The sequence below is a fragment of the Schistocerca americana genome, chromosome 6, assembly GCF_021461395.2.
Source record: "Schistocerca americana isolate TAMUIC-IGC-003095 chromosome 6, iqSchAmer2.1, whole genome shotgun sequence".
Lineage (NCBI taxonomy): Eukaryota > Metazoa > Arthropoda > Insecta > Orthoptera > Acrididae > Schistocerca > Schistocerca americana.
The window spans coordinates 159,397,984-159,542,162 of NC_060124.1; positions in this window are offsets into that span (position 1 = coordinate 159,397,984).

Here is a 144,179-nt window from a genome sequence, read left to right on the forward strand (position 1 = left end):
GTCGTTTGTGAAGTGAGGTGACAGGTAGTTGACCGTTCTAACAATATCTAATACCGAATTCAGATCACATGAAACCAAACATGTCACAATAAAGAGTTTTATTTTTATTTTTTTTTGTTTTTTATTTACGCGTCTAGTTCCGAGAGACCAAATTGAGGGGCAAATGTCCAAGGCCATGAAACGTGTCAGTACATGACATTACAGAATAATGTAATAACAGATAAAATAAAATGTTTATGAACTCAAAAAGACAAGCCTTAACTTTAAGCAAAAGCAATCAATAATATAACATAGGAATCAGTTTCTACATCTATATCTACATCCATACTCTACAAGCCACCTGACGGTGTGTGGCGGAGGGTACCTCGAGTACCTCTATCGGTTCTCCTTTCTATTCCAGTCTCGTATTGTTCGTGGAAAGAAAGATTGTCAGTATGCCTCTGTGTGGGCTCTAATCTCTCTGATTTTATCCTCATGGTCTCTTCGCGAAATATACGTAGGAGGGAGCAATATACTGCTTGACTCCTCGGTGAAAGTATGTTCTGGAACCTTCAACAAAAGCTCGTACCGAGCTACTCAGCGTCTCTCTTGCAGAGTGTTCCTCTGGAGTTTATCTATCATCTCCGTAACGCTTTCGCGATTCCTGTGACGAAGCGCGCTATTCTCCGACTTACAAGGAACTTAGCGACGGAATAGAAGGAGTGCCCCGTGAGGAAACTCCTCAGTTTCCATTTGAAATCGCGTGGGTTACGAACTTTGAATTCTTGTGGTTGTTGTTGTTGTGGTCTTCAGTCCTGAGACTGGTCTGATGCAGCTCTCCTTGCTACTCTGTCCTGTGCAAGCTTCTTAATCTCCCAGTACCTACTACAACCTACATCCTTCTGAATCTGCTTAGTGTATTCATCTCTTGGTGTCCCTCTACGATTTTTCCCCTCCACGCTGCCCTCCAATACTAAATTGGTGATCCTTTGATGCCTCAAAACATGTCCTACCAACCGATCCCTTCTTCTAGTCAAGTTGTGCCACAAACTTCTCTTCTCCCCAATCCTATTCAATACTTCCTCATCAGTTACGTGATCTACCCACCTTATCTTCAGCATTCTTCTGCAGCACCACATTTCGAAAGCTTCTATTCTCTTCTTGTCCAAACTAGTTATCGTCCATGTTTCACTTCCATACATGGCTACACTCCATACAAATACTTTCAGAAACGACTTCCTGACACTTAAATCTATACTCGATGTTAACAAATTTCTCTTCTTCAGGAACGCTTTCCATGCCATTGCCAGTCTACATTTTATATCCTCTCTACTTCGACCATCATCAGTTATTTTACTCCCTAAATAGCAAAACTCCTTTACTACTTTAAGAGTCTCATTTCCTAATCTAATTCCCTCAGCATCACCCGATTTAATTTGACTACATTCCATAATCCTCGTTTTGCTTTTGTTGATGTTCATCTTATGTCCTCCTTTCAAGACACTGTCCATTCCGTTCAACTGTTCTTCCAAGTCCTTTGCTGTCTCTGACAGAATTACAATGTCATCGGCGAACCTCAAAGTTTTTATTTCTTCTCCATGGATTTTAATACCTACTCCGAATTTTTCTTTTGCTTCCTTTACTGCTTGCTCAATATACAGATTGAATAACATCGGGGAGAGGCTACAACCCTGTCTCACTCCTTTCCCAACCACTGCTTCCCTTGCATGCCCCTCGACTCTTATAACTGCCATCTGGTTTCTGTACAAATTGTAAATAGCCTTTCGCTCCCTGTATTTTACTCCTACCACCTGTAGAATTTGAAAAAGAGTATTCCAGTTAACATTGTCAAAAGCTTTCTCTAAGTCTACAAATGCTAGAAACGTAGGTTTGCCTTTTCTTAATCTTTCTTCTAAGATAAGTCGTAAGGTTAATATTCCCTCACGTGTTCCAACATTTCTACGGAATCCAAACTGATCTTCCCCGAGGTCCGCTTCTACCAGTTTTTCCATTCGTCTGTAAAGAATTCGCGTTAGTATTTTGCAGCTGTGACTTATTAAACTGATAGTTCGGTAATTTTCACATCTGTCAACACCTGCTTTCTTTGGGATTGGAATTACTATATTCTTCTTGAAGTCTGAGGGTATTTCGCCTGTCTCATACATCTTGCTCACCAGATGGTAAAGTTTTGTCATGACTGGCTCTCCCAAGGCCACCAGTAGTTCTAATGGAATGTTGTCTACTCCCGAGGCCTTGTTTCGACTTAGGTCTTTCAGTGCTCCGTCAAACTCTTCACGCAGTATCATATCTCCCATTTCATCTTCATCTACATCCTCTTCCATTTCCATAATATTGTCCTCAAGTACATAGCCCTTGTATAAACCCTCTATCTACTCCTTCCACCTTTCTGCCTTCCCTTCTTTGCTTAGAACTGGGTTGCCATCTGAGCTCTTGATATTCATACAAGTGGTTCTCTTATCTCCAAAGGTCTCTTTAATTTTCCTGTAGGCAGTATCTATCTTACCCCTAGTGAGACAAGCCTCTACATCCTTTCATTTGTCTACTAGCCATCCCTGCTTAGCCATTTTGCACTTCCTGTCGATCTCATTTTTGAGACGTTTGTACTCCTTTTTGCCTGCTTCATTCACTGCATTTTTATATTTTCTCCTTTCATCAATTAAATTCAATATTTCTTCTGTTACCCAAGGATTTCTATTAGCCCTCGTCTTTTTACCTACTTGATCGGCTGCTGGCTTCACTGCTTCAGCCCTCAGAGCTACCTATTCTTCTTCTACTGTATTTCTTTCCCCCATTCCTGTCAATTGTTCCCTTACGCTCTCCCTGAAACTCTCTACAACCTCTGGTTCTTTCAGTTTATCCAGGTCCCATCTCATTAAATTCCCACCTTTCTTCAGTTTCTTCAGTTTCAATCTGCAGTTCATAACCAATAGATAGTGGTTAGAATCCACATCTGCCCCTGGAAATGTCTTACAATTTAAAACCTGGTTCCTAAATCTCTGTCTTACCATTATATAATCTATCCGATACTTTTAGTATCTCCAGGATTCTTCCAGGTATACAACCTTCTTTTATGATTCTTGAACTAAGTGTTAGCTATGATTAAGTTATGCTCTGTGCAAAATTCTACCAAGCGGCTTCCTCTTTCATTCCTTCCCCCCAATCCATATTCACTGAAACACGTATGTAACGCAGCAGCGATGGCGAGGCATTGTAGCATCTGTGACCAGAGAGTATGCGCTTGACCGCGCGAGTGTTGCGAGCGGTTCTCAGTCAGTAGTAGTCTTTGCGAGTTAGTTGTCGGTATGCAGAGTAGCAGTCAGTCAGTCGTTGCGAGTCTGTAGCTCTGTCTAGTTGAGAGCAGTACTCTGTCTGTAGTCGTCATGCAGAGCGGTCGGTCAGTAGTAGCAGCCCAGTGCGGTTGTGTGATGTAGGCGGTCGGCAACAATGGTCAAGATGAGGAATAAGGTATACTGTTAATTAATATAATCATTAGATAATGAAAAATTTTATTTATTGTAATTATTCTCCAACAAGTCTCCCAATAATAATTTTTTATTTCAAAAGTATTTTCTCAAAAATTTAATTTTTTATTGAACTCAAGATTTCGTTGCACTTCCCATTTCATTCCACTTCTTTTGAAGAAAAATTCCACTAAAATCACAAAAAAAAAGAGAATATTATTATTTGCAATGCAGTTCCTCCAAGCGGTGCGCAACAACAAGAGCAGATATGTGACATCCATTTATTCTGAGGTAAGACTTTAATTCTGATTGTTTTTCACAGGGCCAAAGACCGATGTTTCGGTTTAATTGAATTTTCTTGTCACTGAATGGACTTTAATTTTGAAGGATTTATATTTGAGTCAGATTGCGTATTTTCACATTTGTGTTGCCATTGTCAGTACATTTGATTGTGGGCAAGTTACGCATAGAGTAATGTCCATCAGCATTTCTAATTAGTATCGTCCTTTTTCTTTTAAAATTTTTGTGGGGAGGTTACACTTGGCTCCCATTTCTATTAAGTATTGCTATATATTTACTTTTAAAAAAAATTGCGGTGGGGAGGTTACACTTGGCGACACCCAGTCCAGGATCGTATTTCGTTGAGAGTCTTTTGAGCGACAGTCAGATATCTGCTCTTATTTGCTTAGATAATTAGGATTTGGCGCAACGCTTTTAATAATATTGTGACTTTCTTTCTACAGGTCAACGGCAATTTGCTGCTTTGTTGTATTTGTGTGTTGCTTTTGCATTGTGCTTATTTGCTTTGTGAAAAATTTTGACTATTGTAAAAATGCCGCGAAAGACTGTGAATAGTGTATCGCGAAGTATTGTGAATGAAATTACCGACTTAAACAACGTGACCGATAGTAATTGTGATACGCAACGTAATGATGACAATCCTGCGTTCACTAACAATCAGTGCATTCCAACCACTAATGATGACTTTCACCTTAATGATGAACAAACGAACTCAATTGTCTCGTCTGTTAACTTGACGACAATTGATGACGCAGAATGCTCTATGGTAATGAGCGCTGTAGAGCTTAACACACCCGATTTGGAAAATTCAAGTAATGTACAGTCAAATCTGTCTAATGAAAATGAACAGATCACACAAAGTAGGACAGATGTATTTAATTCCGAAATAATGTCTGACAGTGTATGTCTAACTGGCAAACCTTTTTCTAAAATACAGAATAACCAAATGGTTACAGTAAGCGAGAGAGTTCCAGATCCACCACTAAACAGCACAGAGAGTATAAACGCTAACTTTGGCTTTGAACAAATTATGGCAAGATTGCTCAAACAACAATTTTGTGAACAGGATAAAAAATTTAATAAAATTAATGAAAAACTTGACAATAATGACGAAAATTTTAAACAACTTAGGGAACAGAACAAACAAGATAACGAAAATCTCAAACAACAACTCAATGAACAGGTCAAACAACTTAGGGAAGATAACAAACACTTAAATGAAAAACTTGACAATAATGACGAAAGTTTCAAACAACTTAGTGAACAAATTACAGCCGTTGCCGCGCAGTGCCATGACACTAAGGAACAGTTGCGCGTGGAAATTGAGGCTTGTTCTCAAAAAAATAGCGAAGAAATTAAGTCTGTTGCGCAAGAATTAAGAGAAATGCAAACAGCCGCAACAGAAACACTCAGAGACGAAATTAGCGTAGTCGCTAAACAATACTCTGAAAAAGCTGCACAATTACGGGACGAGTTTAAAGCAATGACGGTAGAACTTTCGCGCACTATGGACGCAAAGATAGACGCGAAATTCGAACAGCAGAACACTCAGATTAACGAGCGCTTTAGTCAGCACATACAGAACAGTGATACGCGTTTCCGCAGATTTATTCAAGATCAAAACAAAGTAAAACGACAAGTCATGAAAACAATCACTGCACAGAGACAAGAGGACAAACGTAAAATATTCGCGAAAGCGAAGACGTATGTAGACAATAATATTACTACAGTGTCCGACAAAATTAATACCATAGAACAATTGAACGCGGAATTACGGGATGAAATTTCTGATCTTAAAGCAAAAACGGATACACACACAGTAAATATTCAAACAGTGACAGATAGATTCGAACAACTAGATCTAACACAGGATTGCGATGTCATCAAAGCTGATGTTAAAAAACTGAGCGAAACTACGCGCAAGTTGCAAAAACAGATTAATGCGTCTGATTCTAAAACCGATGATCAGGTTAAAATACTGACTGAAAAATGTGATGAATTGGCCAGTCGTATTGATGTTATCGAAAATACTAATGACAATAAATCAGACGATACTGCACCGGTTTCATTTATCCAAACGCCTGAATTTCAAAATTTACAGCAGACAGTTAATGAGATCGATTCATCTAACAACACGTTACGTAGGAAGTTATCAAATTTACAACAAGAAGTAACAGAAATGAAAAACACTTCTGTTAATAATACACAACAGACGCCACTTTATGAACATGTGTCAGAGTCACGCAGCGTGTATAATGTGAGCAATTTACAGCAACTACGCGACTTAAAATCCGAAAAGCCACGCGACTTAAAATCTGAAAAGCTACGCAACTTGAAATCCGAAATGACACAGACGAACAGATCCACACACAAACCTGAACGTGTTATCAAACTGAGTGACGAGAACGTAGATTTCGAGCAATTTGCATTTGTAAGAAAATGTAAAGAATTTAACAATGACAGCGTACAGGTACACGTTTTGAGCTGTATACGACAATTTGTTTTTATGCTTTCACCGCTATTACCTGTAATGCAGAAACTAGCTTTGAACCAGAGGCGACAATTTGCTATTATATTTTCATCAGCGTTACGTATTATGCAGAAACCAGTATTAACATGGTTACAACAATTTGGTTTTGGAATTTTACCGCCATTGCCTGCAACGCAAAAGCTAAAATTTATTTGCAGTGCGTAAAAGACCTCAGGGGATTCATTACGCTTTAATGAATATGTGCCGTAGCGAGCATAGGGCCCCGAGCTGTAGTAGTGCTGTTTCATCTTTAGTTTTCTGCACTGCTGCCTTCTCTTCTACTATCCTTTATATCTATCAAAACTGCTCTTTAACTATTGCTCTATATAGAATTAAGAAATATTGTACTGAAAACCCGATATGACAAATCTTTTACCGAATGTGACAATTTTCAGCAGGCACTCCCGTAATGACAACTACCGCCGTAATTTTAATTACAGATAAAAATCGTAATCATCAGTATGTGTAAAATTAACAGCAAACGCATTTTTTGGTAACAATAGACGTTTTCCACCACAATAGCATGAAAGTCAACCGCTTAGCATACCTAACCAACAATGCAGTCTACAAGGTCAACCAAACTTTAATGTTTCGTCGCGTGCACGTATAGTCCTAGCTCCAACAAATAGTAACGCATGGCAGCAAAGAAATAACTACGTACAGATAACACACTATTTCAACTAGTATCGCAATGCGCCGTATAGAAATTACTATCATGACAGACGTAAAAAAAAATGATGAGCACAATTTTCAGCGTACATTTAATAACAGTCGATCTTTTCAGCAGCAAGAACATCAGCAACAACACATTATCATGAATGATCCAAACAATAGGTGTCATCCATAGCGTAACACGTCAGTAAGAAATAACAGAACAGTTCATATAGTGGATATGCCACAACATTCTCCCGTAAATAATAACACGTACGATAGATTTTAACCAGATACAGCACAGATTGCATATTACAGTAACGCAAACATTACTTTTGACACGCAGAATTTTGCTCACGAGAATGTTATTTGAAAAATGCTTTGTTGAATGCACCACTTTTATCGCACCCAGATCTTACTAGAAATTTTTCCATTGCTACCGACAGTTCCAACACCGCTTTAGGCGTACACATTTTCCAGGAAATAGAAGAAGATGGTTCTACAGTAATTAAAAACATCGCATTTGCAAGTCGCATTTTGTCACCTGCTGAACGAAATTATTCCGTCACAGAACTTGAAACATTATGTGTTGTATGGGCTTTCACGAGATTTAGGCACTTTCTTTACGGCAGACATACCACCGTCTACACAGACCATAGAGCGATACAATTTTTACTTTCAGCTAAATTCACTCACGACAGGTTAAGCAGATGGAAACTATATTTACAGGAATTTAATTTTACAATAGTTCACATTCCCGGTACGCAAAATGTTATAGCAGACGCACTATCGCGTTCTCTCAGTAACAATCAGCAAGACGTAGCAACCAACTTCTGCAAAGCAAATTTCAGTGTCATGTACATTCAGCAGGTTGCATTTGAAAATTTTATTTCATCGTCATTACAGGACATAGCACAAGAACAAAATAAGGACAATGTGTGGAAAGAAATTAAACACCTTTGGCAAGATAGGAAAAATGTTACGATTAGGAACCACTACACTGTACGCAATGACATTCTGTTTCGCCGCTCTCATCCTGACAGCAACATTTGGTTGTTATGCATTCCTGACGAACTGGTTAACAAACTAATTTGGTACACTCATTTAAGTTACGCACATTACGGAGCACGAAAATGTTTTCTTATACTGAGACAGAACTGTTATTTTACCAACATGGAAAAACGTATACGACGAGTTTTAGCGTCTTGTAAAATTTGCCAGAAAGCTAAATCAGACACCACTTCACATATTCCTCCTTTATATCCCATTATACCTGTGAAATTAAGACACATGGCCGCAGTAGACATTTTTGGTCCGATTCCGAGAACTAACAGAGGTTTTTGCTACATATTTGTCGCTGTTGAGCTCACTTCAAAATTTGTTACTTTCACTCCATTACGCAAAGCTACTGCTAAAACTGTTTCAAATGCATTTATAAAACATTTTCTATCTCATGTAGGGCATGTAATGAAAGTAATTTCCGACAATGGATCACAATTTCGTAGTAGTGTATGGACACGCATGTTACGAGCTAGAAACATTTCTCCGATTTATATATCCAAGTACCACGCTTCTTCGAACCCCTGTGAAAGATTAATGAAGGAAATTGGTAAGCTGTGCAGAATATACTGCCACAAAAGACATATTGATTGGGATACACACATACTCTCATTCCAAGATGTAATTAATTCCATTCCAAATGAATCCACTATGCTATCTCCGACTGTTATACTGGAAAACGTTGAACCACCGAACAAAATTAAAGAATTAATAGAATTCCCCAAAAATCGTCGCCTACGACACCACGAAATAATTGACATTGCGCTGAACAACATCAAACGTGCCGCAGAGCGCCGGAGAAGACAGCAAAAACAGGTTTGTACACGCCGCGACTTTCACGTTGGACAGAAGATATTAGTACGTACACACTATTTATCCAGCAAATTAAAAGGTAAGTGCAGTAAATTTGAACTTCTATACGCAGGTCCGTATCGGATTCGCAGCATCCCTCACCCCAATGTTGTACACGTCGAAACTTTGAGAACCAGAAAATCGAAAGGCAATCACCATATCTCAAACATTAAACCGTTTATTGAGTAAAACCACTGTATGATTCAACACACTATGATGCCATTTACTAATGCAATTAATTCACCTGACTAATTATTGATGATTATCGTATTTTTTTTCTTGGCAAGTGCCCGGCAAGGTAAGGTTAGCAGGTCGCTCTTCTTGTCGTTACACATCAGACCGTGCATATTTTTCCAGATGAATTTACACATTTACGACTATTTCTGCAATTATATTTATGTGACTACTTATTGATGATTATCGTATTTTTTTTTTCTTGGCAAGTGCCCGGCAAGGTAAGGTTAGCAGGTCGCTTTTCTTGTCGTTACACATCAGACCGTGCATATTTTTCCAGATGAATTTACACATTTACGACTATTTCTGCAATTATATTTATGTGACTACTTATTGATGATTATCGTATTTTTTTTTTCTTGGCAAGTGCCCGGCAAGGTAAGGTTAGCAGGTCGCTTTTCTTGTCGTTACACATCAGACCGTGCACATTTTCCATTTTTGTGTATATGACTGTACTCCAGTTTTGTTTGTATGCACTATGAAATAGTTAAGATATAACACACACCAGTCGACTTTGACATTTTTTTTTGCCTTATGACATCTCAACATCGTGACTGTTTCACATTTTTTTTGCTACTGCATTGTATTATTCTGTGTACATTTTTTCGCATCCGAACACTGTCAATGTCTTGGACATATTACGTTTTCTGTCATGTTATGCTGTATGGTTAATTGTGTCACCATAAACCAGTCATTATTTAGTGGGTATAGGATTTAAATGCAAGACATTAATCTTTGTTCATCAATTTCAGAAAGGAATGATGATTCTAAGAAATAAATTTAACATAAATGGGAATTTCACCTACGGAATAAACGAAAGGAGATGCAATAACTTTGTGAGGAAGAGTAAAGGGATCAGGATTAACAAGCATTAACAAGACTATACTATACTCATCACAGAATAGCAGTCTTAACTAATTTTTTCTTTCAGAATACAAGGTGATTGATGCAGGCTGTCAGAGAGAACTACACATCTTAGTTTTAGTGATGAAATATGCTAGAGATAAGGAATAATTGTATAATGAGTAATGAAGTGATTTTTTGCAGATGATAATGAATACTGATGAATAATGATGAAGGATATGATGTTATGAATAATGAAGTTTTTCTTTACAGGTGACAGATGAGGATAATGTTGAAGTTATGTATTTATGCTACGTAGTTATTTAAGTATTTGTTGCAGTTTGCTTTGACAGCAGGTGTTACATTGCATAGTAGGATGACTGAAAGTTTTGGAAAGGACAGCTATGGAACACATTTTTATACACACTTCACTGCCTGTTAATTCGAAGTTCACTACTTTTCAGCATAGTGTGCGTTTCTTCTTTCAGGTCAATAATCCGTTTTTGTATTTTTTCCAGGAGAAGTTTTTCATGACACTTACTAAACCTGTTACTTATTATACCTGTTCTAGTACTTGCATTTTTATATTTTTTTACCCATTTGTGTTTATCATTTATAAATGTGATCACATGTACTGCCTTGTTACATAATCTTGCTACAGCTGACTCATGACGAATGACGTTACCTATCCTCATTTGCAGCAATAGGTCAAAAGCAAAAAGTATTATGCCTCAGCAATTAATTATCGATCCCAACGCAATGCATTGCTACCAAAAAAATGTATTACCAGTCCCACATAATGTCACTAGTTTATGATAATTCTGAATAATACTGATCAACTCTGAATAGCATGTCACTCGAGTAATGACCTCTTAATGAGACTATATTCAAAATAATGCTTTGTCACTAGCTAATAACTGCCACTGTTTATTGTAATGCCTGTGATTACTAATGATTTGACTGTAATTAACTGATTTTTAATAATGACTTTGTAATGATCTGAATAATACTGAATGATGAACTATGTTTTATTCTATTCAATACTTGATGGCCACTGAGTGCCAATAATTAATGTCAATCAACAAAATTGTTATTAATTATGCCATTAATTAACTCTTGTTTTCAATGTTCATACTTTGTTGTTGGAAATGAATGTGACTGTTTCATAATGCTTTGTAATTAGGAAAAGACTAATGATTCTTAATAGATTGGAATGACACATAATTAATTAACTATGGTACTGTTTAATAATGCTTTGTAATTAATTAAGGCTAATAATTCTTAGTATATTGAAATGACAAATGATTAATTAATTAACTGTAATTAGACAAATGATTAATTAACGACAAATGATTAATTAACTGTAATTAGACAAATGATTAATTAACGACAAATGATTAATTAACTGTAATTATACAAATGATTAATTAACTGTAATTAGACAAATGATTAATTAATGACAAATGATTAATTAACTGTAATTAGGAAAAGGTTAATGATTCTTAATTATACTCTGTAACTGAAAAGAATGCGATTATTTCATAATGCTTTGTAACCAGGAAAAGAAGGCTACTGATTCTATGTACAACAATTAATGAACATTTTTCTGTAATACTACATACTTGGTACAGAAATGTTCAATAACTGGGCTATGAATGCCGCACACTACTACTGTAATTGTCAATATTATGTGACTTGATGTCCTTCACCTCATAAGCTGACTACCCTGAATTACTGCAATGTCCATTTGTCCTGTTTATCCCAGTGATCATGGAGCACTATATTTGGTTTTGCACTAATTCTACGTTGGTGTGCCTTGTAAGAGTGTGGTGTTGACACGACATGCTGTCCACCACCATGAGCGATGAAGACATTATTATGGTCCCACTGTTTGGTGTACCTAATGTACTGCCAAAATGAAAACATGGAACATTACTACGACAGTTCAGTGTCTTGGCTACACTGATAAATTCTGATGGGAAAAGAACTTCAAGTTGTGTCACTTGGTGTTGTACTACTGTGGAAAGATATGGACTTTCAGAGCAGCTGTGTGCAATCTAAAGTGCTACAACCATGATGCAATCCTTCCCTTTCCTATCCTGATTCTTGTCACATAAAAAAAAAAAAAAAAAATTTTTTTGGTAACATCATTTATGTTCATAGGTTATACATTTTTCGATTCGCTAAACTCCAGTGTGAGTACACTTATGTCACTGGTCGACATGATGTTTGCCATTATGTTTATTTGTTGTGAAAATACTAAAGAATTTTTTTCAGTGCCTGTGCACTTTATCTGTCAAAAAGTTTGTATATACTTTTCTGATTTGCTACTATGTTTTGTACTCACATTTTGTCTTTGTCTGATATATTTTGTACTTAGTGCGTGTGCACAACATTTACTTTATGTACTACATCTAATTATTCTTGCCAGTCTGTTTATTTGTTCTGCATATGCTAAAGAATTTTTTCAGTGCCTGTGCACTTTATCTGTCAAAAGTTTGTATATACTTTTTTCTGATTTGCTACTATGTTTAGTATTCACATTTTGTCCTTGTCTGATATATTTTGTACTTAGTGCGTGTGCACAACATTTAAATATTCTGTAAGTTGTAGGATTTTGTTAATTAAAGAAAAATTTTGCCGCGCTTGGCAAGTCCAAATGACTCACCATCGCTGCCAAATTTTTGCCCCCCGAGTGGAGGGTTATGAAACACGTATGTAACGCAGCAGCGATGGCGAGGCATTGTAGCATCTGTGACCAGAGAGTATGCGCTTGACCGCGCGAGTGTTGCGAGCGGTTCTCAGTCAGTAGTAGTCTTTGCGAGTTAGTTGTCGGTATGCAGAGTAGCAGTCAGTCAGTCGTTGCGAGTCTGTAGCTCTGTCTAGTTGAGAGCAGTACTCTGTCTGTAGTCGTCATGCAGAGCGGTCGGTCAGTAGTAGCAGCCCAGTGCGGTTGTGTGATGTAGGCGGTCGGCAACAATGGTCAAGATGAGGAATAAGGTATACTGTTAATTAATATAATCATTAGATAATGAAAAATTTTATTTATTGTAATTATTCTCCAACAAGTCTCCCAATAATAATTTTTTATTTCAAAAGTATTTTCTCAAAAATTTAATTTTTTATTGAACTCAAGATTTCGTTGCACTTCCCATTTCATTCCACTTCTTTTGAAGAAAAATTCCACTAAAATCACAAAAAAAAAAGAGAATATTATTATTTGCAATGCAGTTCCTCCAAGCGGTGCGCAACAACAAGAGCAGATATGTGACATCCATTTATTCTGAGGTAAGACTTTAATTCTGATTGTTTTTCACAGGGCCAAAGACCGATGTTTCGGTTTAATTGAATTTTCTTGTCACTGAATGGACTTTAATTTTGAAGGATTTATATTTGAGTCAGATTGCGTATTTTCACATTTGTGTTGCCATTGTCAGTACATTTGATTGTGGGCAAGTTACGCATAGAGTAATGTCCATCAGCATTTCTAATTAGTATCGTCCTTTTTCTTTTAAAATTTTTGTGGGGAGGTTACACTTGGCCCCCATTTGTATTAAGTATTGTCTTTTCTTTTTCTTTTAAATTACACTGGGGAGGTTACATCACCTACTATGTTTCCTTCTCTCCCTTTTCCTACACTCGAATTCCAGTCACCCATGACTATTAAATTTTAGTCTCCCTTCACTATCTGAATAATTTCTTTTATTTCATCATACATTTCTTCAATTTCTTCGTCATCTGCAGAGCTAGTTGGCATATAAACTTGTACTACTGTAGTAGGCATGGGCTTTGTGTCTATCTTGGCCACAATAATGCGTTCACTATGCTGTTAGTAGTAGCTAACCCACACTCCTATTTTTTTTTATTCATTATTAAACCTACACCTGCATTACCTCTATTTGATTTTGTATTTATAACCCTGTAATCACCTGACCAAAAGTCTTGTTCCTCCTGCCATCGAACTTCACTAATTCCAACTATGTCTAACTTTAACCTATCCATTTCCCTTTTTAAATTTTCTAACCTACCTGCCCGATTAAGGGATCTCACATTCCACGCTCCGATCCGTAGAACGCCAGTTTTCTTTCTCCTGCTAACGACGTCCTCTTGAGTAGTCCCCGCCCGGAGATCCGAATGGGGGACTATTTTACCTCCGGAACATTTTACCCGAGAGGACGCCATCATCATTTAATCATACAGTAAAGCTGTATGTCCTCGGGAAAAATTACGGCTGTAGTTTCCCCTTGCTTTCAGCCGTTCGCAGTACCAGCACAGCAAGGCCGTTTTGGTTAATGTTACAAGGCCAGATCCCCTGCAACTACTGAAAAGGCTGCTGCCCCTCTTCAGGAACCATATGTTTGTCTGGCCTCTCAACAGATACCCCTCCGTTGTGGTTGCACCTACGGTACGGCCATCTGCATCGCTGAGGCACGCAAGCCTCCCCACCAACGGCAAGGTCCATGGTTCATGAGGGGGATTCTTGTGGTAGCTTATTGAAAATTGATGCTGCAGTATACTGCACACTTTTCTGCGCGAAACGTAAGGAAGTCCGGTCCAAATGCAGATTGGATTTCCGCCTAGTATTAACCGAGTGAAAGCTACTAATTCTTGGGGATAAGCTAATATTATTAACAAGAAATAACAGTAAAAAATATACATTTTGAGACGCCAGTGTCAGAATAGCCAGACTAGTGAACAAGGGTCGACAAGCGGTTCGTGAACTTAACACCACTTATTGCCCGAGCTGCCTGTTTCTGAGCCAAAAATATCCTTTGAGAATGGGAAGAATTACCCCAAAATATAAAACCATACGACATAAGTGAATGAAAATAAGCAAAGTAGACTAATTTTCGTGTCGAACGACCATTTAGTTCAGACACCGTTCGAATAGTAAAAAAGGAAGCGTTAGGTCTTTGAAAAAGATCCCGAACGTGGCTTTCCACAACAGTTTACTATCTGTATGAACACCTAGATATTTGAACTGTTCAGTTTTACTAATCATGTTCTCATTCTGTGAAGTTAAAACGTCAGGTTTTGTTGAATTGTGTGATAGATACTGTAAAAACTGAGTCTTACTGTGATTCAGCGTTAGTTTATTTTCTACATCCCAACAACTTAAGTCACGAATTGCACAATTTGAAACAGAGCTAATGTTGCACACAACTTCCTTTACTATCAAGTTAGCGTCAAACAGAAATACTTTAGAATTACCTGTAATACTAGACAGCATATTATTTGTAAAATAAGGAACAGTAGTGACCCCAGCACTGATCCCTCGGGCACCCCCCATTTGACCATGCCCCACTCAGACCCCATATAAAAGCCATACTCACTACTGTGAAGAATGACCTTTTGCTGTCTGTTGTTAAAGTAACAGATGAGCCAATTGTGAGCTACTTCCTGTATTCCATAATGGTCCAACTTCTAGAGCAATATTTTGCACTCAACACAATCAAACACTTTAGTTAAATTATGCATAGGGTTCGAAACCCTTTGTTTTATCCATTCAGTAAGTCACATAGAAAAGATAATATAGCATTTTCAATTGTTAATCCACTTATAAAGGCGAACTGTACATTTGATAGCAAATTATGTAATATAAAATAATCAATATCCTTACATACACAGGCTTTTCAATAACTTTAGTAAACACTGACGGAATAGAAATAGGTCTAAAGTTGTCTACACTGCTCCCTTTTCCCTTTTTAAAAAGCAACTTCAGTACCGAGTATCGTTCAGAAAACTGACCATTCTTAAAGGCAAAATTACAAATATGGCTAAGTACGAGGCTAACATGTGCAGCACAGTACTTTAATATTCTGCGAGGCACTCCATCATAACCATGAGAGTCCTTAGTCTTCAACTATTTAATGATTGACTCAACTTCCCCCTGTTGTATCACATAAGAGTATTTCAGATATCAGTCTCGGAAACGCATTTTCCAAGAGAGTTATATGATTCCCTGTACAAAATAAGTTTTTATTTAGTTCACCAGCAATGCTCAGAAAACGATTGTTAAATATTGTACATATATCCGACTAATTAGTAAAAAATGTAATATTACTACGAATTGACTTTATATCTTCGACCTTCTGCTACTGACCAGACATTTCCTTTACAACTGACCATAAGGTTTTGATTTTATCCTGTGAAGTAGCTACTATATTTGCCTGCCACCTACTCCTTGCGTTCCTAGTGACATTTTTAGCGGTTGATAGTACTGTTTGTAATGGGATACTGTAGCTTGTGTGTGACTACTTCTAACATTTTGATATATTTCCCTCTTTGTTCTGCATGATATTCTTATCCAACCAGTCAGCCACCCAGGCTGCCTTTTACTGCTAGCACCCTGTTTAGAATGTTCTAACGGAAAGCAACTCTGAAAGAGCGTGAGAAATGTGTTAAGGAAAGCATTATATTTGGCATCTATGTTATTGGCGCTATAAACATTCTGCCACTCTTGTTCCTTAACGAGATTTAAAAAACTCTCTATTAACGTTTAATTAACTTTTCTACATAGTTTGTAATTATATGTAACATTTGTTTGAGCACAAGAGCATTTTAGGGTCAAAATTTGTGCATGAAAGGACATGCACCCTTTTAATAACAGAATGCCCATCTAGTAATGAAGAATGAATAAAAATATTGTCTATGGCTGTGCTACTAGTATTCCCTTGCACCCTGGTTGGAAAAAACACAGTCGGCATCACATCATATGAGTTTAGAAGATCTACCAGTCATATAGAAAAATAATATTGAATTCACCATATATAACTAATTGTTGGTACTTTCTATAAAGTGAACGTTCTCTAGCTTCAGAAATGCTCTGAAGTCAGAGTTGGGGGACCTATAAACAACAACAATTAGAATTTTACTTTCACTAAACTCAACTTCCCCTGCGCAACATTCAAATACCTGTTTAGTGCAATGTCATGATATGTCTACGGAATCAAGTGGAATACTGTTTTTTACGTACGTGGCCACTCCCCCACTCCGCCGAGAACTCCTTGAAAAGTAGCCAGCTATACTGTATCCTGGTAAAGGAAGCCTCTGAACTATCAAATTATTTAAATGGTGCTCCGGTATACTAATAACGTCAGAGTCAACATCCATAAGCAGTTCACTAACTTTATCTCTAATACCTCTTATACTTTGATTCCTCCTCTAGTTGGATACCTGACCTCTTCTGAAGGTGATTCCATTGCTAGAGGGACTTCAGTCTAAGAAAGGTGCAGCTCTAACACGAGCTAATACAGCAATCTTTCCATGAGTGATCCCACCACCACCCACTACACCGTCACCTATAAGTTTTGCCAACCTCCACTTTCGATACCTATTGAGGTTCAGGCCATGCCTAGTGAAACCCGATCTACTGATTGACCAACTGGTACCACTGCAATGTGACACATGCCATCCACCATCAGTGCCTCCTCCAGCTCCATATTAACGGGCCTCACAGCAACATTAAGATGAGGCCGATCACACGCTGAAACAGTTGCACGAAGTGCACATTAGTGCCACCAGTTTGAGTAGCTATCTTTACCGTAGCACCACCTACATCATATTCCCCGTCCCCATCAACACTATTACCTGCTCCATCTACAATCACTACCTGATCCTCTTTCGCAAAATTCCTACATAACCCCCCTACGCCGCCAGTCACCTGAGCCAATACCACACTAGGCTTTACAATATTGGTGACATGGTACTCACTCCCCAACACTTCCTGCAGCTGCTGGCCCACACCTCCACTGTGTGAACTACCTAGCAGCAGAATCTTCTTCTTTCTGTTAGAATTTGCAACTGGCTTAGGCTTCCTAACTGCTGATGACTGCTGCATGTTTCGTACACCCACAGCTACAAGAGGCTCCTCTCCACTCAACTCTGACAGTTGGTCAATTCTATTGCATATACGCTAAGCGTAACTATCTGAATATCTCCTCCTCCTAGCTGCCTTCTTACCGACTGCCAGTTGCCATTCCCCAGCACCCTTCACCATCCTCAACCTATCTAGTTCCTCCTTTGAGTCTTTCAGCTGCACCTGAAGGGCACAGATCTTACGCTCCTGCTGCTCTATACATTTATTTCTGCTAGAGATTCTGCATTCCCAGGAGAGGATCTCGCTAGAATGCCCACTATCTTCCCCGCTGCATTCCCCCCCCCCCCCCCCCCCCCCAATGAAAATACTTCGAACAGATCCCACTCACTAACCTACGACAAAGCCCATACTTCTCACTCGTGCTAAAATGTGTCCAAACCGTCACATCAACAAGCAGTGTAACGCCGTCTGGCGACAACGCAGGTGTGTATTCTCGGAAGCAAACGACAGTAAAAGTGCCGAAGGACAACCTGCGATAGATGGTCCCGAGCGTCTTGCTCATCTTCTTTGCAGTTCGGCAATGGTTCTTGCAGGCTCTGGAGAACGAGTACACTGCCACTTCACTGTGTGTCATACGTGTTCAATTGGCAAGAGATCTGTGGACCTTGCTGACCAGGACACCACAAAGAGCAAGTTCCATCTTACCAGCCACATATGAATGTGCATTGTCCTGCTGAAAAAGCACATTCACCTTATCCCTTACGTGTTCAACTGGCAAAAGATCTAGTAACAGGACAGTTGTTGTACACCACAAACACCAAGTTGCATCGTACCAGTCGTATATGAATGTGCATTGTCCTGCTGAAAAAGCATATCAGCTTCCTGTCAAAGGAATGGCAGCAGCACTTGGATAACAGCCTCAGGAATGTAGCGGGCACTGGTTACTTTACTCTGCAGAAACATCCAATGTGGCTGCCAGTTCTAAATGACAGCCATCCACACTATGACGCCTGGGATAGGAACTATGTGTCGTGAGTAAACGCATTCCGGAACAGACAGTACACCAGATCTACGCCATACACGTTAAGATCATCACCCGCATACGAACAGAACCTACTCTCACCACTGAAGACAACAAAACGCCATTGCTCTCTCCAGTCAACCCTTTCACGACACTGGAGTGGCAATCTTTGGCAGTGTCATGGTGTCAGCACTAGCTTGGCCAGAGGCACACATGACGTTAATCGTATTGCAAGCAGACGGTTACCAGCGGCCCCTCATGACACAGCAGGTCCGATATGTGCCCGGATTTCGTCGCTGGATGGTGGCCGCACGCTGCTCGCACATTCCATCGACCTTGGCATGTGCATGAAATATGTAGACGTCCAGAACCTGCTCTACAGGAGTTGGATTTTCAACAGACCACTCTTGAAAGCAAGAACACACCACTTATATACTGTGCGCAATACATGCAGTAAGCAGTCGATACGTCCATCCAACTTCCCTCAGGCCCACAATGCGACCACTTCAAGTGGCTGAAGTTTTTCATCAGGAGTACGTACTCGCTGGCGGGGCGTGGTTGTACCCTAGTATGAATGTTGCAAACACTGTTCGCCTCTGGACTCGGCGCCCAGTCACTGCCTGTAGAGTCAAAACAGGGGGTGCACGGACACGTCTCCCGGTCGTCATCTGATCGCCAATGACCATGACAAATGAATCACTAACGTTGCACGCCTCTATATGTACGTATTTCATCCTGATGCCACTGGATACATTCTTTGAGGGTGCTGCGTACTTCGCCTAACCGCTACGGTCTCAGGTTCGAATCCTGCCTCGGGCATGGATGTGTGTGATGTCCTTAGGTTAGTTAGGTTTAAGTAGTTCTCAGTTCTAGGGAACTGATGACCACAGATGTTAAGTCCCATAGTGCTCAGAGCCATTTGAACCATTTTTTTTTTTTTGTGCTGCGTATTTTTTCCCGCCGTGTATAATAAACTGCTGCCTGTTAAAACTGGGACACCTAATGGGATAGCGGACAACGAAATTTTTATTACTGTTCGTTTACAATGCAGAACGAAGAATAACTGATTAAATTTATGGTTGGGTGCATGGTATACAGTGTGCGAAATTTAGTACACATAGCTACGTCGACATCTACACCTACGTCACTACTCGACGATTCACACTTACGTGAGGGTTCATCAAACCTTGTCGAACAACGGGAGACAAACAGGCATTTCCTGTCAACATTGGGCGCCGAGTGAAAGACGTGCTGACTACACACACACACACACACACACACACACACACAAGCTTATATGTATCAGAGCCTGTGGTCTGAATATGGTCTTTAAGATCGAAACTTGTTACCAGCATTAAAAATTAACAGTTTATTCCGATTAGGATTGTTTTTTCATAAAAAAATTAAGTACTGTCGCTGTGGTTACACAATATCATTTTTTATTTTCTTTTTCGTCATATACAGGAAACAATAAGCTACATCTATATCTACATCCTACTCCGCAAGCCACCTGACGGTGTGTGGCGGAGTGTACTTTTGATACGGCTGACTGGTCCCCCCCTCCCCCCCTTTCCTGTTCCATTCGCGAATGGTGTACGGGTAGAATAATTGTCGGTAAGCCTCACCATTAGTCCCAACAACTCGTAATTTCTCGTCGTGGTTATTTGGTGAAACGTCTGTGGGAGGAACTAACATGTTGTCAGACTCGCCTCGGAAAGTTCTCTCTCGACATTTGAATAGTAATCCTCACCGTGATGCACAACGCCTCTCTTGTTACGTCTGCCACAGGAATTTGTTGAGCATACCTGTTAACTCTGAACACCCTAACCCGTGACAACACGTGCCGTTCTTCATTGGATCTTCTGTATCTTTTCAGTCAGTCCTGCTCCAAAACTGATGAAGAATATTAAAGAATCGATCGAACATGCGCTTTGCAAGCCACTTTCTTCGTGACTGAGTCACATTTTCTTAAGTTTCTTCCTATGAATCTAAGCTGGCATCCTCTTTTTCTATTATTTTTAAGTGGTCATTTCACTTACAGTCGCTCTGAATATTTACTCCCAGATATTCTACCGCAGATATTGTTTCCAGGAATTTGTCATCAGTAGGGTAGTTGTGCAATAATGGATTTCTTTTCCTATGCATGCACAATATGTTACATTTATTTGCGTTTAGGGTCAACTGCCAGAGCCTGCACCATTCATCAATTCTCTGTAGGCTAGGTCATTCTCTAAATCTATACTGTCTTCTACCGTTGCTACTTTTCTACAGACAGACGCAAAATTTTTGAACAGTCCTAAATAGCTTCCGACGTATTCTGCTGCCTGCATATATATATATATATATATATATATATATATATATATATATATATATATATATGCACACACACACACACACATACATATATATATATATATATGTGTGTGTGTGTGTGTGTGTGTGTGTATGCATATATATACACAGGGTATATATATATATATATATATACATATGGGTGTTACAAAAAGGTACGGCCAAACTTTCAGGAGACATTCCTCACACGCAAATAAAGAAAAGATGTTATGTGGACATGTGTCCGGAAACGCTTAATTTCCATGTTAGAGCTCATTTTAGTTTCTTCCACCTACGCTCAATGGAGCATGTTATCATGATTTCATACGGGATACTCTACCTGTGCTGCTAGAACATGTGCCTTTACAAGACACAACATGTGGTTCATGCACGATGGAGCTCCTGCACATTTCAGTCGAAGTGTTCGTACGCTTCCCAACAACAGATTCGGTGACCAATGGATTGGTAGAGGCGGGTAAATTCCATGGCCTCCACGCTCTCCTGACCTCAACCCTCTTGACTTTCATTTATGGGGGCATTTGAAAGCTCTTGTCTACGCAACCCCGGTACCAAATGGAGAGACTCTTCGTGCTCGTATTGTGGACAGCTCTGATACAATACGCCATTCTCCAGGGCTGCATCAGCGCATCAGGGATTCCATGCGACAGAGGGTGGCTGCATGTATCCTTGCTACCGGAGGACATTTTGAACATTTCCTGTAACAAAGTGGTTGAAGTCACGCTGGTACGTTGTGTTGCTGTGTGTGTCCATTCCATGATTAGCGTGATTTGAAGATAAGTAATAAAATGAGCTCTAACATGGAAAGTAAGCGTTTCCGGACACATGTCCACATAACATATTTTCTTTCTTTGTGTGTGAGGAATGTTTCCTGAAAGTTTGGCCGTACCTTTTTGTAACACCCTGTATATATATATATATATATATATATATATATATATATATATATATATAATCCAGTGGACTCATGTACAGAACTGGTCTAATGATCTCCGCTTTCTGATTACATTGCGTCCCCTGAAGCTGAACTCAAATCATGAAACTGAATATGAGCTATTCGGGAAAATAGCGTGGAGTCCCTGTTTATTCGCTTACTACTTCTTTCTCCCAAAAATAACAGATTCGGCCAAGTTTTATCATCGTCTGCTGAGAACTTGTTTCTATGTTGTGCAAGGCTTTGGAGCTTATTTTAATGTCATAAACTGTAACTATTTCGTAGTGCACTCACGTCGGATTTCAGAGGCGTGGTAACATCTCTTTTTGTTGAAAAGGAAGCTTATTTAAAGCAACAGCTGCACGAAGAGAACTAAAAGACATTTGCAGAGTTCGTAAATAGGTTTTTATCTGTGCGAAGTGACGAGAGGCATTTCACTGAGTGGTGACTGCGCTTGAATGGGAAATTTTGTTTGATGGACTTCGAGTACTTTTCGGAACAAACGTGACGATAAAGAGGACGAACGACCCACAAACATTCATCATCTGCTTTAAAGTACCACGACTCAACATCCCATAAAATTCTACAAAAAAAACGGCAGAACACAGAAGCAGATAGTGAATCACTGGCGTCTGTTTTGTTACTCGTTATTCACTGGTATATCGCAAACGACGACAGAACATGGCAAAGGAAACACTAACGTTGCATGAGACGTAAATGAGAAATGCTTCCGTTGTTTACGTTTCATGTTTGAGCAGAAGTATGTGCCATTAAAATAACGACTATTTGCTTTAAAAAGAGAATGTACTTCGTAAAAATTTACAGTGCTCCCGTGCGTACTTACGTTCCATTAAGTGGTCTTAAGCACCGCAAAAGAACCTCCGATTTACAGCAATTTACTATACATTCAGCAAAACACTGCAGGGGTGATAACTTGATAGCATAGGAAAAAAAAAGTGTTTTCTCAGTCTTGTACTGAGGCATGCTAGAACAAAATATCTGTTCAAATGGTTCAAATGGCTCTGAGCACTATGTGACTTAACATCTGAGGTCATCAGTCCCCTAAACTTAGAACTACTTAAACCGAACTAACCTAAGGACAGCACACACATCCATGACCGGAGCAGAATTCGAACCGGCGACCGTAGCAGTCGCGCGGTTCCCGACTTAAGCGCCTAGAACCACTCGGCCACACCGGGCGGTAATATCTGTCCACAAACCACTTTATGTCGGATATTAAAAACATGTTTGCAAATAAAGAAACGGCCATATTAAAGAACATTGTCAGATTAAAAAATAATCGGCCTTCGTTTAATTCTTTTGTTAGCATGCTAATACCCTATAAAAACGCTTGGAAAATTTCAGATAAAAATCTTCTAGATTCATCTTTTTGATTTCGTTTAGCGTTCGTTAACACACTTTCCATCGTATTTAATGTCTGATTTTACAAACGTTATTTACTTGCCTTATGAAAATTTCGGACAATCGTCTGACGAAATAAATTACTTCAGCAAGATATTCTTCAGCTTGTTCCAGGATGAATAAATCGGTTCCTTGATTCTGTTCGTTCCACTTACATTAACAAATGGAATCTTAAACCCCACTCCCCGTGCTTCACCGTACCACGAAATGTTGCCGCTATCAGTCTGCTGTGTGTCCTTGAAGTCACGCTTCCTTTAGATGTGGATACTCTGAATCGTAAAGCGACTACTGTCAATCCTTGGGATAGAAATTACAAAATCAGGTATCATCACATTTGATAACGTCACGAAATCAATGTAGACTACCACCACAGAAACTTTACAGAAGACCATCATCCGTGTTCTTCCTGATTATTGAAATCTCCGTTGCCGGTAATGCAAATTTTGCAATATCCTATTCATTCTATCACTTAAATTTACACGATAAATCACAAATTTAAAGGTTGTCGATTCAACCAAACACCTTCACTGTCACACTTAACGAAAATTGGAAGCATCGCACAGAAAATATGGATTGGTTGTTAACTCTCTGACTTCATACCGCCTTTATATGTCGAAGAGTGAGGGTGAACTGATGAGATACGTGTGTCATTAAAGTGATATAAAATAGTAAAAGCAAAATCACAATTGACGTTTGCAGTCGAGAAAAGTTGCTCACCCCTAGGAACTGTGTGGTTCAATTGTTCCCAGAGACTCAGTGTAGCGATCGAATAGTAACATAATGCAGTCAGACGAGCACTTTTCTTAGGCCCCCGATAGCGTATTCTCTGCTAGTAAAAAGAGCATTTGCAGTGAATTTCAAATCTGGCTGCTTGAAAGTGGTGGTTCGCCCAAGCTGGAGATTAAGACAGAAGTAAACTTGTTTTGCAACTTTAGTGCCTGGATAAAGCACAATAATTATTCTACAGAGTTAGCCATAGGGAACGGCTAAAGACTGAAACATAAATTTAATAAAAATAAGTGCTGGCAACTTGCTGCAAACTGAACAATTTTTCATTATACGAGAATATAAAATACGAATGTGAATAGCATTCCCTTTTCTTTCTATTGGTGGTCGAGGAGCCGCTGCTAGCCGATCATTAGGTAGCCGTCACCGCCAAGACGAAAAAAATTAATTTCAATTTACTCTGGTACTTTTTATTGTGTTACAATCAAAAAATATACAGAACACTGTGTTTACCTAAGTCAGTACACCTAGTGTGTGACAATTGCCTACTTCAGAAAACTCGTCGCATTTTTCGCTATCACTGAGGAATAAACATACGGCGATTTATTTACCCGCTGTCGATACACACTTACGAGCCGTAACATTATGACCACTGCCCACTGAGAGATTCAGTGTCATGTCACGCGGAGAACTATTCTACATTAGAGGGTGTCCCCAAAGAAAAACAATGACAAACTTTAGGGACGGGATTCTTACACATAAATAAGTAAAAAATGTCGCGTAAACATGGGATCTAGAATCCATACCTTAAGAGGTACTAATAATTATTCCTCTTCGATACTACAAAACGTATCTATACTACTGCAAGGTCTTTGCTTTCCCTAAGTTGGGAGGAGGAAGTATTGACCAAAGCAAGAGAAAAGTCTGGTAAACATGGAATCTAAAATGCATTCTTTAAGAGCTATGAACACTTTTTCACCTTCGCTAGTGTGAAACATATGCCTTGTACCGAGCAAGTGCTCATACTTCGAGAGGTATGCGCTTTGCAGCCGTTGTTAACTTGTCCTGGTGTAAGTTAAGGAAACTGTCACTAAAGTTTGTTGATGTTTTTTTGGGACACCATGTATAAAGACAAGTCGTTGTTTAACTTTGTTACCAAGGATTTCGAAAAGTAGTTTTGACCGATTTATTTCTAATTTTTACACGACACTCTCATGAGCGTACGTACGGACATAGACTGTATACATTTTTAATATGTAGAGTACGTCACTATACGTAATATATAAAGTAGATCCTTGCAAGACATGTTACAAATTGTACATAAACAAAAATATAGGGTTTTCTGGTAAATCTGACTGCGAGAAAGAAAATGCTGTGTTGCGCCATTAAAATGAACGTTCTCGATTTATTTCTCGCAACACGCTTCAAATACAATAGGAAGACATGTAAACCATTACACAAATTGTTTCCCCCATATATATTCTCCCTCCTCATATTCGTATATACTCTCAAACGAAAATTGTATAGACACCAATGTACTGTTTTGTTTTCTTCCTCGCCGTCGGTTTTACAGAAAACGAGAAAGCTGTATTTATGGCTTATCAGTTATTGATTGTACTACTAAGGATTCTCCGAAACTTTGTAATCCTTTCCATTCACAGACTAAAACTATATGAAATACATTCACTTAAGTTACTATCCTCCCAGACCAAGCACCTGAAGAGGTATCTCTCAAACTCCCTACACTAATGATCCCAACCGATTTACCAATTCACATTAAGCAAAATAAATTCCCAATGAAGCTCAATAACAATAAACAAGGCTCAATATCAGAGAGACACGTAAGAGGTCAGAGAGGAGGAGGGGCACAGGAAACTGACATAAAGAAGAGGAGATGTGGATTAACATGTATATCCAATTCCATACATATTTAACAATTATGGAGCATTGCTGTGTTTGCTGGTGAAAGTATACAAAGGGAGGCGAGACGATACTGGTTGCAAATTGGGTTTTTGTAGCCCTGACACTTGGAAACTAGCACCTCGGAAACGGTGAAGCTGATCTGGCGTTCTCATACTTCTGTCGTGAGCCTGTATGTAAAGCGTTTGAAGGACGGTGAAACCACGAATACGCGTCAAGATTTGGCACGTCCAGAGGCTTGCTCGCTTTTTCAAGCGCAGATCCGACAGAATACAGTGCTGGATCAGACACGCCTGGAGTTGTAAAACTACGGCAGACTACCATAAGTTAGCTGAGACTAGAGCAGTTTTCCCAACAGCCTCAGTCAGTTAAGCCAGTAACTGCATTACCTGTATGTTATGTGTGCTGCATATGTATCGGGCGTTACTTCATTTTGATCCCTATGTTTGCGTGCGCGATCAGTGTCTTACTAATTTAGCCTAGAAATCGGAAGCGGTAAACTGTTTAGAAACCGAGTGAGAATTTATAAAGGGCCGCATATGTTCTACATGGTTATCCTCCTGTGCATTACTCAAAAACAAACAGTATTTGTACCAAAATTGGAAACGTCGGAGTATTCATATCGGGTCTCCAGCCGGAACATCTCATCAACTGGAGACAGTATTTCGACGGTCCACCCGGCCGCCATCTTCCGGTTAGTAGGCCGTCGCGCTATCTCGCCAGAACTGAAATCAAACATGTTTTTTTTTCTTCTTTATTGATTTTCTATTCCCCCCCGAAGGGGGCGGGCTGGCAGCAGCTTACTACGCTGCTCTACAGCCTACAGACTTTTATTAAATAAAGGAAGAAGAAAGAAACAAGGAAAAACAGGCGATAAAATAGTGATTTAAAGTGTAAAATGGCGTAAAATTGCGGAAAGTTAAAACATAAAGCAAAAGGGGTTGGCAATGTAGATAAAATACACAGGAATCAGACAGGTAACATGGCGACAGTCTGATTTCTGTTCGCAAGAGATAAAAGGCACACCCAGCGACAGTATGATGGTCGTTCGCAACAAGTCCCAAAAAACACAACACTGAACACTCACTGTAAAACATGCACTGTAGAACACTCACTGTAGAACACTGCACGAAAGTGGCAGCACAAAGACGACACTCCCGAGCCAAAGGCAGATGGGGGGGGGGGGACCTGCAGGAGGGGGAAAAACAACGAGGGAGGAGAGGAAAAAACGAAAAGAGGGGGAACCAAGGAGGGAGAGGACTAATAAAGGGGGAGGAGGGCAGACGCGAGAGGGAATGAGAGGAGGCAGAGGGGGGAAATGGAAAAGGACGCAGGGGAGAGAAGGGGGCAAAAAGAGGGGAGGTGGGGAAGAAAGAAGATGGAAGGGGGGAGAGGGAGCCCGGGAAAAGGACAGAGGAAAGGAGGGGGAGTGAGGATCAGAGTTGATAGGAGGGGTAAATGGAGGGAGAGAGGGCATCATCCGGGAGGTGGAGTTGATGGAAGCCACCTTGGGAAAGGAGATGAAGGGTGTAGAGATGGAGGGCGGCGGGGACACAACGGTGAAGACGTGGCAGGGGGTGGGGATCGGAGAGGAGAGGAGCAACCAGGGGGTGAGGGGGTTCAAGATGGCGGGAGGTGTAGAGGATGCGGATATGTTCGAGGAATAGGAGCAGATGGGGGATCAAACATGCCGCGGCGGCTTCTTATATACACCGACCATGGGTTCACCTCCCATGCACGAACATAACTGCCCTCTAGCGACAGGCACAACAGCACACCGGTGGTGAATGCTCGCGGAAACGATAAATCGATTTCAAACACTATTGACAGCTTTTGAAGACCGAGACAAGGACTGTTGTTCCTTAATGTCAAACAGAACAGGGTTCCAACTCTTACTTAAAGGATACACCTTATCTCTGTTTATAATATTGTTAGGTAGCCGGATTACAGTGGCTTCTTTCACTACACAGTCCCAATACCGCGACGCAATTGCAACCACTTGTGTCTCATCGTACAACATTTTGTGTCCGTAAGACAATTTTCTGCCACTGCGGATTTTTCTGTCTAAAATAAACACTTGTGGTGATTATGCTCCACACAACGATCCTGGACGGTAAGAATTGCTTGTCTGACATAGACTTTCCGGCAATGGCAGGGAATCTTGGAAACGCCAGGCTTTCTCAAACCTAAATCAGCTTTCACTGAGTCCAACAAGGATCTGCAAAATTTAGAAAAAGACAAGCAATTTACTTTTGATTATTGAAAGATTGAACTTAATTTACTTTAAGAAATGAGCATTGGTTTTACCTTTAAAATAACAACAATAAAATACGTACCAAGCCAGCAAAAGTCACTCGTTAGGCTAAATACAGAATAAATGAAATTGCACACTCTTAATGTGTGCTGTATCTTGAGTTATTAGTTTTGCCACTGAAATTTTACTTTGCTTTAAGTAGCCTCTGTCATGCAATACGACAATGAACAGTTACTAAGGCAGAAAATTTAGACTGAAACTGGTCATTAGCAAACACACAGAACTGGCAGTAAATAGTTAATCAGTTTTCATATTCTTACGACACTCGGTGATTGCACGGAAAGGAAAGGGGACCCTGTTTAGTAATAATGACAACACAGGAAAATGTCAACGCAGGACAATGACAACACAGGTGCCCTACAAGTTTTAACTATTGCAGGTTATTATTCAGTTTAGCCACAAAAAATGGTTCAAATGGCTCTGAGCACTATGGGACTTAACATCTAAAGGCTTCAGTCCCCTAGAACTTAGAACTACTTAAAGCTAACTAACCTAAACACGTCACACACATCATGGCCGAGGCAGGATTCGAACCTGCGACCGTAGCGGTCGCGCGGTTCCAGACTAAAGGGCCTAGAACCGCTCGGCCACAGCGGCCGCTGGTTAGTCATAGTTTGTGAAAGAAACGTTGCTAGGTAATGACTACGTAAATTTATAATTTCTCACGTAACAGTCTTACAATGTTGTAGCTGTGCGGACGACGAAGAGTGTAGCTGACGACGATGCTGAGGTGCCATTGTTGCTGCTGCTGCTATTCGAGAACCCCGAGTCGTCTCCAGAGCCATGGATAATTATGGGACAGGAAATAGTCGGAGTTGCAGATTCCTCGCCCTGTCCAGTCCTACCGTGCGCTCAAATCAGGTGCGTCTACACTGGCGTGAGCACAGCTGCACCGTCGCGTCTGCGAGAGCGCCCAACAAACACTTCAGCACTCTTTCATAACTCAAGCTACTCTGCCACCTCTCTGTTCGCAACGCGACAGAGACTCTCCATACGCAAAGATAAACAACGTCACAGCTACTGCCATTTCGTCGTTAATATCGATACACTTAAATAAAATTCCCTTGGCTATTACCGAGCTATCTACAATATTTTCATTATAATTACAATCAGTTATATACAGTCAGAAATAGATACACTATTGCATCGATTACATATTAAATACAGTGTCTGTGCAGCTTACAGTTGTACAGTACAAGTTATCAACAGGTAGTAAACGGCGAAAATTTTGGGTGATACACAAAGTATTTTATCTGCATTTTCGGTGTTACAGGGTCCGCTAAGATCGGTATTAGACTATCAAATTTTTTTGTCAGAGATTTGATCAAAGATGTGATCAAATATTCGTCAAATATATTTGACAAAGATCTTTGACGTGGTGCTAGAAAGGGGTATTACACTGTAATCATATTTTTCGTTTAAGTTCAAGATGGGTGACAACAACAACTTGTTATTAACCGCAGCAGTTGCATGTACCACAATTGCACTGTGTGCACATACGGAAGAGAAGCGGGGGAAAAAAAGGAAACGTACCTGGGTAAAGCCGTAGCTTTTACGACGACACGATAAAAGCATTCAACAGAACTTGTTACGGGAGCTTATAGTGTAGGACGTCAAATTGTACATCAATTACTTAAGAATGGATGAGTGTACATTTCTGTATGTGCTCAGTGAAGCATATCCTCATATCACAAAGTGCAATACTCACATAAGAACTGCTATATCTGCAGAAGACAGGCTCACTGTAACACTCCGATTCCTTGCTACAGGAGAGAGTTAGGTTAGGTTAGGTTAGGTCAGGTCAGGTCTCCAATCTTCTTAATCTATTTTTGTATTCAGGGTGCCTCACATTGTAAAGCGTCTCATCAGCTTCATACATCTCTATTAATTTTGTAGTTGTCAGTACACACCAATTGTATTTACCGGCAATGTTTATAAAAACACTACAGATGACAGAACGCTGCAGCGATGCTAGCGGTCCACGTGGTAACATGTCACATTGCAGTGACCAGAAGACAAGCGACTTCTCTGATCAAATCTACAGCGAGGCCCTAGATTTGATCAAATATTTGACGACATTTGACAAAGTTCCCTATTACGCCATCAAATTTCTTTGACAAAGATATTTGACAAAGATATTGGACAAAGAAATTTGATAGTGTTATACCGGCCTAAAGATAGGCGGATCCAGTCGGACAGGTCAACCTGTGTAGCGAGGGAGCTAAAACACACACAGTAGAAGGCATAAAACGATAGGCCAAAACTAAAAACTCGAAAAACAAAGGGACATACGAGCGGTTTTTGCACAGGGGAGTCGTCATGAATCACAGACCTTAAAATATGCAGAAAGACCCAACATCTATCATCCTGCCCCTGAACCTTATAAGGGAAAGTAAAAACCATCTTCATCTACATCTGCATCTATGTGATTACTCTGCTATTCACAATAAAGTGCCTGGCAGAGGGTTCAATGAACCACCTTCATGCTGTCTCTCTACCATTCCAATATCGAACGGCACGCGGGAAAAACGAGCACTTAAATTTTTCCGTGCGACCCGTGATTTCTCTTATTTTATCTTGATGATCATTTCTCCCTATGTAGGTGGGTGCCAACAGAGTGTTTTTGCAATCGGAGGAGAAAACTCGTGATTGAAATTTCATGAGGAGATCCGTTCGCAATGAAAAACGCCTTGTTTTAATGATTGCCACTCCAATTCACATAGCATGTCTGTGACACTATCTCCCCTATTTAGCGATAATACAAAACGAGCTAACCTTCTATGTACTTTTTCGATGTCATCCGTCAGTCCCACCTAATGCGGATCCCACACCGCACAGCAGTACTCCAGAATAGGGCGGACAAGTGTAGTGTAAGCAGTCTCTTTGGTAGACCTGTTGCACCTTCTAAGTGTTTTGCCAATGAATCGCAGTCTTTGGTTTGCTCTACCGACAATATTATCTGTGTGATCGTTCCAATTTAGGTTATTTGTAATTGTAATCTCTAAGAATGCGGATCCCACACCGCACAGCAGTACTCCAGAATAGGGCGAACAAGTGTAGTGTAAGCAGTCTCTTTGGTAGACCTGTTGCACCTTCTAAGTGTTTTGCCAATGAATCGAAGTCTTTGGTTTGCTCTACCGACAATATTATCTGTGTGATCGTTCCAATTTAGGTTATTTGTAATTGTAATCTCTAAGAATTTAGTTGAATTTACAGCCCTCAGATTTGTGTGACTTACCGCATAATCGAAATTTAGCTGATTTCTTTTAGTACTCATGTGAATAACTTGGCACTTTTCTTTATTCAGGGTCAATTGCCACTTTTCGCACTATACAGGTATCTTATCTAAATCATTTTGCAAATCGTTTTGATCATCTGATGACTTTACAAGACGGTAAATGACAGCATCATCTGCAAAGAATCTAGCACGGCTACTCAGATTGTCTCCTATGTCGTTAATATAGATCAGGAACAATAGAGGACCTATAACACTTCCTTGGGGGACGCCGGACATTACTTCTGTTTTACTCGATGACTTTCCGTCTATTACTACGAACTGTGACCTTTCTGACAGGAAATCACGAATCCAGTCGCACAAGTGAGGCGATACTCCGTAGGCACGCAGTTTGGTTAGAAGCCGCTTGTGAGGAACGGCGTCGAAAGCCTTCTGGAAATCTAAAAATATGGAATCAATTTGACAACCCCTGTCGATAGCACTTATTACTTCATGAGTTGAAACGTCCCCTTAGAAAAATTATACATGACTGTGCTTAAACTGACACACAATATTTTTAGCGCAACGCAATCTGACTTTCAATAATCCCTACAAAAGAGTGGCCCTGACTAACATTAACCTATACCTCTCACAAATCACGTACCTCACAAAAATCTTCTTTACTCGAACTCCTGCAATACAGCGAACTCCACTACTGCCAGCTAAATAAAAGATTCAAACTACTGAAGGCACTAACTACTGATAGGCATAGTTAGCAAATGAAAGATTTTGATAGAGAACAAACAACGTATTTACCTTAATAGTGTTCAAAAGTCATAATATACATAGCAGTTCATGGCATCCAGTCTTATAAATTTACTGTCTCTGATGGACACACGTCCAGATCATCCGCTCTAAAAACTCCGCCATTTCTCTCCCCACATCCACCACTGCTGGCGGCTCACCTCCAACTGCGCAACGCTACGCGCTGTTAACAACCAACTGCCCAACGCTACAATAGCAGTAATGTAACAATGCAGACCAGCCACAGACTTCACACAGCACAGCCAGTGATTTTCATACAGAGCGCTGCGTGGCGTTACCAAGATAAAAACCTAAACAGCCTACTTACAGAGTATAAAGAGCTAGTTGTGTTTCACAAGAACGATATTTCCTGAATCCGTGCTGACTATATGTCAATAAATCGTTTTCTTGGAGGTACTTCATAATGTTCCAGGGAAACCGAGGACCAGTTACGTGCTGACTGTGAGGTGAGAACTGGAAAGAGCGACGTGGGGCGATAGACAGTCGTACTAGAGACAGTGCCCGACGGATGTGTAGAAAGCGTCATCGAATTTTCCCCGTCGTTTTGATTTCGCGACCTGTCGGACGTTAACTTTCGAATAGTCGTCCTATGTTGCAGTTTGGTCCTACACCTTGTAATGGTACTTGAATTACGTAACCATTATGACACCTCACCTGAATCTCTCGATACCAGTAATATTCTACTGTGTTTCTGCAAAGTAGTTGACATATTTCTGAGACGACATTCAGATTTGATTTCATTTGTGATACATCGATATGTTTATATTGCAATGATATTATTCTTGTGTGTATTCTTTCTTTTGTCACTATGATCTTTGACGTACTTGTAACTGATTTTTGGGCGCGTAAGCGATTATTAGTTAGTTAGTTGTTAACTTGTTAGAGAGTCAGACCTTGAGAAAGTCAAGCCGTGGACGTCATGTTGGAAAGACGAATATTGTCGTCAGCTTATAAAATGTGAACTTTAACAGTGACTGTGAGGAAGATGTTTTCAAGTATGTTTTGTATCGTGAAGTGATGTTTTGTGTGTTACGTGATATTGCAATAAAAGCAATTAAAAGGAAGTGTAACTTAAATTCGGAGTGCTGATTACTTTCTTTACATCACTATTGTGCTAACTTTGAAAGGTTTAATCTCCAAGAATGGTTTGAGAAACGCATCTACAAAACTTTTGAATATAGCAGAATAAAACCTAGGCCTCTTTGCATCCGAGCTTGGAATCATAATCACCTAGATTTTCAACGATTGAGCCATGATAATACGAGACCAGCGTGGGAAACACAAAAAGATGAGTGCCTAGTTTTTTCATTATTACATGAAATGACTGTTAACTGTGCTCTAATGACACCTGCCACATAATATGACTGATGTTGCCCGGAAGTGCAGTATTTAGTAGCGTGAGCAACACCACAATCGTTATCAAAATTTTGACCTTTGTTGTGGTAGGGTTGTTAGAACCTGTATGTATGTGTGTGTGTGTGTATGAGGAGGAGGGGGCTGGTTGCCGAGTGTGCATGGAGGGCGCGCATCCATGTATGTGTGTGTGTGTGTGTGTGTGTGTGTGTGAAAATAGTTCAGCGCCAAATGAGTTGCTGGCAGCTCCGGACTGTTGGTAGGAGCATTTGCTGCGCCTCTGTGGGTAAGGCAGCCACAGGGCGCCAGGCAGCGGCCAGCGGGCGGACGCGGGTAATTGCCCGGTCCCGGCCCGGCCCGGCCCGCGTGCGTGCGTTCCGGTCACGCACCCGGCGCACCGCACGCCAGCGCGCGGGCGGCACCGCCTTTCGCGAGCCGCGCAGCTGGCGTGAGGGCCGACGTGGGCGTTGCGTGACGGCGCGGGAGCGGCGGCGAGTGCCGACACAGCCGCAGCGCTGCCGCAGTACCGGCTGGGGGGGGGGGGGGGGGGGCGGGGGCACGCACGCCACCTGCTATCCGCCCGATAAGAACACCGCGGCCCGATCAGCGCGACTGGCGCCAAACGAGCTCGCCAGTTACCGCTAATACGACTGCTGCCCTTATCGCGTCATGCCAGCGTATTTCGTTCTCTGGTTCCGAACAGAATTCTGTGGCTGGATTGAGGACTTCTCGGTAAGCGGGACGTAGTAAGTTATCTTACACTACTGGCCATTAAAACTGATACACCAAGAAGAAATGCAGATGATAAACGGGTATTCATTGGACAAATATATTATACTAGAACTGACACGTTTTCACATTTTCGCGTAATTTGGGTGCATAGATCCTCAGAAATCAGTACACAGAACAACCACCTCTGGCCGTAATAACGGCCTTGATACGCCTGGGAATTGAGTCAAACAGAGCTTGGATGGCGTGTACAGGTACAGCTGCCCACGCAGCTACAGCGCGATACCACAGTTCATCAAGAGTAGTAACTGGCGTATTGTGACGAGCCTGTTGCTCCGCCACCAATGACCAGACGTTTTCAATTGGTTAGAGATCTGGAGAATGTCCTGGCCAGTGCAACAGTCGAACATTTTCTGTATCCAGAAAGGCCGGTACAATACGTGCAACATGCGGGTGTGCATTATCCTACTGAAAAGTAGGGTTTCGCCGGGATCGAATGAAGGGTAGAGCCACGGGTCGTAACACATCTCAAATGTAACGCCACTGTTCAAAGTGCCGTCGATCCGAACAAGAGGTGACCGAGACGTGTAACCAATGGCACCCCGTACCATCACGCCAGATGATACACCAGTATGGCGATGACGAATACTCGCTTCCAATGTGCGTTCACCGCGATGTCACCACACATGGATGCCACCATCATCATGCTGTAAACATAACCTGGATTCATCCGAAAAAATGACGTTTTGCCATTCGTGCACAACACGTTCGTCGTTGAGTACACCATCGCAGGCGCTCCTGTCTGTGATGCAGCGTCAAGGGTAACCGCAGCCATGGTCTCCGAGCTGATAGTCCATGCTTCTGCAAACGTCGTCGAACTGTTCCTGCAGATGGTTGTTGTCTTGCAAACGTCCCCATGTGTTGACTCAGGGATAGAGACGTCGTTGCACGATCCGTTACAACCATGCGGATAAGATGCCTGTCATCTCGACTGCTAGTGATACGAGGCCGTTGGGATCCAGCACGGCGTTCCGTATTACCCTCCTGAACCCACCGATTCCATATTCTGCTAACAGTCATTGGATCTCGATCAATGCGATCAGCAATGTCGCGGTACGGTAAACTGCAATCGCGATAGGCTACAATCCGACCTTTATCAATGTCGGAAACGTGATGGTACGTATTTCTACTCCTTACACGAGGCATCACAACAACGTTTCACCAGGCAACGCCGGTCTGCTGCTGTTTGTGTATGAGAAGTCGGTTGGAAACTTTCCTCATGTCAGCACGTTGTAGGAGTCGCCACCGGCGCCAACCTTGTGTGAATGCTCTGAGAAGCTAATCATTTGCATATCACAGCATATTTTTCCTGTCGGTTAAATTTCGCGTTTGTATTAAGTCATTTTCGCGGTGTAGCAATTTTAATGGCCAGTTGTGTATATGCAGATTGATCCACACAAGTAGACGCAAATTATATTCAGCCGCAACTCAGGGGTGTGTCTTGGCATCCGTTTCTGTATGTTAATGGTCAATGAAACAGTTGTCAAACCAGAAACGCTACATGCAGCACACCGTGAGCTGCCTAAAAAGGAGGGGCTGAAAAAATAAAAGAAACTGAAAGAAGAGTCCCGAGAAATATAATACAACCTAAATCAGCAGTGAATCGAAAAAGAGTTTAAGATGTAAAACTGAACGATTTTTGAAAATTGAAAGGTTAACAAGTGTGATGAGTAAAAGGAGATTAAAGTTCTGTTGACACATACGCAGCATGAATAATGAAAGAGTTAACTACGTAAATCTTTGACTTAGGTGCTGAGCGATTACAGATCCAAAACGCATAGCTCAGACAAATGGGAAGAGGTATCGAAAATGTGACAGTCAAAGGCGATGCAATAAGAAACAGAACACCTTTTAAAGAATCAATAGAGAAGGTGGGCTTTCATGACAGGGAAAAAAATCAAGAACTGGAAGAAATTGTACACTGTAAGAGAAAAAGCAACATTCTCGAAGAGTGGAAGAAAAGTGGACTCAAAGGATAATGCAGTTCAGAACTAGGAAGCAGAAGGAAAGTTGGTTTATGGTATGCACTTAAAAGGCTATTAAGTGTCTCTCCTAAGAGTCGTCAGGCACATTTTCTCTGGTCTTTCTGCAGGCATTTGCAGTTTCGCTTTTGCGATGCGTGACTGGGCTCAGCCCAGACAAATACTACTCATTGCGTCTTTCACACGTCGCCGAGTGTCGATGAATAACGTCGCTTTGTTTCCCATTACAAACAAAATGATTATTAAAGGGGAATTTTACGTGGCCATCTGAAAGATGGCCACAAATTGAGCGAGTCAATAACACAAATTGAGCGAGTCAACAACGCGTTGGCCCACCTCTAGTCTTTACGCAAGCAGTTATTCGTCTTGGAACTGGCTGATAGACTTTTTGATGTTCTCATGGCGGATACCATGCCAAATTCGGTCCAGGTGGCGCGTTAGATCGTCAAAATGCTGAACTGTTTGCAGCGCCTGCCCATAACTGGATGTGGGCAAATCACAGTACGGCGAATTTGGAAGACAGTCGATTGCATAAGACGATCGGCGATGCACCGTCAATGGTGGAGCGTCAGACAAGCCGAAAGATGGCTTCTTACAGCTCTTACAAAATCTGTAATAAATCACAGTTACATAAAAAAGCAAATCCGAATACATCTGCGATCTCAGAAAAATGAGATGCATCCAGTAACGCAACAATATTTTCGGTACCTTTAAAACTACAGAATTCAATGATTTGCAGTGACTAAACAGTTTTACAATGCACTTCTCAACTGACAACTTTTAAATGCTTCATGCAGTTTCAACAATAGGTATTACAGATGATAACATTGTGTCTTAGCTGTCATGCTTGAAAGCTACATATCTGTTTCTACTCTATTTATTGATTAATCATTCTTTCATATCTTTTGCATTATGCATGTCAGAAGACCATATTCTCCACAATAATACAGCAAGCGAATGCAGCTTTAATACCTCATATTGTGTGATACTTATCTAGTTATGTAAGGTATAAGTTACTATTTTGCCAGTAATTTAATTTAAATGTTGATTATAAGAGCTATTAAAAATTGTAGTTATTTAAAAACGCTCAATCACATTTTGTAAATCCGTCTCATACATAAAATGTTTTAGATTTACAGGTAGTTCTTTTGACAACAACCATGGTTCATCTGTTTGTATCAGTGCTTGTAGTTATATGGCGAGAGGAATACATTCAGTTTAAGAATTTGAATTCTGGTACTTATCTGATTGGTGTGCTGATGTGCTTCTGTTTTCTTCAGCTGTTTTCAATAGTTGGGCAGTGAGTCGTTTAATTTTAAACTGGACACAAGATGTTTTCTGTTTGCTTATTTCCAAAATCCATATAATCTCTTCATTATTGGCGTATGTCAGCCACAATTTGTAAAAAACACAATTTGTTGTGCAACATTGCCAAGTGTCAGAGAAGAACAAGCTACTAGCGTCCACCACCGACGTCTCCCTCTGACTGACTGACAAAGGATTTTCCCTTTCTTTGTACACAATAACTGACGCTTTCCGATATGATGGTAAAGATACATTTAGTAGTCAATTCAACAATTTTGTTTTAATAACTTTGATTCTTAGAATTATGCCATTGATTGGTTAGTTGTATTTAATTTTTATAATAAAGGAGATAACCTGAAGACATAAGAAGAATTTGCATTCTCATCTCTTTAATTATGCTAGTAAAATTAGGTGCTCAATCGATCTTTGAATCGATGTGTAATAGATGTGATTTAGGAACGTTAAAGCAGTTGTGTAAAAATGCTTTTAGTTTGTGTGTACCAATAAGCATTTAAATAAATTTATAGCCCATTATCCTTTTCCTGTGAACATAAATACGAAAAAAGTAGAGAAACTATTTTGCAGAGACATGATTTTTTCCATTATGTGATAAAACTGATTTCATTATACTGCAAATTATGTCTCCTTGCACTGGGAAAGCCGTTAGTGTTTGTAAACCTGATCTGGACTACATTTGGAAATGTAGTCGTAATGTGAAGAAACCGATGTTGTATCGATCTATTCACTAATGGTAAAATAAGGTGTTCTGAAGGCTTGTTTCATTATACATGCCCCTCACACAATGTCGGACACAGACACTGTTCCAGATCGTGTGACATAACATGCCCTCTCTGAGAAATAACTTTTCTAAATAAAATTTTGTCATATCAAGGAGAGTGTTAGAAATAATAAGTTACAGTCACAAAGAAAACTCTTGTGCTTAAAGTACATGTACATCGAAACAATTTGTACTAGAAACTGTATGTAACATGCCTCTGATTGTTCACTGATAGAAAGGATAAAAGAATTGAAGATAATCTTTAATTATATGATAAGCCTGACTGCCACGTAGTTGTATACAGAAGTTACTAATATCTTTCAACACAAGACCATCCCTTGGTTAATATCATTTACTTTACATTTCAGAGTAAGCTCAACTTTTAAAGAAAGAATAATGTGTATATATAATAATGTAGTGAGAGATATATTTATACAAATGTTTATAAAGTAATGTTTCTCATATTGAACCTCTACTGCACTTGTACCTGGTTGCTATGCAGCAATGATATTTTTCGTGACTGTTTTTTCACAGCTAACAAAGGTGTTTCAAAAGCTTGACACTTAAGACACAAATAGTTAAGTACAGCTTTGACGATATTTTTTTTTCTTTTTGTAGCTGAGGAAATTTATATTTTCCTCACTTGTCTGCTGAGAAATGGAGAGAGTGGAATTTCATATTAATGAGGCCATAAACGTTTTCATCTGAGCTATTTAAATATTCTAACAAGGAATTTAATCAAGTTTATTCAATTATTAAGAGCTAATATTTACTGCTATTTTTTTAGGGACATGACAGTTCTAAATACTTGTACATTTAAGGCATAATGTTAGTAATTACTTTGACGGTACTAAAAACAGTTAAAATGTACAGAATTGGAAATAGCTGTTTGTTCCAGCCATTAGTGCGAATATATACATGTGCTTGAATACAGTACCATCTCGTTTTCAATGAGACAATGGTATTATACATATAGTATTCAAGTAAGTATTTTTGTGATGTCTCTACACTTAAAAATTTGCTTATGCACTTATAAATAAAGTATTTTCCAATTGTGTCTGTCATGTTCACACTCCTCTCACATTCATTGAGCGTTGTCCTTGAGTAGAGGGTGTGATTCATATGTTTTTTATTTTCTTCAAAGCTCTGGCCGAAATCTTTCATGAGCTGTCATTGTTTTCAAATGATTAATCAAACAAAGCAGTCTCTTAAGCAAGAAAAATATTTTTGATACTACAAGTATCAGCTGTGCAGGATACATATTGGTACACATGGGTAACAGACTACCAAGATTTATATATACCCTTGATCGGTTTTGTGTTATGTTATTAGTAAACAAATAGTGAGAACATGTTGTAAGTACATGTACAATTAGTTGGTGAAAGACTTTGTTAAGTAGAAATAGCCACTTGTTTAAATTCATAGGCACAGACATAGTTTTTTGTGCTCTGTAGGACAGAGAATATGATTAATGTTCTGTATAATTTGGTAATCCTCCCATCCATCTCTGTTTTTCTTATTATTTCTTATTTACTTGGTGAGACAGTTTTCATAAGAAGGCAAAAACTTCACTGTTATCAGTAGTCAAGTGTTTTACTATAGAGCTCCTTAAGCTATTCAAGTTATGTTATTAGTCTACATTTCAACTCCAGCTTTCAATATTTCACTTGTTTTAGTATCAAAACATGTTTACTTTTACCTTTATCTGGTGCCTTTTCACACCAAAACATTACTCTCCTCAACTCTAACTTAAATGCATCTCTCTGTTGACAAGTACCTAATCTCCTCTACTCTTTAACATAATGAAATAAATGCTTTGTCTATGAAGAAACATGTATACAGATTTTTGCTAAAATTTTATTACCTACCTTCAGGTTTGATACATAAACCAAACAAAATTTTCATGCATCGTTATAGCTTGCATAATACTTTAAAATTCCAATGTGGTCACAGCTAAAAGTGTCTGCCTTACATTACCCCATATTCATAAGTAGATATTTATGCAAGTAATAGATATTAGATGAGTTTCATAACAAATACACATCTATAAACTAATATTAAATAGTTGAATGAATGATTGCATAAGCCATATAATACACACAGGTAAGAAGATTATTTTGTTGTCATAGTTTATAGAACTATGTTCTTGTACCGTTTCATGGTTAATTTGACAGGGCTTTGGCATTAGATATCATCCTTGTACAACTTTAAAACTTTAGTACGGTGACATTGCATAATCCAAATCTCCTCCTGGTTTCTGGATACACCAATATATATACATATACATATAGGTCCCTTTGAGATAACAGAAAAACCCACACTCCTGAAAAATTTATTTATTTTAACAGGTACTATTTTTTACTTTTCCCGAGATTTCAATGATATCAAGTGCCCCAATTTCAATTTTGAAACTTGCCTTTTTCATCATGCCTTCTTTTTCTTACTTCTCCTTGTTTTTTCATGGTATTTCTGACAATGACCTTCCCTGTGGAGATATAATTCTACAAACTGAACATTCTATCTTTTCTGTAAAGGCTTTTACTTGTCTTCTGTCATACATGATTTCAAAGAGTGTGAATCCAGCTGCAGACTGTTAATGATATCTTCAAACTGCTTGACATATTTTATGCATTCTATGTGATTTTTTATAGTAAGTTCTACAAAGCCTTACAATTTCCTTCATCTATCTTTTAGATGGATTGCTGTATGCATGAGAGACTGAGATTAAGATGTTTCTAAGTTTGTTATGGTCAATGAAATCATTCCAAATTTCAGATTTGAACTGTGACTCATTATCTGAGAGGATAGCATTAGGATTCCCGTCTTCACTGAAATAGCCACTGGTAAATTTTTTAGTCAGTTGTTTTCATGCTGCTTTTTAAAGTGCATAAAGTTCGATTAGTTTTGAGAGTATGTCTACAATTTTAAAAATTGTTTTTACATTTTGAAAATTTTTAAATTAATTTTTGTTTGTTTGACAGAGACAAATCAGCTCTTGATACAATTGAGCTTTGATGTAACTGTTTTTTACTTCATCAAATGCAATGTGGCAGTCTTCATTTCAATCTCAAATGGTGCTCTTGTTGATTAAATTACATAAACAAGTCGCATTGAAAGCTTGATGACAAGCGAATTTTCTGTAAAATTCAGTTAATTAAAAAAAGATATATATTTTTTATTCTTGGGTTCAGGAAACTTAGTAACAGCTTCAGTTTTACTTCCATCTGGCCCCGTTCCTTTGTCTGAAATAATGTGTCCTAGAAACTTCAACTTACTCAATCTAAATTTTCTCTTTTCTAACGTCATCCCCTCTTTACGTAGCTTTAGACACATTTCCTTCAATAATCCAAGATGTTCTTACTAAGTTATACCAGTTATTAAAATGTTATCTACATGGATTATTACGTTCAAGTTTACCTCGTCCCACAATACAAAACCTAAGGTAAGAAAATGAAACGCCTATAGCCGTCCTTATGATCTTATTTATTGTGTAGCTACCAGTTTCGGCTCTTCAGTTCTCCGTCTTCAGACCTTATTTGATGCTGAAGGGGTCATAATGATCCATATATACGCTGCATCAGTGGCTAACATAGCTGGTTTACACAGACTGTCTGTAATTGTGATGTCACCACTCCAACCATCAACCCCAGCACAGGTATTAAGTAAGATAAAAAAGGAAGTGATATGCAGCAGCAGAGATGCTTTTAGATGAGAGAGATGTGACTGTCATTTTTTTTGTCGGCAGAAAGAGAGAAGTCCGTTGTGTGTCATGAGGAAGAGAGGCTGTGAAAATTTTGATCACTTTTTCTATTGTACCTGTTTTGTTAACAAGGTTGTATTTTGGGTCAATATAAAGAAAGTTAAATGAATTACAGTGGCCGTCCTTTTGTTTGGCGAACAGATCATCTCACCGCATCGAAATATAAGTTTCTTTCATTAGGCGACAAAGTAAACAATTAGCAACTTCTACGGCGGCAGTATTCGAGACGACCATTGAAGCAGAAAGAAGAGGTAAATTTTTCCACTGTAAAGAGAATACAACCAAGAAAATTTACTATTAAATATATTAGAAAGTTTATTTAGATATATTTGATTGTGTCTGTTCAATGGCTGGCAGTAGAAGCATTCCTTTAACTCGCATTTACGACTTCGCAGTTAAAATTCTTAAAACAGATGCAATTCAAAAACTCTAATTCAGTATCTAGCCAGTAGTAAAAAACAGAATAGGGTACACAAGGTCCACAGATATCTCCCCAGCTGAGAACTGCTATTTCACTTCTCCATTAGATATAAAGAAATGTGTGTTAGGGGATGAAATTTTCTTTGGAGACCCCATTACGAGAACACAAACGGCCTTATTAACAAAAACCGTGGACTGAAGTTAGCAGAATCGTTTTTAAATCAGAAGTACATTCGGGAAAGACTATGCTTCAGTGGCCTTAATTAGCGAGAAAAGTTTAAAGGTGTTGAAATTTGTGAACAACTTAAAAATTCGATTAAAGAAAAAGAAAAAAAATCTGTGCAGATCTACACGAGCGAAAGAGGAGGTGCTAGGCTAGTGTGTTAAGTTCAGTCGGATCATGTTAAAACTGGTGCAAAGATTGATAATTTGCCTTAAATGTACAAAAGTGAACTGTGTGATCACCCATAGCTTGGATATCCAATATAAAGGTAGCAGGAAGTGAACCCCACTTCCAGAATACCGTGGCTGCAGGGAAGTGACCTGCTGATCCCTTATCACAGTTACAGCACAGGGGACTATATCTCAAACAGAGTAACTGTGGCAATGCATGAGTAACAAGAACAACTATTTATTAAATTAATTTACGGCAAAATATAGTCAGCTTTTGCGCGCACAGAAGATGTGGCACTGCTGTAAGGTTCTGAACCTAATGTAACGTAAGACAATAAATGTTTATTAACTAATATGAATAATTGGTCCGTAAAGGACTGCATTATGAGAGCAGCGACTGTTGATAAGTACAAATGAAATAGTTTTGTGCGTCATTCACTTGTTTATTTTGTCATTGAGCGTTTCGATGCTTCACACCATCATCTTCAGGTGGAGAACGGTTTATTAACATAGCTGGTGTTCTTGAAGAGTACCGACGTCTTTTCACAGTAGCACATTAAGGGCAGTGTAGGTTATGCTCAGTCTTCTGCTAAGATAAAAATTGTTTATTTGAAAAAGGCAATTTTGAAGTTAAAAACGTTGCCAGTAACTCATTTTTTTAAATAAAAAATTTTAGAATGGCAAAGACGCAACATAATATACACTGCCCTTGGTGTGCTACTGTGAAAAGACGTCTGTACTGTTCACCAACACCAGCTATGTAAATAAACAATTCTCCACCTGAAGATGATGGTGTGAAGCATCGAAACGTGTAGTAGCAAAATAAAAAAGTGACTAATGCAAAATGGTTCAAATGGCTCTGAGCACTATGGGACTTAACATTTGTGGTCATCAGTCACCTAGAACTTAGAACTACTTAAACCTAACTAACCTAAGGGCATCACACACATCCATGCCTGGGGCAGGATTCGAACCGGCGACCATAGCAGTCGCGCCGTTCCGGACTGAGCGCCTAGAACCGCTAGACCACCGCGGCCGGCCGACTAATGCAAAAAAATGTTTTATTTGTACCAACTAATGTAATCGATGCTCAGAACGGACTGCAGTTTAGAGAGCTTAAGTTTAGTCTCTCATTAGGTAAACAATCTATCACTTTGACTATCGCTCAATACTTGGAACTGGTTGGCCATGTAGGTGGATGATTGGTCTGTTTGAATGTCTTGTGAGGAACCGTCCAGTCGTTCCTCTTATGAGCGCTCATCAGATAAAACTTTCTCAAAACACAGTCTAACACAGTCTGATCGCCTCCAGCGGCGTCCGAACGTAGACTCCTCTCCAAATCGCTACTTATCGTCCAGTAAACCTCGGTGAAGCACCACTGAAGTCAGTTAAACTACTGAACATGAAAATTGCTGATATTTTTAATTTTAACTTTTTATACACTTATGACACGTCAAACCACATGGGAATTTTCCAAGAAATATTATGTTGTTATCAGTGTTCTTTAATCAGCCATAGTTTATTTATAAACAATAATTTCTACGGTTTTCCACCATTTTCAGATTTCATGAATGTAAATATTAACCAACAATTTAGATTATACATTAAATAATTTCGTATGTATCTGAAGTTTCCACTACTGCCACTGTTTCTCTATTTATTTACTAAGAAAAGCTGTTTTTAATTGCACGAAATCCACTTTTGGGCCTCTCCTTTAAGTATGCGAATAATTACAGTAAATCTAGTATCACAGTACGATACAGTTCTACAAGATGTATTCGCAGACACCTGATTTATCGCAATCGCATAATGCGTTCCCGAGGTATTCACTATTACAGAACAGAAAGCATCTATAACATTTAACTCAGAATAACTTATAAACTAAAGCAGATAGCGAAGGTACGTCATCACACGCGTAATCGTCCATCTTTTCCGCTTCAAATGAGCCTGCTGGCTCTTCACACAATAGTTCAATGTTTATTGATTTTGCGGTAGGCTTTGATTTTGGCACTGGACGCAAAAAGCGGCCGTGAGAAACGAGCAGCCATTGTGGTGCTCAGTGAACGGTTCTTGCTAGTCACGCGGTCATCTTAGCAGCTCTTGGAAGTCCAGAGACAACTGCATCTGAGGAACATAGCTTCAAACTGGCTCTCCACATGCTCCTGTCAAGCTATTTTCAGCTGTCAACACGATTATGACGCCGCCGCGTGTGCTTCCGCGGTCTTGTGTTTGTGTTTGAATGAAGTGTCTCTTACCTTTACAATAGGCTGCCGTGTTACAAGTTACAGCAACAACCTCTTCGATAGCTTCCACGGGGATAGGCCGCCTTCCCCTTCTAAGAACTGCAAAAGCTCAGGCGTATATTAGATTTCAATATCGTCTTCGTCAAACTATTTGATAGTATCAGGCCTCTCCTCAGACATTCGGTCGGCAGTATTCTCTCAGTGCAGTACTGCAATTGCTGTTGTTTACATAAAACAGTTTCACTAACAGCTCACGGTCCATCTTCTCCACAGCCATGCTGTTCACTCACGTTATCGCTTGTCAAATGTCAGCGTGCATTTCATATTGTCATACAGCGTACAGCGCTAGTTTTGCATCTGGTGGCCACAACTGTAATTAATTTGTATCCCAGCGTAAATCGGATCCGCATTGACGCGTTAGCGTATCTGTCAAGTTTCACTACCATACGATACTTCCAGTCCACCCTGGATGCCCACGAGTAGCTGCACTTTTTTTATAACAATCCGGTAGGATGCTTAGATTCAGAATGATTCACAACTGAAATCAGACAACAAATACAGATACCTGGAACAAACACTTTTTAGTGACGTGATCTCACGGGCCGAGTCTTAGTGAAGGCTGGTCACAGACTTCGGTTCATTGACATGATACTGAGAAAATGCAGTCAGTCTACAATGCAGATTGCTTACAAATGAAGGCCTCCATCAAAGAATGTTGTGTATGACAATTTCCTCATTTTTCAGGAAGTAAAATTATTTGTTTTCCTTTGGTACTATTTATTTATACGTTTTATTGTGAATGATCAAATGATACTGTATGTACTATAGAATAGCAACAAGTATTTAGTATATTTCACAACGCTTAGAAAGTTTGTAACCTCCCCACAAAAATATCAAAATAAATAATATGAATAATATTCTCATTTAGTGTAACCTCCCCACAAAATTTCTTTCCCATTTAACGTGCCCACAAAATTCCTTTCTTATTTAATGTAAGCTCAAAACAGAAAAATTCCTAAACCACTCAACAGTAAAAATTATAATTATGTCGTTCACATTCATGTGTAACGTCCCAACAAAACAAAAAAAAAAAAAAAAAAGAAATTCAGTAACCTGGTAATAATACAATGTAACTAGCCTCTCAATTAAATTGCCACTCACTTATGACTTTTCAATAATTGACTATGGAGTTAACCTGGTAAATTTTGGACGTCAGCAGTGCTGCGTGATGGCCCTGAAAGATCATTATGAATAAAAAAGAGAAAAATTGTTACCTCAATGAAGACGCCGGATAACGCATATATATCTGCTCTTAAAATAATGTTTTCTGGCACAGCCCTGTGCAATGCTGGCCGATATATTTGTCATTTTATGAAAGGGAGCAACTGATTTTTCTTTTGAAACAATCGGGATGATCATGGATGGGAGAAATTAGTAAATTCTTTAAATTGAAACGAATGGTTGTTAAAAGTTACTTTTTATGAGAAAGATTATTATTACGAGATTTTAAAAACATTTACATGGGACTTGAGATGACATTACTACATATGCGCGAGGCGGCTTTTTACCTTATACAGTAATACTCAGGCTCCGGCATTGCTGCACCGCGACCGGCCATCCAACACGATGCACCAGACCAAACGAGAGCAGACTGCAGACTAGCAACAACTTACTGCTACAGCTACACAGTTCGTACTGTAGTCAACACTGCTCTCTGGTCAGCGATTCTCTTATACCTTGCGTATCGCAGGCAGCGCATGACAAATACATCGAAATTACATCTGCTCGGACCTCTTACATAAAATTACATCTGCTCGGACCTCTTACAAGATATCTTAATTCTTACATCTCTTTCCGTGAAAGAACGTTGCACATCCTGTAAAAGTACATTGTGAAATAACGTTGTATATCAAAAAAATATTAATTTTCTGTTACAATGGCAAAAATGACGGAAGAGTTAACAGAATATACCATCTGACGTACTGAATTAATAAAAAGTATATCTTTAATTAAGCTTCAAGCTAAAAAATACTAGTTACATGTTGGAAAAGAAACAGTAACAGAGAAGGTATTAAACAGAGGAAAAATAAATTGAACTGTTCACTCAGAAGATAGTTCACACAAAATTTCCTGTCCTGTTCTGTACATCAAGGCATTTACACATATCCTACAAGATTTTCCTTTTCCCTGTAGATTGAGGAAGAAGCTCTTTTTACAACGAAGGACGTACACACCATACCATCACCAATAATTTTCCCATGATCGAATTTACTTATCTTGGACTCAATGCTTTTACAACCACACAGAACACTGTTCCGACTAAGACCGACACTTATCCAACGTACTGAGGAGATTGCACAAGTATTTCACCAGTTTGGGGAAGTTAACTTGAGGTTTTGTGTCCCTTTTCTTTTTACCAGAGAATGACAAACCCAAGGTTGAATGACATTATGGCTAAGACGTAAGTACACTGGATTTTGATCGTCTGCATTGATATTCATCCATGTAAGAAGTAATTTGCAAATTTGGGTCAGATATCGTAATTGCTTGAAGAACATTGGCAGCAAAAAATTGCTCAAATGGCTCTGAGCACTATGCGACTTAACTTCTGACGTCATCAGTCGCCTAGAACTTACAACTAATTAAACCTAACTAACCTAAGGTCATCACACACATCCATGCCCGAGGCAGGATTCGAACCTGCGACCGTAGTGGTCGCTCGGCTCAAGACTGTAGCGCCTATAACCGCACGGCCATTGGCAGCAACAAAGCCATTCTGCCTCATTGCCCTTGTAATGAAAGGCGTACTTGAAAATACTTAAGATGTCACATACGTCCATTTTTCTTCGTTTTTCTTCGGTTAATGCAAAAGTACTGTGACAAGACAGAAGGCTGTGCCTTGAAGCAATAAACGTATGCTCCACTGTTGCAAAACATTCAGTCGTTGTTTTGCCCAAACCAACGGCGAGACAAAGCAAATTATTTTAGTGTACAATTTTTACTTTATAATGATACAAAACGTTCTTATACGTACCACTTCTGATGCAGTTTTTTTTCAGGCACGTCGTTGCCAACTGTATAAATATAAGTTTCGCGCAATTCTCCTACATTTCTTGGATTCCGGATTCTGATTTGAGGGATCTATTTTCCTCACTAGACTTTTATTTAACAATACACTTTTGTTTCGAGTGAAGCTTGCATCAGGCTCGCCCGCCATTTTTATTGATACACGACATTTCTTCCAGGATGGTCAACATTACCACTACAAATAGTTCAACTTGTAACCAAAAGAAAAGACATATGTTGCCATGGTAGCATGTCTCATGTAATGTACCATTTCATTCCAGTGGAAACTCCACTTTGCCAAAAATGTGATATACAACTTTCTTTGAGGGAAGTCTTCAAATCACATGTGCATACCCTCTTAAAATATTACTCAACCGCGTGGGATTCATACCAAGTAGGACTAACAGGATATTAAACGTATAGAAAGAACGGCATCACGAATACTCATATATTTGTTTCGTTCACTGGAGAATTTCATGGAAATGCTGAATATTCTGAACCACAAACTCTTTCAGACAGACATAAATTATCCCAGCGAAGTCAGGTTAGAATGTTTCAGGAACCTGCGTTACGTGAAGGAATATTCTTCGGCTCGCTACGTATCGCCCCGTAAGAACACTGATAATAAAATCAGACTACTTGCAACAATGACAGAAGAATTTTAACAGCAGTTCTGCCTGCATTCCATACGCGATTGGAGCGGGAGGAAAACATAACATGTCGTACCACGCTATGCACCCTCTACTGTGAATCTCTCGGTGAGTCGCTGAGTATGTACGGAGGAGGATAAGTGGATGTAGGAAAGTCAACATGTCCCTCCAATATCTAACTGCAAAGGACACATCATAGAGGAAGTAACATACACTGTGTGATGAAAAATATCCGGACACCTTCAAAAACATACGTTTTTCATATTAGGTGTATTGTGCTGCCACCTACTGCCAGGTACTCCATATCAGCGATCTCAGTGCTCATTAGACATCATGAGAGAGCAGAATGGGGCACTCCGCGGAACTCACGGATCTGGAAAGTGGTCAGGTGATTGCGTGTCACCTGTGTCATACACCTGTACGCGAGATTTCCACACTCCTAAACACCCCTTGGTCCACTGTTTCCGATGTGATAGTGAGGTGGAAACGTGAACGGACACGTACAGCACAAAATTATACAGGCCAATCTCGTCTGTTGACTGACAGAGACCGCCGACAGTTGAAGAGGGTCGTAATGCGTAATAGACAGACATCTATCGAGACCATCACAAGGGAATTCCAAACTGCTTCAGGATCCACTGCAAGTACTATGACAGTTAGTTGGAAGGTGAGAAAACTTGGATTTCATGGTCGAGCGGCTGCTCAGAAGCCACACATCACGCCGTTAAATGCCAAACGACGCCTCACCTGGTGTAATGAGCGTAAACATTGGACGATTGAACACTGGAAAAGCCTTGTATGGAGCGACGAATCACGGTGCACAATGTGGCCATCCGATGGCGGGGTGTGGGTATGGCGAATGCCAGTTGAAAGTCATCTGCCAGCGTGTGTAGCGCCAACAGTAAAATTCTGAGGCGCTGGTGTTACGGTGTGGAGGGGGGTTGCACCCATTGTTCTTTTGCGTGGCACTATCACAGCACAGGCCTACATTGATGTTTTAAGCACCTTATTGCTTCCCACTGTTGAAGAGCAATTCGGGGATGGCGACTGCGTCTTTCAACACAATCGAGCACCTGTTCATAATGCACGGCCTTTGGCGGAGTGGTTACACGACAATAACATCCCTGTGATGAACTAGCCTGCACAGAGACCTGAACTGAATCCTATAGAACACCTTTGGGATGTTTTGGAACGCCGACTTCGTGGCAGACCTCACCGACCGAAATCGATACCTTTCCTCACTGCAGCATTCCGAAAAGGATTGGGCTGCCGTTTTCCAAGAAACCTTCCAGCATCTGATTGAACGTATGACTGCGAGAGTGGAAGCCGTCATAAAGGCTAAGGGTGGGCCTACACCATACTGAAATCCAGCATTACCGATTGAGGGCGCCATGAACTTGTAAGTAATTTTCAGCCGGGTGTCCGGATACTTTTTATCACATAGTATATGTATTTCTGGATTAAAAGGGAACACTGGGAATATCGCCATCGAATGTGAACTGCTACGAATATCACAATTGGAGGGCGAGAGAAATTGAAAAATATAGTGTTTGTGATACAGTTACAGATAGTGAATTTTGTGACGTACTGAACAGTTAGGCTGAAAAGACAAGTGCCAGTCACAGGAAGACACCAGGAACTACGATGAGCATACGTGTGATGGAATCAAAACGTGTCTAGGATAGGAAGAAGAACATCTCTATTACTTGGGAACAACTTAGATACTGTTCAACGTGTGCAGGAAAACGGAAAAATCTAAAATTGCAGACTTTCCTTGTGAGCTACACTTCATGTCATGAGAAACAGATTAAATGAGCAACTCACAAGGAAAAGGGGAACATGCTGTTCAAGCGATTGAATGAATGGTGTCTGAAAGCTGCCCTTTTCCTCTCGACTAACAATACTGCTGTTGACAAGTGCCATTGAAAGAACAGACAGTCGGATAAATGTGCAACCTAGTAGAATTTTGTCTCGAGCACGTGTCTAAAGTATGGTTAAATATTGCTCCAGTCGTCATCCTTTGACTAATTTGGCTGTAGATTCGTCAGATTTTAACTGACTTTCCTAGCAATTCATGAGAAATGCAAAGTTTGGCAACATTTGCAAATAAAACTTTTATAATGATATAGTTGAAGATGACAAGTATTTGTGATTGAAATTGAACAACGTTTCATTCAATAAATACAAAATGAATTCATCGTGAATGGAGGCCTCACAATAAAACAAATAAGACAAAACCGATTTTGACGTGAACCATCAGGCACAAAGGTTCATATAAGTGTATAGTAAAGCTAACAGTACATCAGATATGAACAAAGAGAACATCCACAGCATGTATCCAACATACATGGGGGATTCAACTTCAAAGTTAATTCTGTAGTCACTGAAAACCGGTTATAAAACTGTGAAATACGAGAGGCGTTCAGTAAGTAATGCAACACATTTCTTCCTCAGTCAGTTGTGGTTGAAAAAATGTGGAACTTCTTGTGGGGTCTCGTGAAATGCTCCCGCTTCAGCCCCTCTAGTTCCATGAAGTTCCGACAGTTATTGGCACTGTAAGTAACCTTCAAAATGTCGTCTTTAACGTAAGTGCGTTCCAAGTAGAGAGCTGTCATTGAATTTCTTTCCGGTGGAAAACCAGACCATCGCAGATACTCATCGGCTCTTGCAGAATGTCCACGGAGACGTGGCAGTGAACGAAAGCACGGTAAGCCGTTGGGAGACATGTTGTGTCATCATCGCGATAAGGTCGCACAAACCTGTATGATCTCGCACGTGTTGGCAGGCGGTACTCAGCTGTAACACCGGCAATGTTGCAACGTGCGGACACTCTCATTCCAGATGATCGACGGTTGAGAATTAAACACCTCGCTGCTCAACTGGACGTCTCTGCTGGTAGTGCTGATACACTCTTTCGCCAGTTGGTGTACTCAAAAATGTGTGCCCCTGGGCTCCTCGCTACCTAACAGAAGACCATAAAGAGCAACGAAGGACGCTGTGTGGCAGTGCTTGAGCGTAATGACTCTGTTCGTGACAATTTTTTGTCGAGCATCGTCACAGGTGATGAAGCTTGGGTTCATCACTTACAGGGGGACCATCCGTACTATAAATCACGGATTCTGACGCGCTTCAAATGTGCTGTAGAGGCACTTATCCTGGGTACGTGGCTACCCGGTTTTTCAGCGACGGGCCTTGGTTTTTGAGAAAATCGATTTTGAAGTTCATTGCCCGCTTTGTATATACGTAACATTACATATACTGCGTTGGAGGTATCGTGTTCGAATCCTGCTCGTGTACTTTTTTTCAATATCGACCCAATTTTTCAATTTTCTTTCAAAGAATATCAACAAATAGTGTAAGGTGTGAGAAATTATACATATATATTCAGTTATTAATTTTTTATGTCATACAATATTACAAAATGTTATCTTTCATCCTCCACATTGCTTGATGTGCCAGAACAATATTGTGGGTGCTACTTATCATAGAAAAAACCGAAGCACAAATTTTCGCTGCACCACGCGCATTTGCTGAAAGCAACCGTCTTGCAGGCGCACGGTTTCTTCATGAGTAATACACAATTCTGTTGCATTCGAAAAGATTTCTCTTTCATCTGCTAATTTTGATGTGAACCATGCATATCTAATCATGCTTTCAAAATTAGGTATGCTGAATTAATGTAGGATTAGCGAACGTAATTTTATCGAATCTTCCCAAAAGTGATCTCTCTACTGTCTTTCGTCAAATCGAGAGCATTCTGAATAATTTTCGTGAATATTTTCACCTGTCGGTAAAAATAAACATCGGAGGGCTGGCAACAAGGAGTGCACTTTGGTGGGACCACGTTTAGGGTGCACGAGTTCGCTTTCCTTTCATCAGTGAATAGATGATCGTATAACGTTGAATCGGTCTGCCCTCCCCACGAACCGATAACGTAAAAAAAAAAAAAAAAAAAAATTCTGTCCCACGTACGAAAGAATTACAGAATGCAAAAATTCTTCTTACACCAGTTTCGTGAACTTCCTGGATCTCGTGCAGGACACGACTACATTTCTGTATTTCTCAGTTAATTCCTCTACTCGTTTTTGATCGTTAGGACCAAATTTTCCAGACCGTTCTTGCATACACAAAAAACGGATCAGGATTCGAACACGGCACCTCCATCATGGTAGCCGAGAACCGTTACCGCTGCGCTATGCTGACTTGCACGGACTATATGTAATGTTACGGGAATAAAAAGGGCGCAACGAACTTCAAAAGCGATTTTCTCAAAAACCGAGGCCCATCGCTAAAAAAACCAGATAGACAGGTACTCAGGGTAAGTGTCTTTACAACATATTTGAAGCGCATCAAAATCTATGATTTACAGTATGGAGGGTCCATTGTTAGAGCTAGAAAAGTAAGTCAATCCATAGAGCGGCGTCACACCACTTCTCCTCCCAAGAAAAAGCTCAAAGCCGCACCATCAGCCGGAAAAGTCGTGGCGACGGTCTTCTGGGACTGTGAAGGGTTTATTCTGTCTGATGTCCTCCCTCACTGTAGAGCGATCAACTATGAAGTGTATTGCGCTACCCTCAGAAAATTGAAGAAACGTTTTCAGCGTGATCGCCGGTGCAAAAATGCAAACGAACTTCTGCTCCACTACAGAGCAAGGCCGTACACAAACCTGCGTGTCCTAGAGGAGCTCACAAAACGTCATTGGACTATTCTGCCTCATCCCTCGTACAATCTGGATCTCTTACCTTCCTGCCTCCATATATTTGGCGTAATGAAGGATGTACTCCGCGGGAAGCAGTATGTGGGTGGTGGGGAGGTTATTGATACAACAGGACGTTGGCTCCGACGTCGACCACTAGAGTGGTACCACACGGACACACATGCCCTTCCAGTAAGGCTGCATAAGGCCGTCGAAGTGAACATAGTTTATGTTGAAAATTAGTGTTTTGTAGCGGAAAGAGTGGGGAGTAATATGGTCTGTTGGAATCCTGAATAAAACACCCTGCTTTCAGAAAAAAAACATATTAAACATATTGCATTACTTACTGAACACCGACCCCCCCCCCCCCCGTCCCCCGTCCACTCCTCCACTCCTCCCAGCCCTTACATCAGAGCACAGCGCTCACAGGTTATCGCAGCACCTTGGATACAATTAATTTGTTAATGAACTGGCGTAAATGGGAGTGACAGTGACAATTAATAGAAGACATTGTAGGTGGTAGGTTGGCTTATCTCATCAACACACTCAGTATGCTAGGTTTTGAATTGAAAATGGCTGAGCACTATGGGACTTAACAGCTGTGGTCATCAGTCCCCTAGAACTTAGAACTACTTAAACCTAACTAACCTAACGACATCACACACATCCATGCCCGAGGCAGGATTCGAACCTGCGACCGTAGCAGTCGCGCGGTTCCGGACTGCGCGCCTAGAACCGCGAGACCACCGCGGCCGGCTGGTTTTGAATTAATGTGACTCTACTGGACCCATGTTCGCCCCCATACCTCAGTGCTCTATGTGTCTGGATGGTATGCGGAGGAACACCGTTTGATTACCATTAGTGCCAGGGAATTATCCTTGGCTGAAGGTCTTGCACGGGTGCGTTCAGCTTCTTGAGACCAACTGAAGAGCCTCTTTATTGAGAAGTAGCGTCTCCAAGTTTGAGAAAGTCGACAGCCATCGGAAGAGTGGTATGCTGACACTACGCCCCTCTACACCGCATACAAATGACGCCATTGTCACTGGATGGCACGGCGGTCTGTCGGTCCTGGTTGGCACATCTGGGCCAGGATGAGGAGCTTTATTTTGCCTTATACTGAATTCTGTGAATTATTTTATTTCAGTCAGTTATCCGCTCCACCCTTCCAGCACACTGGTATGTCGACGATATTCTACGTCCCGTTTTGTAGCCCTTCATAGTAAACAATCCAGGGCTCACATTTCAACAAGATAATGCCCATCCGCACATGGCGCGAGTTTCTGCTGTTTGTCTTGGTGCGTGCCAAACCCTACCTTGGCCAGCAAGGTCGACAGATCTCTTTCCAATTGAGACCTTTTGGAGCATTATGGGCAATGCCCTCCAAAGAGCTCGGGATTTTGACGATCTAACGCTCCAGTTGGAAGGACTTGTCACCATGTCCCTCAGGAGCACATCCAACAACTCTGTCAATCAATGCCAAGCCGAATAACTGCTTGTATGAGGGCGAGAAATGGAACAACGCTTTATTGACTGGCTCGATTTGTGAAGCTCTTTCTCGTGAATAAATTATCCAATTTTTCTGAAACTGTAATCATTAGTTCATCTGTACATTTGTATCGCTTCTACCAACATCTGTCCTATTCGGATATTTCCTATGTGATCTGTCTTTTTTTTTTTTTGTCTTGGAGTGTATTTATCGTTAATTCAAAGTAGTAAATGAAAAGTAGTACTGTGCAACAGAGAACTACGGAAATTAGATGTAATTCGCAGCGTATGTGGATGCGGATAAGCGGAGAATCCATTCCGGGCAGCTTCAGATTACCGCTCGCTACGCGTTTCGGATATAAGTGAGAAACATGATAGCCATGTCACGTTCTGGAAGCAGCCAGCAAGAGTTGCGGGAAACAGAGAGCCCCACGTGGGCGCTACGTGGTAGATGCAAGGCGCGATCTGGTGCCAAGGCATGATAGTCCACACTGCATGCTAGCAATCATCGTGATATATTTCATACCGGTACGACTAAATACAAGGACGTTTCTATTACACACAAAAAATATATGTGGTATATATATGGGAATCAGCAACGTGTGTCACGGAACACTATAGCATGAGACTATCCATTCGTAAAACAAACATACTGCAGACTGACACGAGGGTTCGGATTATAGCTTTCATTTAGAAGTAGATTTAATTTTAGACTTTTGTAAGATAATCAATTTTATTATTAGAATTTATTTCTTTTGGTAACTTAAGTAAGTTTTCATTTCCCTTTCTCTGTTATATGTTTGTAGTACCAGTTGCACAGTTTAGTTTTGCTTCTAGGGAGCAAACAATAGATATCACATGGGCCAAACAATAGCTATCACACCATGTAAATAAAAATAAAATTCAAGAAGTCCTCTGGCTTCCCATATTCTCTTCTTAATCTCCTACATCTGTACCTACACTGTCCAACACAGTTAAAGTATCACTTTTTCGAAACACCGTACTTGTCTCCCATTCCGACGCACAAGTTCGAAATTTCGTCCAAAGGAGCCTACAACCTTCTTCTGTGATGGTGGAAATGTGTGGTGCCCTGAAGCTTCGCCCTCGGGCTCTACGACGGTGCAGATAGTAACGATTCGACACATACGAAAAAAAGTCCACAACTCAGAAGTTCACGTGGGGTGCAAGCTGGGTTAATGATGTCATATTGGAACCAAATTTCACCACAGTACTGCCGAACGCCACCGTGGGAATGCCACACAATGGACAGGTCGTCACAGCTGGTCTTACCATGCTTCGTTTTACGTCTCTGCGATGGAGGTCAGAACCATGACACCTATCCTTTGAAATCACTCTGTTTCCTTTTGGGTCCCCAAGGAATACATCTCAGGCACAGCACAGTACCGCTCAGAATCAATAGGAAAAGGCCTGAGTTCGCGGCAGAAAGGGCGTCCATGAAAACGCCGCATTCCTTCGGGCAACGATTTCCACACTTGTGGTCTGATGTTACGCGTTCGACGTACGAGACACTGTAGCGAGGTTGTGCGTATACAGTGGTGACACGACTGTGAAAGCTGTTATCGACAGTGGAGCGACACTAGCGCCCATGATGGCGAGGAAGCCTACCGTTTATTAACGTCATATGTGTCCTAATAATTTTTTTGTCTATAATTCTGTTTCTACGAACTTTTACGAACTATATTTCGTGTCCCAGGCGATAGTACAATACACTCTAAGACAAAAATGATAAAGGACGCACCACGTAGGAATTAGCCGAATTGGACGGAAATATGTAGATTTGATGTACATGTACAGTCACACAACTGATTACAGTATCAGAAAAATTGGATCATTTATTCAAGACAAAAATCTTCTTAAATTGAGCAAGTCAGTAACTCTTTGGTCCACCTCAGTCCCTTATGCAAGCAATTATTCGGCTTGACATTGATTGACAGAGTTGTTGGATTTCCTCCTGAGGGATATGGTGCCAAATTCTGTCCAACTGGCCCGTGAAGTCGTCGAAATCTTGAGATGGTCAGAGGATCCCACCCATAATACTCCAAACCTTTTCAGTTGTAAAGAGATCCTGCGACCTTACTGGCTAAGGCTGCGTTTGGGAAGAACGAGCACAAGCATTAGAAACTCTCACTGTGTGTGGGCGGGCATTATCTTGCTGAAATGTAAGCCCAAGATGGCTTGCCATGAACAGCAACAAAATGGGGCGTAGAATATCATCGAGGTACCGCTGTGCTGTACGTATGCCGCGTATGACAACCAAAGTCGACCTACTGTTAATTAAAAAGGCAACCAAGACCACCACTCCTAGTTGTTGGGCCGTATGTCGGGCGACAGTCAGGATGGTATTCCGCCACTGTCTTTGGCATCCCCAGACACGTCTTCGCTGCTCATGGGTGGTCAGTTAGAAGCGGGGCTCATCACTGACAACATTTCTACTCCGGTCAATGAGATACCAGACCGAAGACGTTTCTGGAGGCACCCCGGACAATGGTGGGATACCAGCCTGACTCTCACGTACGACAACCAGGAGTGATGGTCTGGTTTGCCATTTAATTTCACAGCAGGACGACTTTGGTTGTCATCCGCGGCATCCTTTCAGCACAAAAGTTGTAAGTAGGTTGTTTAGGTTTTTATGTTGGTAACGCCACGTAGTGTTCTGTATGAAAATCGCTGACTGCGCCGTGTGCAGTCTGTGGCCGGTTGGACTCATTGTTGGAGTTTTGCTTGTGTAGTGTTGGGCAGTTGGATGTGAAAAGCGCGTAGCGTTGGGCAGTTGGAGGTGAGCCGCCAGCAGTGGTGGACGTGAGGAGAGAGATGCCAGAGTTTCGAGAGCGGACGATCTGGACCTGTGTCCGTCAGAAAAAGGAAAGTTGTATAACTGGATGTCATTAACTAATATATGTATTATGACTTTTGAAACCTATTAAGGTAAACACATTGTTTGTTCTGTATCAAAATCTTTCATTTTATAACTATTCCTATCGGTAGTTAGTGCCTTCAGTAGTTAGAATCCTTTATTTAGCTGGCAGTATTGGCGCTCCCTATATTGCACTAGTTCGAGTAACGAAGATTTTTGTGAGGTATGTGATTCATGAAAGGTATAGGTTATTGTTGGTCAGGACCATTCTTTTTAAGCGATTACTGAAAACCAGATTGCGTTGCGCTAAAATAGTGTGTATCAGTTTAGTGATTATGAGAATAAGTAAAGAGAAAACTGTCTGAGTACGTTGAGTTTTACTCAACGGTCTCTGTATCAAATAACGTAAGAGTTTTTCCAGCACTGTCATGTTTAATTTTTCAAAGGGGACGTTTCACGATACGTCGACGATATTCTACCCCCCGTTTTGTTGCTCTACATGGAAAGCCATCCTCGGCTTACATTTAAGCAAGATAATGGCCGCCCGCACACAGTGAGCGTTTCATCCGCATGTAGTTGTGTTTCCAAAACTGTACTTTGGTCAACACGGTCGCCGGAGCTCTCCTCAATTGAGAAAGTTTTAAGCATTATGAGCAGGGCCTTACAACCAGCTCTGTATTTCATGATCTAACGCGGCAATTCGACATATAGTGGCACGGTATCCCTCAGGATGACTTCCAACTACTCTGCAAATAAATGCCAAGCCGAATAACTGCTTGCATAAGGGCTAGAGGTGGACCAGCGCGTTAATGACTTGCTCAATTTGTGAAGCTCTTTCCCTTGAATAATCGTCAAATTTTTCTGAAACTGTAATCACTTGTATGTCTCTACGAGACATCACATCTACCGATTCCCATCCCATTCGGTTGACTCCTTCGTGGTGCGTCATCTATTTTGTCTTCTTTTATAAAAATAAAAGTCTCCTTCTTACCCCAGGCGTAACATGATCACACCACAAATGACCAATTGAGAAACCACTTTTTAATCTGTCGTTACGTACACCATGTGATTACGCTTTTGTTACTTAGTATGTGCAGTTACGTTGTAATGCTTATCATCTGCATATCGAAGCAAGCCGTTTTGAATGTCATCTTGACAATGTTGCAGTTTCAGTTATCAGTGACACTACTTATTTTCGTTGCATAAGAGGATTGTTGTTGTTGTGGTCTTCAGTCCTGAGACTGGTTTGATGCAGCTCTCCATGCTATTCTATCCTGTGCAAGCTTCTTCATCTCCCAGTACCTACTGCAGCCTACATCCTTCTGAATCTGCTTAGTGTATTCATCTCTTGGTCTCCCTCTACGATTTGTACCCTCCACGCTGCCCTCCAATACTAAATTGGTGATCCCTCGGTGTCTCAGAACATGTCCTACCAACCGATCCCTTCTTCTAGTCAAGTTGTACCACAAACTTCTCTTCTCTCCAATTCTATTCAATATCACCTCATTAATTATGTGATCTACCCATCTAATCTTCAGCATTCTTCTGTAGCACCACATTTCGAAAGCTTCTATTCTTTTCTTGTCTAAACTATTTATCGTCCACGTTTCACTTCCGTAAATGGCTACATTTCATACAAATACTTTCAGAAACGACTTCCTGATACTTAAATCTATACTCGATGTTAACAAATTTCTCTTCTTCAGAAACGCTTTCCTTGCCATTGCCAGTCTACATTTTATATCCTCTCTACTTCGACCATCATCAGTTATTTTGCTCCCCAAATAGCAGAACTCCTTTACTACTTTAAGTGTCTCATTTCCTAATCTAATTCCATCAGCATCACCCGACTTAATTCGACTACATTCCATTATCCTCGTTTTGCTTTTGTTGATGTTCATCTTATACCCTCCTTTCAAGACACTGTCGATTCCGTTCAGCTGTTTTTCCAAGTCATTTGCTGTCTCTGACAGAATTACAATGTCATCGTCGAACCTCAAAGTTTTTATTTCTTCTCCATGGATTTTAATACCTACTCCGAACTTTTCTTTTGTTTCCTTTATTGCTTGCTCAATATACAGATTGAATAACATCGGGGAGAGGCTACAACCCTGTCTCACTCCCTTCCCAACCACTGCTTCCCTTTCATGCCCCTCCACCCATATAACTGCCATCTGCTTTCTGTACAAATTGTAGATAGCCTTTCGCTCCCTGTATTTTACGCCTGCCACCTTCAGAATTTGAAAGAGAATATTCCAGTCAACATTGTCAAAACCTTTCTCTAAGTCTACAAATGCTAGAAACGTAGGTTTGCCTTTCCTTAATCTTTGTTCTAAGATAAGTCGTAGTGTCAGTATTGCCTCACGTGTTCCAACATTTCTACGGAATTCAAACTGATCTTCCCCGAGGTCGGCTTCTATCAGTTTTTCCATTCGTCTGTAAAGAATACGCGTTAGTATTTTGCAGCTGTGACTTATTAAACTGATAGTTCGGTAATTTTCACATCTGTCAACACCTGCTTTATTTGGGATTGGAATTATTATATTCTTCTTGAAGTCTGAGGGTATTTCGCCTGTCTCATACATTTTGCTCACCAGATGGTAGAGTTTTGTCAGGACTGGCTCTCCCAAGGCTGCCAGTAATTCTAATGGAATGTTGTCTACTCCGAGGGCCTTGTTTCGACTCAGGTCTTTCAGTGCTCTGTCAAACTCTTTACGCAGTATCATATCTCCCATTTCATCTTCATCTACATCCTCATCCATTTCCGTAATATTGTCCTCAAGTACGTCGCCCTTGTATAGACTCTCTATATACTCCTTCCACCTTTCTGCTTTCCCTTCTTTGCTTAGAACTGGGTTTCCATCAAAGCTCTTGATATTCATGCAAGTGGTTCTCCTTTCTGCAAAGGCCTCTTTAATTTTCCTGTAAGCAGTATCTATTTTACCCATAGTGAGATAAGCCTCTACATCCTTACATTTGTCCTCTAGCCATCCTTGCTTAGCCATTTTGCACTTCCTGTCGATCTCATTTTTGAGACGTTTGCATTCCTTTTTGCCTGCTTCATTCACTGCATTTTTATATTTTCTCCTTTCATCAATTAAATTCAATATTTCTTCTGTTACCCAAGGTTTTTTACGAGCCCTCGTCTTTTTACCTATTTGATAGAGACGGGCGAAAATTAAATCCCATTGTTCTATGAACTCCAGATTCAGCTTCAGACAGTCTTAGTATCACTGCAGGGTTAATTGATATACCCTAGAGTATCGTCAAATGACTGATTTAAGTCAGTTTAATCACCATTATGACTTCCGTAGAATTACCCCAGACTTGATAAATGTGTGACATAAATCACCTTGGAACACGGACGAAGTGGAAAGGAGGATGTAAATGGCGATAAAAGCAACTGCGTACCTCAGATAATTTTTATTTCAATCCAGATAAGTAAACCTTAGAAATACAGTGCTTCTACCTGTGAGAGAAAGATGTTCCTGCACAACAGTGTATTCACGTTCCGCAATACCAGATGCATTTCCTGTAGATGCGCCTTTCCTTCACATTCTTTTTACTCATACGCCAGCGTCATTTCGTGCACTGCCTGGCTGAGCGGTAAGTCGTGAGTGTGGTCTGCGTTAACAGCAGTTGCATGAGGTCAGCCAACTAAATGTCAAAGCAGGGGCCCGCTGTAAGTGTGCACCGCACTCCGTCTGCTGCCAGGACGAATACAAGCGATGCCTCCGACCTGGCAAATTCCTCCCCTCATAGTACTCACGTGTGTGACGATACTCGCATTCGTAATCCTCTTAACTTATGGTCACTAAGTAACAAATAATCACCTTCTGGGAAAGTATAACATATCTTTTGATAAAGACACGCGTGTGAAGACACGCGTGTGATCTCTTCTGACTAATTAAATAACTCTGAAGGGACTTGAATTTTTTTTTTCCTTCGTTGAGTTTTCAGTCTTCTGACTGGTTTGATGCGGCCCGCCACGATGTACCTCTCCAGTTCCACTGTGCCAACCTCTTCATCTCAGAGTAACACCTGCATCCTATGTTCTCAGTTATTTGCTGGATGTATTCCAGACTCAGTTTTCCTCTGAAGTTTTTGCCCTCTACAGGTCCCTCTGGTGCCTGGAAGTTATTCCGTGATGTCTTAACAGATGCCTTACCATTCTGTCCCACCTTATTGTCAGTGTTTTCCATGTATTCCCTTCTTAGCTGATTCTGCGAAGAACCTCCTCATTTCTTTCCTTATCAGTCGACCTAACTTTCAACATTCTTCTGTAGCACCACATCTCAAATGCTTCGATTCTCTTCTTTTCCGGATTGCCCACAGTACATGTTTAACCACCACACAATACTGCGCTCCAAACGTAGATTCTCAGAAAGTTTTTCTCAAATTAAGGCCTATGTTTGATAGTAGTAGACGTCTCTTGATCAGCAATGCCCTTTTTTTCCAGTGGTATTCTGCTTTTTACGTCTTCCTTTCCCGGTTCGTCACGGCTTATTTTGCTTCCTAATAAGTAGAATTCCTTAATTTCACCTACTTCGTGATGACCAATCCTTATGTTAAGCTCCTAGTTTTTTCTCATTTCTGCTACTTCTGATTACTTTCGCCTTTCTTCGTTTTATTTTCAATCCATACTCTGTACTCATTAGACTTTCATTCCATTCAACAGATCCTGTAATTCTTCTTCGCTTTCATGAGGATAGCAACTTCATCAGCGTATCTTATCAGTGACATTCTTTCACTTTCAATCGTAGTCCCACTCTTGACTCTATCTTCTATTTTAGTCACCGATTCTTCGGTCGTAGACTGAACGGTGAGGGTGAAAGGATACATCCTAGTCTTACACCCTTTTTAATCTGAGCACTTCGTTCTTGGTCTTCCACTCTTATTGTTCCCTCTTTGTTTGCATGTATTGTGTAGAACCCGTCTTTCCCTATAGGTGATACCTCGTTTCCTGAGAATTTCGAACGTCTTTCACTATTTGCCATTGTCGAAAGCTTTTTCCAGGTCTACAAAACCTGTCAACGTGACTTGACTTTTCTTTAGTGATGCTTCCATTACCAACTGCAACGTCAGAATTGCCTCTCTGGTACATTTACCGTTTCTAAAGCCAAAGTGATCGTCGTCTAACATATCTTCAGTTTTCTTTTCCATTCTTCTGAATAGTGTTCTTGTCAGCAACTTGGATGCATGAGCTGTTAAGTTGATTGTGCGATAATTCTCACACTTGTTGACTCTTGCATCTTCGGGATTATGTAGAAGATGTTTTTTCAGGAATACAGGTGGTAAATCGCCAGACCCATACATTCTGACACCAATATGGATAGTCGTTTTGTTGCCGCTTCCCCCCAATGATTTTAGAAATGGAATATTATTAGTCCCTATCGTCTTATTCGGTCTTCCAAAGCTCTTTTAAATTTTGATCCTAATACTTGGTCCCCTATCTCTTCTAAATCGATTCCTGTTCTTATTCTACCGCATAAGACAAGTCTTTCCCTCATAGAGGTCTTCAGTGTACTCTTTCCATCTATTCGCTCTCTCCTCGGAATTTAAAAGTGAAATTCCCGTTGCATTTTTAATGTTACCACCCTCGCTTTTAATTTCACCAACAACTGGTTTGACTGGTTCTGGATGCTGACGAAGTCCTTCCGGCAACCATTTCTTTTCCTATTTCTTCACATTTTTTGTGGAGCCATTTCACTTTAGCTTCTCTATACTTCATACTGTATTTATTTAATTCCTACGTGACTTGTATTTCTGAATTCCTGAATTTCCCTGAACATTTTTATATTCTTTGTTTCATCGAGTAACTGAAGTATTTCTTCTGTTACCCATGGTTTCTTCGCAGTTACCTTCTTTATACAGTACCGGCGGTTTTATTTCCAAATTTTGCCATTGCTCTTTTTAGAGGTGTCCATTTCTCTTCAGCTGAACTATCTACTGAGCTATTCCTTACCGCAGTATCTATAGCCTCAGAAAACTTGAAGCGTATCTCTTCATTCCTTAGTGCTACCGTATCCTACTTCTTTGGACATTGATTATTCCTGACTGGTCTCTCAAACTTCAGTCTGCTCTTCAGCACTGCTAAATTGTGATCTGAGTGTGTATCTGATACTGGGTACGCCTTACAACCCAGTATCTGATTTTTGAATCCCTGTCTGACCATGATGTAACGTAACTGAAATGTCCCGGTTTTTCCAAGTATAGCTCCTCGTCTTGTGATTCTTGAACAGAGTATTCGCTATTACTAGTTGAAATTTACTGCATTACTTAATTAGTGTTTCTCCTCTTTCATTCCTTGCACTCCTTTCCCTACGACAGCATTCTAGTCCCTCATGACTATTAGATTCTCATCTCCCTTTACGTACCGTATTACCCTTTCAGTATCTTCATACATTTTCTGTATCTCTTCACCTTCAGCTTGTGACGTCGGCGTGTATACTTGTTGGTGTTGGTTTGCTGTCGATTCTGATGAGAGTAATACCATCACTGAACTGCTCACAGTAACCCATTCACTATTAATTCAGTTAAAATGTTTGGGATTGTCAGAAGAATCCTGTACGGAGGTGTTCACACACAACCGTGCAAAGTGGTTACCCAAGTATTAAGTTGGAGAGGTTTTAAAACTGACAGAGCTGTGCTCGAGAAAATTCCTGCCAGAGCTGTCGTCATTTCTTCTTATGGGGCCCACTTCCGCTCGTCAGGTACCGTAAGTAAACTGAATTTCCGCTACTGGCCAGCAGAAAACACTCGGCACTTCACCAACGAAAACTTCTCGCCCATGCGACAGTTTGGTGCGCCTTTGTTGAATTTGATGTTGGGATCTGTATTTTTCCGAAGAAGATGACGCAACGCTTAATTCAAATCGCTACTGTCGTGTAATAGAGACCTTCCTCAGACCTGAGTTAAACCAGTTTGTTGGGGACTCAGAAGAGGGAAAAGTCTGCTTCCCACGAGACGGGGCCACTTCTCGGCATTCTCTAGATATTCCTAGATATTTTCTCTCTATACGTGGAGATATCACCTAGCACACGAAGACATCCGATTTATTACCTTGTAACTGTTTTTCTTTGGGGAAACTTAAAGGAGCAAATGTACAAAATCCCTCATAATCCTGCAAACATTTACGGAGGCGTTCACCCAGAAAGTGGCTGCCATTCCACCGAAACTTCCGGAAAAGATTTCGTCAATGTGTCAACAACAGAGAACTTCGTTTACCGAACATAACGTTCAAAACCAGCTAATGTAAAGTGGCATAGTATTTATTGTTCACAAATTCAAGTATTTTCTCGGTATGTTTGTTTGTTTGTTTGTAATTACTTTTTGCCAGACCCCGTAGTAATCAACTCTATCAAAATGATCACGTCACTACAATTCACTATTAAAGAAGTCTGCTGTTTATTGACTCGGGCCGGATGTTGAGTTCAGGAGAGTATACGAGGCGGCTAACGACACACACATTGCGCCTCTTGTCGGGGTCGGTCAGTGACGCGGTAACGCAGTATTCCTGTGACCTCGCTGTCGGCCACACATTTCTGTGTTTTGTGCTCCGACGCTGCGTCCGGCGCCGGCGTGCTTCATAATGAATCGTGTGAGCCCACCAGCTGTAGAGTTGAAGCAGCCCGCCTAAAACATGTAGGGAGCTTCTAATAATATCCAGCACAAATGTGTGTCACGCTGTTTGATGTTACTAAAGGGGAACTTTGCTTCTGCAGGAGTTTCAGCAGTTATTGTTTCATATTATTTTTAGAGGTTCTAGAGGGTGATTCAAAGTTAAATATCGTTCAGTTTCTAACTTCTCACTAGTACAATTAAAATAGTTATTCTGCTGAGACAGAGGAAAATATAGGACAATTTTCAGTCAAATTACTGCTTCGGCTCATGTTCGATAAATACAGAGCATGGACAAAAATGTGCAAACACGAGAAACACAGCACATTAGCATGACAAAAATGGTGTGTGAAACCATTGGAATTCAAAACAGCTTCTAGTCGTTTATGAATGGGTAAGTAGAGATCCTGTACAGTTTTCAGGGTAATCTTATACCATTCGTCCTGTAGAATAGTGATAATTGTAGGTAACGATGATGGAGCTGAAAAGCGATCACGCATCCTTCTCTCCAAAGTAGACTAGAAACGCTCAGTAATATTGAGATCTGGTGAATGTGGTGGCTGGGAAAGATACGATAGTTCGTCCTAGTGTTCACGAAATCAGTCCTGGGTAATGCAGCGTGTGTGAACAGGGGCCTCGTTGTCCTCTACAAAAAATGGCTCTTAGCACTATGGAACATAACGCCTGAGATCATCAGTCCCCTAGAACATAGAACTACTTAAACCGAACTAACCTAAGACGTCACACACTTCCATGCCCGAGGTAGGATTCGAGCCTGCGACCGTAGCGTTCGCGCGGTTCCAGACTGTAGCGCCTAGAACCGCTCGGCCACCCCGGCCGGATGTCCTCTACATCAACATCATACTCCGCAAGGCACCTATTGGTATGTGACGGAGAGTACTTTCCGTGCCACTATCTGATCTCTCGAACCCTGTTCCACTGGCGAAAAGTGCGTGGGTAAAATGATTGACCATAATTCTCTGTATTTTCTTCTCGTGGTGAATACACGAGATGTATCATCAGGAGGAAATCCGATGTCCCATACAGTACGATCACAATGTAAGACTGTCGAGTCTTTGAAATTCAGTAGCTGAGATACATAACGCAACAGTGTAACATTACATTTCCGTAGCGTGTTGTCAATAAGTGCTTCAGTGTGTATGTGTGTGTGTGTGTGTGAGTGGGTGTAGAGAGAGAGAGAGATGTTCCGAAATGATTGTAAAAATGTATTGTGAGCACTTTATTTCATTGTTATACACTTTACGTCTTTAGAGCGGTTATATGTGTGAAGTCTGGTCTCTTCCAGAGGAAGCCATAATTTATTGTACTGTATTGATAAGAGTAGAATTAAGTTATCGAAACTGGGGTGCCATGAAGCCTGTGGACTGACAAGTTTTTCTCTGATCGTTTCCGTTTGTGGATCGCCTTTTCTACGGGAGAAATGCGCAGTAGACTGACACAGAGGACAACGGCAGCGTAGGGTGAGTAAATGGTATGGCTGTTTTCGCTTCTGGATCACCTTTTTCTTTGGAACGCAGATAGACTGAAATGGGGGAGGTAGCCAGCTAGCTAGGAAGTAATATATTGTCCAACTCCTCCTGAAAAGTGTTCTCCCGAAATTTCAATAACAACTATCTCCGTGATGCACAGCGCCTGTCTTGTAACGTCTGCCAATTGAGTCTGCTTACCACTTTCGTTACGCTCTGTCGCCAGCTAAACGATCCCGTGATGAAGCGCGCCGCTATTCGTTGGATCTTCGCTAACATTCCTACCTGATAGGGATTCCAGATAGATGAACAACACTCAAGTATCGGGCGAACAAGCATCTTATAAGCAACTTCTTTCGTGGATCCACCTGAGCGTTTGGCTAGCATTTGCATTAATGTTCAAGGATGCATTTTTCGCTGTGTTTACATATTTTTGTCCTGATCCCGTATGTCTGCATTAAATAAATATTTACGTGCAGGTATATCCCAGAGTCGATATGTTTCCATGCCACAAGGAGAACAAAATCGACTCATGTTTTTGCTTCTTACGCTAATTCTGACGTTTTGTTATGCACATTTGCTGGATGCTACGCTACACCGGTTCTGTACTTACGAGTACTTGCTACGATCACCACGTGTCGCCTGATGTACTGTGACCAACGTTCAGGGAAAGCCTCGAAGGTCGAGGTGAACGATACGCCTTTTCGGCCAGGTCCCCGGATTGATCTCGTTCAGACTTTCTCTTGCAGGGCTAAGTGAGGAACTTTGTTTATGGGACAACTGCACAGTCTCAGAAAGACTTGGTTACACAGCTTATGAGTGAACCTAAAAAGATTCAGCAAAGGTTGTAGTGTTCATCGTTTCGAGCACTCTTTGTAGTTGAGTTTCCAAGAAATTACTATTAGTGTGATAGTTAAGAATATAATGGCGTCAACAACTGCAAGAGACAACTGCTAGAGTCTTCTAAAGAAAATGTTGACTCCTAGCGTGGTGTGAAGCAACGATCGGCTAAGAAGTGTTTATTTGCTAATGGCAACGAGCAGCCAGTTGAATCCGGTATAATCACTAAACAGTTAATGTGACTATTGACTGCAATAGACTTTTGCAGTTAAAAAATAATGTGCTCAGTGATGCTCTTTGCCAATAACGTGGCATGTATGAAAATACCGTTTCCCATTAAATTTTATAGCGGCCCTACACACCTCTAGTCCGTCTGCAATTATAGTGTAGTTTTATCGTCTTTTGCTACGGGTGGCTATTTGCGCTTGCGAAAGCGACATTGCGACAACCTTGAACGGGTATCGTAGCGGCTGATTGTGGACTCGCAAAGAGTAAGAGAATTTACATTTTGAGAATTACTTTGACTTAAAATGAACTCTCTTATAATTATTAACTAAGCGTGAACCTGTTTCAATATTAGATAGGCTATCGTACTTATTCTGGAGCATTTAGTGGAAACCTAGAGGATCGTTCTATCGAGAAACAAAGTTCAACACATCACTTGACTTCTTACTGTTAATTATGGTTTTGATAATGAATGTTTCCCAGTAAAACACAGTGCCAGTATTTACCAATGAACTAGCAACCAATGTCAACTCATTTTGGAACTTACCTTCTGAAAATAAATGATTGTCCCTTCTAATACCTGTCGCCAGTTCTGAAGGGATCAATTTTAAAAATAATTCTGTTCATCATACTTGAAACAGTTAATGAATTTGTCTTTGAATAAATTTACTTTTAGCTTTTAGTACCTGAAGAAAGTCAAGTTTGTCACCAACGTATTTATTCAACAATCACTTTACGAAAGATTTCAAATAAAAATGGAGTTAGTTATTTTTCCATATGGATTTTACTATAATCTTCAGGAAATAAGGAAATTAGATTGATCAAATAGGCTCTTCTGTCACAATGCAAGCCATCGAAGTTATATGTCTCCATTTCCTTATGTAAGAACCATATGAACATAGAAATACATGTAATTATTTTTCCACTTAACCAATAATAAGATTAAGACAGGGTTTAAGGAAAGGAGATGTAAGGTATTTGCAGTGAGAAGTTAACACTTTCAAGAATTAACGTTCACTGTATTACTCCTGTAACACAATCACTATAGTTTCTGTTAGCAAAAAGTCTATGTTTCCTGGTACATTAATAACTACGAAATAAATTGGCAGCAGCTTGGCTCGTCAGAAGCAGTGTAGCTGAAACTATATCGCAAAATTGCTTCGATAGTATCTTCAGGTCTCATATTATTTAGACGGGGCAAACACATCATGTGGTCTACCTGCCCATCGTTGAAGTAATATGGTACAATTCTTGCAGTGCCATAGTTTTGCCTGGAAATATGATGCATCTGCGACTATAGTTAACGTGAGATGATTTACTACTGCAGAAGTACTAATTGTCACCTTCCTCCACTGACTGCACCAATGTTAACACAAAATACTAAAATCTTGAAGAGTGCCCCATTACGCGACCTCGCTCAAGCACTGCTAGCTAGCTGGCTACTTCCCCCATTTCAGTCTATCTGCGTTCCAAAGAAAAAGGTGATCCAGAAGCGAAAACAGCCATACCATTTACTCACCCTACGCTGCCGTTGTCCTCTGTGTCAGTCTACTGCGCATTTCTCCCGTAGAAAAGGCGATCCACAAACGGAAACGATCAGAGAAAAACTTGTCAGTCCACAGGCTTCATGGCACCCCAGTTTCGATAACTTAATTCTACTCTTATCAATACAGTACAATAAATTATGGCTTCCTCTGGAAGAGACCAGACTTCACACATAAAACCGCTCTAAAGACGTAAAGTGTATAACAATGAAATAAAGTGCTCACAATACATTTTTACAATCATTTCGGAACATCTCTCTCTCTCCACACACACACACACGCACACACACACACACACACACACACACACACACACACACTGAAGCACTTATTGACAACACGCTACGGAAATGTAATGTTACACTGTTGCGTTATGTATCTCAGCTACTGAATTTCAAGACTCGACAGTCTTACATTGTGATCGTACTGTATGGGACATCGGATTTCCTCCTGATGATGGAACTCTAAGACTAGGAATCGCAGTGCCAATAAGTTAGGTGAAGTCTGCATATACATTCATAGTTAAACTCAAAGCAGTAACTCAAAGATGCGGAGCTGCTTTACAACACTATCTCATAAAGCTAGTCGAGTCGTTACGCCAAATTCCTTGGAAAATGAAAGACGTAGTTGGCTGCGAGATCCAATGTGGGGTTTTTCGTCCGTCTGTTCTTTCTTTTTGACACCAATTCGGCGAATTGTGCGTATTTGTGTGGAAGATGAGATGCAGTGATTGGGACGACAGAAACACCCAGGCCCCGAGAGAAGAAAACCTCTGACCTGGCCCGGAATCGAACCTGGAATCCCGCGATCTGTATGCAGCGGCCAAAAAGACCATTAGCTGCCATAATTCCGTGGAATTGGTTAATAATAGTTTAAGGGCCTGATTTGCATGCACCATTAAAGTATGGGTATATTTTCCATTCAGTACATCGAGCTGAATTAATCGCTACATACTGCGAGAAAACACTGTTCACTGCACTTTGTCACCTTCATATCTAATATTTGGCTACATGACAAAATTTTTCATGAAACGTTCAAAAAAAAAAAAAATTCTAAAAATGTCTAAACTGGCCAGTGAATAAAAATACAGAAACGTTATCTCTTAAAAGGTCATTGATAGGTTTCCTGAATACTTTCAGCCTCAGACTGTCACATCTATTTTTAACGTGAACAAAGCTTCATGTCAGACGTACTTGGGGTAACGTATAAAGGAACACTAAAAATTAACTAATTCATGCACGCGTGCATATAGCTTCACAGGATCTACTTTGACAAGGCTTTACATATTGTGTGCATCATAAAACCGGCAAAAATATTAATTAATAAAGCCAAGACTCATGTAACACTGCCCTTTTGTATCCCACCTCTTTGTAAGGCAGAAATTACATGCACACATTTATTTACTTTTTTCTTTTTGGATTTTTCTGACCTCTATCGTTCGTCCGTCTGTAAAAGGGTTCGAGACCTCCTCCGTAACTAATGAAATGCTTAGCTCTGGAAGGTTAATGGACGTTGATATTATTCATCGCAGGCTGTAGTCGCGTGTTTTTCCTAAAGTGTGCGCAACATTGTTTCGTGATAGTGAGCTTTTTATACCAATACATGTTTTCTTTCTATAAACCCCTACCTCGAGATATCTAAATAATCGCTAATTACATATTGTGTGTTATTTACGGCGCATGCTGTTATTGGGTTGTTCTGTGGCTGATCCTCAACATATCAAGATTTTACCCATACCTGAATTTTCTTATATACACATAGATCTATTAGTTTAGTGATTTTTACAATATCTGGTTACTTTATTTACATTACTCATACAATTACTTCTTGTTTCTGATCCTTGACTGTATAGAGATTTTTCACGTATCTAGGTCCGTGCCATGACTCGATTTGTTCCATATCCATACTTTTCTAAATCAGTCTTTTTTCCGAAATACATGTTTTTCACATATCCTCAATTTTTCCATATTTTGATTTTTATCACTTCTCCATTCTTTCCACACAGAAATACTAAACAGAAAGATGATTCCAATAACTTGATTTTCGCAAATACTGATTTTTTCTTTCTTTTCTTACATTTCTGGCTTCTCTTCCACACCTATATTTTTCCCCTTATCTGTATTTATCCTATCTATGGATTTTCCGGCACAATACGAACAGTAATAGGAAACGTACATACTGCATACGGAAAAGTAGCTTCTTCCCTTGAAGGAGTGCGTAGAACTCGAAGGGCTGACGAATATTAGGTTATTGAAATTATGTTATTGGGCATGCAATGATGTGTAGTCCTTTGAAGAAGAACAGTTCAACACTAGACAGGAAAATACGAAGGGTGACATTATCAATTCAAAATACATATCTTTTTAGAGAAGATTAGGTTGTGCTTCAAGTTTCTAATGAGACTGTCAGAATAGTCACGTGGTTTCGTATTACAATAATTGTGAACACCCGTCCATACTCCATTCATCGTACGAGATGCAATTCTGTCCGAGTTTCTTCAGATAACTTCGTAGCTTCTGTTGTCCAGCATTATTCACAACCATACCGAATCCGCTAAGCGACCGTAGGATCGTACAGAAAGCGGTTGCCGGCAGGAGGTGCTGCGTACAACCGCTCATGCAGAATCTCCATTGGTTACGTTAGCTGTCTGGGATTTCCTCGGTGCCGGCTTCGACGCCAGCTCGCTGAGCATAGTGCCGTCAAGGCTGCTAACCGTAGTTTATACTTCCCCCGGGACTGCGTGAAATCAATTGCCCCCTGCACAATGTGGCCGCCGGCCGTCGGCTTACCGCCTTATTTCTTCAGCGACCGGAGAGAAGTCGTTAAAGCGTTGTGCGGCTTCTACGCTTCAGAAGGGATTAGCTTGTTAGCGCCTCTGCGATTGCGAGAGGCACACTCTGAGGCGGTTTGTGACGGATGTTGGTTTTTATTGCTTCATAGCACTACCCGTATTTATAGCGGCAGAGGTAGACGGTACCTTCCTTTGCCTTGTTTCTTTTACTTATTCACTCACGAAGCTACTAAGAAAAAAAATTAAGCACACATAACGAAGCAGTTAAGAAGTGAAACATTTGTTTATTGTGTTACACAGCTTTCATAAAATGTATACAATACATCATGTAACACCTACAACGCTGTCCAATTTACACGTTATTGTACGACCAGTTTCACTCAGAAGTCGTTACCCCACACGGATTTTTGTTAACCGCAAGAGTTCCATATGTACATAAAAAACTGACACTCCATGCATCTACCCTTGCATCACTAAGCATTATTTATAAATGCAAACATATTATAAAAAGCGTATGTATGTATGTACAGGGTGGCAATTATAGAACTATATGAAATAAAATCATCATAACTTCTGAACAGTTTGCATTAGGACGTTCAAACTGCACGGTTGGCAGCGGGGCATGATGGGAATTAGTAGTATGGTTTAGCGACGAAGACCGAGCAATTTGCGATCCAGAAGTCTCTTTACCCTCAGCGGGTGACTGTTTGGTGTGCAATGGCCAGTCACGGAATAATCGATGCAATATTCCTTGATAACACGGCGGCTGCCGAACGGTACGTGAAGGTTTTGGAAGATGATTTTATCCCCATTACCCAAAGTGACCCTGATTTCGACAAGACATGGTTCGTGCAAGATGGAGCTCGACACCATTGAAGCAGGAGAGTGTTTGATGTCGTGGAAAAGTTCTCTGGGGACCACATTCTGGCGCTGGGGTACCCAGGAGCCAGTGGCATGGGTCTCGGTTGGTGGCCATATTCTCCGGAGTTGAATACATGCGACTCCTATTTGTGGGGCACTATTAAAAACATGGTGTACAGCAATAACCCCAAAACCATTGCACAGCTGAAAACAGCCATTCAGGAGCCCATCGACAGCATCGATGTTCCGACACTTCAGCGTGTCATGCAGAATTTCACTATTCGTCTGCATCACATCATCGCCAAGGATGGCAGGCATAATGTATATCCAAATATTCGCAGTGACGTTTACATGTTGAATAAAGTGTGTGCATGCCGTAGTTTGTAACTAATTTGCATTTCTTCATATAGTTCCACAATTGTCACCATATATATATATATATATATATATATATATATATATATATATATATATATCTGTGTGTGTGTGTGTGTGTGTGTGTGTGTGTGTGTGTTTATGGTGTCTGTGAGTGTGTGTGTATGTATGTGTGTTCCACATCTCCTCCTAAATCGCTGGACCGATCTCAGCCAGACTAGTTATAAATGTCCCTTATTGCCAGGCAACAATTGCTGTGTAAGTAAGACCAACCTACGGATTATAGTTCTAACCTATTTAATATCAGTTGTGATCGCATTGATAGATTAAGTTTTACTTTTTGATGACCGGTTTCGATCTCTAAGAGGTCATCGTCACATCTACATTCTTTGATGACAATCGGAATCGCTGGTGTGGAGCAGGTCCGTCCATGGATGGTGTGGAAAACACTACTCATGCAGCTGTACAGCTGACGATGATCTCTTGGAACATCGAAACCGGTCATCTAAAAAATAAAAATTAATCACTTAAATGGGATCACGACTATGTATAATAAATAAGTTGTAATATTAAGAGATCGCTGTTTTTCCTTGAATAATGTTCCAAAAAATATTATAGTTCAGGAGATATGATGTCATGAAGAATGAGATTAGTGAAAAACTGTTGCACCATGTATGATTTTTAAATTTTTTACTACTGTGCTACTAATTCTGTACGCAACAAATTTCGCAGACGGCATCCATATACGCAGCTAACGCACCTGCAAAATTATACCATGGTTCTACATATGGATCAGGAGATATGACGTCATAAATAATGAAGTGCTTGAAAAACTTACACATTGTGCATGAAGTTCAAATTTATTACCTCTTTGTAACTAGTTCTATCCACTACACGATTTACAGTCAAAATGGTTCAAATGCCTCTAAGCACTATGGGACTTAACATCTGAGGTCATCAGTCCTCTAAACTTAGAACTACTTAAACCTAACTAACCTAAGGACATCACACACATACGTGCCCGAGGCAGGATTCGAACCTGCGACTGTAGCAGCCGCGCGGTTCCGGACTGAAGTGCCTAGAACCGCTCGGCCACCGCGGCCGGATGGTTTACAGTCAGTGTCCACATACGTCTCTGAATGTACGAGGGTGAGTCAAATGAAAACCTTAAATATATTTTAAATGTTATTTATTGTGCAGAAGTGGTACAAAGCTGTATCATTTCGCAACATAATCTCCCCCATGCTCAATGCAAGTCCTCCAGCACTTACAAAGTGCATAAATTCCTTTAGAAAAAAATTCTTTTGGTAGTCCGCGCAACCACTCATGCACCGCGTGGCGTACCTCTTCATCAGAACGGAACTTCTTTCCTCCCATAGCGTCTTTGAGTGGTCCAAACATATGGAAATCACTTGGGGCAAGGTCTGGTCAGTATGGTGGATGAGGAAGACACTCAAAATGCAGGCCTGTGATTGTTGCAACTGTTGTACAGGCAGTGTGGGGCCTTGCATTGTTATGTTGCAAAAGGACGCTTGCTGACAACAATCCACGTCGCTTTGATTTGATTGCAGGCCGCAGATGATTTTTTAGGAGATCTGTGTATGATGCACTGGTGACAGTGGTCCCTCTAGGCATGTAATGCTCCAAAATGAGTGTCAGCGTAACCTTCCCTGCTGATGGTTCTGTTCGAAACTTATTTGGTTTTGGTGATGAGGAATAGCGCCATTCCCCGCTCGCTCTCTTCCTTTCCGGTTGGTGGAAGTGAACCCAGGTTTCGTCCCCAGTAACGATTCTTGCAAGGAAGCCATCACCTTCTCGTTCAAGGCGCCGAAGAAGTTCTTCACAAGCATCAACAAGTCGTTCACTCATTTCAGGAGTCAGCTGCCGTGGCACCCATCTTGCAAACACTTTGTGAAACTGGAGCACATCATGCACAATGTGGTGTGCTGACCCATGACTAATCTGTAAACATGCTGCAGTGTTATTCAGTGTCACTCGGCGGTTTCCTTCACTATGGCTTCAACTGCTGCAATGTTCTGTGGAGTCACAACTCGTTGTGCCTGACCTGGACGAGGAGGATCTTCCACTGAAGTCAGACCATTTGCGAACTTCCTACTCCATTCGTAGACTTGCTGCTGTGATAAACATGCATCAACGTACTGAACCTTTATTCGTCGATGAATTTCAATAGGTTTCTCACCTTCACTACGCAAAAACAAAATAACAGAACGCTGTTCTTCCCTGGTGTAAGTCGCAAGTGAGGCGGCCATCTTTATACTGATACTGAAACGGTATGTGAGCATCTGTACTATGCTGCCACCTACAGGCCATTCTGCACGGTGTTTGTAGCACGCTTACCAACTTACAGGATAACGGCGCGAAATTTCGACTTGTTATTACAAATTTAGGGTTTTCATTTGACTCACCCTCGTACCTACAAAATTATATCATTGGATGACTCATTGTTCACGAGACATTTACCTGATAAAGACTGAGATGCGAGAAATACTGCCGCATCAAGCGTGATGTTTAAATTTACGACTTCTTTCCTACTATTTCTATTCAAAATACAGGGTGTATCAAAAAGAATCATCAAATTTGGTATGTCTATGTTTCTGAAAACAATAAACACATACAAAGAATTTTTTTTGGAAATTTATGGTAAGTTCCTATGGGACTAAGTTGCTGAGGTCATCGGTCCCTAGGTTTACAGAGTATTTAATCTAACCTAAACTAACTTATGCTAAGGACAACACACACACACACACACACACACACACAAACACATATCTATATATATATACACACACACACACACACACACACACACACACACACACACACACACACGCACACACACACACACATACATACCCGATGGAGGACTCGAACCTCCGACGGGGGAATTAGAATTGAGTTAATACCTTCAGCTGTTGACTTGTCCGAAAGAACAGACACCATATCCATATAAGTATATGTTGTTGTGGTCTTCCGTCCTGAGACTGGTTTGATGCAGCTCTCCATGCTACCCTATTCTGTCCAAGCTTCTTCATCTCCCAGTACTTACTGCAACCTACATCCTTCTGAATCTGCTTAGTGTATTTATCTCTTGGTCTCCCTCTACGAGTTTTACCCTCCACGCTGCCCTCCAATGCTAAATTTGTGATCCCTTGATGCCTCAGAACATGTCCTACCAACTGGTCCCTTCTTCTTGTCAGGTTGTGCCACAAACTCCTCTTCTCCCCAATTCTATTCAGTACCTCCTCATTAGTTATGTGACCTACCCATCTAATCTTCAGCATTCTTCTGTAGCACCACATTTCGAAAGCTTCTGTTCTCTTCTTGTACAAACTATTTATCGTCCACGTTTCACTTCCATACATGGCTACACTCCATAGAAATACTTTCAGAAACGACTTCCCGACACTTAAATCTACATCCGATGTTAACAAATTTTTCTTCTTCAGAAACGCTTTCTTTGTCATTGCCAGTCTACATTTTATATCTTCTCTACTTCGACCATCGTCAGTTATTTTGCTCCGCAAGTAGCAAAACTCCTTTACTACTTTAAGTGTCTCATTTCCTAATCTAATTCCCTCAGCATCACCCGACTTAATTCGACTACATTCGATTACATTCCATTATCCTCGTTTTGCTTTTGTTGATGTTCATCTTATAGTATATAGTTCTGGCAATAACGGCCATGACCTTCTTCTTCTGTGCCGATGCACATATATTCCCCGAACTCTTACGGGACTTGGTAAGAATGTCTTCCACGAGTAATGAATGTGTTGGGGTGGGACACTACGAATGAAGTGTGTGGACACATAAGGTGAGAATGTGGCTCTCGCGGGAGGTGTGCGCGAGATACTCCCTGCAGTCTCACTATCCTTTGTGCCCTCTATGGCTCAGATGGATAGAGCGTCTGCCATGTAAACAGGAGCTCCCGGGTTCGAGTCCCGGTCGGAACACACATTTTAACCTGTCCCTGTTGATATTTATCAACGACCGTCAGCAGCTGAAGGAATTAACTTAATTCTAATTTCGTTCTAGACGGCTGCAGGCCATCAATGGTGTCTGTTCTTTCAGCCATGTCCGAAAGAACAGACACCGTATCCACATAAGTATATATCCGACGGGGCAAGCTGTGCGATCCGTGGCAAGGCGCACCAGACCGCACAGCTACCTCGTGCGGCCATATACAATAAATTTTGTTATTGTTGCAGCGTGCATGTCTTGAGTTACAGCTTGCACAGCTGCTGTTATGGTATGTCTCAGTTCAGTCATTGTTGTTGGTAACGGAGGCACATAAACAGAGTCTTTCATAAGCCCCCACAAGAAAGAATCACATACAGTCAGGTCCGGTGACCTTGGAGGCCAGTAATGTGCAGCTGAATCATTTGGTCCAGTACGACCGATCCATCACGTTGTTGTATCTCACCTTCACAAAGAGCTTGCAGTAGCTGAATTCTGTATGGTTTCCTGTGTAAACGTCGACGCAGTACATGCCAGACGGACAATTTTGTCTGCCGGATACAAACGTTGCAATGAGTGAAGGGCACTGAGTGAATCGGATCAGACAAGACATTTAGGAGAGGAAGAATGTCTCATGTGCTCCAGTGCCCGCAAGATCGCAAACAATTCTGCATCAAAGACAGTAAAAGTCTGAGGCAGTCGGACCTTAAGGACACGATATGGAAAAACAACTGAGCAACCAACAGAATCCCCTTGTTTCGACCCATCCGTAAAAACAGCTACATAGTCGTGGTGCTCAGAGACCATCCAGGATTCCCTCCTCCGACTACAGCGACTGGGGAAGGTTGTAGCTTTCTGCTGGGTTCCGGGGCATGTTGGCATTGCTGGGAATGGAAGGGCAGATCTCGCAGCCAAGGAGGCGTGTCTCGCCCCACAAGTATCTCAGTGTCCTATCCCCTTGCACGCACTCACCTCGTTGTTGAGCTCACGGGTCATGCGTCGGTGGGAGGATGAGTGGCTGGAAGTGACTGACAATAAGCTCCTTATAGTCAAGCCCACAACGCGTGTGTGGTGTACTTCCTTTCAGCCCCATCGACGGGACGAGATTCTCCTCACTCGGCTTCGAATAGGCCACAGCCCTATGACGCATGGCTTCCTGCTCCGGCGAGAGGACCCTCCAATGTGTGGTGCTTGCGGCGTCCAGGTCACTGTGCGCCACGTTTTATTGGATCGCGTTTTATTTTCTGACCAGCGGGTCGCGGCTGACTTGCCAGTGGACCTGCCGTCTCTTTTAGGCAACACTCGGACGAATGTGGTTAAAGTTTTAAAGTTCTGTGCCCTGTCAAATGTTTTTACAAAGATTTTAGGGAGAGGATTTTAATTTGCTCACTGTGTGACAAGCTCGCCCATATTTTATGTAAGTGGCCAGCCAATAACAATTTCCTGTGACATTCTTGTTGCTATGTTTCCCCTTTCCTTAGGTTTTACTTTCTTATGCAGCATTTTCCTTCTTTTCCTGCTTTGTTTGAGTGTGTGCTTTAGTTTTCTTAGGTCTGTCCACATTCGTTCCTTTTAATGTGTGTCAGGGCGCTGATGACCTCGATGTTGAGCGCCCATAAGCCCCAACACACCACCACCACCACCACGGACATCGGGGGCATGTTGAGCTGTCGAGTTGCACGGCGAACGGATTTCTGCGGACCCCTTGTGAAATTACAGCGGATGCATTAGACGTCTTTGTCCGACACTCGGGGTCGGCTCGGCGATTTGTCATTACACAAACAGCCTGTTTCTCGAAATTGTTCGTGCCACCGTATACTGCTCTGTGCTGTACCTAGTTCAAAAGTCACGCTGAACAGTTATTACTGACCCGCACTGCGCAAAACGTAGAACACAAAACGCTTTCTATAGTCCGGACACCACTTTTACTAGAACTGAATTGGGCGCACACTGCTGCTACCAAGTGGGAACCATGTAAAACTCGAAAGTTTGCTGTTGTCAACTGTACACTGTTCACGCACACATCTCAACTAACATAATAGTTATGATTCTTTTTGATACACCCTGTATATTTCGTAGACGGTTTACCTGTATGGTGCTGACTGTACCTATGCAAACATATCATTGTACGAGTGATGGTTCAAAAGTATGATGTCATAAAAACTGAGATGCGTAAAAAATGCCGCATCATGTACGAAGTTTTAATACATTTATTCTTTGCAACTAAGACACTCCTGCAGTCGAGTCACTTAGAGGAAATCCCTGACACCTGGCAGAGATTTTGACATTCAAATGCGAAGGATAAACAACTTTAGGCGAAACCAGAAGCCTTCTGTAGAGCTATGATGAGGAGTTGCCTCAGAGACTTTTACGTTCAGGAACCGCTCCAAAAGTACGGAAGTTGTCCAGGATCATCTCACGCCGAGTCTATTGCAGAAGTGCGTGTAAGGTTTCGTTTGAAATAGAAAATTGGCAAAATAAGTAACCGGGTAATGCCGGGTTTCGAACTGTGATTTCTTTGTTATTGCAAAGATGTTGATATTGCACGGCCTCCTAATTTGTACGACAAGTATAAAATTCGTATGCCTTGTGCCATCCGACATTTAGTGGAACCAGTGTGAATTATGGAGTTCTTAGATCCATGTTGTCAGCTATGTGTTATGTGCGTTGAGGAATAGATCGCGTGAGGACAACGGTCGTTTCGTTGTTGTTTTCACCAACTTTTTTTTCTGTGCGTGTCGAAGAGAATTAATGTTATAAGGTAAATGGCAACACAATGTTTTATATAAGGCAGGATACTTACGAAATGATGCTAGCCTTTAGACAGTGATGAATCTGCATTCGTTGTGTTTGGGTTTGTAGGAAACGCACGAAGAAATAAGAAAAAAAGAAGAAGAAGCTGGTGATGTTGCCTTTCATGTTCCGCTATGAATTTCCGATATTTTACTTGTACAATTTAACAACTGTGTTCGTATAGTGTGAGATTTAAGGAATGTGTTTAGAATTATTACTGCAAAGTAATGTTTAGAAATGATCTGGTGAATTTTATAATTCGTTCTTTATCCCACGTTATTAGTTAAATAATTATTTTGTATCACAGTATTGCAATATGAAGGTGTTATGGAATGTGGGGCTCCGATGAAGTGTATTTAACTGTAACATTATATCTAAATGGGATTACGGATTAAATTAATATCCATGCATGTACAGTGAGACTAAGAAATTACAGTAAAGAAAAGAAGCAAGAAGAGATACAGACATTCTTTTCCACGATTACAAGACAGTTACGAGGTTTGATTATGTGTACCTACACACTCAAAATGTGAGAAAGAAGGGAAAATTCTACATAACTAAAAACGTTAATAGCTGAGTCGGTTACCTGTATCTATAACCCTTTACTACCAGCTGCGTAAAGTGGGACTGTTAAAGATCTGTTCCAATTCATTTTTTAGACGAGTCGTTCGTAGGTTCACAAGGATCAGTAGTAGCGACTGACACGCTAAGATACCTGCCCTCACTACATCCCGCACAAGGGCTATGAGATTCAGATGTAGCGCGTCGTCACATCGTTCCATACAGTGACACACACGCTTTGATATACAGTCCATAACATTCAGTATACATCACAGATTATTAATTTTCGTCTGCGGCAATTGACGTAGAAGTAAAAATAATTCACATTGCCCAGTCTTGACTACGGCTTTTGGAAGATTTCCTTGGTTGTCTGGTAATTTCCGGAACTGTGAACCCCTCTCACTTCTTTCCAATTGGTGTTCCGACGTAACGAAAGGCGCCAGCAGGAAGATGAAGAACGCAAGAGCAGAGAAGGCTGTGAGACGACGACAGCCAATAGCACGCTGACGAGAACGTCACAACGACAGGAGCGGCCTCTACAAGAAGAGAATATAAAGCCCGCTCTATACGGGACGTGTGAGCTTGCGATATTACCCATGGTGCACCCTTCCGCCTGCGCCTATCGTGTAGAAGGGGCTATTTGCACGAGATTCACGCGTACGATGACCGGAAGGGAGAATAGGATGGATACTATGCTCGTGCTTCGCTTTTGCGCAGACGACCAAGTGCGGAGCACAGCTGACAAACGGCGCGAATTTCTGTGTGAATTGTGTACCTCTGTCCTTCTCAGTGAAGCATAGCACAACAGGTTGTTCGTCTCACAAAAATTAACGTACGTATGAAATAGCTGCAATTTTCGGTAAGTATTATTATCTCGGTTACACAATTTATCAAAAGCTGCTGCTATTTTAAGCCATTCCTCTTCAGTTGCTGGAACCTCTAAGAAAGTAGAAGTGAAGTGAAAGTTTTCACGTTCCTTTTGATTCAGTAATACAGGAAACAAGTACCTTCAAATACTTATCCCTCAACGAGTTATGGATTCCACAGCATACATTTATATTATCTGAATGAGATTTTCACTCTGCAGCGGTGTGCGTTGATATGAAACTTCCTGGCAAATCAAAACTGTGTGCCTGACCGAGACTCGAACTCGGGACCTTTGCCTTTCGCGGGCAAGTGCTCTACCATCTGAGCTACCCAAACACGACTCACACCCTGTCCTCAAAGCTTTAATTCTGCCGGTACCTCGTCTACTACCTTCCAAACTTAGTTTCATATCAGTTCACACTCCGCTGCAGAGTGAAAATCTCATTCTGGAAACATCCCCCAGGCTGTGGCTAAGCCATGTCTCCACAATATCGTTTCTTCCAGGAGTGCTATTTCTGAAAGTTTTGCAGGAGAGCTTCTCTGAAGTTTGGAAGGTAGGAGACGAAGTACTGGCAGAAGTAAAGCTGTGAGGAGGGGGCGTGAGTTGTGCTTGCGTAGCTCAGATGGTAGAGCACTTGCCCGCGAAAAGCAAAGGTCCCGAGTTCGAGTCTCGGTCCGGCACACAGTTTTAATTTGTCAGGAAGTTTCATCTATATTATCTGTTTAGACAGACTCGAAACTGAAATACGATATGCAAACGACAGTCTCTTGTAAGATTCGCCAGTCGCGAGAAATTGGAACATAACTGTTAACCTGGAAGGGAATGAAATACGATAATTTTCAGTTCATATAGTTGGCCAAACAATCGTATGAAAAAATATACACGCAAAATTAAAGTCTTGCTTTCTGCTTGGCGCAATTGCTTCCCTCATAACAGTGCCTTTCAGGCGAATATTGTGCCCAAAGAAGGACGAAAGCTTGTCGAAGCAAATTTTTGAACTGTAGTGGATCCTCCAACCTCAATTCCTTCATCAACAGGAAATAACAGTCCTTTTTCCGGTCCCTTCTTTGAAGCCACGGCCGAACCCTGCTGTTCTATTTTTGCCACGTCTTTCCTCCGATTTTTTCTTTGTGATGAGAGCCGCAGCTACGGTAATACGACCAAGGCGATACCTTCTTCCAGCCTCATGAGCCTTGTCTTCTGTAAGCATTTAAACAACTTTTATAACGAGGGCATTTACACATGTGAGTGACTTATAGTTTCATATAAACTGCGTGAAAACAATTAAGTGTAACATCATAGTGACCGTCTAAAGTACAAATAAATGTAATGCTCTTAAAAAAAGAGATAAAATACCCGAAAGTGAACTAAAGCCATCGATTTACGTGCTGGAAGTTGTCAACAAACACAGCAAACACGTAAAGCAGACGACGTGACAGACATGTACCATATAAACGTTTCTTTTTTTTTTCCTAGTTGGGCGCTCTACCTCATGAAGCGCTGCAGTAGACAACCATTTTCTTGTGAGAGTCGCACGTCTAGTGTACAACGAGCTTATGCGCCACTCCTGCCAACCTCGGCCGCGCAGTACTATACCGGTACTAGCAGACCAGGGGAGTAAAAGAGTCACACGAGAAGAGCCGTCATCCTGTTATTTTTTTTCCTTTATTGGATTACGATTCCCCCCGAAGGGGACGGACTGGCAGCAGCTTATTACGCTGCTCTACAGCCTACAGATTTTTTAAAACGTAAGAAAGAAGATAAGAAACAGTAAAAGCAGGCGATAAAACAGTGACGGAAATTGTAAAATGGCGGAAAATTGTGGAAAGTTAAAACATAAAGCAAAGGATTGGCAAAGTTAATAAAATACACAGGAAGCAGACAGGGAACATAGTAGACAGACAATTAAAAAACATGGCGACAGCCTGGTTTCTGTTCGCAAGAGATATAAAAATCGCACCCAGCGACAGTATAATGACCGTTCGCAACACTTCGGAGAAGACACACAACACTAAACACTCACTGTAAACACTGGACTAAAATGTCGGCACAAAGATAACACACCATAGCCGAGGGCAGAAGGGGGGGGGGACCTGGGTAGATGGGGGGAAAACAAGGAGGGAGGAGAGGAAAAACGAAAGGGGGAACCAAAGGATGGAGAGGACTCATAAGGGGGAGGGGGGAGGGGCAGGGAAGACACGAGAGGGAATGGGAAAAGGCAGAGGAGGGAAATGCAAAAGGAATCGGGCGAGAGAAGGGGGCAGAGAGAGGGTAGGTGGGGAAGAAAGAGGTTGGAAGGGGGGGGGGGAGGGAGCCCAGGAAAAGGACGGAGGAAAGGAGGGGGGTGAGGATCAGAGTTAATAGGATGGATAAATGGAGAGAGAGAGAGAATCATCTGGGAGGGGAGTTGATGGAAGTCACCTTGGGAAAGGAGATGAAGGGTGTAGAGATGGAGGGTAGGGGGGACAAAACAGTGAAGAAGTGGCACGGGGTGGGGATGGGAGAGGACAGGAGCAACCTGGGGGTGAGGGGGATCAAGGCGGCGGGAGGTGTAGAGTATGCGGATACGTTCGAGGAACAGGAGCAGATGGGGGAAAGGAATGAGGTCATAGAGGATCCGCGTGGGGGACAGGAGGCGTATACAGAAAGTGAGGCGGAGTGCATGACACTCAAGGGTCTGGAGGAATTTGGAGGCGGGGGTCCTGTTATACTGAGACAACAGCCTTATATTAATTCCTTACATGGACATTATACGAGTGTATAGCAAAGGACACTGATTGTTTGCATGTCCCACCACTTGCGACAACTCATTGTGTCAGTCTTTAATTGAGCCGTGCACAACTTGTGTTCATGCCATTTGTCGTTTGCCATCTTTTTTCACGGTACTGCCGCCTCGTTTCCTTTTCTATTTACTGACGTCAATAACTTCTGCCTGACTTGCCCGTGACTGGCAGCAGCAGCGCTTATCGATAAGTGCACTGTCGTTCCATCTCTGGAGCGACCGATAGTGTTTCCAGGTTGTCGTGTGTCTGGAAGTGAGTTGGAGACGGACCTGGAGTGCAGTCGGCCACGGAGCAGCGTCGGCGTCGGAACGCCAGTGAGGTGCTCACAGGCAGTACTTGCCGACCGCTGTGGACACACACATGCACTGTCCGACGGAAGATGACTGGAGCAGGATCGACTGTTGGTTGGTCGTACGGTCGGTCGTCTCATCGGCCGACGTATATTTGGTCTTTTGACCGTTTCCGGGTGTTAGGCTCTCGGTCGCTTGGGGCAGAGCAGCGAGGAAGTCTCCGTGGCGCATAGTCAGGCTGGAGCCACTGGCGGGGTGCACGAGCGGTTGGAGTTGTGAGGCGCTTCTTGCGGGGACACTAAAGTTGAGTGCCCACTTAACCTATTATCAAGCCTCAACTGCTATCATATCTGTTCGTTTGATCCTGGTTGTCGCTTTCTGGGAGATTCCCACGATCTACAACATCTGTACACTGAAGTCGGCTAGAGCTGCAGCCGTTTTCCTGCGTGGTGTTTAATTTAATTTAATTCATTCCTTCATAAATGAAGTGCACCAGCGGTATCTTCTGCCTTGTGGCCATTGACTTTCCGGTTACCTGCCCTGGGCGTTGACGTAATTTTCCGCAGTGTATTTTCCTCGCCATGTTGATGCTGTCCAGCACGGCGTGTAGTTCGACAGCTTAGGCGTGTTGGTAGTTTTGGGCGTTTATTATGACTTGGCTGGATTGGGCACCAGTATCAGAACGTTGTGTTATTGACATCTTGTCGTCGTTTTGCCGGTCGGGTGGAGCAGAACTGATCTTGTTGGTTGGTTCGACGGCTGGCTGTCGGTTAGGTTGCCTTCCGATTAAGAGGTTGTCGGTCTGGCTGCCCGTCTCACCTAAACGTATGTTAGTGTTACCTTCCCAGGCCGATCCTTGGAAACTTCTGAGCGCCGCTCCTTGTGTTTTACATAGTGATTTCCTTTTCAGTTCAAATGGTTCAAATGGCTCTGAGCACTATGGGACTTAATTTCTGAGGCCATCAGTCCCCTAGAACTTAGAACTACTTAACCTAAGGACATCACACGCATCCATGCCCGAGGCAGGATTCGAACGTGCGGCCGTAGCGGTCGCGCGGTTCCAGACTGTGCGGCCTAGAACCGCTCGGCCACCACGGCCGGCTCCTTTTTAGTCTTAATTACTCTGTGTGACCTTCAGCCGAGTTTTTAGCTTATTAATGTTGCAAGGCTTTTCTTCTTAGGCCTTAAACCGTAAAAAAGATTGTTTTGTTGTTTGGTATGTGGCCTTCAGTCGAGTTTCAGCCTTTCAAAATTAAAATCGAAAATTCCTTATGCCAAGGCCTTAGGCCATAAAATGCTTTCAAGATGGTATGCGGCCTTCAGCCGAGTTTTCAACCTTTTAAAATCAAAAGTTGAAGGCCTTCAGCCGAGTTTTCCAGCTTAAATTAAAAATTGAAAATTTCTTTGTTTGGGTCTTAAGCCGTGATATTGTTTGGGTTTCGTATGTGGCCTTCAGCCGAGAGTTATGTGAAGAATTTTAGGATAAAGCCTTTAGCCTATTTTAGTTAAAATTTAGAAGCTATTGCCTTTAGGCCTTAAGGCGTAAAATTGTTTTCTGCGTGGTGTGTGGCCTTCAGCCAAGTTTTAATCTCTGTTAAATCAAAAATTCAAAATCCTTGTCTTGCCCTTAAGTCATAAGATTGTTATTCTTTAGGATGAGGCCTTCAGCCGAGTTTTCAGTCTATTTAGATTAAACTTTGAAAATCTTTGTCTCGGCCTTAAGCCGTAACACTGTTCTTGATTAATGTGAGGCTTTCTGCCGAGTTCTATGGGAAAAATTTAAACTGAAGCCTCCAGACTCCTGTGCCTCAATTTCTTGCTTAGGCCTTATGCCTCGGATTTTCGATATGGCCTTCAGCCGATCTAAATTAAATCAATTTTTAATTTAAGCTGGAAAACTCGGCTGAAGGCCTTCAGCTTTTGATTTTAAAAGGTTGAAAACTCGGCTGAAGGCCGCATACCAACTTGAAAGCATTTTATGGCCTAAGGCCTTGGCATAAGGAATTTTCGTTAAAATCTTGAGAGTTTTGATTCTTGCTTGTGTGATTGTGTGTTTTAAGAAATAAAGTTTATATGGTGAGTGCAACTGAAAGTAACTTATTTTGGCCACTTTCCACAAATATTACCTCATCCGCTCTTTCCTGCTGGCCCAGGGATTTCATCGTTATTGTAATAAAAAGTATTAATGTGATTTGCTTGAATTGTTGTATAGCTACCCGAGAAGGCAGCATCCTTTAGGCACCCTGTAAGAGACGAGTGGGCAGGACCCCAAGTTTCACCACCAGCTCGTCTCGTCATCGGCTGAAAAGAAATGCGACTGTACAATTTACACTGTCCAGTCACATTTGCGTGACCACCGCCTATATTCGATGTCAGCGTGCAATAACTGCCCACAGACGGCAAGTGTCAGCGCTAGCGTTGGAGGATACATAAACAGTACCAGAGGAACGCGGAAAACAGTGCAGTCGCTGTCATAACGTCCAAACCGGAGCGATCTATTTGAAGTCAAAAAGGCGACAATCATTGGCCCCCGGGCCAAGGGACGAAGCATTTCCGAAACGGCTAAGTTTGTAAACTATTCGCATCCACCGTGGTTAAAGTATACTGTGAATAGCAAAATGGCGATATCCAAAACAGATGGCGAAGGAACTGTGGTGCATCACGGGCCTTAGACGACATGGGTGAGTGAAGGCTGCAGACATATGTACAGGCTACTAGATGTGCAAATGTTGGGCAACTGACCAACCAGATGAACCCAGAGGCTATCAACAATCTCCTCAATGACCGTTCAGTGAACGCTGCTGCGTATGGGCCTCAGCGGCAGGCCCCTAGGCCATGCACTTATGCTGACTGCTGTTCGTCAGTGAAAAAGGTTGGAATTTGGACAGCAGTACCGCAAGTGGAAATCCACTGAACGGCGACAGGTGACCTTCTCAGATAACACATGGCTACTGGCGTGTATGGCGTGAAATGTATGAAAGGTAACAGCCCCCAACAATGGTGAGAAGGATCCAGGCTGGAGGTGGGAAGGTGGTCATCTGGGGCATGTCTTCGTAGCATTCCCTGGGTCAGCTCGTCATTCTGGAAGGCACAATGGACCAGCACAAGTATGGATGTATCCTTGTGGACCGCGCCCACCCTACATCATTTCGTTTTTCCTCGGCATGGTGCCATCGACCAGCAGAACAATGCAACATATCACACAGCTCGCAGTGTATGTGCGTGGTTCGAAGTGCACCAACGTTTTTCTGTACTCCCTGGCCACGAAATTTCCCGGGTTTAAACACAATCGAGAATATGTGAGACCTCCTCGATCAAGCTATTCGCGCCATGGATCCTCAACTAAATAACATAGCGCAGCTGGCCACGGCAATAGAGTCGGCATGGCTCCAGATCCACTGCCGGTAGCTTCCAGAACCTTATTGGCTCTCTTTGCGTACGTCTCACTGTGGTCCGCGCTGCAAAGGTAGGCTTCTGGCAGGAGGTCACATTAATGAGACAAGTCTGTACAGTATGCCACTCAGTCCAGTACGGAACGTTAGCCAGAGCAGGTGTATTGTGAAACACTGGAGGAGTTGCGCTGTGGGCAAAGTGTTGCGGATCTCCAGCGCGCAAAGCGCCAACGAACAGATCACCATTTCCTCGTTCCAGACATAAGCACAATATTCACGTGGATAAAACAACGTGAAACCAATGTGAAACACAAGGACCTTGACACGACAGTTCGATATGTCCATCAGCACTCCAGAACATTACTAAACCCTGGCACGTACTTGCAGAGTATTTTGAAACGGGGTTCAGAGGTTCATCTTCATAACAACAATTACGGTCGGGACATCACGGGGTAGAGCTTGCTTTGATGATGCATTTCTGACAAATTTTTTGACGTCAGATGCAATGCGATCTGAATGGGTTTGCCTATAAACAAAACTTACGATGTTATTTGGACACAAAACCGCAACTCATTTATGAAACGGCCCAGGTTAACCGCAAGGTCGTCATCTAGTGTACTAGCGGACAGTTTACATCTATATTTACATCTACATACATACTAAGCAAGGTACCGTCCGGCGCGTGGCGGAAGGTACCCTGTAACATAACGACAAATTTCCTTTCCTGTTCCACTCAGAAACAGACGGAGGGAAAAACGAGTGTCTATATGCGTCCGGACGAGCTCTAATTTTTCGTATCTCATCTTTGCGTTCCTTAGGCGAAATGTACGTTGGCATCAGTGCAACATTTCTGCAGTCAGCTCCAAATGCCGGTTCGGCCAATTTTCTCAATAGAGTTCGACGAAAAGAACATCGCCGAAGATGGCAAGAAGTCGTCTTGCCGAAATATCGCGCCTTTTGGACGACGCTACTCGGCTGAATACCCGAGAAATTTTCAAAACATCGCCTTCCCTGCAGGGATTCCTATCTGAGTTCTTGAAGCATCCCCGTAACAATTGTATGTTGTCCAAATCCACCGGTAACAAATATAGCATCCCGCCTCTGAACTGCTTCGATGTCTTCCGCCTCTGAACTGCTTCGATGTCTTCCGCCTCTGAACTGCTTCGATGTCTTCCTTTAATACGACCTGGTGCGGAAACCTACCACTCAATAACAGGTCGCACTAGCGTTCTGTATGTGGTCTTCTTTACATATAAACCACATTTTCCTAAAATTCTCCCAGTAAACCGACACTCCTGATATGCTCCTTCCGTTTCGTATCGCTTTGCAAAATTACCTGTAGATATTTAAGCGACGTGGTACTACTCATTAGCATTAAATTACCTTTTTATCCGTTTAGAGTTAGCTGTCAATCACCACACGAAATAGAAATTGTGTCTAAGTCATCTTGTATCCTCCTACAGTCACTTAACGACGAAACACACCCGTATACCACAGCATCATTAACAAACCCCCGCAGATTGCTGCTCACCCTGTCCGGCAGATCATTTACGTATACAGAAACTAGGAGCAGGCATATCATACTTCCATGGGGGCAATCTTTGCACCAAATGTTTTTGAAGACAATGGCCGGCCAGTGAGTGTCAGTTACGAGCGATATGCGGCCATTATTAGCAATTTCTCCATTCCATAACTGCAGGAACACTATTGCCTAAACGAGGTATGGTTTCAGCAAGATGGGGTCACAGCCCATATTGCCCCATGATCCAATGTCTACATATTTTTCTCGATTGTTCTCACGATTCGGTGACGTCCCATACGGGAAGAGATATACACTATGCCTCAAGAAATGATTGAGAGTGTAAAGACGAGGTTTCGCGAATGTCTTCAGCAAAGCATCACCAATGATGGAAGCATCTGCATAATTAATTTTTAAGAAATAGAATTGTGTTTGGGTTTTTAGCAATGGCAGTCTTTGTAGAGCAGTTATCTGTAACTTACGCTGGTGTAGATACATGCTAAACATCATAATAACAAAATTAAATGCACTACTTTCCGTGGGCTACCATGTAGATCTGCCGACGCGACGTCACCCTGACTCTCTTGCCAGCCTCCGAGGATCCTGGGACGCTGTCGTTGGAGGACTCTACGGAAGCATCGAATAATGAAGCGTGTTTCTGCTGAGCAAGCGTTCTTGACTCGGTGTTCGCTGTGCCACTGGCGATCCCATCCAACCGCTTTCAGCACGTGCACCTTGTAACAACAACGACGCTGTACTATTGTACATATAATAATTTTTTATTCTGATTTTTCGAAAAACTTGTGTAATTAATGTTCTGCTTTCATTTCTTTTTTGTTTCATGTCATTGTGTTAAGAAAACTGTAAACAAGTTTCAATGTGAATATTACTGTTTATGTCAAATGTCAAGCAATATTGTAATAGAATTGAAATGTAACAAATGTTGAAACTGTTGTAAGATGTTTAAAATTGCAAATGTGCGTCTGGTCCATACGTAGGCAATGTGTTAGGATATGTAGAATGCAAAACCTCGGGTGAATACCCTGTCTGTAAGGGAGCGGTAAAAGGTGGATGGCAGGCGAGCGCGGGAAAATGCGCACGGGCACTGCACGGCACAACGGGCTCAGCAGTAGTAGTTGGAGTTTGGCATTGGTCTGAGCAACACCTTCTGGAGCGAGGAGGCTCTCCTGCAAGACGTAGCTTCACTGAGCCTTGGGTATGCTGTTCCAACGCCCACACAGCATGGCAAAGTTCCATAGGCACTAGATGGAAAAGTATTGCGACGCTAAGAAGAATTAAAGTGCCGATACGTCAAGAGCCATAGCTGTGGTTGTATGTGTGCTCTGTGCCTCGCCATCTCGCCGCTCGCCAACCGCCGCATCGATAGAAGCAGGGTGAAACTTTTAGTACTGTATTCGTATGGACCATAGAGTGAACTGTTCAATAATAACCTAAATGTTACCAGAACTTTCCCATCATTTAATTATCCTCACAACTAACCTAGACAGGGTCCTTTCCAAATGTTTTGCAATCCGAGTGTCCCGAAATGAAAAATTAAATTTGGTGTTAATAATAATTACTTGCAGACCTAGTTATGTTAGAATGGTGTTTAAAGAACTGTTTTGTTGATGAACCAGTAAATGAATAACGAAGGTCTAACGAATTTGAAAGATAACTTTAATATTGATATAGTAATGAAGTTTAATCATTTCGAGGCAGATTTAAAGGTATTTAAATGAGAAGTAAATAATATAGAAAGAGTAGTAACTCATATACTTCTTGAACGCATGATAATTTCAGTAATCAATGTTTTTATATAGTAATCATAACAGTTTCAGGGTCCCCCCCTTTTTATTCATTTGAATTCTGAAGTGTTCCACATTGGTTTGACCAGCAAAAGTTAAAGTCAATATATAAGTCAAAATTTATCAGTGTTTTATCTTTATCAAAATTGACATTTTGTGTGTGTCACGAAAGTGCTATTGCTAGGGTAACCTATGCCCGATTTTAATCAGATTAATAGACAGTACGAAGTTTTGTAGTATACATTATAGTGTAGTGTTATGTATTCATGGTTTTTCCATATCAGTACAGAACGTGAAACTATCAGTTCAATAGATTTTCTGGTTCTAAAATTTTACTGTACTATGCAGTGTTACTACGTGTTGTTTTGCATGAATATACATCAACTTGTACAGGGAATAAACTCAGTTAATGCCTAATTAGGCTGGCGACCGTATTATTATTAAATTGGTAGCATCTTCAGTGTTGCTTTTGGTCCATCCTGACGTGCAATTGCATTTTGAACTTACTTGACGGATCATTGTTAGTACAGAGTGAGTGTAAGTCCGATTTGCCACCATTCAGGTACACGCGGTCAATATCTATACGAAAATCCTGTCTCGTAAGGTGAACCCCGCTCACATACCATAGTACAGGCTTTAATGAGTATTGTGTGCCCCACGCGCACGTTACAACCTCTGTAGCTGGAAGTGGAGAACCCATGGATACGTACAGATGACGTTTCAGCTATGGTGGAGACGGAGGTTGAGAAGGAAGGAAAATAAAGTAATCTTACTCCAAATTGAAATAAAATCGGCTTGACAGAGAACGCTGACAAAATTGAAAGAATTATGTGTTAGATTGTACGGCCATTTTTCGCAGTGGCTGTATTAAGGAAGTCTATTACTGCATTGGAGGGTATGTGGAGGGAAACTAGGTGGACTTCCTAACAAGATGAGTTAAATGAAACAAGTCTATACAATGTAGGAACTGAATGGAAGTGGTCCGTTACTAACATGCGGAAAATATCTTGAGGGGGTGATCTAAATGATACCTGATCATTACTACGGGTAAAGAGGGAGGGGGCAGGTGGGAGAGGGGGAACCACACAAGCCTTCGCTGCTTGATTTTTCTAATTATTAAATTCGAGGGTCGGCAGATGCCTGAGCACCAATGATTAAAACTAAAATGAAGGAATATTTCCCATTGCCTGTAGGCTATTCGAAAACTATCTGTAATTTTTGAATTAAATAAGCACCACTTAATCGTGAGAGGAGAAAAATGTCCTTAATACCTAGCACAGCAGCGAGAATCACAGCAGGCGTATGTCTCAGTCAAAGTGCTTTTGGTGGGAGACATATCAGCAGCTTTCCATGTTCTTTTTATTAACTTACATCTTTGTCGTTTGGAGTCACTTTGTATTTACGTATTCGTTGGATTAGGGAGAAAATGAGGAGCGCAGAGGCAAATTATCGTATATTGTATTTGACTGGCTCATAATTTAGTAGAGTTTTTGTTTTGCATTTCGGTATTTCGGTTGCTGTGGGTTTATTTCTTCTTCTTCTTCCCTGAGGTTGGTTTACAGCAGAGCGCCATCCCTCTCTTCTGTTTGCCTTCCCCTTCATTTCCACGTAACTGTTACATCCAGCATCATTCATGAACTTTTGCATGTATGATATCCCTGGTCAGCCACGCCAATTCCTTTCCTCAGTAGCTTCTTCTGCTATCGTTCCATTGATGTTGTTGTGCCTTAGTAATTGCCCTACAAGTTTGTCTCTTCTTGTTTGAATGTGCCTCCACAGAGATCTGGTTTCCTGCACTCTTCTAAGCACCTCTTCATTTGTTACTTTGTCCCTCCAGCTGATCTTCATCGTCCTTCTATGGTACCACATCCCCAGGGCCTCTAACCGTCTTCTCTCTTCTCTTCCCATTGTCCAAGTTTCACATCCATATAGGACTACACTCCGAACGAGAGCTTTCATGACACGTTTCATTATTTTCAGACTGGTGAGAAAGTTCCTCCTCAGATTAAATGCAATGTTGGCCTCTTGTATTCTGCTCACGATTTCTTTCCGGCTTCTGCTATCCCTTTTGATTTTGCTTCCCAGGTAGCTAAGTTCCTCTATCACTTCCAGCTCCTCTATTCCAATTCTAAATCTCAGAGGTTCGTATTCTGCTTGTAAACTGCATGCCGGCCGGAGTGGCCGTGCGGTTCTAGGCGCTACAGTCTGGAGCCGAGCGACCGCTACGGTCGCAGGTTCGAATCCTGCCTCGGGCATGGATGTGTGTGATGTCCTTAGGTTAGTTAGGTTTAATTAGTTCTAAGTTCTAGGCGACTGATGACCTCAGAAGTTAAGTCGCATAGTGCTCAGAGCCATTTGTAAACTGCGTACCATCACTTAAGTCTTTTTCTTGTTTATACTTATTCCACACTGATTGCTTAGAATCCTTTCCATTGTTCTGAGGACTTCCTCTAGATCTTCTTTTGTGTCCGAGCCTATAGCAATATCATCTGCATAACGTAGTATATCTGTCTTCTGCCCATTAATTTTGATCCCAATCTCAGTAGTTTCTCCAACTTGGTCTATAGTCGACAAATAAACCCGGAATTTTCCTCTTTTATTTATCGATTGTCATTTTATGTTTGGAGTTCACTGTTGCTATTTGAGATTACATGTAATTTTGTCATTTGGCGATAGTGAGTGGAGCTGTGAACGCTAAAAGATTGAGTGCCAAATGGACAAATCGGAAGGCTTCCGACATGTTCTCATGTTTAAGTTCAACAGAGGGGTGACAGCATCGGAAGCAACCAGAAACATTTGCGCCGTGTGTGAGGATAATGCCATTGGACATAGCAGAGCAAAAAATGGTTTTCTCGCTTTAAGAAGAATTGCTTTGACGTTAGTGACTCTGCACGTTCAGGAATACCTGCGGGGTTCGATGAAGTTCGTGTCAGCACATTAATCCACAATGATCCGCGTCAGTGTACTCGATAACTGGCAGATGTGATGAACTGTCATCATTCCACCACCGTGTGGCATTTGCAAGCAATGGGGAATGTTCAAAAATAGGGTGTATGGGTACTGTACGCTCTAAGCCAAAACTAGCAGGTGGCCATATGTGTATCTATGCTATCTCATCATCAATTCATTCGTGAACAACACCGACCATTCCTATCCTGTATCGTTACTGGTGACGAGAAACGGTGTCTTTATGCCAACGTAGGGAAAAGAAAGGAATGGTTGACCTCAAACAAAGCAAGAACTCCCCACACAACGAGAGTCGTCGTAACTGCCGTCTGCTTCACATCTCATGTGCAGAAAGCTACGTAAATTTAAGAATTAACTGTGTTTTTCTTACTTGTCACTTTTTTTTCCGTGTGTTTTTGCTTTTAGGAAGCTTTAACTTTCGAGTAGTAGTAATAGTGTTCCATAGATTTCGTGTTTGTTTTGAATACAGTCCAGAGACAGTTAGTGCTTATTCTCATTGTTTCCAACAAGAAGTGTCAAGTAACCACAGTTTAGTCAGCTATCAGTCGTCTTTAGTCAATTAGCGGTCTAGTTAAAAGTTGATTACTTAACTCTCTACAGTAAATTGTTGATTTCTTAGGATGGATAGGATGTGTGACTGCTGTGTACGGACGCAGGAGGAGCTGGCCACTGTTCGCGAACAGCTGAACGTGCTGATGGCTGCGGTCAGCCGTCTTCAGGCTGCTGCCTCGGAGTGTAGCGGCAATGGGGAGTCTGGTGCGTCGCTTGGTGTACCCCAGGTGTTACATGCTTCACCCACGGTCCCTGCTGTCGAGACATCTTCGCGGTTACCGGGCGCGGTTGGGCCACCCTCTCCCCAAGGGGAGTGCGGGTTCAACGGCGTTCGGGTCGCACCAGGCTGGCCGTGTGGCATCGCCCGCTCTGCCTGTGGGTGGACATGTGGCCGCTCCTTCAGCAAGGTCCGAGCAGGCACACGGGGGGAGGGGTTTATTAGTTACTGGGAGCTCCAACGTTAGGCGGGTGATGGAGCCCCTTAGGGAAATAGCGGAAAGGTCGTGGAAGAAGGCCAGTGTACACTCTGTCTGCTTGCCGGGGGGTCTCATCCGAGATGTGGAGGAGGCCCTGCCGGCGGCGATAGAGAGCACTGGGTGCACCCGACTGCAAATTGTTGCTCATGTCGGCACCAATTACTCCTGCCGTCTGGGTTCAGAGGTCATCCTCAGTTCGTACAGGCGGTTGGCGGAGTTGGTGAAGTCTGAAAGCCTCGTTTGCGGGGTGGAATCTGAGCTAACTATTTGAAGTGTCATTCCCAGAACCTACCGTGGTCCTTTGGTTCGGAACCGAGTGGAAGGTTTTAACCAGAGGTTCAGACGATTCTGCGGAGATCTGGGGTGCAAATTTCTCGACCTCCGCTATCGGGTGGAGAAATGTAGGGTCCCCCTGAATAGGTCAGGCGTGCGCTACACGCAGAAAGCGGCTACAAGGGTAGTGGAGTACGTGTGGAGTGCACATGTGGGTTTTTTAGGTTAGAGAATTCCCTTCCTAGGCCCGACAAGACGCCTCCTGAGACGCGAAAAAGTAGCAGTAGGCAAAACGCAACAGGGAATGACACATTAATGTGGTAATAGTAAACTGCAGGAGCGTCTATAGAAAGGTCCCAGAACTGCTCTCATTAATAAACGGTACCAATGCCCACATAGTACTAGGGACGGAAAGTTGGCTGATACCAGATGAAAACAGTAATGAAATCCTAAACTCAGTTTGGAAGTATACCGCAGAGACAGGCTGGACAGTGAAGGGGGAGGCGTGTTTATAGCGATAAAAAGTGCAATAGTATGGAAGGAAATTGACGAAGGTCCGAAATGTGAAGTAATCTGGGTGAAGGTCACGGTTAAAGCAGGCTCAAACATATTAATTGGATGTCTCTATAGGCTCCCTGGCTCAGCAGCTGTTGTGGCACAACACCTTAAGGAAAATTTGGAAAATATCTCGAGTAGGTTTCCCGTCCATGTTATAGTTTTGGTTAGAGATTTTAATTTACCAGATATACACTGGGAGACTCAAACGTTTATAACGGGTGGCAGAGACAAAGAATCCACTGAAATATTTTTAAGTGCATTATCTGAAAACTACCTTGAGCAGTTAAACAGAGAACCGACTCGTGGCGATAACATATTAGATAAAATATTAGAAAAGGTAGGAAGATTTTTCTGTTTAGCAAAAGTGACAAAAAGCAGATTTCAGAGTACTTGACGGCTCAACACAAACGTTTTATCTCAAGTACAGATAGTGTTGAGGATCAGTGGACAAAGTTCAAAACCATCGTACAATATGCATTAGATGAGTATGTGCCAAGCAAGATCGTAAGAGATGGGAAAGAGCCACCGTGGTACAACAACCGAGTTAGATAACTGCTGCGGAAGCAAAGGGAACTTCACAGCAAACATAAACATAGCCAAAGCCTAGCAGACAAACAAAAATTACACGAAGCGAAATGTAGTGTGAGGAGGGCTATCGAGAGACGTTCAACGAATTCGAAAGTTAAGTTCTAGGTACTGACTTGGGAGAAAATTCAAAGAAATTTTGGTCTTATGTCAAAGCGGTAGGTGGATCCAAACAAAATGTCCAGACATTCTGTGACCAACATGGTACTGAAACAGGGGATACAGACTAAAGGCCAAAATACTAAAAGTCTTTTTCCAAAGCTGTTTCACAGAGGAAGACTGCACTGTAGTTCCTTCTCTAGATTGTTGCACAAATAACAAAATGGTAGGTATCGAAATAGATGACACAGGGATAGAAAAACAATTAAAATCACTCAAAAGAGGAAAAGCCACTGGACCTGATGGGATACAAGTTCGATTTTACAGAGAATATGCGAAGGAACTTGCCCCCCTTCTTGCAACGGTGTATCGTAGGTCTCTAGAAAAGCATGGCGTTCCAAAAGATTGGAAAAGGGCACAGGTCATCCCCGTTTTCGAGAAGGGACGTCGACCAGATGTACAGAACTATAGACATATATATCTCTAACATCGATAAGTTGTAAAATTTTGGAACACGTATTGTGTTTGAGTATAATGACTTTTCTGGTGACTAGAAGTCTACTCAGGATTCAGCATGGGTTTAGAAAAAGACAATGGTGTGAAACCCAGCTCGCGCTATTCGTCCACGAGACTCAGACGGCCATAGACGCGGGTTCCCACGTAGATGCCGTGTTTCTTGACTTCCGCAAGGCATTTGATACAGTTCCCCACAGTCATTTAATGAAGAAAGTAAGAGCATATGGACTATCAGACCAATTGTGTGATTGGATTGAAGAGTTCGTAGATAACAGAACGCAGCATGTCATTCTCAATGGAGAAGAGTGTTCCGAAGCAAGACTGATTTCAGGTAGGCCGCAGGGGAGTGTCGTAGGACCGTTGCTATTCACAATTTACGTAAATGACCTTGTGGATAACATCAGAAGTTCACTGAGGCTTTTTGTGGATGATGCTGTAGTATATCGAGAGGTTGTAACAATGGAAAATGTACTGAAATGCAGAAGGATCTGCAACGAATTGACGCATGGTGCAGGGAATGGTAATTGAATCTCAATGTAGACAAGTGTAATGTGCTGCGATTACATAGAAAGAAAGATCCTTTATCATTTAGCTACAACATAGCAGGTTAGCAACTGGAAGTAGTTAATTCCATAAATTATCTGGGAGTAGGCATTAGGAGTGATTTAAAATGGAATGACCATATAAAATTAATCGTCGGTAAAGCAGATGCCAGACTGAGATTCATTGCAAGAATCCTAAGGAAATGCAGGAAGTAGGTTACAGTAGACTTGTTCGCCCACTGCTTGAATACTGCTCACCGGTGTGGGATCCGTACCAGATAGTGTTGATAGAGGAGATAGAGAAGATCCAACGGAGAGCAGCGCACTTCGTTACAGGATCATTTAGTAATCGCGAAAGTGTTACGTAGATGATAGACAAACTCCATCGGAACACTCTGCAAGAGAGACGCTCAGTAGCTCGGTAAGGGCTTCTGTTGAAGTTTCGCGAACATACTTTCACCGAGATGTCAAGCAGTATATTGCTCTCTCCTACGTATATCTGGCTAAGAGACTGTTGTTGTTGTGGTCTTCAGTCCTGAGACTGGTTTGATGCAGCTCTCCATGCTACTCTATCCTGTGCAAGCTTTTTCATCTCCCAGTACCTACTGCAACCTACATCCTTCTGAATCTGCTTAGTGTATTCATCTCTTGGTCTCCCTCTACGATTTTTACCCTCCACGCTGCCCTCCAATACTAAATTGGTGATCCCTTGATGCCTCAGAACATGTCCTACCAACCGATCCCTTCTTCTGGTCAAGTTGTGCCACAAACTTCTCTTCTCCCCAATCCTATTCAATACTTCCTCATTAGTTATGTGATCTACCCATCTAATCTTCAGCATTCTTCTGTAGCACCACATTTCGAAAGCTTCTATTCTCTTCTTGTCCAAACTATTTATCGTCCATGTTTCACTTCCATACATGGCTACACTCCATACGAATACTTTCAGAAATGACTTCCTGACACTTAAATCTATACTGGATGTTAACAAATTTCTCTTCTTCAGAAACGCTTTCCTTGCCATTGCCAGCCTACATTTTATATCCTCTCTACTTCGACCATCATCAGTTATTTTGCTCCCCAAATAGCAAAACTCCTTTACTACTTTAAGTGCCTCATTTCCTAATCTAATTCCCTCAGCATCACCCGACTTAATTAGACTACATTCCATTATCCTCGTTTTGCTTTTGTTGATGTTCATCTTATATCCTCCTTTCAAGACACTGTCCATTCCATTCAACTGCTCTTCCAAGTCCTTTGCTGTCTCTGACAGAATTACAATGTCATCGGCGAACCTCAAAGTTTTTATTTCTTCTCCATGAATTTTAATACCTACTCCGAATTTTTCGTTTGTTTCCTTTACTGCTTGCTCAATATACAGATTGAACAACATCGGGGAGAGGCTACAACCCTGTCTTACTCCCTTCCCAACCACTGCTTCCCTTTCGTGTCCCTCGACTCTTATAACTGCCATCTGGTTTCTGTACAAATTGTAAATAGCCTTTCGCTCCCTGTATTTTACCCCTGACACCTTTAGAATTTGAAAGAGACTATGAGGATAAAATCAGAGGGATTAGAGCCCACAGAGACATACCGACAATCTTTCTTTCCACGAACAATACGAGCCTGGAATAGAAGGGAGAAACAATGGAGGTACTCAAGGTACCCTCCGCCACACACTGTCAGGTGGCTTGTGGAGTATGGATGTAGATGTAGATGTAGATGTAGACAAGTACCCGTGCACAACCTGAAAAGATAATGTTACGCATTTGGTGGAACAGCAACGGTGTGTTGCACTCAGAATCGCTTCCTGGAGATGTAACCATCAGTGCTGACATTCATTGTCAGCAACTGAGACGTCTTGTAGACGTAGTCGAAGAACAACGACCAGGAAGACAACGTCAAGTGATGCTACTACATGGTAACGCCCACCCGCATACTGCTAAACCGACCAGAGACGCTGCACAGGAGTTGGGCTGGGAAGTCGAAAAGTTACCCCAGCGTTGACAGACTGTTGTAAATATTGAAGGAGAAAATGTTATAGGTGACTAAATTCTCTGTTATGTGTGTCTGTTGTATTTATTAAACTTATGGAAAAACGCTACGAACCTACACACCAACACAACCTAAAGAACCTAAAGGAAAAAAAAAAAGGTTCAAATGGCTCTGAGCACTATGGGACTTAACATCTATGGTCATCAGTCCCCTAGAACTTAGAACTACTTAAACCTAACTAATCTATGGACATCACACAACACCCAGTCATCACGAGGCAGAGAAAATCCCTGACCCCGCTGGGAATCGAACCCGGGAACCCGGGCGTGGGAAGCGAGAACGCTACCGCACGACCACGAGCTGCGGACTCCTAAAGAAAACAATGGCACAAACCTCTCTCCGAGAAGTTGCTGATATTTGCAAACACTTAGCAAGTGGTAAAATCCAGTGAACAATTTAGAAAAAGCAAAGAACATAGGAGGGGTCTTACTGATCTCTCTCAGAGTCTGCATCAGTTATTATTTATTTTCTCAGCATTAAGCTTACTACAGTTTAAGAGATTTTCACAGCAGATGCATTCCGCTTTTATTTACAAAACGTGATCAGTGGTGGCTCTGTAAATACCGTATACGTAATAATATTGTACATTCTCAATGTATTAATTTAAACAGTTCTTCCTCATGGATTTGGTGTACACTTTACTTATGATGTTTATTATTTCCTTTTGCGTTTTCTGTAGTCAACGGGTTTTCCTTCATTGTTAGCAGAGACCGAAATCGCAAAAAAAGAGAACGTTATTTAATCCCTCGCGATTTTTTCTACTCGCTGGAAGCTGGCAGTCCTTTGCCGCGTTTGCGTTACTTGCCTTCAACTTCACTTTTATAAAAATTCACACCAGATGTTTTCATAGAATTTTTAGTGTAGTCTCTTTTTTGCATTCAGCACCGTGACCTTTGTTTATTTGTTTTTCATATACGTAAACAGTAAACCCCATTTTTTATCTCTCTCTTTCTCTCTCTCTCTATCTCTCCCTCTCTCTCTATCCGTCTCTATCTCTGTCTCTCTCTCTTTCTCGGCTATAAACAAACGCATACACACAAGTCGATACGAAAGGGTACTTAAAACACTGGATGTACGAGACTGACAGAACTTACCAGGCCACGATAGTCGCAACCTCTTCATTGGAATCAAAACCCTTCGCAGCATTGAATTCGTTGACATTTGTGACAAGTGAGAACCCTGTGCGTACCGAATCTAGCGAATGCAGAGGAAATGCAAACCATTCGTTCAGAAATTCACGATTTTTAGGCTTCCGTCCCTCAGTCGGTAAAAACGGAACACTTGCAGGATCTCTTTGTTGTTGTATTGTTAATAACCGTTTTCCTCAGGAACGGGTGGACTAACACGTTGAAATAAGTGTCATCTACTAAGGTCTACGATCCCCTAACGGTCAATGCGGTCTTAAGATACGGCATTTTATGTCACATATTTTGATTCAAAGTCACTGATTATAACTTACAGGGTATTTCCCGTTGTCGTACGATCATGAAATTTGGAAGAAGCCTGGGTTCACAGTACAAGTAAAGCAAAAATCAGAAAACTGTTAATTTGTAACTATATTTCTGGAGAAAATATTTCTTGTGTCATTTATTATCTGACTTCAAACTAAAAAATTCTCGAACGTCGTAGATATACCGTGACCGATATCTCGCCATTATCAATGCCGGTAACAGGCAAAAATCGTGGAGATTGTCGATTCCCGGAATGGATGAAATGTCTGCTGTATACATGTAAGAATAGGCTATCACGGCCGTTGTCACAATTCTTCTAGGCTGAATGAAATTCCCTGACGTTTCGGCAACTGTTGCAAACGGCCTTCCTCAGGGCTTTGTGCTGAGCTGACTGCTGACTGAGACTTGAGATCTTATATAGTAGCGGGGGAAGCTGTTTACGTAATTTTGTAGGCTACTTCACGATAGGAGGAGGGGTGTTAGGCGTTCTTTATTATGATATGTCTGTATACGTAATTAAGTGTTTACGCAACTCTCAAAACACAAGTTCTGCTAGCACCTGGCCAAATTTTCGCTTTGCCAAAGCACTTGTCGGTAAGGCGAATTCATGTGAGCTCATTTGTGGTAACTCAGATACCCATTTCTCGTGGTAATAACGGGGAAACCAAAACCACAAAAAGACACCTGACATGCAGCAATACTTGGTTAAGAAGATCTATTTTAAGGTGAGTCGGACGGATTTGAAACCGCTTATGGAGCGATTCATCCCAGTAGTCCGGTGGATTAGAGTGTTGTGGGACCCTATAGACACAGAACGAGATGGTCCTGTGGTTAGGACGCCTGATTCGCAATCAAAAGTATCAGAAGCATGGCCCCCAGGTTTGAGTGTAACGGGAATGCTGGGGTGGGTCATTTGAACAAGGCACTACCGATTCCCTTTCCCATCCTTCACGTAATTCGAGCTTGCGGTTCGTCTCTAATAACCTTGTCGTCTTACGTTAAACCATAATGTTCATTCCTTCCTTCAGTTTAATGTTCACGGGTAAAATAACAGATTATAGTGACAGAACACCTCTCAAGCAACTGGAATAATTTATTTACAAGAAAACGCATAAAATTCCGTTTCGTCGCCATTTAGGGTTTAAATGCGTAGGTTCTGGGTGTTTTAGGTGTCGAGGATGTTCCTACAAGATATTAGGTGGGAAACACTATTGTTTGTCACACTCCTGTAGTCTGGCCCCAGTTTTCTCATTCCCCACACCTTATAACTATCCACACTGATGAAATGTGTATGTTTCACAAGTACCGTGAGGCATCGTTGGTGTTATTTTCCAGTAACAAGTGAGACGTGAGAGTTTCCCTTCCATTACATTTAGTAGATCTGAAGCTTGAACTCATCGTTACCTCTTCCATATTTTTCTTTGTTTTTTGTTGCAGTATTATTACGCTAATTCCTTTAATCCTACAATGCACCACGTAGTAGAGTACTGTACCTGGAGGATAGTGTATCTAGGAACATCATGCTTCCTGATCGAAGTGTCAATCTATTGACTGAATTTGGAATTACATGAAGGAATGCTCAGTAGCAACCGCCATAAGCAGTTTCCGCCATTTCCTTCTCTTTTTGTTGTTGTTATAAGACAAGATGATGTGCTCTGTGCGGTGTTTGTAAATATTCTAAATACTTAAGTGCTGTGTAATATTTGAAAGATATTCGGATGGTGTTGTTAATTCTTCACTTGCAGAGTTTTATGGTCAGTAAAATTTTGTATTTTTTAAAACTAGTTACATAACGTGTGGACAGTTAAGGCACACTCCTTCAGTCGTGCGCCATCTTGTACCATGAAATGTCACAATGATTTTTTCAATAAATATATGTACGAGTATGTATCAGATTCATGTAGTCTATTTACTGCATAGCCTATCAGAAAGAAAGTCAGAAACTTCGCTAAAATCTTTCAAAGTTCTACAAACATTGTTAACTCTAGCTGTCATTATCATCGGAAACATTCTGATTTTTATTGAAATCAACTTAAAACTTTTCTACCTGCACATATAAACATAATCCCACATGCTACGATAGCTTACTTACGACTCCCTAAGATTTCCAACATAGGATTATGCAGCCAAACGGTTGCAAATAACTGTTTGGTACATTGACCTATGTTTCGACACCTGCTACGGGCGTCTTCATCAGACTGGAATTTTGAAAAACCGCAAAAGTACATTACGAGGAAGCAATGGCCAGTCTTTAGAGCAGCTATGCTCAAGTCAAAAATAAAATAAAACACGTGACAAACGCCGGAACTTGTTTTATTTCCTAGACTCTTCTAGGAAAGTATGCTTTCTGAAATTTCCCTTTTAGCATCTGCCACTGTATCTAGCATTTCCGTGTCCTTTTCACCTTTAATAAACTAGCCTGTAACGAAACACACCGATCATATTTAGATGTTTTGCGTTCCCCCTATCAATTCTAACTGCTATGCGCCTGAAACTGCCGAACAAATGTGCATCTAAGGAGAAACTAATAATTCTAAAATAAGACAAGACATGGCAGCAACGATATTACATGCAAAGTATCACAACTTTTCCGATCATAGTTGTCGGCCGGTGTGGCCGAGCTGTTCTAGGCGCTTCAGTCTGGAACCGCGCGACCGCTACGGTCGCAGGTTCGAATCCTGCCTCAGGAATGGACGTGTGTGATGTCCTTAGGTTAGTTAGGTTTAAGTAGTTCTAAGTTCTAGGGGACTGATGACGTCAGCTCTTAAGTCCCATAGTGCTCAGAGCCATTTGATCCATTTGTGTCGATCATAGTTACATACCGTTATATTAAGACCATCACTTACTTAAGTATTTGCAGAGCATCTGATGATGACAATATGCCAAAATGGCGTCGTCGTGAGTGATTAGTAAAATAAAAACAATTTAAAGAGCATTGGACCTGGGTGATATTCAAAATGTGTATAGCACGTTACATTTGATATTGTTGTTGAGGGACAACTGCCAATCCTTACTCAAGCGCGATTCGTTTACAGGTTTTCCTACATATGACAATAATTTACTAGTTTTTGCGACAACAATTCTCTATGCAGCAGCCTCATCCGCTTACAGCATCATGAGTTTTTCCGACATCGTTGCCGGCCGCGGTGGTCTCGCGGTTAAGGCGCTCAGTCCGGAACGGGGGACTGCTACGGTCGCAGCTTCGAATCCTGCCTCGGGCATGGATGTGTGTGATGTCCTTAGGTTAGTTAGGTTTAAGTAGTTCTAAGTTCTAGGGGACTGATGACCACAGATGTTAAGTCCCATAGTGCTCAGAGCCATTTTGAACCGACGTCGTCCGCTAGGTCATTATTTTGTATATATTGTGAACAGCTATGGTCCTACAACACCCCCTCGGGCTTCGCTGCAGTTACTTCCACGCCTGCAGATTCTCTTTGGGTACTCTAGTATTTTGTTCATTAGGCGGCAGTGTGGAATTGTATCGAACTCCTCTTGGAATCAATAAATCCGGCATAAATCTGGGCACAGGTGTTTACTGTCTACTGGACCTCGTGGAGCAACGGGGTGAGTTGGGTTTCACCCGATCCTTGTTTGCAGACTCGGTGTTGAACAGTACACGCGATTTTCAGCCTCCCTTTAGGTCACAACACACGAACATTAAACGCGTTCAGATGTATACAGCAGACTGACGTTAGCGATGTAATTATGAATGAAAAAACACACGACAATGCTGGAACATTCTACAACCCTTATTGCTTTAATAAGTTTCTTGTGGTGGCCATTTTCGCTGCAGCTGTATATAATCACTGTACATCAAAAGAAAAACACCTTAAGAGAAACGCCTTTTGCATGCTGTACGCAGCATAAAAAGGCGTTTTTCTTTTGAACTTCTGTAATTTATTTATTATTGTACAAACCTGTTTTGCCATTGTCATGTTCAAAGGTTAATATGTGTGGCTGTAAAATTTTTGTGGTATGAAAAATTTTAAATTAGTGCAGCAACTGAGTATCTCAACTGGTTTCTCAAGATGACTAAAACTAAAGGAATTATTTCTGTAAAAATGCGATGTAGAAATATTTAGTCCGCGTAAAATACACCGACGAGCCAAAACTTTATTACCACCTGCTTAATAGCTTGTTGGTACATTCTGGGAACGAAGTACGTCACCGATTCTACGTAACATGGATTCAACGGCTTGTATGACGCACAAGTCACGTAACTTCTCCAAACAGTGTACGCGGTATTGGCCGCTGACTGCGACCCAAGTAGGTTCCATTGGATTCGCATCAAGCGAATTTCGTGGCCAAGATACCATACTATTCAAATACCTGAAACACAGTTCTGGCTTTGAGATACGGATGGTTATCCTGCCCGAAGATGACATGGCCAGCGGGGAAGATATCAAGCATTAATGGGTGCAGATGGTCCACAGCTGTCAGCGTGTCTTCGATTTCTCAATGTCTCCCACAGCATAATACTGCTCCCACCAGCCTGTGACCTTAGCGCGCTGCACGTTACGAACTGCAATTCCCGTGGATGACGGCGTTCGCTTTCGTGGAATTGACCATCGACCTGGTGTGGTAAAAACGTGATTCACCCGACGAGGTTGCACGTTTCCATTGATCCACGGTCCAACCCCGACGACCCCATGGGCACTGCAATCGAAATTGACGATGTCGTTGGGCCAACATGTGGACACATAAGGGTCGTTCGCTGCGGAGGCCCATGTTCAACAATGTGCTGTGAACAGTGTGCTCGGAAACACTTATGCGTGCACCAGTATTGTGCTCTTTAGGCAGGGATGCTACAGATCGCCACTTACCCTGCTTTACAGAGCAGGAAAGCCTCCAAATCCCACCTTCTGTGAAGAGTTGTGCACGTCCAATCACATATCGTCCATTGGTGGTTTCACTGTAGTTCTACCACATTCCATAGATGCTCACTTCAGTAGCACGTGAACACGCGACAAGGTACACTATACAGAGATTTTCACTCTGCAGCGGAGTGTGCGTTGATATGAAACTTCCTGGCAGATTAAAATTGTGTGCCGGACCGAGACTCGAACTCAGGACCTTTGCCTTTCGCGGGCAAGTGCTCTACCAACTGAGCTACCCAAGCACGACTCACGCCCCGTCCTCACAGGGCAGTTTTAATCTGCGAGGAAGTTTCATATCAGCGCACACTCCGCTGCAGAGTGAAAATCTTATTCTGGAAACATCCCCCAGGCTGTGGCTAAGCCATGTCTCCGCAATATCTTTTCTTTCAGGAGTGCTAGTTCTGCAAGGTTCGCAGGAGAGCTTCTGTAAAGTTTGGAAGGTAAGAGTCCGGCACACAGTTTTAATCTGCCAGGAAGTTTCAAGGTACACTATATTTGAGATACTCGGTCACAGGCTCTGGGTAATAACAGTATCACTTTGTCGAAGTGACTTACGTCAATAAATTTCCTCATTTTCGGACCGCGTCGTCGCTAGAATGATTCCCCATCCGTCTTTGATCTACTTACATACTTTCCTTCCCGTGTCAAGTTCCCGCAACGCCCCCAGACATCCAGCCTCGCGGTGGGGAGTGGTTGTAATGTTTTGGTTAATCAGTGTATGTCACACATTAAATAGTGAGCCTAGTCAAAAAACTTAACTGTGACTCCGGGATAGTGAAGCAATTGTCTACGGTATCATCCTATCAAATTATCTATCGACTCCTACTAAATAGAAAATCCAACAAGAAACGTTAGAAAGTAAAAATTATCGGAAGCCAGAGCCCAGAATCAAACTTGTTCATAGCACCATTTTACTAAAAAAAAAAAAAAAAAAAAAAAAAATGACTCTGAGCACTATGGGACTGAACTGCTGAGGTCATAAGTCCCCTAGAACTTAGAACTACTTAAACCTAACTAACATAAGGACATCACACACATCCATGCCCGAGGCAGGATTCGAATCTGTGACCGTAGCGGTCGCGCGGTTCCAGACTGTAGCGCCTAGAACCGCTCGGCCACTCTGGCAGGCGTTAAAGAACTCAGTCATGGACTGAAGTAAATGAAAAATGGAAAAGCAGATGGAGTGGACAGTATATGCCTGAAACAGATCACGTACCTCGGCCCTAGTGCCAAACAATGGATTTGATAAGTCTTTAGCTAATGTTTAAAAACGTGCATGTTTCCAAAGATGTGGAGGAAATCGAAGATAGCGTTAGTGAAATTTGTGAAAAACGCTGGCCGACCGAAGAACTACGACCCAATAGCTCTCCTATGCCATCTGTATAAGCGGTACGAACGAATGGTCTTAAATCTCATAGCAAATATCGGAGACTAAAATCTCATTCCCTAACAGGCCAGATTCAGACGTGAGAAATCGTGCACCAGTAAAATACCTTCCCTTACAGAACATGTAGGGAATGGTTTAGAAAGAAGCAAATCATAGATGCAGCTTTTGTAGACTTAAGGTCCGCATATGACACCATCAAATATAAAATTCTCACGAAAAAAGCTATTACAACACATTTAACGACCATCAGCTGACAAAAATTATTAAATCTCTATTTAAAAACAGAAAGTCTTACGCAACAATGGAGGGTATGAACAGTCCATGGCGTCAACAAAAGAACGGTCTCGCAGTGGGAAGTGTCTTTACCCCCTTTTGTTTAATCTATAAGCAGATGATCAAGCAATAGCCGACACCAGATATGCAGGCTGTTTCTGTAAGAGCGTGCAAAAATTTAACAGGGCAAGAGGACGCTCCACTGAGCAATTTGAGGTAGGGAATCTAGGGTCAGAGCAAACAGCTTATGGAGATAACAGGAATAAGATCATACTACTGGGTACTTTTGTATTTACATTAGTTAATTGCAAATACCATCATTGACACAATGAACGTACCGTTTCTACTGTGTCTTACAAAATACGCTGAAGCTGACGGCCATCAACCTGAGTGCAAGCATGACATCGACGAACAGGATTGTGACGCACTCTGACAAAAATATCCCTGGTGTGTCTCGAATCACATCACAGGCAGCTAGGATTCTGACAACTGATTCCATCTCCGTATCCACTGGGGTCTCAGACACAAGTGACTTTAGATATCCCCGTGGGAACTAATTGCCGGCCGGTGTAGCCGAGCGGTTCTAGGCGCTTCAGTCTGGAACAGCGCGACCGCTACGGTCCCAGGTTCGAATCCTGCCTCGGGCATGGATGTGTGTGATGTCCTTAGGTTAGTTAGGTTCAACTAAGTTCTAGGGTTGGTTCAAATGGCTCTGAGCACTATGGGACTTAACATCTATGGTCATCAGTCCCCTAGAACTTAGAACTACTTAAACCTAACTAACCTAAGGACATCACACAACAACCAGTCATCACGAGGCAGAGAAAATCCCTAACCCCGCCGGGAATCGAACCCGGGAACCCGGGCGTGGGAAGCGAGAACGCTACCGCACGACCACGAGCTGCGGACTAAGTTCTAGGGGACTGATGACCTCAGATGTTAAGTCTCATAGTGCTCAGAGGCATTTTTGGAAACAATCAAGGGGATTCAAATCAGGCGACCACTTTGGCCATGAAATGGAACCTCCCCTTCCAACGGAGCGGCCAGAAAATATTGTACCAGTACTGCTCCGTCGTCTTGTACTGGACGTCTCTGAATAGCACTGAGTAACGAATGTGGCTGTCGTTGATTCATGGCACGTTCTGTCATGGGACAATACGGTACAACACAGTCATCCTACGGGACAAGTAAAGTAAAGTAAAGAAAATCTGCATCGTAACTTCCTGCCAATGAGCCTCGTCCACCTTGTTTCCTTGCAGGAAACAAAGAATGTACAAGTAAATAAACAGCGCAGTGTAAATTTGGACGCAGTTAGCTGTAAGTAAGCTGCAAAACAGTAATGCTGGAAAAAACGGGCCGGCCGCTGTGTCAGAGCGGTTCTAGGCGCTTCAGCCTGGAACCACGCGACCGCTACGGTTGCAGGTTCGAATCCTGCCTCGGGCATGGATGTGTGTGACCTCCTTAGGTTAGGTAGGGGACTGATGACCTCCGATGTTAAGTCCCATAGTGCTCAGAGCCATTTTAGACAAAGCGGTAGACAAGTTCACTTCCATATCTCCTTAAGCTGGCTTCTCAGATCCCAGGTTCCCAATCTAAAATTGTTCGGAGGAGTATTCTTTATATCCTGCTATTTTTTTGGGCGCTCTTACGGAAACACCCCGTATACCACACATTTCTTGCATTTCGATGATCTGGCTATTACCGCAAAAGGTAAAAGTTTTGAGAAAGCAAAAGGGAAACGGGAAAACGTGTTAAACATCGTTTCTGAATAAGCCTATTACCAAAACAACTCCCTCAAAAAAATTTCCTAGAACCCACAAGATAGTGCTTTCCACAGTAGTTGAACGTCACCTTGAATGGCAGCAACCTAAAAAATACTGACACACTTGCTGGACCTGCCGAAAGGTTGTCGCCACGAGCAGCATCATAGGGAACTAGCGAATGGCAAGCGAGGAGCGAAAACAACAATATTCAGAACAATTTGTCTAAACACTTGGCTATGCCACGGCGGAATGTGAAAGAAACTAGAAAGTATGAGAGAAACGGGAAAATTAAACGAATGAGAAACTGGAATGTTTGAGAGAAATGAAACAAAAATTAAACGAATCACACCAAATACGAAAGAATAGCATAAAATGTGGAGAAACCGACACGTTAAATTCTAAAAGAAAAGTCAGTACATGAAAAACGAATATCTACAAAAAATAAAGAATGTTGAAATCGATAACTAGAATTAACCTCTGCAGGGAAATTCCAGTTACAGATTCCAACCGCTCCATGATTCACTTCTAAATCATTTTTGCAGTTATATGCACTGAAACGTAATACCATTTCTACCTTTGTAATTCCTCTCTAAAACTACTGCGGTGAATAACAAAAACTGCACTAGGTAACTAGAACTGACCTTCTATATAGGTTAATTCTAGTCACTGATTCCAATATTAGTAACTTTTTTACAGTAGTTCACGTACGTGTTGAAAAAAAACGATTAAATTAATTATTCATCGACCGCTGAAATCAGTAATCAGGAATGGCCTATATAGGAGGTCAGTTCTCATTACCGATTCCAGCTTTTCAATCGTTCATAGTTTTGGACATTTTTGCAGTAAATCTGTGGACTACGTTTTTGTACGATTTCTTATTGATCTCATAACTACTACGAAAACTAATAAGTGCTGTAGGTAGAGCTTCCAAATTTTTCTCTTTTTCATAGTAATGGAGATAGTAATACCATATGCAGAAATTCTGTAACACTTTAGTGTACACACTTGTTGTTAAAACGATCTAAATAACGAACCGTGGAATGGTTGGAATCAGTATCTAGAATTAACCTATATAGGTCACTTCCATTTACCGATTTCAGTATTTGTTAGCACCTACTTTTTGTCAAATTTCATTAGTTCTGTAGATTTAACGATTAGTGTTAAAGGTTAACGTGGATTCGTAATATTATGACTTCACCATGCGCTATACTGTACTGGATTTAAAGATTGGTTCAAATGGCTCTGAGCATCATGGGACTTAACTTCTGAGGTCATCAGTCCCCTAGAACTTAGAACTACTTAAACCTAAATAACATAAGGACATCACACACATCCATCCCCGAGGCAGGATTGGAACCTGCGACCGTAGCGGTCGCGCGGCTCCAGACAGTAGCGCCTAGAACCGCTCGGCCACCCCGGCCGGCATTTAAAGATTCTCTGCGTTTTTCTTACTCGCATAAATTACGATAGTTATTTTTTTTAGACATGTATACCCCTCTTTTGCTATTGTTATTTATTTTCGTTACCTGTAATTCTTGTTGGTACAATTTGTGGCTAAGTGATTAATAACGAGAACTGTGTTATTTTAGCGAACGCTACATTCGTTTGTTTATGAATATGAGCAGTCGCTTTCAGAGATTGTCTCTATGTAGCTTCTCTTCCTTAGGTACGACGTCATTGCTCAAAGCCGATGTGTGGAATCGGACACTAGAATTGACCCCAGAACTGAGCTGTCGTGTTCGGACTTGCCCGTGGTCACACCATGGGTGAAGCTGCCGAACTGTCTTTATCAAAGAGTACTGTCTAGCGTGTCTAACGAGGAATTGTGCGCGAAACCAATGACGCGAAGTTACGAATGTTCCGGAATTTCTTGAAGAGACCTTGTACTACTTGCAGTAATGTAACTAGGACGTACTACAATGATCGTAAAAAGATCCTAGCAAACAGGGACTAGAGACAAACGCTACGCCGTGTAATCAACAATCGGCTTGATGTCGTGCTGTAAGTGAATGAAGGCCCAGCTCAACAAGTTTCCGAGCGAAAATTGCTGAGGGATCTGCAAGCAGTGGACACTTGGAGGCGGGTACTCCGTGAAAGTCCGTAGATAACCTCTGTACACAAAGCTGCACGTCTTTAACCAGCCAAACCGAGCGAGGTGGCGCAGTGGTTAGCACACTGCACTCGCATTCGGGAGGACGACGGTTCAATCCCGCGTCCGGCCGTCCTGATTTAGGTTTTCCGTGATTTCCCTAGATCACTTCAGGCAAATGCCGGGATGGTTCCTTTGAAAGGGCACTGCCAATTTCCTTCCCCATCCTTCCCTAACCCGAGCTTGTGTTCCGTCTCTAATGACCTCGTTGTCGACGGGACGTTAAACACTAATTTCCTCCTCCTCCTTTAACCAGCCAAACAACACGGAAAGTGTCCCAACAGATTTTGCTTGACCACGATCGTTTCCAGCGCCATAGTTGGTAGGTGCCCAGCGGACACATGCTCCCTGGCGGAGGTTTCTCGTAAGCAGCGCAATACAATGAGAGCGAGATGACGCGGGATACTGTAGCGCTGGCAGTGGAACTGTGAACTGTGGGGGACGGTGCTGGAGTTTTGACTAATTACAAATGGTATACAGTGTCTTCGCTACAGTCGTTGAATTTTGAATTTGTGTCCATCTTGACTTTCCAGGACTCTGACAGTCAGTGCTAATATCACCTTACAGCCAATTCAAGTGGTCGTGGGGGACACTTCTTTCCTAAGTTTCGAAACACAGGAAAAGAAGATGTTCTGGCAGCGCAGACATATTTAGCCGTCAATAAATTTGTAAAAATAGTTATAAGTCCGTTCTGTTTCCCTTTCTTACTGTCCATAGGGCACATTGCAGCCGATAATAAGTGTACGTATGGAAGTGTAAGTCATTTCAGTTAACTGATTTCACTTCTCTGTTTGTTGTAGAAGCCTGGTTATACTCTGTGCGTTGGTTCCCGTGCTAGAACAGGATTGTTTGTAATTGCAATCGGCCAGGGAAGTGTTTGACCACTCTTGTCCTGGCAACGGAATGATGCATTTTCTGAATGCAGTCATTGAAATTTCTAGAAAGATTTTTTCTGCTTTGTATTTATTTAATGTTATTGGAACTATTTCTCAATGGTTAGAAATTTTGATTAACGGCTTTGTATAATTCTTAAATTGCAATTTATGTGTTTTCTAAACTCTAATGTAAGGTATTACTTAAAAGATAATTGATGATTATCTCTCAAGGTGGTCTCTGGGTGTTTGTTGACGATAAAAATTTCTTGTCAAAGGCTTGAATTTCTGGCAGGAATTTCAGAGTTTCTATGAAAGTTGCTTAATGTTAAGACGTCTTATGTGGTTTGATGTACAAGCAGTTACACGAAATTATCCTTGCTATTAAGCAAAGAGGAAAAGATAGCACCAGCCAAATACTTTTCTTTGATTATTTTGCTGCCTTTTACATCACTGTTAATATTGCTTTGATTTGGTCCATTGATTCCCTTAAATGAGTGCTTTTATTGAGCTGAAGTTTTGCTATCGTGTATCTTAAATATTAAGGAATGAAAACTTTATTGTAATAAAGGTTGTGTTAATAAATTTAATATATCGAGAGAAGGTTCAGCAGCATTCTCCATAGGAACCCTGGTTCCTGACCAACGTGGTCAAGTGGCCTAAAGGTTTCAATTGAGTTTTCGTTTCATATATGAGTGTAGGTATGCAGTGTGGTCGCACGCGTTGCCATTTTCTCTCTTCTCAAATGATGCAAGTTGTCGACTGCAGGTAGTGCCAAATGAGGCCATTAACATGCAGTGTGTGAAGCGTGTAGTTCAGGTCGCAGGCGGCATATTAGGGGAGTTTTTCGTACTACGTCTGATACCACTCATTCAAGTTATCGCGAACATGAACAAGGACTTTTATATCAATCCTACCTGTGACTGACTACTGACCTTTATTCTACATCTACATGTGGGGCATGCTGTGGACACTCTTATCTTCTAAGAGGACATCAACCGCGCTCACACAGCTTCACACACATGTTCTAGTCTCACGAGCGCTGGAGCATCCCATCGCACCCCGACCGGCTCACTAGATACCTGATGTTACCCTCACAGAAAATGTCTCCGACTATTCGCATCAGCGGGTGGAGGTTACCACTCGAAATTCCTGCATTTTCGTAGTTCTACTCGATATGATCTTAACAGGGTGTCTTCAGCTGGAGATGACTCACCTGGAAAAACCCCTGGAACCTCTTCCTCTCCTAAATTAGGCTTTTATCAAGCTAGAGACGGTATTACACGGTATTAGCCATTATCGTGATGTCTGCTGACGATGACTTTACTCTACTTTTTTTAATTTACGGTGTGCTTATCTTCTTACCATTACTGGCCCCGACACGTGTCTTATCCTACATTTACAAACACACTCCGCAAGCGACCATAATGTGTAATGCGAAGGGTGCGTTGTATCACTTCTACTCGTTCCACTTCCTGTAACAGTCTACACGCCTCGGTAAAAGCCCTAATTTTCTCTCATTTGTCTTCGCGGACCTTCCGCGAAATGTACTTTACCGGCAGCAGAATCTTTCTGCAGTCATCCGCAAATGCTGGTCTTTTAATTTTATGAACACCGCTTCGGGAAAAGAACGTCTTCTAACCTCCAAGGAGTTCACGGAACATTTCCACATTACTCGCTTGATGATCCAACTTACCGGTAATAAATCTAAAAGCACTCCCCTGGATTGGTTCGACATCTTCCTTTAACCTGATTTCATTAGGCTGCTAGACACTCGAGCAGTACTCAAGAATGGGTCGCACCTGTGTTCTGTATGCTATTTCCTCTACAGGTGAACCACTCTTTCACAAAATTCTACCAATAAACCGAAGTAGCCCATTCGCCTCCACTACTACCGGCCTTGCGTACTCGTTCCATTCCATATCGCTTTGCTACGTGACTCCCTGGTATTCAGTCGTCGTGACTGCGTCTAGCTGCATGCCACCAAAACTCTCTTCCAAAACTACAGGATTGTTTTTACTGTTTATCTACGTTAGCTTACAAGTTTCTTCACTTATAGCAAGCCACCTTTCATCAAACCAAATAGAAATTCTGTCTACGTCATCCTGTATCCCTTAGGCATGCAACGACCTCACCTTACCGCGGACTTTAGCGTCATCGGTAAACAGTCTCAGATTTATGTCTACACTGACTGTACATTCAACGGGACATTAAACTCTCACCTTCCTCCTTTCTTAGTCACAAACTGGTGTTCATCCTGTCCGTCAGATCGTTTATATACACTGCAAGACAAACGTAACGACTCATCACGAGGGAATTATCCAAATGGGACAGAAATCAATAGAAGTCATGTACATGTACAGACAAACAAATGATTACAATTTCAGAAAAAATGGATGATTTATTGAAGAGAAATAGCTTCACAAGTGAGCAACTCAATAAATCGTCGCCTGCACCTCTGGTCGCTATGCAAGCAGTTATCCCACTCGCCATTGACTCGTAAAGCTGTTGGATGTCCTGATGTGGGATATCGTGCCGAATTCTGTCCAATTGGTGCGTTGGATCGTCAAAGTCCCGAGCTGGTTGGAGGACGCTATCCATAATGCTCCAAACGTTGTGAATAGGGGAGAGTTCCTGAGACGTTGTTGGATAAGATAAGGTTTGGCAAGTACGAACACAATCCGTAGAAAACTGTCACCGTGTGTGGGCGGGTATTATCTTGCTGAAATGCAAGCCCAGGGCGGTTTACCATGAAAGACAACAAAGCTGGGCGTAGAATATCGCCGACGCACCGTTGTGCTGTAAAGGTGTCGCGGATGACTACCAAAAGGGTCATGCTATGGAAAGAATTGGCACTCCATACCATTACTCCTGGCTGTCGGGCCTCATAAGGGGGGGGGGGGGGGGGGGGGCGACATCAAGGTTGGTATCCCGCCACTGTCTAGCGCGTCCCAGGATATTTCTTCGGTGGCATAGCAACCTGACTGTCGCACGCCATACGGTCCGACAACCATGAGTGATAGACTGGGGTGACATTTCTTTTCGTAGCAGGAACCATTTGGTGGCCATCTGTGAGACCCTTACAGCACAGCGATACGTCAACGATATTCTACGCCCATTTAGCGCCATCCTGGGCCTACATTTCAGCAAGATAATGCCCGACTGCACACGGCGAGAGTTCCTACTGCTCGTCTCTGTGCTTGCCAAACCCTATCTTGGCCAGCGAGGTCACCAGAACTCTTCTTAGTTGAGAACGTTTTGAGCATTATGGGCAGGGCTCTCTCCCAATATCTAGATCTAACGTGTGTATTGGACAGAATTTGGCACGATATCCCTCAGGAGGACATTCAACAATTCTGTTAATCAATGCCAAGCCAAATAACTGCTTGCGTAGTTGCCGAGTTGCTAAAGGGGTAGTTGACACTTGATTGACCTGCTGAATTTGTGAGGGTCTTTGACTTGAATATGTCATCCAATTTTTCTGAAACTGTAATCACTTTTTGTCTGTACATGCACATCATATCTAGCGATTTTTGTCCAGTTGGAATAATTTCTTCGTGGCGCATCTCTGAGTGTATATAGAAATCCAGAGCGGACCTATGATGCTTTCCTGTAATATTCTTGAGGATACCCTTGCCATCCAGGACTACGTACAGCGTTATATTACTCAACAAGTCTTCCAGACACACACAGATCTTGGAAGTTACTCCTCTGGCTGTTGTTGACACTGAGAGCATCCTTCATTGATTCTTACCATTCGATCGTACTCGATTGGTTTGTTGGTTATACCTTTGCTGTTGTTTACCTTTGGGTAGCTTCAAATGGCTCTGAACACTATGGGACTTAACATCGGAGGTCATCAGTCCCCTAGAACTTAGATCTACTTAAACCTAACTAACCTAAGGGCATCACACACGTCCATGCCCAAGGCAGGATTCGAAGCTGCGACCGTAGCAGCAGTGCGGTTCCGGACTGAAGCGCCTAGAACCACTCGGCCACCGCGGCCTGCTTACCATTGGGTGACTTTGTGCACTTCCAGCTGCGAGAGGGAACAAATATATTTGTGTGCGAGAATACAACATGAATTTGGCCTTATTTTATAATCTTCCTAAAAAAATCTGCGAACTGATTAAATCCTGAACTTTACTATTAACCTCTTTAATTAAACAAAGTGATCCTTGTGCGTCAATAATCTGCCTAATAATGCTGTTCATGAAATGGTCCCTGTGCGTTGATAATTTTCGCAGCACACTAATCCTGGAATGAAAATGTCTTACCACGTAATGCAATTGCTTGAAAATGCGGTTCTTGCTGCTCTCTGTGCGCCAGCTGCAAATTTCTGACTATAATTGGTGACAGCGTAGTGCAATCCTCCAGACAAGACGTAAACTATTTTTTACACATCATTGAGTGGGGGACTCATTTACATAAAAATGACTTGGATCGAGGATGTGAACAATGCTCTTAGGTGAAATACTCCTTTAACAAACTGTTTTTAAACTATCTGATATATTATCATTTTTATGCAATTGATGTTACAATGCTCATTAACAGTGACGAAGGGCAACATTGATACCAGACTCTTACTCTTACAAATATTAAACAAATCATTAACAAACATGAAAAATACGTTATAGTGAAAATTACTCAAACTTTAATGAAAACTCTAAAGCTTCCTGATATGGTTCCAAACTGCATGCGACTGAAATACAGATAAATAAAAAGTATTAGCTTCATTCCTCTTCAAATGCTTTTCTAACCTCATTACACTTCATTTCATTCTAAATCACTAACCGAATCTTTCTCTTCTGTTCCACAACATTGAAACTCGAATCGTTTTACATAAACACAGATGTACTTAACTCTACGTCTACATTGCCACGACTCCTCTGTTCCGCGTCTTCTCACTACTCCTATAACGACAGAACACCCGCGATCCTCGCTGCCAAGCACATCTTCCGGATAAACAGCTACTCTGACCAAAGATTGCGCTTGAATAATTAGCAATTCAAAAATAATTTCTTAGCGTTTGAGGCATCCAAAGAGTGTCCGTACGAAAAATTCGGAGCATTACTCTCCACCATTCCACCGTGAATTTCCACGATATGTGTTATTATTGTCTTTCTAATTATAAAATAAATTTATTTGGTCTTATATACACAGTGTTTGACCTTACTGTGTTTGTTTGACGCTGTATGTAATTGATAACCCGGATTTTACAATGTACGTCAGTTTATTCCTGAGAACTGTATATGTCTACGCCACTCTCTTTCTCAATGACGCCTTATGGTTGGCCATATGCAAACGGATGCTCAGTATTATCAATGACTTTTACTCAGTGCCTATATTAGATATTTTTTCAATAATGATTTCATTTATTATATGTCTGACGATGTCATTCGTTGTCACTGTACATTATGTTCACTAAGAACGATATTTACGACAAGAAATGCGCTCGATATTGTACGTTAATTATAAAACTATGTAGTGAAGCGCCAAAGAAACTAGCATAGACATGCGTATTCGAATACAGAAAGATGAAACAGGCAGAATACGGCGCTGCAGTCAGCAACGCCAATATAAGCAACAAGTGTCTGGTGCAGTTGTCAAATCGGTTATCGCTGCTACAATGGCAGGTTATCAAGATTTAACTGAGTTTGAACGTGGTGTTATAGTTGGCGCACGAGCTATGGCACACAGCATATCCGAGCTAGCGATGAAGTGGGGATTTTCCCTTACGCCCATTTCACTAGTGTACCGTGAATATCACGAATCCGGTAAAACAGCAAATCTCCGTCATCGTTACGGTCGGAAAAAGCTCCTGCAAGAACGGGACCAACGACGACTGAAGAGAATCCTTCAACGTGACAGAAGCGCAACCTTTCAGCAAATGGTTGCAGATTTCAGAGCTGCGCCATCAACAAGTGTCAGCGTGCAAACCATTCAACGGAACCTCATCGATATGGACCTTGGGAGCCGAAGGCCAAGTCGTGTATCCTCGATGATTGCACGACACAAAGCTTTACGTCTCACCTGGGCCCGTCAGCACTGACACTGGATTTTTGATGACCGAGAGCATGGTGCCTTATCGGACGAGTCTCGTTTCAAATTGTGTTGAGCATATCGAGAGAACCTCATGAATCCATGCAACCTGCATGTTAGCGGAGGACTGTTTAAGCTGCTGGAGGATCTGTAATGGTATGGGGCGTGTGCAGTTGGAGTGATATGGGACCCCTGATACTTCTAGATACGACTCTGACTGGTGACACGTACGTAAGCGTCCTGTCTGATCACCTGAATCCATTCATGTCCGTTGTGAATTTCGACGGACTTGGGCAAATGCAGGAGGACAATGCGACACCCCACCCGCCTCGGAATCGCTACAGAGTGGATCCAGGAACGCTCTTCTCAGTTTGATCACTTCCGCTGGGCATCAAATTCCGCAGATATGAACATTATTGAACATATCTGGGATGCCTTGCAAGGTGCTGTTCAGAAGAGATCTCCAACCCCTCCTGCTCTTACGAATTTATTGCCAGCTCTGCAGGATTCATGGTGTCAGTTCTTTCCAGCACTACTTCCGACGTTAGTCGAGTTCATGCCACGTCGTCTTGGGACACTTCTGTGTGCTCGTGGGGGCCCTACACGATGTTAGGGAGGTGTACCAGTTTCTTTGGCCCTTCAGTGTAGCTTACAAGGCATCACTGTTACGACACACAGTGTAAAGGACTGCCGTGTTTCACATTGTTGCGACATCTAGGCCAGTTCTCCTGGTGTTGTTCTCAATGTAGTTGGTTTCTGTCAGTACCCACAACATGTTCCCAACACTGAACGACTCTTCTACTAATTTTACTCTCTGAATTCACCCACTGACTCAATTACAGATCTTCGCGTAGTTTAATCTTTGAGTGTTGCGCTCTTTGGTGTTTTTTTTTTTTCAAGTGTGTCTCTGATGACATTTACCTGTTAACTGTGAGCAGTCTTTGCGCAACCTGCCCGCTTGTATGGTTATGAAGCTATCTAAATCACGTGTGTTTTACACACCACTCCGGAACATCGTTGTAGTGTGTATAATAATGAGTCATTTATGAGAAATATGTGTTTTGGGCCCATGTGATGTAGGCTTTCTGCTTTATAATTACTGCTTTCAATTCGATAAACAAAAGTGTAAAATGGTTCAAATGGGTCTGACTACTATGGGCCTTAACATCTGAGGTCATCAGTCCCCTAGATTGAGAACTACTTATACCTAACTAGCCTAAGGACATTACACACATCCATGCTCGAGGCAGGATTGGAACCTGCGACAGTAGCAGCAGCGCGGTTCCGGACTGTAGCGCCTAGAACCGCTCAACAAAAGTATAATTCTTACTTTTTTCTTTCTTTTTGTGTGAGTACGGTACACAGTTATTTTCTGTTTTTCTAGTTTAGTTTCCCAGTGATGATGGCTATATAAACCGAAACCGCTAAGGAATGAAGCTGGGAGCTATAAAATGCTTTTCTTCAGACAATATAGAAAATCCATACATTACGCTTCCGAGGAGTAAATACACTACTGGCCATTAAAATTGCTACACCACGAAGATGAATTGCCACAGACGCGAAATTTAACCGACAGGAAGAAGATGCTGTGATATGCAAATGATTATCTTTTCAGAGCATTCACACAAGGTTGGCGCCGGTGGCGACACCTACAACGTGATGACATGAGGAAAATTTCCAACCGATTTCTCACACACAAACAGCAGTTGACCGGCGTTGCCTAGTGCGTACCATCACGTTTCCGACTTTTATAAAGGTAGGATTGTAGCCTATCGCGATTGCAGTTTATCGTATCGCGACATTGCTGCTCGCGTTGGTCGAGATCCAATGACTGTTAGCAGAATATGGAATCGGTGGGTTCACGAGGGTAATACGGAACGCCGTGCTGGATCCCAACGGCCTCGTATCACTAGCAGTCGACATGACAGGGCATCTTATACGCATGGCTGTAACGGATCGTGCTGCCACGTCTCGATCCCTGAGCCAACAGATGGGGACGTTTGCAAGACAACAACCATCTGCACGAACAGTTCGACGACGTTTGCAGCAGCATGGACTATCAGCTCAGAGACCACGGCTGCGGTTACACTTGACGCTGCATGAGAGACAGGAGCGCCTGCGATGGTGTACTCAACGACGAAACTGGGTGCACGAATGGCAAAACGTCATTTTCTCGGATGAATCCAGGCTCTGTTTACAGCATCATAATGGTCGCATCCGTGTTCGGCGACATCGCGGTGAACACACATTGGAAGCATGTATTCGCCATCGCGATACTGGCGTATCACCCGGTGTGACGGTATGGGGTGCCATTGGTTACACGTCTCGGTCACCTCTTGTTCGCATTGACGGCACTTTTGAACAGTGGACGTTACATTTCAGATGTGTTACGACCCGTTGCTCTACCCTTCGTTCGATCCTTGCGAAACCCTACTTTTCAGTGGGATAATGCACGACCGCATGTTGCAGGTCCTGTACGGGCCTTTCTGGATACAGAATGCTGCCCTGGGCAGCACATTCTTCAGATCTCTCACCAATTGAAAACGTCTGGTGAATGGTGGCCGAGCAACTGGCTCGTCACAATACGCCAGTCACTACTCTTGATGACTGTGGTATCGTGTCGAAGCTGCAATGGCAACTGTACCCGTACACGCCATCCAACCTCTGTTTGACTCAATGCCCAGGCGTATCAAGGGCGTTATTACGGCCAGAGGTGGTTGTTCTGGGTACTGATTTCTCAGGATCTATGCACCGAAACTGCGTGAAAATGTAACCACATGTTAGTTCTAGTATAATATACTTGTCCAATGAATACCCGTTGATCATCTGTATTTATTCTTGGTGTAGCAATTTTAATGGCCAATAGTGTAATTGCAAATTCCAGAAACTGTTTCAACACCAGTGTCGCTTTCCAGTATCCGTAGGAACTGCAGCTTGTACAGGCTGAAGCGAGTTGTTAATTAGCCGGACGAGTCCGCGTGATATGCAGCAAGTACCGTAGCACGTATCGTTGGCGTCTAGGGAAGTCCGGTGCCTTGTCGGGGGCTGCCGGGCTGGGTGAGTGCGGAGGGCCTGTAGAGCAGCTCCAGCTCCAGGACGTGCCGCGCGCCGCCGGCAGCCGCCGCTGCTTAGCACCCTGCGTGGCCGCGGCGGCGGGCGATGCGATCTGCGTCCGCCGCGGCGGCGACGGCGGCACTGTGCGCTGTATCTGCAGATTTAACGAGACGCCGACACGGCCGGCTATCGGGGGCCCGCATCGGCGCCTCCGCCCGCCAATATGCAGATGCACTACACCGCTCTACACTCCACGCCACACCGCATACACGCGGCTGCCGGCGCTCTCTCAATAAATTGGCTCCGGCGCGACCTCCCGCGCCGTTTTGTTGTTCCGCGCGTAACGACGTATCAACATATGCTGAAAGGGCGGCAGCGGCGCCGCGGCATACACACGTACGTCCGACTGAAAAGCGGCCCCTTTGCATGACAATGTGGACGGCGCCGCAGCGGTAAGTGACCAACTATACGGCCGACCCCACTCGCCGGTTTTCCCCGTCGCCATTAATTGCTGCAGGTAGTCACAGCTCGTCCTGGACGCCAATAAAAACGACTCGTGTAGGCAAAACATACCGCGCCTTTACTGCCACATTTGAACAACCAACTTTGTCGGCAAATATACAGGGTGGTCCATTGATAGTGACCGGGCCAAATATCTCACGAAATAAGCGTCAAACGAAAAAACTTCAAAGAACGAAACTCGCCTAGCTTGAAGGGGGAAACCAGATGGCGCTATGGTTGGCGCGCTAGATGTGTAAGTAGGCTGTTTAGGTTTTTATATTGGTAACGCCACGTAGCGCTCTTTATGAAAATTAATGGCTGTGCTGTGTGCAGTCTGTGGCTCGTTGGCATTGTTGGAATTTGCTATTGTAGTGTTGGGCAGTTGGCTGTTAACAGCACGTAGCGTTGCGTAGTTGGAGATGAGCCGCCAGCAGTGGTGGATGTGGGGAGTGAGATCGCGGAGATTTGAGAGCGGATGATCTGGACGTGTGTCCATCAGAGAGAGTAAATTTGTAAGACTGGATGTCATGAACTGATATATATATTTAATGACTTTTGAACATGATTAAGGTAAATACATTGTTTGTTCTCTATCAAAATCTTTCATTTGCTGACCATGCCTATCAGTAGTTAGTGCATTCCGTAGTTGGAATCTTTTATTTAACTGGCAGTATTGATGCTCGCTGTATCGCAGTAGTTCGAGTAACGAAGATGTTTGTGACGTAAGTGATTCATGAAAGATATAGGTTATTGTTAGTCAGGGTCATTCTTTTGTAGGGATTATTGAAAGTTAGATTGCGCTGCACTAAAAAAAAAAATTAAAAAAATAAAAATAAAAAAAATAAATAAATAAAATATTGTGTGTCAGTTTAGTGTTGACCAGAACACGTAAACAGAGAAATGTCTGAGTACGTTGTTTTGCTCAGCTGTTTGTAAATCAAATAATGTAAGAGGTTTATCAGCACAGTAATTCATTAATTTTTCTAAGGGGACGTTTCAGATGGCGCTGCCATAGGTCAAACGGATATCAACTGCGTTTTTTTAATAGGAACCCCATTTTTATTACATATTCGTGTAGTACGTAAAGAAATATGAATGTTTTAGTTGGACCACTTTTTTCGCTTTGTGACAGATGGCGCTGTAATAGTCACAAACGTATAAGTACGTGGTATCACGTAACATTCCGCCAGTGTGGATGGTATTTGCTTCGTGATACATTACCCGTGTTAAAATGGACCGTTTACCAATTGCGGAAAAGGTCGATATCGTGTTGATGTATGGCTATTGTAATCAAAATGCCCAACGGGCGCGTGCTATGTATGCTGCTCGGTATCCTGGACGACATCATCCAAGTGTCCGGACCGTTCGCCGGATAGTTACGTTATTTAAGGAAACAGGAAGTGTTCAGCCACACGTGAAACGTCAACCACGACCTGCAACAAATGATGATGCCCACGTAGGTGTTTTAGCTGCTGTCGCGGCTAATCCGCACGTCAGTAGCAGACAAATTGCGCGAGAATCGGGAATCTCAAAATCGTCGATGTTGAGAATGCTACATCAACCTCGATTGCACCCGTACCATATTTCTATGCACCAAGAATTGCATGGCGACGACTCTGAACGTCGTGTACAGTTCTGCCACTGGGCACAAGAGAAATTACGGGACGATGACAGATTTTTTGCATGCTTTCTATTTAGCGAAGAAGCGTCATTCACCAACATCGGTATCGTAAATATGCACTATTGGGCAACGGAAAATCCACGATGGCTGCGATAAGTGGAACATCAGCGACCTTGGCGGGTTAATGTATGGTGCGGCATTATGGGTGGAAGGACAATTGGACCCCATTTTATCGATGACAATCTAAATGGTGCAATGTATGCTGATTTGCTACGTAACGTTCTACCGATGTTACTACAAGATGTTTCACTGCAGGACAGAATGGCGATGTACTTCCAACATGATGGATCTCCGGCACATAGATCGCGTGCGGTTGAAGCGGTATTGGATAGCATATTTCATGACGGGTGGATTGGTCGTCGAAGCACCATACAATGGTCCGCGCGTTCACCGGATCTGACGTCCCAGGATTCCTTTCTGTGGGGAAAGTTGAACGATATTTGCTATCGTGATCCCCCCACAACGCCTGACAACACGCGTCAGCCCATTGACAATGCATGTGCGAACATTACGGAAGGCGAACTACTCGCTGTTGAGAGGAATGTCGTTACACGTATTGTCAAATGCATTGAGGCTGACGGACATCATTTTGAGCATTTATTGCGTTAATGTGGTATTTACAGCTAATCACGATGTAACAGCATGCGTTCTCAGAAATTATAAGTTCACGAAGGTACATTTATCACACTGGAACAGCCGAAATAAAATGTTCAAACGTACCTACGTTCGACATTTTAATTTAAGAAACCTACCTGTTACCAACTGTTCGTCTAAAACTGTGAGCCATATGTTTGTGACTATTACAGCGCCATCTATCACAAAGCGAAAAAAGTGGTCCAACTAAAACATTCGTATTTCTTTACGTACTACACGAATATGTAATAAAAAATGGGGGTTTCTATCTTTTTTAAAAACGCTGTTGATATCCGTTTGACATATGGCAGCGCCATCTAGCGGGTCAACCATAGCACCATGTGGTTCCCCCTTCAAACTAGACAAGTTTTGTTCTTTGCAGTTTTTTCGTTTGGCGCTTATTTCGCGAGACATTTGATCCGGTCACGATCAATGGACCACCCTGTATGCGTCTGGACTTAAATATTAGCACTGCTTTCGTGGGGAAAAAAATTGTCAGGTTAGAATTAACGAATTTTGTTTCCTTCTGAATCTGGCCACCCATGGACTGTGTAGAACTTTAACCTTCTTGGTCTTTCCTACCCTCTCTTCACACAAACTATTCATTCTTTTGCTTCTTTTCTCTCTCTCTCTCTCTCTCCTCCTCGGAAATGTAATGCATGGACCTCCTTTTCAATTTGAACGAAAGCATTTTTAGCGCCATCAGCTGTGCACATTCAGCGTTATTCTCTACCGGTTTTGGTTTATATAAGCAAGAGCACTGGAAAACTAAACGAGGAAAACAGAAAAAACTATGTACAGTCCTGAGATGAGAAGAAAGAAACATGTAAGAGTCTAATGCCTCCTGTTTTTTTTTTTTTTTGTGGTGACTTTGGATGTCCGCGCAGGATGTCGTTGGTGTAGTGCTAATGTTTGAACCTTCCTCTTTCATTTTCAGGTGGTTCCCTTGTTCTGCGGCAGTTGACGTCAGCAGAGGAGTGTTCCAAAATGGAGTCTGATATGGACGCGCGTATAGAACAGCGACGTGTGATTGAATTCCTCACTGCTGAAGTAACTGCCCCCACTGAAATCCATCGACGCTTGCTAAAGGTGCAAGGGGACTACAATAGACGTGAGCAATGTGAGGCGATGGGTACCGAATTCGCAAGGTGGTGAAAAGGGTGCGCATGACAAGCCACGGCGCGGTCGATCCTGCACAGCTGTCATCCCTCACAGTGAAGAGCGTCTTCATTGACTGATCCGTGCTGATAAGTGAATAACGGCCAGAGAATTGTATGAAAAGCTGAATGTCGGCTGCAATGCCATGGAAACAATACTGGAACATCTCGGTTATCGCAAAGTCTGTGAGAGATGGGTTCCGCGGATACATACAGAAGAACAAAAAATTCATCGAATGGAAATTTGTCGGGGTCTGCTGGACGAATATGAATCTGAAGGCGAAAATTTTCTGAATAGCACCGTCACCGGATATGAGACGTGGTGTCACCACTACTAGCCGGAATCCAAAAGACAGTCCATGGAGTGGCGACAAGCGGGTTCTCCGTCAAAGAAGAAATTCAAGACACAGCCGTCTGCAGGCAAAGTGATATGTACAGTCTTGTTGGATAGCCAGGATGTGAATGTCCTGCAGCCTGGAGAAACTGTCAGTTCAGCACGCTACGAGACGACACTGACTAAGCTGAAAGCCCGCATTGCCAGCATAAGGCAAGAGAAGAGCAACTTTCACGTGGAACATCATAATGGTTCAAATGGCTCTAAGCACTATGGGACTTAACATCCAAGGTCATCAGTCCCCTAGACTTAGAACTATTTAAGCCTAACTAACCTAAGAACATCATACATCCATGCCCGAGACAGGATTTGAACCTGCGACCGTAGCAGCAGCGCGGTTCCGGACTGAAGAGCCTAGATCAGCTCGGCCACAGTGGCCGGTGCAATATCATAATGCCAGGATCTATATCAGTTTAGCGACCACGAAAATCAGTGCAAAATTCGACTGCACTGTCTTACCACATCCGTCGCGCCTTCAGACTCCCTTGTGCGTGAAAGATGGACTACGTGGCGAACATTTTCAAGACTCGGAAGCTATTATCAAAGCTGTTGGCAAAGGGTGGCATGCAGGTTCTGCTTCATCGTTGGCAAAAGTGTATTATAAATGGTGGTGACTATGTGAAAAAATGACAGTCTTTAGCTGTCCTGTTATGACTTATGTATCTTCTCTAGTTTCCATGAATAAAAATAGGAGACACTACTTTCGGAACGACCCCCGTATATCGAAATCAGAGTCAACACTTACAAAGCAGTAAACCCACATCAGATGGATCAAAAATGCATAATTCTCATAAATGACTCACCACTACACCCAATACAACGATGTTCAAAATTGGTATGTAATATACACGTAATGTAGCTAATTTCGTAAACCACACAATTTGGCAGGTTGCGTAAAGACTGCTCGCAGTTAACAGGTAAATGTCATCAGAGACACACTTGAAGATCACCAAAAGAAGTAGCACCCAAAGTTTAACATCTATAATTTACTCAATGGGAGAATTCAGAGAATACAATAAGAGTAGTTCAGTGTTGGAAACACGTTGTAGACACTGACAGAAATCAACTAAATTGAATACTTGCTTTTAAATAAAACTGTCTTTTCCCGCTGCTAGTTACTTTAAGAAAAAAATTGGAATCAACAATAAAAACACTTCCTAACCATGCAAGAAAATTACCATATACAGAAAACCAAAGCAGTAGGGAAAATCCTATTGAATGACCAAGTACACATGCCAAGCAATTCATTACTTACACTAATAGTTAAAATAATAGAATAACGTTCGCAGAAAGGATTAATATAATAATACTGTCCAATATAATAATAACACGCTACGGTCGCAGGTTCGAATCCTGCCTCGGGCATGGATGTGTGTGATGTCCTTAGGTTAGTTAGGTTTAATTAGTTCTAGGTTCTAGGCGACTGATGACCTCAGAAGTTAAGTCGCATAGTGCTCAGAGCGATTTGAACCATTTTATAATAATAATAGAACCCAACACTTTTACACTCACTCATCCATGAACCCCTCCACAGGATATTGAAACGAAAAGCCAAATCAACTGTCACCAAAGTTTTCAACCAATCGCTAACACGTAGTACACCCTCCCCCCCCCCCCCCCCAAAAAAAAAAAAACTAAAAAAACGCTCGTCGGCTCTATCCCCCTCTCCCTCTCTCACTCATACTCACACACAGTATAAACATCATAAATAGAAGTTAGTCTCGAACATATACTTCGTTAGGTTGGCAACAAATAGGTAAACATACCAAAGACGATGAAACACGCAATGGAGTCGCAATATTTACGTTATGAAAAACAGTGTACGACGAAATAGCTGTATCGAGTGACAAAAGAATAATAGTACACCACAAAAAAGAATGAGAAACATGGTGAACAGTGTGAGGAAGGCCAGAAGACAAGGTGTGATTATATGGCAGTGATAAAAGTGGTAGTGCGACCTCCAGACCAGATGTGAGGAAAGGCAGATAAGCAAATCGTAAGTAAATTTCTTTTATAAAAAAATCGCGAAGTGTACTGTTTAATAATCCGAAACTAACAAAACTGCATCGTTACAGATCCCACTAATGATGCCTTAGAACAGGAGAAGGCTAAACACGTATGGGATAAATAAAGTAACTAGCAGCAGAAAAAGGTAGTTTTATTTACAAAACAAGTATTTAATGCTTGCTGCGGAAGATGGGCATACAAACAAACTTGTTTTTCCATTACATTGAGTATAGCAGCACTAAAACTGGCGTAGATGACGCTACATCGTAAAACGTGGCAGTCCATTTCACTGAATGTCGTAGGAGTGATGCTTTGCAAGACAGATATTGTTTGGCACAATGATGTTATGCAAAAGACATTTGCGGGTAGTAACTACAATCAATGAACTTGTCAACTAACTGACGCAATAATATTATTTTTTAATTAAGATACATTATCGAGTGCAGTTCTTATCATAAATAATAGTATTCGTAACAAACATAATGTATAGTGACAATGAGTTACTTCGTCAGATATATAATAAATGAAACTGTTATTTAAACAATATGTTACATAGTTACTGATTTAAAGTCATTAATAAAGTTGAGCTACACTTTGCATATGGCAATCCACTAGTTATAATTGTGAATGAGGTTGGGCACTGCATATGCAGAACACGAAAAATAATTATAAACTAAAGTACCTGACGTAGACCTGTATATTTCTCAAGAATAAACTGACATTCATTGTAAAATGTGGGTTACAAATTATAAGCAACGTCAACATCGAATGCTGGTGACAATGAGGTCAAACATTGTGTTTATAAGACCAAAGAATTTTATTTATAACTAAAGACACTAAAACACATCAGCTGAAGAGTACAGCCTGCGAATTTTTCATACGAAAGCTCTTGCTTTTCTAAATAAAACGAATCTTACTAACATACTACAGCTTTATTGCTCATGTCTACATCTTTGCAGCCATTTGCCGCTAGAGGGTTCCGAATTGTAGTGTGTAACATGGCGATGTGTAACGTAACTATGTCGGTGCGTGAGAAACAGAGTGCTGTAATCGAGTTTCAAATTCGAAGAGTCCGTCCATTCACGGAGCACCCTCACATTCAGCATGGCAATACTAGACCAAATACGAGCGCTGCGACATCTGCAACAATCCGACACCTTCGAAGGGATTCACTTTCATCGATCATACTCCAAAGAGCCCCGTCTTGGCCCCATCCGATTTCATCTCTTTCCAAAACTTAAAGAATACCCTCGAAGATCTCACTTTGATAGTGATGAAGCGAGGTGAGTTTTTGCCTCCGTCAATAAACAGGCAGATTTATCATAACTTGCTTCCAAAAGTATGAAAACAGTAGATAAATGGTAAAGTAAATGAACATACAGAGTTGAGAAAAACCATTACTACCACCTGCTTTATAGCGTGTTCGACCACCTTAGGAGCTCAGTACTACAGCGGTTCTGAACTTCATGGATTCGACAAGTACTTGTCAGAGGTTTGTGGCACCAGATTGCAACCGACAAGCCCCTCTGTTCCTGTAGATTATAAGCCGGTAGTTTGTGGGTTCGGAACTAGCGCCCCAGACGAATTTGGTGGCCAAGACCTCAACGTGACTTCAATCAAAGCACTGTAGCACGACTCTGATCTTATCACACGGATAATCTTCTAGAAGATGCCGCCGCCATCGAGAAAGACATGAAAAGATACACGTGGTCCATAATCACATTCACGTAGTCAAAAGCTGTTACGTTGCCTAAGACTGCTATTCCAGGGCCCGTAGAAACAAAGGTGTATGTCCCCAGTAGCATAGTACTGACCCACCAGCCTGCGTCGCGTCGAGGTGCGTGTTTCGGGCAGCCGTTCGCCTAGATGAAGATTATCCAGACACAATCATCGACCTGGTGTAGCAAGAAACGTAATCTATGCTATCAGACGAAGCGTTCCCATTGATTCATGGCCCAATCGCGAAGCTCCCGTACCCACTGCAATCGTATTTACCGATGTCGTTGGCTGGGTCTGCTGCCGAGCTCCATGTTCAACAATGTACTCCGAAACACTTGTGCCTCCACCACCATAGTGTTCTGTCTTCAGACTTACCTGAGACTGTCGCCTATTCTGCTTTACCCACCGACAAGCCTCCAACCTCCTCATTCTGCGGTGAGGCACGGACGTCCAACATCTTGTGGTCTAATCGTGGTTTCACCGTCCTTCAACCACTTTACATAGATTTTGCCTTTCAACTGTCATCAGGGAATGTGACTAAATGAAATTTAAAGTCTTTATTTGACACCACAAACGGTCGCCAAGCCACAATCACTAAAACAATGAAATTTTTAAGAAGGTTACGTAACTAGTTTCGACGCACTGAGTCGTCATTTGCAAATGTAATCACAAACATGGAAAACTGCATTAATAATTGCAACCACACTTCCTTCAAATATTGCCGGCCGAAGTGGCCGTGCGGTTAAAGGCGCTGCAGTCTGGAACCGCAAGAGCGCTACGGTCGCAGGTTCGAATCCTGCCTCGGGCATGGATGTTTGTGATGTCCTTAGGTTAGTTAGTTTTAACTAGTTCTAAGTTCTAGGGGACTAATGACCTCAGCAGTTGAGTCCCATAGTGCTCAGAGCCATTTGAACCATTTGAACCTTCAAATATTACGAAAAATACACTAAAGCCAGTAAAACTGACGCAAAGGCAAGAGAAACGGGTCACAAGGCGTCATGGCAGTTTTTGGTTGCTCAGTCGTTTCCCACCTTAATGCAGTGTAGGTGAAAATCGCTTCAGTAAGAAAGATATTATATACTCTTGCATTACGTCCTGCAGTGGTGCAACGATTACAAGACGTCATTAGCAGAACACAGTACGATTGCGAACTGTATTCTAGTTTTGGGCTTGCAGTACGTTATAAGACTACGACGTGTGAAACGATCGTTACATCATTGCAGGATGTAATGCAAGAGTATATTATATCTTTCATCCCGATGCAGTTTTCATCTACACTGCATTAAGGTGCGAAATGACTGATCAAACTAACATGGTTATGACATCTTGTGAACCATTTCTGCTGCCTTTGCCTCAGTTTTACGGTTTTTAGTGTATTTTTTGCAATATTTGAAAGAAGTGTGGTTGCAATTATTAATGCAGTTTTCCAGGTTTGTGATTGCATTTGAAAATGACGACTCAGTGCGTCGGAACTTGTTATGGAACCTTTTTAAAAATTTCGTTGGTTTAGTGACTGTGATTTGACGACCGTTAGCGGTGTCAAATATATGTTGTACTTTGCATAGATACTCACGGCAGTAGCAAGCGAACAGATCGACTAGATTCGCCATTTCAGAGGTGCTCGCTCCCCGTCGACGCGCCGTACATAACCATCATCCCTTTGTCAGAATCGCTTCCGTTTGTGTATTTACCTATCTATGCTTCCTATCGTTGCAGGAAAGATTCCCGAATTGTCTTTGCTCCTTTTATACGCTTTCCTTATCGCGTCACTGACCAGAAGCGCTACAATGCGCCATTCAACATCACGGCTGTCGTTAGGCTTAATGTTTCGTCTGATCAGTGCATGAACATCACCAGAGTGACCCCTCACTACCACACGACTCTAATGTGCGTCGCATCAGCAGATAATATCTGCAGGAACTACTGTAACCAAGAAGTTATATTTTGACAGCTCCAATAAACTTCATTAACTTACAAGATTCGCTAATATCCTCAAAATTATGTCTGAAGAATTCTATCTCCTAAAAGGTTTTTGGCTTCACAGCCCGTATCAGCGTCCGTATTTATGTCTTCCGAATACTAGCAGTCTAAGTTTGAAATCACATCTACTGGCTATTTCTGCCGCTGGATCTCAGCCCTTGCTGGACATTCCTTTTACCTTCCTTGTTCTCTGGACAGAGGAGACACCCATCAGCGTTGCAATCAGCTCCACACACTCGGGAATTGGCTTTTACGTGTTTCATATATAACAGGTTTGGCTGAAACAGGTTTGAAGGGAGGCAGAATAACGCGTCTTTTTTTCTGGTATGCTCTTCTATAGCCTTGGTTAGAGATTATATCTGCGGCATTAAAAGGAAACTAGAGTACTTGCATTGCCGGATTTCTTTTTTGCAGTCAATTTTTGAATAATTTTATCTCAATTTCAAAATGAAAATAATAGTTCGTGACTCCAGTTAGTTTCGTTCAGCAGTAACGTAATGAGACGAAACTGTATTTTTCTTGTGCAGACTACCTGATTACACACTTTTCAGTTCTGGAGGATTTCTGCTAGCATTTCATAGTATTTGCCTAGAATACGTTACGAATCGATATCTTCGGTAACTAATTTCCGTCGATAAGTAAATGCACTTAAATAGTAATAAATTATAAATGCATCAAGATACGATCGGCGTGATTTAAATATGTGTTGCTCCAGTTGAAGATGGACGACAGTCCGGAAAGCGAATTCGAATAAACAAAAACATATAAAAATGGCTGGCTGCTATTTCTTTAAGTAATATAATCCACAGCAGAGGAGCTCAACGACCAGTAAACCGGATAAATTACTTTCAAATTAATGTTATGGGACCGATGGCAGTGTTTTTCATGTCGTTTTAATACTAAACACTTGCAGAGAGCTACAGAAATTATGCGTTAAATGGTGTGAGTAAATAAGGAAAGCTGGCTAAAGTTCAGCCGAAACTTTTAGAAAGAATCTAACGGTAGTCAGAAAGGGTAGTCTAAATACAGGTGGTGGAAGCGTGTTTGTTGCTGTTGCAGGTAGTATATCTTGTATCAAAATTAAAGTAGATATTTCCTGTGCGTTAGCATGGGTTATGGCTATACTTGACAACCGGAATAAATTAATAATTGATTCCATTTACGACTGCCTGTCTCAAACGATACAGCTGCTGAAACGTTAAAAAAGATAAAAAATAAATAAACTTCAGTATCATCTCAAATAGGTACACCATTCATACAGTTGTAGTTGGTGGTGACTTCAATTTACCCTCGATATGTTAGAGATAATACATATTCCAAGTCGGTAGTAGGCGTAAAACATCGTCCGAAATTGTACTAAACACTTTCTCCGGAAGTTATTTAGAGGAATTAGTTCAGGAACCCACCCGATGTGTAATTGGATGCGGAAATATACGAGGGCAGTTCAATAAGTAATGCAACACATTTTTTTTCTCGGCCAATTTTGGTTGAAAAAACCGGAACTGTCTTATGGAATATTTTCAAACATTCCCGCTTCGTCTCGTATAGTTTCATTGACTTCCGACAGGTGGCAGCGCTGTATGGAGCTGTTAAAATGGCGTCTGTAACGGATGTGCGTTGCAAACAACGGGCAGTGATCGAGTTTCTTTTGGTGGAAAACCAGGGCATCTCAGATATTCATAGGCGCTTGCAGAATGTCTACGGTGATCTGGCAGTGGACAAAAGCACGGTGAGTCGTTGGGCAAAGCGTGTGTCATCATCGCCACAAGGTCAAGCAAGACTGTCTGATCTCCCGCGTGCGGGCCGGTCGTGCACAGCTGTGACTCCTGCAATGGCGGAGCGTGCGAACACACTCGTTCGAGATGATCGACGGATCACCATCAAACAACTCAGTGCTCAACTTGACATCTCTGTTGGTAGTGCTGTCACAATTGTTCACCAGTTGGGATATTCAAAGGTTTGTTCCCGCTGGGTCCCTCGTTGTCTAACCGAATACCATAAAGAGCAAAGGAGAACCATCTGTGCGGAATTGCTTGCTCGTCATGTGGCTGAGGGTGACAATTTCTTGTCAAAGATTGTTACAGGCGATGAAACATGGGTTCATCACTTCTAACCTGAAACAAAACGGCAATCAATGGAGTGGCGCCACACCCACTCCCCTACCAAGAAAAAGTTTAAAGCCATACCCTCAGCCGGTAAAGTCATGGTTACAGTCTTCTGGGACGCTGAAGGGTTATTCTGTTCGATGTCCTTCCCCATGGTCAAACGATCAACTCTGAAGTGTATTGTGCTACTCTTCAGAAATTGAAGAAACGACTTCAGCGTGTTCGTAGGCACAAAAATCTGAACGAACTTCTCCTTCTTCATGACAACGCAAGACCTCACACAAGTCTTCGCACCCGAGAGGAGCTCACAAAACTTCAGTGGACTGTTCTTCCTCATGCACCCTACAGCCCCGATCTCGCAACGTCGGATTTCCATATGTTTGGCCCAATGAAGGACGCAATCCGTGGGAGGCACTACGCGGATGATGAAGAAGTTATTGATGCAGTACGACGTTGGCTCCGACATCGACCAGTGGAATGGTACCGTGCAGGCATACAGGCCCTCATTTCAAGGTGGCGTAAGGCTGTAGCACTGAATGGAGATTACGTTGAAAAATAGTGTTGTGTAGCTAAAAGATTGGGGAATAACCTGGTGTATTTCAATGCTGAATAAAACAACCCCAGTTTCAGAAAAAAAATGTGTTGCATTACTTATTGAACTGCCCTCGTACTTGCCCTATTAGCAACAAATAATCTTGAGCAAATCCAAACCCACCAAAAATAAACGCAAAGCATATTTATATATAAAAAGGAAAAGCAGATCAAAATTTGCTTGGCGTGTTTTTAAGAGTGTTCACTCCTTCCTTGCTGACTATGTAAGCATAGTCTAGATACGGTTTGAATTCAAAGAAATAGTATCGACGGCAGTTGAGAGATATAAACCACATAAATTAATAAGCAATGGTACTGGTCCCCCATGGTACAAATAATGGGCCAGAACACTGTTGTAGAAACAAAATCCGTAAGATGGGCGAAGTTTTACAGCAGCTCGAAATCTAGTGCTCACTTCGATGAGAGATCCCTTTAAAAGTTTCCATAGCGAAACTATGTCACGAAATCTGGTAGATAATCCAAAGAGATTCTGGTAGTGACCGGCCACTGTGACCGAGCGGTTCTACGCGCTTCAGTTCGGAACCGCGCTGCTGCTACGGTCGCAGGTTCGAATCCTGCCTATGACATGGATGTGTGTGATGTCCTTAGGTTAGTTAGGTTTAAGTAGTTCGAAGTCTAGGGGACTGATGACCTCATTTGTTAAGTTCCATGGTGCTTAGAGCCATTTGAACCATTTTTTCTGGTAGTGTGTGAAGTACGTGAGCGACAATAGACAATCAACACTTCCACTGTGCGATAGCGATGGTAATGTTTCACGATGACTTCCACTAAAGCGGTGTTACTAAGTAAGGTTTCTCGAAATTCCCTCACCAAAGAAGACATACAAACTCAGTTCAGGTTGTATACCAGATAGATTCCTTTCATAGTATGCTGATACAATAGCTCGGTACTTAGCAATGATATACAACCGCTCGCTCGACGAAAGATCTGTACCAAAACACGGAAAAGATGCATAGGTCACACCAATAGCGAAGAAAGGTAATGGGAGTATTCCGCTGAATTAGAGCATGACGACGATTTGCAATGGGATTTTAGACCATATACTGCATTCCAACATTTTGAATTATCTAAGTAAATTATATATTGACAAATAGTCAGTAAGGTTTCAGAAAATATCGTTCTTGTGCTATACAACGAGATTTCTATTCTCACGAAGTAATGAATACTGCTCACAGGATGTCCATATTTTTGGATTTCCGGAAGGCTGTTAAAACCGTTCCTCAAATGCCGCTTTTAACCGGTCTGCTTACGTATAAAGTAACAACTCAGTTGTCTGAGTGGATTCGTGATTTACTGTCAAAAAGATCACATACGTAGTAGCAATTGACGGAAAGTCATTGAGCAAAACAGAAGTGATATGTGGCGTTTCCCAAGGAAGCATTACAGGCCCTCCGGTATTCCTGATTTTTATAAACGAGCTATCTTAGATTGTCTGCAAATGACGCTTTCGTTTACCGTCTGATAAAGTCACCAGAAGATCAAAAGTAATTGAAAAATGATTTAGAAAAGATACCTGTATGGTGCGAAAAGTGGCAATGGGCTCTAAAGAACATAAAGGGTGAAATCATCCACGTAAGTACTAAAAGGAATCCGCTAAATTTCGGTTACATGACAAATCACACAAATCTAAAGGCTGTATATTTAACTAAATACTTTGGGATTACAATTACGAATAACTTAAATTGGAACAATCACACAGATAATGTTGTGGGGAAAGCAAACCAAAGAGTGCAATTTATTGGCACAACAATTTGAAAATGCAAACCTACACTTAGGCTTGTCCACCCTCTTCCGGAGTATTGCTGTGTGGTGTGAGATCCGCACGAGACAGGGTTGACAGAGGACACAGAAAGAGGGGTAGCTCCTTTTGAATCATCTTGAAACAGGGAAAGTTTGCCACGGATGTTATACACGAACCGGGGTGGCAAACATTAAAAGAAAGGCTTTTTTCGTTGCTGCAGTATCTTCTCATGAAATTTCAATCACCAACTCTCTCCTCCGAGCGAGGAAACGTTTTATGGCGCCCACCTCCAAAGGGTGAAATCATAATCTTAATAAATTAAGGGAAATCAGAGGTCGCACGAAAAGATTTAAGTTTTCGTTTCTCCCGCTCGCTGTTTGAGAGTGGAACGGTAGAGAAATAGCTTGAAGGTGGTTCGATGAATTCTCTGCCAGGCACTTGATTATGAATTGCAGAGTAATCATGCAGGTGTAGATGTAAACAGGAGAATCAGAGGTCACAGTACAACATTACAGCAGAGCATAACGTGTACCCGGAGATACCCATCTTTAGCAGCAGCGGTGTACGTGGTAACAGGTTGCTACAACGTTTTCCTCCACAAAGTACAGTAATTCCATCCCGGTCAAGGTTCTTAGAGACTGCTGTCACAACACAGTACCGTCACAAAGGGCTGCGGGACAGCTACAACGAGTTCGTAGGGAAGCGTTAGTGATGTACGTCTGCGTCCGATATCTCAACAAATATCCATTACTGGAACCGTGCTCATATGTCGTTTTTTTTGTTTCCTGCATGTGCTGAACCTCGCCCTGAAATATTGTCGTGTATATTAGGAACATCATGTATACAAGGAGGGGAGATCTCTGATCTTTTTTTATTTTATTGCCCTCCCCCTTGTATGCTGTACGAGGAATATTCTTTTCGTTCCGGCTTCCTTCGTGCCAGACGTTGTGGTCAAGCGGTTCTAGGCGCTTCAGTCGGAAATCGCGCGACTGCTACGGTCGCAGGTTCGAATCCTGCGTCGGGCATGGATGTGGGTGATGACCTTAGGTTAGTTAGGTTTCCGTAATTCTAAGGTCTAGGGGGCTAATGACCTCACAAGTTAAGTCCCATAGTGCTCAGAGCCATTTGAACCATTTCTTCCTGCGTAATATGTGTCTTGGAAAGACGCAATACTTCTGTTATTTTTGTAATTGCCAGCGCTCCTTCGTTTCTACTGACTGCACACTGAAGCGCCAAAGACGCGCGTGCGTATTCAAATACAGAGATATGTAGACAGGAAGAGTACGGTGCTGCGGTCGGCAACGCGAGGCAGCTACGAAGTTGAGATTTTCCTTACGACCATTTCACGAGTGTACCGTGAATGTCAGGAATCCAGTGAAACATCATATTTCCGACATCGCTGCGGCCGGAAAAAGAACCTGCGAGAACGGGACCAGCGACGACTAAAAAGAATCGTTCAACGTGACAGAAGCGCAACCCTTCCGCAAATTGCTGGAGAATTGAACGCTGGGCCATCAGCAAGCGTCAGCGTGCGAGCCATTCAACGAAACATCATCGATATGGGCTTTCGGAGCCGAAGGCACACTCGTGTACTCTTGATGACTGCACGACAGAAAGGTTTACGTCTCGCCTGGGAACGTCAACATCGACACAGGACTGTTGATGACTCGAAACATGTAGCCTGGTCGGACGAATCTCGTTTCAAATTGTAGCGAGCGGACGGACGTGTACGGGTATGAAGACAACCTCATGAATCCATGGACCCTGCATGTCAGCAGAGGACTGTTGAAGCTAGTGGAGGCTCTGTAATAGTGTGTGGTGTGTGCAGTCTGAGTGATGTGGGACCACTGATACTTCTAGATACGTATCGGACTGGTGACACGTACGTAAACATCCTGACTGATCTTCTGCATCCATTCATGTCTATTGTGCATCCCGACGGACTTGGGTAATTACAGCAGAACAATGCGACAACCCAATTGCTACAGAGTGGCTCCAGGAACACTGTCCTGAGTTTATACACTTCGACTGGCCGTTAAACTCCCCAGACACAGACGTTATTGAGCGTATCTGGGATCCCTTGCAAGTGCTGTTGAGAAGAGATCTCCACCCCCTCGTAGCTTTACGGATTTATGGACAGCCCTCAGGATTCAAGGAGTCAATTCCCTCCAGCATTACTTCAGACATTAGTCGAGTCAATGCCACGTCGTGTTGCGGCACTTCTGCGTGCTCACGTGAGTCCTATGCAATATTAGGCAGGTGTACCACTTTCTTTGCCTTTCAGTGTAGTTTCCAAATCCATTGAAATAAGGGTGGCGGGCGAAAACATGAAGACACCAAAAACACAACTCATTACCGTGGGTAATACGGTGTAGAAAAACCGTTGATACTCAAAGTGGCTTCCATTCGCCTGGGAATGGATAAATATAGCTCCTCTATTGGTCAAAAATGGTCAAATGTGTGTAAGTTCCTATGAGACCAAACAGCTGAGGTCATCAGTCCATAGACTTACACACTACTTAAATTAACTTAAACGAACTGATGCTAAGAACAAGACACACACCCACGCCCGAGGGAGAACTCGAATCTCCGGCGGGGCGGGAGGGGGGGGGGGGGGGGGCGGGTCCTCTATTGTTTTCAGGGGAATCTTATACCTTTATTCCTAGAAGATAGTGATGAGTTCAGGTAGCGATGACGAAGGTGTATAGCGATCACGCGGCATTCTCTCCAAAGTAAATCACAAAGGATCAGTAATACTGAGAACTGCTGACTGCGGTGGCCCTGGAGAGGCGACAGTTTATCCTCACGTTCACAAAACCAGCGAGAATGTTGTAAGTTGGTCGTGTCATTTGATTTTTGTATGTCATCGACTTGCGCGTCAGAAATATAGCAAGTTACTTTATGAACCTTCCTGCCAGATTAAAACTGTGTGCTGGACCGAGACTCGAACTCGGGACCTTTGCCTTCCGCGTGCAAGTGCTCTACCAACTGAGCTATCCAAGCACGACTCACGACCCGTCCTCACAGCTTTAATTCCGCCAGTACCTCGTCTCCTACCTTCCAAACTTCGCAGAAGCTCTCCTGCGAACCTCGCAGAACTAGCACTCCTGAAAGAAAGGATATTGCGGAGACATGGCTTAGCCACAGCCTGGGGGTTGTTTCTAGAACGAAATTTTCTCTCTACAGCGGAGTGTGCGCTGATATGAAACTTCCTGGCAGATTTAAAACTGTGTGCCGGACCGAGACTCGAACTCAGGACATTTGTCTTTCGCGGGCAAGTGCTCTACCAACTGAGCTACACAAGCACGACTCACACCCCGTCCTTTATTGTTAAACAGTCTTTGGTCTTGTCGTAGCACAGTCTTTGCCTCTGTGCCGTCGATACATTCTTAGTTGAAGTGTGGTAGGTGATGGACGTATTTAGTAGTGCTGCGTGGACTTGTGATTATATCTACATCGACATCTACATCCATACTCCGCAAGCGGTGTGTGGCGGAGGGTACCCCTGCGTACCCCTATTGATTCTCCCTTCTATTCCAGTCTCGCATTGTTCGTGGAAAGAAAGTTTGTCGATATGCCTCTGTGTGGGCTCTAATCTCTCTGATTTTATCCTCATGGTCTCTTCGTGACATATACGTAGGAGGGAGCACTATATTGCTTGACTCCTCGATGAAGGTATGTTCTCGAAACTTCAACAAAAGCCCGTACCGAGCTACTGAGCGTCTCTCCTGCAGTCTTCCGCTGGAGTTTATCTATCACCTCCGTAACGCTTTCTCGATTACTAAATGATCCTGTAACGAAGCGCGCTGCTCTCCGTTGGATCTTCTATATCTCTTCTATCAACCCTATCTGGTACGGATCCCACACTGCTGAGCAGTATTCACGCAGTGGGCGAACAAGCGTACTGTAACTTACTTCCTTTGTTTTCGGATTTCATTTCCTTAGGATTCTTCCAATGAATCTCAGTCTGGCATCTGATTTATCGACGATCAACTTTATATGATCATTCCATTTTAGATCACCCCTAATGCGTACTCCCAGATAATTTATGGAATTAACTAATGGTTCAAATGGCTCTGAGCAATATGGGACTTAACAGCTATGATCATCAGTCCCCTAGAACTTAGAACTACTTAAACCTAACTAACCTAAGGACATCACACAACACCCAGTCATCACGAGGCAGAGAAAATCCCTGACCCCGCCGGGAATCGAACCCCGGAACACGGGCGCGGGAAGCGAGAACGATATGGAATTAACTGCTTCCAGTTGCTGAGCTGCTATATTGTAGCTAAATGATAAGGGATCGTTCTTTCTATATATTCGCAGCACATTATCTGTTCGAAAGGACAGCAAAGATGAGTATGATGGGTACGCTGAAAAATGAAAGGAATATAAATTTTGAATAACGTCGGAAGAATTTTGAGGTAAGACTGCAGCACTACGCAACTAGGAATAATTATTGTCAGTTAGTTAACTTGCTCAGAGCTGAGAGAAAGACAACCCCACTTCCCTGAGTTATGGATTAACATATTAATAGATTAAGGTTTTTAATTTTTATGGAAGTTCTCTGTTCATTTTGTACCCTCTTTGAGTCATTATTCACTTTGTTAAGCGTAGTATTGTTTACACCTATGTAATGTGTGACGATCACGCGAAGTATTACTCTGTGCTTTTGAATACGTATTTCATTCCAAAATCTTTGTCTTGGGATATAATTTCATAGGAATAGTTACTCTCCCCACCCCACTGTTTATCATTACGCATTACGACATGTAACAGTTTGAATTGTATTTAGAAACAGAAATATAGCGTAGCCGCTGCCTGCTTGCTATTTGCTGTTGTGTTTTAACGATGTCTGCAACAATATTGTCAAGACACGAGATAAGTGGAAATTTTGATTAGGGCCACATAATTGTTTTACTACCGTTGCGCATTTAGTACAAAATCAAGCTGCATTCAGATCAGTTATAGTTAAGTTCATATTAGGTTCTGTAAAGTTAGGCTACATTTAAGACACAAATAAAATATATTGGGGAATGTACAATATGGGTCATCACCAACCCCGTCATTTTCACTCTTGGCACACAAACTCGACGATAAGTTCGAGAAGACTCATCAATGAAATTACTTTCTTTCATTGTCCTTAGTCCAGGTCTTATGGCTTCGGCATCACGTTTCCCTGTTACAGTCATTTTCATCACTGATAAGTGTTTCTGGTATTCCACCTCGCCTTGCTTATAAAGCTTGTTCCGTGCTGCTTTGGTGCTGACAGGGTTCGCAAGTGTGACGTTCGGTACAGCAGTGACTTTTGCTGCTGTTGTCTTTTTATTTTTCGTCACAGATCTCTCCAATGATCGTCCGTCACGATCAGTCAACACGAACTTTCGTCCACACTGTGACTTAGCGCATAATGTTTTTTCCGTTTTCCCTGTATGTGATACAAATCTTCGATATAGTACCTCTTTAAACACCACACACTTGGGCTCTCTTGGTTATGTAATCACCCACCATACGAGCACCAACCATTTGCCATACCCAGAATCACCCACCACAGGAGCACCAACAATTTGCCAATGTTCGGAATCACTCAGTGTCAGCATAACGCAATCACAACTACTCAGAACAGTATTCCAAGGTGACTGTCACTTGCAACGCATTGAAGACATTGCGCAGGTGCCGTTTGTGGTCAAGTACAAAAGCACCACCTCCAGGATTCGCTAGCTACTGCATCTGTGTTCAAGCATGCGTTTCTTTGGCTGTTTCTATATTTTTGTCCAACTCCCATAAACTGTAATAAAGTGCCCGGCGAAAGATCAATATTTACAATGCTACCCATCTTCTGAAATTCGCCGTCGATCAAAATTCTATCCTCAAATACGTCAAATACAATAACTGTTTGAAAAACGATTTGACAAACGAGACCACACACCGCCGAATAATTAACTGACAACATTTACAACGCCCGCCATCTTGTCTAATTGGCCGTCAGTTAACATGTTTCCTCAAACATGTCAAACGAAGTTTACGCTTGACAAACGTATGCGACAAAACTGCACAGAGCCAAATAATTAACTGACAAGATTTTCAATGCCCGCCGTCTTGTCAAATTGGCTGTCGATCACAATTATTTCTGAAACACGTCAAATACAGTTTATGTTTGATAAACGAAACACCACACTGCCGAATAATTATAACTGACAACATTTACATCTTGTAAAATTAGTTGCAAATCAAAATGTTTTCTCAGACACGTCAGACAGAGTTTATGTTTGACAAAAAAACGGAAAAATAAAGCGCAAACAGCCGAATAAGTCACTGACAATTTTTATAATGCTTATCACGTTGTCAAACTGGCCGTCAATCGATAATTTTTTCTAACATGTCTAACACAGTGTATGTTTATCAAAGGCATGAAACGATAAGCACACTGCCCAATAATTAACTGACATTTGCAATGCCTGCCACCGTGTCAAATCGGCAGTCAATCAAAATTTTTCCTCTAACAGGACAAACACAGTCTGTGTTTGACAAACGACCCGCACACTGTCGAATAATTAACTAACAAGGTTTTCAGAGAACGCTGTCTTGCCAAAATGGTCGTCAGTCACAATTGTTTCCCAAATGCGTTAAACGGAGTCTATGTTTGGCAAACGAAACTGCACAATACATACTAATTAATTGGAATTCTCAATGCCTGCCGTCTTGTCATATTGCCCGCCAGTGACAAATTTTTCTCAAAGACGTCAAACTCTATATTTCACAAACGAATCTACACACTGCCGAATAATTAACTAACAACATTTCCTATACCCGCCATCTTGTCAAATTGGTTTTCAATCAAACACAGTCTTTGTTTGACAAAACGAAACCGCACACTGTCGAATAATAAACTGACATTGCAGTGAATACCATCTTGTCACATTGGCCACCAATCGAAATTTTTTCTCAGACACGTCTAACACAGTCTATGTTTGACAAACGCGTGAATTGAAATCGAACACTGCCGACTAGTTAAGTGATAACATTAACAATGCCCACCATCTTGAAAAATTGGCCGAGTATTAAAAAACACGTCAAACACAAACTGTGTTTGACAAACGATCCATACACTGCCGAATAATTAACTGACAAAATTTTCAGTACCCAATGTGTTC